We start from the raw sequence: 144179 nt of genomic DNA, 5'->3' as shown, positions 1-144179 counted from the left end.
TGGTCTCTAGTTGATTCCTGGAGGCAATAAGCTTGTCTGCGTTCCGGTGAAGCTGGGTGTGGGTTGTGATGGGGCCTTGGCTGGAGGTGGGGACTGTTCCTCTTTAAGAGTCCAGGCTGGTTGCAGTGGAAGCACCCATCTGCAGGGGTATTATTGCGGGCTGGGGCCAGGTTCTGCGTTGTGAGGGGACTTGAACATGTCTCGGGGGTGCCAGTGGCTGTGCTCGGGAACGAGGAAAAGTAGGTCCTGAATGCGGGGAGGTAGGTGTTGCTGACCCTGGTGGGGGGCCTCCTGATGTCCATAAACTTGTCGGCCATTTCTGCCGCTTCTTTCAGTGTCTTTGGGTTGTGGTCCCTGACCCAATCTTTGATGTCCCCAGCAATGTTGAGAAAAAATTGCTCCATTAGTACTTGCTGTAGTGCGGTTTCAAAGGTGTTGGCCTTACACCCTTATAACCAGCTGCAGGCGGCACGATTCATCCTGTGTGCCCATTCCGTGTGATCATCTCTTGGTCCCATCCTTGCCTCTCGGAAGCATCGCCAATACGTGTCGGCGGTAATGGAATACCGGGCTAGGAGGAGTTTTTTGACCTCCGCATAGTCTCTGCTTTGCTCATCTGGAATGGCCCGGTATGCTTCTGCTGCTTGGCCTGTTAGTTTGCCGGCCAGGATGGGGACCCACTCAGAGTTGGCAATGTTGTCTTTCGTCTCGCTGATTAAGATCTATGAGGGTGGCAATTAGCTCCGTTAGAAGTCCTGCTGCATCTTCTCCTCTCTGCGTTAGTAGATCTTGAAGTGCTGCTATGTTCATCATTTTGTAGCTTTCTGCCATCTCTCTGCGCTGAGGTTCCTTTGTTTAAGGAGAGTCACGCCGCTTGCCACAAATGTAATAGGTTCACTTGTCTGGGTACAGTGCTTGCATTGTGCCTTTAAAATTTCTCCTCCAACCTGGATGGCGCTCTGTATTTCTTCTTCCTTGGTTAGCTCTCTTAGGATGAGCCAGTCTGGATCCCAGCTGTAATGATTCAAATAAGTGCACACGACTTCCTTTGTTCTTTGAATCAGACAGAATGCTCTCCTTTTATTAAAAAACACATATCTTATAAACCCCTGGACACAGCAGGGCACAAACAGATAGAACATTGTAGCCACTACCAGGTGCCTCTGAGTCTGATAGATAGGGAAGTCAGAAATCTGAAGCTTCCCTATCTCTCAGATATGTGAGGCCTCTGGGGGGGTGGGGAATACACAGAAATACAACACATTTCCCTTTAGGTGGACAAGTAACATGGTGCTGGGACAGAGGGACACATAGGAACATACAGGGCAAGTCAATGGGGTAGGGCAAAGGGCAACCAACAAAGTCTTAAAGTCATGGCTCTCCGTGACAGGTACAGTACCCCTGGCTACAGCAGGATGGAATCGGCTAGTATTCGGACAGTGTTCCACTACGAGGAGGAGGATTACCGGACTGGAGGGATGCAGTCCGGAAAAGGCGTCTGGCACGAGGCCCTGGAAGACGTACAGCGTCGGCGGGCGAGAGTCTCCCCAGTGAGGAGCAGCGGTTGCGGATGCGAGTGGCTCTGCGAATGCCCCTTCTGGGAGAACAGCCCCTAGATGAGTGGGTGATAGAACTCGAGAGCCTGGTATGGAAGGCGCTTTGGCTAGACAACACCTACCAGGCACTCTGGTGGTACGTGATTCGGCACTCCCTCTGGATGACTGAGCACGACAGACCCGAGGGTGAGGATTATGATGGCCTGTTGTTTGAGGCCTTCGCAGAACCAGAGTTAGGAGATACTGGAGAGTCCTGGTTCTGGGATATCCATGAATACAGGGAGGCTATGCATGATTGGGCTACAGTGAGAGAGGTGAGACAAGACCTGGCATCTTTAGTCACAATGGAGTGGGAGCTGAAGCAGGATTACCAATACTCCCTGAGCTCAATTCGGCCCCAATTTACACTGCCAGAGAGCTGGGTGGCTGTCCCAGACCTACAACCCTACAGTTGGGAAGAGCCGACGGAAGTATCGCCAGCTTCAGTACCAGCTGCGGTAGTAGTGGACCTCATAGACTGGTCCTGGGGGGAACCCTATATGGCAGGTAGAGATGGGACCGAGGTCTCTCCACTGGCCCTACAGGGATGCTGGGCGGTCGGCCCAGATCCCCAACGGCAGCCGGAGTTTCAGGGAGTAGGGACAGTCGGTTCTGCTCCCTAGTGACAGTATGTTTTGCAGGGAGAGAGCATCATCTCCATTCCCCAGCGGCAGTATACCTTGAAGGGAGAGAAGACAACCGGTCTCTCTCCCCAACCACAGGGGGACAACACCCCTAACTCCGATGGTGCAGATGGGACTGCGGTCTCTGCACCAGGCATACCGGGATGCTGGATGGCCGGTACAAATCGCCCACCAACCCTGCAGAAATGCCAGGAGAAGGAGGTAAGCGATCCCTCCTCTCCACAGCCGATCTGCAACAAGGTCCTGGGGGTAGGATTCCCTGACCCCATCCCAGCGGAAGAGCTGGCATCTGGCAGAGTGCAGTCGGCCTCTGCCCTCCCCTATCCTCTTGTCCAGAGCCTGAGTCCCCACAGGCTACCTCAGAAGAAGAGCTGGCATCTGTGCAGAGTGCAGGCAGCCTCTGCCCTCCCCTATCCTCCTATCCAGAGGCTGACTCCCCAAAGGCTACCCCAGCGGAAGAGTTGGCATCTGGGCAGAGTCCACATGGCCTCTGCCCTCCCCTATCCTCTTGTCCAGAGGCTGACTCCCCACAGGCTACCCCAGCGGAATAGCTAGCATCTGGGCAGAGCGCAGTTGGCCTCTGCCCTCCCCTTTCCTTTTGTCCAGAACCTGACTCCCCACAGGCTACCCCAGAGCGCAGTTGGCCTCTGCCCACCAAGTACCCACAGCTCCAAGCTAGAGAACAACAATGCAGCAAGGAGTATCAGACGTCCACTCAACAGCTGGAAAAGGTTGCTGGTTTGTGTGTGGATGCACACAGTAGGGAATTTGTTTGGCGCACAAAAGATGACCTCAATCAGTGGACTTTTGGTGAAATAGCTGTTTTATTGTTCAGTAGACAACGCGTTTCGGAGTTTATAACTCCTTTATCAAGTCTAAAAAAAAAAAGGGTATAAAAAGTGCCAAAGCCAAAAAGTATTAGTTAGATGGGTGTGGACATGCATTATACAGTAAGATATTAAAGAGTTGTGCACGTACATTATGCATTAAAAGGTGTATAATTATATACATGAAAAATAATAATAATAAGAACTGTAGTTTGCAGAGAGGAATAAAATACAAATGTCAGTTTCAACAGCAGTTGGTTAAAAGCAAAGAAAGTCAATAGGTGTTCAATGGTCCACGTATAAGGCCACTTTTGGACCCAGTGGTGTCTAATAGATGACCTGTGTTTTGATGAGGGTGATCGTCTATAAAGTTAAAATGTGACCCCACATGGTGGTTGGATAGCGCTGGCGACCTGGCTGTTGAGGGCGCAGTGGGGGATGTTGACTTCAAAGCGCTGCTGGTGTGTGCCTCTTACCTGGAGCGTCTGGTTTGCTTGGAGCGCCGCTCTCCATGTGCCTGAGCGTGCGCTATTTGTAGATCGGGTGGCGGGGGTGGGGTTGTGACGTCAGGCGGGAACGGTAACCATCGCTGGTGGTGCCGATCAGCTGGTATGCTGGGGGCGGGGTTATGACGTCAGTGGATGCCGCTCGGTATGCGCTGGGCAGCAGGGGAATCTGTTGAAGTGATATATGGGCAGCGCAGGAGGGGAAGGGGAAATGAGAGGCTGGCACTGTGTACTGTTATGTGATGTTGGGGTAGGTGTGATGGTACGTTTTTATGGGACATGATGTGATATGGGGGCTGATGTGTTGTGGCTGGTTTAATTCGTGTAAATAGGGTGGGGAGTAAAACAATGGTGGCTGGTGGTGGCTAGTTTGAGGCATGTATGTAGGGTGGGGGATAAATCAGTGGTGGCTAGTTTAAGGCATGTATGTAGGGTGGGGGATAATTCAGTGGTGGGGGTGGTGGGGTGGGAGTAGGACATGATGTGGTGTGATGTTGTGATTAGTATGTGGGTAATGTGTGGTGTGGCTAGACTGGACCACACAGGGGGATAAGGTCAACCTGAAATGGCACGGTGGTTGGCAGGCGGGCAGAAGGGATGTAGTGGTGGAGGGGGGGGGGGGTAGGGGATGGAGCTGGATGGACTGTGGCAAATGTTGAGTGTGGTGGCGAGGTGGGTGGGAAAAAAAGAAGAGGGAACGTGAGGAGGGACAGTGGGTGCTGGGGGGCGGCGGGCAAGGCGGGAGGGGTTATGTGTGGACATGGTGAGATGTGATGTGGGAAGGTGGGGGACTGGGGAATGGATGGGGGTGGAGGGGGGGGGAGTGGAGGAGAGAGCAGTTGTGCGTGTGTGAAACGATAGGGAGGGGGGGTGCGAGGTGGAGTGAGTGGTGAGTTTTGAGGGGCAGCGATCTGGGTTTTAGAAGCAGTTGGTTTCTAGCGATTTGTTTAGGCCGTATGGTTCTATGGTTTGCAGTTTGAATATCCAGGACATTTCTTTTCTCCTCAATTTCTGGTAGCGGTTTCCATGGGTGGCTGGGATTTCTTCAATGGGTAATAGGGAGAGTTCTCCTGCATCTTTGTTGTGTGCGTGCAAGAAATGTCGGGACACTCCATGTTTGAGGAAGCCATTTGTGATGTTCCAACGGTGCTTGTTTATCTTCTCTCTCAGAGTGAGGATGGTCCGGCCAACGTATTGCAATCCACAGGTGCATTCCAATAAATACATTATGTATGTCGATGAACAGTTTAGAAAGTGCTTTATTTAAAAATTTTCTCCTGTCACATTGCTGGAGAACTTAGTGGTCCGATTTGAGATGTTCAGGCAACACTTGCATCTTTGGTGCCTGCATTTATAACTTCCCAGCATTTTGTGAAAAAGGCTCAAAATGGCTGGGGGATGTTCCTTAGCGATAGCGACTGTGGGCAATGAGATTTTTAATTGTTTGGGCTCTTCTAAAGGTTATGTGCGGTTCTGGTCGTATATGATTTGTTAGGAAGGGATCCGCTTGTAGTATCTGCCAGTGTTTCTTAAGTATATTTCTCAGGGTCGTGTGGTTGGTATTGAACGTGGTTATGAAGGATGTCTTGTACTTCTTGGTGGTGTCTAGATCACTTTGTTTGATGATTGGTAATCTAGTTTCTGATGGTAGGCAGTCCTCCTGGGTGTATTTCTGTGCCTGCCGTAGTTCTGCCTTGACGACGCCGCATGGGTATCCTTTGTTGTGAAATCTTTTTTCAATTACCTGGCTTTGTAGTTTGAAATCTTCATCCTTTGTGCAGTTTCGACGGATCCTCTTGAATTGACTGAATGGGATGTTATTTTTCCACTTTTTGAGGTGCGTGCTCCTATAGTCCAGATAACTGTTTCCATCTACTTTTTTGAAGAAGGTCTTGGTTTCGATGGTGTTTTCCTTAGTGGATAGGACTAGGTCCAGGTATTCTATAGATGTTTCGGAATAATTGGCTGTAAAGGTGAGGTTGAAGTTATTTTTGTTTAGATGGGTGGTGAAATTGTTGGCCTCCTCTAGGCTACCGTCCCAGATCAAAAGCAAGAGTTTGTAGAAGACCAGTTTGTCTTGCCAAGGGTGTTTGTTATAAATTAATTGGTCTTCGAAGATCCCCATGTACAGATTTGCGAAGCTGGGAGCGAATCGCGTCCCCATAGCGGTCCCCCTGGTCTCCTTATAAACTTTGTTCTCAAAATTGAAGATATTATGTTTGAGGATGAAACACTGTCGGATACTACAAGCGGATCCCTTCCTAACAAAACATATACGACCAGAACCACACATAACCTTTAGAAGAGCCCAAACAATTAAAAATCTCATTGCCCCCAGTCGCTTGCGCACTCAGAAGGAACATCCCCTAGCCATTTTGAGCCTTTTTCCCAAAATTCTGGGAAGTTATAAATGCGGGCACCAAAGATGCAAGTGTTGCCTGAACATCTCAAATCGGACCACCAAGACAATCTTTTACAGGGTCAGTTGACCTGCAGGCCCTCACCTACAATCTTTTACAGGGTCAGCTCACCTGCAGGCCCTCGCATACAATGTTTTACAGAGTCAGCTCACCTGCAGGCCCACACCTAAAATCTTTTACAAGGTCAGCTCACCTGCAGGCCCTCACCTACAGTCTATTACAGGGTCAGCTCACCTGCAGGCCCTCACATATATAAATCCACTGTGGGTGCCCATGAGAGTTGTAGAACAGATATAAGGTTACTCCATGGCACTCCAATTCGTGTGCAAATTTTTACATTTTATTGTGTTTACAGATTATCATTGTATGCATCCAGATTAAATGATTAGTATGTAGACACATAAATCATAGTTTCCGGACGTTTCGGTCTAATTATGACCTTCCTCAGTGGGATCTAAGAAACATATAATATAGCTGTGGTCAAAAAATATTTGTATACACAACAATCTGGTAAGAAAAGAAGAAATAGGGGAAAAATTGTCCAATCCGTAAATTACAAAAGATCACAGAATGGTAAGTAAAAAGTGGAACCTGATCATAAAATGATAACAAGTCAATTTCTGTAGTGATATAAGAAAGGGGATAGGTATATGGTAATTGTGCTAATGAGAGGAGCCTTAGAGTTGGAGGCAGTAAGGGTAATAGATAAAAGTAGACGAATTAGGGCTGTTGAGAAAGCGCCAGCAAGAAATTAGAAGGTAAGAGCTGTATATATAATTACCTTAGTGGCGGTGCAGTAGGTATGATGCTGGATGTCGCGTGCACGTGCAGCGTTGTGCAATAAATAATATCGGCAGCTGGTGGGGAGCCGTCAGAGCACAGGAAAACTACATCAATGTGTCCAGAGCTGTGCGTGCGATGCACGCATGCGCACTGAGTTAGTCAAAGTAATTTTTATTGGTATTTTCATCATTGATAAAGAAACATTTCTTGCATATATGTATACTAGAATAGTAAAAGCAAGTAAATTGCATTGTCGACAATACCTATGTAACACTTTTACATGTATCAGTTAATTCTGTATACAATGAGTCTCAGTTATGTTGATGTTAATCAAGTATTATAATTTGATTTAGGATAAATGGCAAACTAATACGTTAAAGAAGGTATATAAGAAAAGAAAAGAAATAAAAATAAAATTATAAGAAATAGAACATTTAGAAAGAGTTACGTATTAACGTTCCTCGAGTAAGAGTCCATATTTTACGTCAAATGGTGTTACGTCGTATGTTGTTTTGTTATATGTTGTTCTGTTATTTTTGGCCAGTCCTCAACATCCTATATATCTAGGATCTTCATTTTGGGAAGTAATTCAGCCATGTCTTCCATTTTCTTTCCATAATACCTTTTTTGCCTCTAATCGTTGCATATATGTGTTCGTTTATGTGGTTTTTTTTTTATACCAATTCTATAATGTCCCTAATGTTAGGAATTATGCTAGTTTTCCAATGTCTTGCTAACAGTGTACGATAGGTAATGAAAATATGCAAGTAGGTATTTGGACTGATGTATCTATCGCTTCCATACCTATGTTCAGTAAGGCTATTTCGGGAGTGAGTAAGATGTTTTTGCCTGCTATCATGTTAATTAGTTCATGTATGTCCTTTTTTAACTTTCCTAACTTTGGACACGTCCAAAAAATATGAAAGAGAGTGCCACATTGGTTACAATTCCTCCAACACATATTTGAACATGTGTTGTAGAATTTATGCAGCTTAACTGGTGTATAGTACCATCTAGATATTATCTTAAAATATTGTTCCCTGTGGTTGGTGCAGGTGGTAGCATTCTTGAACAGGAGCATTGCTTTACTCCATTGGTACATGCTCAACTATTTATTCAAATCTGTTTCCCATTTTTGATTATATGATCATTTATCTTGTGATGTGTCGTTATTTGCAAGATCATATATCATTTTGAAATATTTTGTTGTTTGTCGGCTAGGAGATATACCTAACAGGTTTGTTAGGTTGTGAGGTAAATACATATCTGTACTGGTATTTTTCCCATAGATTTTTTAGGGCAGTGTAGGTGTGTTTGTCTCTATTGGTTAAATTAAATATTTTTTGAAGTTCTACAAAGTCTAGCATCTTGTTGTCTTTGAGTATCTGTTTGAAGGATGTGATGCCCCTGGCCGTCCATGTATCAATATTTCTTACTGCTGTGAAATGTTTGAGGGATATTAGTTTTACATCATGTTTAACGATATTAGGCAGGTCTCTGTTATCTTTAAGGTGCAGGTTCCATGCTTCTAGTGTTGCTCTAGTTGTGGATATACACATCTTTGGTAAATCAGTGAATTTGTTGGCGTTTACTATAATTTGTTGCCAGTCAGAGGTCTGGAGATTATCTGCTTCTATTTGTGTCCACGCTTTTGGTTTATCTTTGCTATTAAACCAATCTATAGATTGTGCTATAAGAGTAGTGTTGTGATATGCTACTAGGTTTGGGAAAGCAATGCCTCCGTTTGGTATCTTTTTACTAAGGATGTGTGCTGTAATTCTTGGTCTTGAGTTCTTCCATATAAAGGTTGAGGCTTGGGTTTGTAGTTTCTTAAGAAGAGAACAAGGTAGCGATATTGGTATTGTCCTAAATTTATAGAGGATTTTTGGTAAGATTAGCATTTTATAGAGTTCCAGTCTACCAAACCAGCTCCACTCTCGCTTTGATAGTGTGTTTATTTCTTTCTGTAATTCGGCAAGTAATTTAGGGAAGTTTTCTCTTATCAAGGTTTGTTTTTCTGGAGCTAATTCTACTCCCAGAAAGGTTATAGATTTAGGATCCCAAATAAAATTATAATTTTGTTGTATTGAAGCCATTATGTTCTTATCCAGTCTTATCCCCAGTATGTGTGACTTATTTTGATTACCTTTGTGATATGATATTATTCCAAATTTACTTAGTTCTTTTTGAACTTCCCTTACAGATTGATTTGGGTTTGTCAGAGTTAAAATCATGTCGTCTGCAAACATACCCTCAATCTTTTCGTTATTCTTAATGTTTGAGGCCAAAGGTTCTATAGCCAATATGAATAATACTGGCGATAGGGGACACCCCTGCCGAGTTCCGTTACTTATGAAAAATGCATCAGAGAAGATTTAATTGCACTGAACCCTGGTTGATGGTCTGGAGTATAGTGAGAATATAGTTTTGATGACATTTTCTGGAAAGTCAAATTGTCTGAGGACTGATTTTAAAAATCCCCAGTGTAGTCTATCAAACGCCTTCTCTGCATCCAGGTAGAGGAGCAGAGAAGGCGTTTTCCTCATTTTAGCCCAACAAGCTAAATCTATGACTCTTCTAAATCCATCATATGGTTGTCTGTATTTGGTGAAACCTACTTGATCCATGTGTATTAATGATGGTATTATGTCTTGCATTCTATGAACTATTAATTTCGCATATAATTTAATGTCTGTGTTTAACAGTGAGATAGGCCTGAGATTTCCGGGGCATGTGGGCTCCTTTTCTGGTTTGGGAAGTGTGATAATGTTTGTATAGCTCAGCAAATAAGAAATAATCCAGCTCAGTTCAGGTGAAGTAATGTTGACTTTATTCCAGCGATTAAAATTTCCGTATAACAAGTGTACAGTTACGCGTTTCAGACCTCTCAAATATATGGGTCCTTCCTCATGACAAACATGAGGAAGGACCCATATATTTGAGAGGTCTGAAACGCGTAACTGTACACTTGTTATACGGAAATTTTAATCGCTGGAATAAAGTCAACATTACTTCACCTGAACTGAGCTGGATTATCTCTTTTTTGCTGGACTTTATCATTCCGAGGGTGATTAAACTACCACAGGTGAGAGCTGCCTTACATTTATCTAATGTTTGTATTGCTTATTATAATATTGTGAAATGTGATTAGCAATTTCTATCGGATTGGTCATCTTTTCATTCGTTGATTCATTGATTAAGTGGTTAATCCTAAATTAGGTTCTGGTTATCTTTGTATGATTGGCCATTAACTTAGAAGGTTTATTGTAGTTTCTATAATATTTGCTTCTGTATTTTTTGTTATTTTTATATGTTTTTTGACCAAAAGTTCATGCAACTTGAGTCTGGTGGATGTGAGGGCTTGCAAGGTGACATATGACTTATTGGATTTGTGCAGTTTTTCAAAAGAGTTGAGCCTTTGGAGAGTATCAGTAAAATCTTATTGGTGTGATTTGTTAAATATGGCTGTCTGCTGTATAATAATTCCTCTAGAGAAGGCTTTATGTGTTCTCCACAGTAGTATTGGGTCATCTGTTGATTTTTTTCTAAAAAATTCTGTTAGATTATGTCTAATTATTCCCTGCATTTCTGGGTTAGAGAGAATATAAATGTTGTTCCTCCATGATGGGGCATTTTTTTGATGAGGTGATTCTTTTATTTCTAGGGTGATAGGTGAGTGGTCTGACCACGTTATGTTGTTTATTTTACACAATGTTATTTCATTAAGGGTTCTGGATTTTACAGGGAACATATCGATCCTTGCGTAGGTATTGTGACTTATGAATAACGAATAATGGGTGTAGTCTCTCTCTGATGTATTGAAGTATCTCCACACATCGTATAAGTCGTTATCTGCTAGCCATTTAGTTATAGTAGTTCTATTTTTATTCCTTTTACCATTTGTGTCTAACTGGGGATCGTTGATAGAGTTTAGATCTCATCCCATCACCAGTGTGCCTTTCTGTATTCTGTTTACCTTTCTCATTAACTTATTTAAAAATCTAATTTGGTTATTGTTTGGGGCGTATGTGTTGACTAGTGTGTAAGTGATGTTGTTAATAATACATGTGAGAATGATGTATCTTCCTGCTGGGCTATGAGACTGTTCAATGAGTTGGAAGGTTACTGAGTCTTTGATTAGTATAGCTACTCCTGCTTTTTTTGCATTTGTGTTTGAGTAGTAAATTTTAGAGTATCCTAATATCCTGATTTGGGGGTGAATTCCGCTTTTAATATGTGTTTCCTGAAGGAAAACAATATCAGGCTTAAATTTTTGTATATCATGTTTTAAGAAGGAGCGTTTATGTGGACTGTTTAAGCCTCTTAAATTGTAGCTTAGGAATTCTAGTGTCATCTTGATCTCTCACCTTCCTTAATCAGGTAGTCAAGAGATACAGTTGTGTGATAAGTGTGTATCGTCTGGTCTTACCCTGTTGAAGTCGGAATACCACACATCTCTAGTATTGTTTACAGTTGCTTGTTCCTTTTTCAAGTCCTATATTGTCAATTCGTTGAGTGTTAATAGTTCTTTATTATTTGCACCTATGGAAGTCAGGTCAATAACTAGGTACATATGTGAAAACAAGAGAAAGAGAACATATAATGATTAAAAGACAGTGTCAAGGACTGGCCAAAATGTACTCGAGGATAAAGACTATAACAGTTATAACAACACAGTAAATTAGTACTGTAATTTTATCACTGGATCTTCACCGGTGTTTCAAATTGTTTCTATTAGTAAGAGTTAGTATAAAGACTTAGAGTAGCTATTTGCTACACAATTTGAGGTTAATTGTATAACAAAAAGAAGCAAAAAAAAAGAACTTTTCAACAAAGTAGGCTTGGTAAATAGATGCGCTTTGGCTATTCTGCCCTTATTGGCATTTAGAGTTCTATTAGCCAATGTATTATGAGAGTTCTTGTTCTTTGGGGTTTGTCGCTTCAGCGTGGATTTTCTCGACGCGGTCTTTCTCTCTTTTGCGGTCCTCTAGTGGAATTTCCTGTGTCTTCTACTGCTAAATCCCATCTTTGCAGTAAATCGAGGCCATGCTCTACTGTAGATACTACTTTCGTGGTTCCTCCATCTTGTATTAGCAATTTGAACGAAAAGCCCCATCTGTAGGGTATATTGTGGTAGCGAAGTGTATTGGTGATAGTTTGAAACTTTTTGCTGCTTTGTATGGTAAACTGGGAGAGGTCGGTGTATACTTGAATGTTTTTAAACTCTTCTGGCAAGATTTTGGTTTTCCTGAATTCTTGGCTAAACTGTTCTTTAATCCTAAAGAAGTGAATTCTGGCGATGGTGTCTCTTGGCATTGAGGGATCCATCCCTCTTGGTTTGGGTAGGCGGTGAGCCCTATCAATTTCCAAGTCATGTTTGGAACAATCTGTGAGTATTGTTGCAATCAGTCTCTGTAAATAAGTTGTGCTGGTTGAATACTTTCCGGAATCCCTCTAAACTTTAAGTTGTTCTTCCTATTGCGGTCTTCTAAGTCCGCTAATTTCATTTGTAGCCTTTCAATGTCATCAGCGTTATCATTGGTGACGTCAGCAATATCGTTATGCGACTTACAGATTTGCTCCATCTTGGACTCGATGTGGGAGACTCTTGATTCTACTTTTCCTAATTTAACATTTGTTGTTGAGATAGCGTTGTTGATTTCTTTAGTAAAGGATTTGTGGAGGAGGAGCATTGTTTCTTTTATAAAGGATTCGGAGACAGTTTTGTCCGTAGCTGTGATAGAGTTTAAGTCTGTATCAGACTTTGATTCTGATGTGATATCCTCCATAATGGTGGAGGGTTCTTTTTTATTTGTTGTGTCATTTTTTATATCTGTTCTTGCTTTTGTTTGAGTGGACTCGAGATGTCAGATAAGTTATCTGAGTGATTTCCTTCATCTATGTTATCTTCCAGGTTATCTATTGATGTTGATAGATTTGTTTGTCTTTGCTTTTGGTCCACTTGTTTTGTTTTTTGTGGTCTAGAAGCGTTACCTCTAGCCCTTCACACTGACCGCTTCCTTCTCACTAAACGACCACCAGCAGACTCTTAATGAGTGATCCGACTGTCAGATAAAGGTGAGTCTCTGGTATAGTGAAATTATCTGCCTGCCTCTTTCTCGCAGCCCTCTGTCTCTTCCCTTCTGTTCTAACGATTTGGACCCGGTTCCACTTACTTCCCTTTACTGTTACCTCCTTAGTTGTCTCTGGAGGCTACCGCGTCGCCGCTCCGTCCATCTGGCTTCTCTGTGGCACCGATGTTGTTGGTCTCTATACTTTTTGGTTTTGGCCGTCTCCGATTTAGATGTAGAATCTCTGCGGATTGCCGCGTATCAGTCTGCTGCGTGTCTCTCTCTGCAGCGGCTGTTTGCGCCTTTTTTCTCCTTCTCCCCGCTCGTATCTAGTCGGACCTTTGTTTTTCCGTTTATATGGTGGTAAACGTCTCTAGGCTTTCACAATAGGTCTCCAGTCTTCTTCTCTGTCCTCGATTACACTCCTGCGTCTGCTTTTTCTCTTTAAATAGCTTTAATTTGTTGTTTGGGCAGCTATATAGCCAGAGCTCCGGTTTTCAGATTCTGTGCTGCATGAAAGCCAAGCCACGCCCCCTCATGCGCACTGAGTTAGAAGGTAGAGTGTGGGCAAGGAGGTATGGGCAATTGCTGATCCTCAGAACAGAAAGGGGAAATAAATTTATATACAGCGCATGTGCTGGTTGCAGTGTGGTGTATGCGGACTTCAGTATTAAAGAGGAGGACATCAGCGTGCCAGGTCAAAGTGCCGAGTTGGCGCATGCGCATCAAAATTGGAAATCCAGTGTGGGCAAAGGGGTAATGGCAAGTTTAAGGAAAGAAGAAAAAATTGGAATATATGGGAGTTCTGAGGAATGTGAATGAGAGGTCTGTGCAAAATATTGAAATAATAAGGGTTACTCAATAAAACAACCATAATGTCAAGGAGCTGTTTTGTCCGTATAGTCATTTATAATGTTTTGTCCCGTTGTTATTTATGTCATTAAGGAGCTGTTTTACTTATAAGTTCTGCCTGTCTTTTCCCCTTTCTGTTCTGAGGATCGCCAATTAACATAGAAACATAGAATGTGTCGGCAGATAAGAACCATTTGGCCCATCTAGTCTGCCCAATATTTCAATATTTAATATTGCCCACACTCTACCTTCTAACTCAGTGCGCATGCGCGCACCGCACGCACAGCTCCAGACACACTGATGTCATTTTCCTGCTCTCTGATGGCTCCTCACCAGCCGTCGATACTATTTATTGCACAGAGCCGCACGTGCACGCCACATCCAGTGTCATACCTACTGCACCACCACTAAGGTAATTATATATACAGGTCTTACGTTCTAATCTCCTGCTGGCACTTTCTCAACAACCCTAATTCTTCTACTTTTATCTATTAACCCTAACTGCCTCTAACTCTAAGGCTCCTCTCATTAGCACAATTACCATATACCTATCCCCTTTCTTATATCACTACAGAAATTGACTTGTTATCATTTTATGATCAGGTTCCGCTTTTTACTTACCATTCTGTGATCCTCTTTTGTAATTTACGGATTGGACAATTTTTCCCCTATATCTTCTTTTCAAGAATTTTTTATAAACACAGCTATATTATATGTTTTTTTAGATCCCGCTAAGGAAGGTTACAATTAGACCGAAATCTCAGGGAACTATGATTTATGTGGCTACATACTAATCATTTAATCTGAGTGTATACAATGATAATCTGTAAACACAATAAAATGTAAAAATGTGCACATGAATTGGAGTGCCGTGGATTAACCTATTATACGGGTTCTCCCATTGACTTCTATTGTGCTCAGGTGCTCGGCAGGCCCTCGCATATGATGTTTTACATGGTCAGGTCACCTGCAGGCCCTCAGCTATAATCTTTTACAGGGTCAGCTCAACTACAGTTCCTCGCATATGTTTTACAGAGTCAACTCAGCTGCAGGCCGTCACCTACAATCTTTTACAGGGTCAGCTCACCTGCAGGCCCTCGCATATAATTTTTTACAGGGTCAGCTCACCTACAGGCCCTCGCATATAATTTTTTAGAGGGTCAGCTCACCAGCAGGCCCTCACCTACAATCTTTTACAGGGTCAGCTCACCTGCAGGCCCTCGCATATAATGTTTTACAGGGTCAGCTTACCTGCAGGCCCACACCTAAAATCTTTTACAGGGTCAGTTCACCTGCAGGCCCTCACCTAAAATCTTTTACATGGTCAGCTGACCTGCAGGCCCTCGCATATAATGTTTTACAGGGTCAGCTTACCTGCAGGCCCACACCTAAAATCTTTTACAGGGTCAGCTCACCTGCAGGCCCTCACCTAAAATCTTTTACAGGGTCAGCTCACCTGCAGGCCCTCGCATATAATGTTTTACAGGGTCAGCTCATCTGCAGGCCTTCACCTAAAATCTTTTATCGGGTCAGCTCACCTGCAGGCCCTCACCTACAATCTTTTACAGGGTCATCTCACCTGCAGCCCCTCACCTACAAACTTTTACAGGGTTAGCTCACCTGCAGACTTTCACCTACAATCGTTTACATGGTCAGCTCACCTGCAGGCCCTTGCATATACTTTTTTTTAGAGGGTCAGCTCACCTGCAGGCCCTTGCAGATACTTTTGTTGAGGATCAGCTTACCAGCAGGCCCTCACCTACAATCTTTTACAGGGTAAACTCACCTGCAGGCCCTCACCTATAATCTTTTACAGCGACCTGGGAGTCCAAGGTGCATCCAGACATCCTCCTCAGGCTGTTGCCAAACCATTTTAGTGGTATTTCCATCAATTTATTTTCCTATGAACCAGACACCCTCCCCTCTTCAGAGCAGGGGGTGCATGGTTTAATGCCTGAGTTCTCCCATTGACTTCAATTTTGCTTGGCAGGCCCTGACATATGATGTTTTACAAAGTCAGGTCACTTGCATGCCCTCACCTACAATCTTTTACAGGGTCATCTCACCTGCAGGTCTTTGCATATAATGTTTTACAGGGTCAGATCACCTGCATGCCCTCACCGACAATCTTTTACAGGATCAGTTCACCTGCAGGCCATCACCTACAATCTTTTACAGGGTCAGCTGACCTGCAGGCCCTCACTTACAATCTTTTACAGGGTCAGCTCACCTGCAGGCCCTCGCTTATAATGTTTTGCAGGGTCAGCTCACCAACAGACCATCAATCATAATTTTTTAAGTGTGCATGTAGTTTCCTTGTAATTTTTGGCAGCCCTTTCACTTAGTGCATAGGCTTTATGAGCATAGGAGTCCCACTACCTGAACAATTGTACCACAATTGCACTTTATATACAAGTAAATATACAGGAAAGAATGTTTCCTAACAATGTTTCCTCTAAAATCGATTTCATCCTCGGTTAATTGTCAGTCTGTAAAAGTGGCATACTACTCGTATAACATTGCGACCTGGGAGTCCAAGATGCATGCCAGACATCCTCCCCAGCCTGTTCCCAAACCATTTTAGTCGTGTTTACATAATTTTATTTTTCTATGAACCAGACACCCTCCCCTCTTCAGAGCAGGGGGTGCCTGGTTTAATGCCCGGGTTCTCCCATTGACTTCCATTGTGCTCGGGTGCTCGGCCAAGCACCCGAGCAGCCCGAGGAGTGCGGCCTGAGCACCTGAGCACTTTGGTGCTCGATCAACACTGCTTACCTACTTGTCCAGAGGTTGCACAGATAAATTTGATAAAGTTTGGGGACTTTGGTTACGCGCCTCCCCCACTGGCCTGGGACCTATGACTCCTTAATTAATTCTCTCATAGACAGTCACACCCCACCCCCCTACTTCTTTCCCAATTATTATTCTATTTTAGCTATTGTTTAGGTTTTATTTTTGCATGAATGTTGATTGCGCTCTGCCTGTCCATTGATGCAGATTATATGTAAGTAACTTTATATACCGGACACTGCTTTGATGCCTGCATACACATTGTTTATTTTTTTTCATGTTTGGGCTAAAGAAATAAGGTTGAGGAACTAGTAGTTATCTTTTTTGTAGCAGGACTGTCATGCTGTTTGTAACTGTCTAATTGACACTGTATATCTTTTGTACTGTATGTCTTTCATACTTTGTTTCTTTGAATAAACATTCCTTAACCCTTTCAGGACCAAGCCATTTTCACCTTCCTGCCCAGGCCATTTTTAGCAAATCTGACATATGTCACTTCATGTGGTGATAACTTTAAAACGCTTTTACTTATCCAGGCCATTTCTCGTCACATATTGTACTTCATGACAGTGGTAAAATTAAGTCATAATTTTTCATTTTTATTTATAAAATAAAATGCCAAATAAGTATATTGTAGGGTGGTGAGTATACCTATTCCCTAGCGTTGATAAAGCTGCTGGATGTACTTAATAACGTGATTTAGTGGAAAACAAAAGTTGTTGCGTGATTCTTATAAAAGTTGTTGCGTGATTCTTATAAAACTATGAACAAATATAAAAATATGAAAACATTAGTACAACATATTGTGTGAGGGCATATGCATATTGTGCTAAAAAAAAATATAGTCCCAAAAAACTGTGTAGGAAATATAAAAAAGTTAGCAGTGCCACTTAATATATTTGTAATAAAAAATGTGATGCAAGTAGGTTAATATGTCATATAACTGGAGTCTCCCTGATATTAGTGGGGCTGGCGTCTGGGGCGTCCCCCTGATGCACAATATACTTATATCCTCCAATATAGTGTTTACATGTTATATATAGCAATAATAATAACACATGTAATTAGCTAGGGGCTCATATATCAAATATTCAAATATCAAATATTTTATTATCTATTAAATACGACATTTTACCATTTAGACCAGATGGTGAGTGACTGTTTTTACTTTATATACTTTAATACCATTTTTTGGATGATAGGGTGAATCATCTAAAAACAGACCAGACCGGGTTCGGGTGAGCCACAATATACTTGTTATCTCGAAAGTTATTACTTTACATTCCCCATATGTCTACTTCATGGAACATTTTGTAAATGCCAATACATTTTTTGGGGAGAAGAAGTTTAGAAGCAAATCTTGAAATTTTGCAGAAAATTTTCAAAACCCACTTTTTAAGGGCCAGTCACTTTGTGAGGCTTACATAATAGAAACCACAAAAAAGACCCCATTTTAGAAACTACACCCCTGAAGGTATTCAAAACTGATTTTAAAACATCGTTAACCCTTTAGGTTTTCCACAAGAATTAATGGAAAATGAAGATGAAATTTCAGAATTTCACTTTTTGGGCAGATTTGAATCCATTTTTTTCTCTAACAAAGCAAGGGTTAACAGCCAAACAAAACTCAATATTTATTGCCCTGATTCTGTAGTTTACAGAAACACCCCATATGTGGTTGTAAACTGCTGTATGGACACACAGCAGGGCGCAGAAAGAAAAGGAACACCATATCATTTTTGGAAGGCAGATTTTGGGATAATTTTAATCTGCCATGTCATAGTAACATAGTAACATAGTACATAAGGCGGAAAAAAGACATTTGTCCATCCAGTTCGGCCTGTCATCCTGCAAGTTGATCCAGAGGAAGGCAAAAAACTCCTGTGAGGTAGAAGCCAATTTTCCCCACTTTAGGGGAATAAAAAATTCCTTCCCGATTCCAATCAGGCAATCAGAATAACTCCCTGGATCAACGACCCCTCTCTAGTAGCTATATCCTGTAATATTATTACGCTCCAGAAATACATCCAGGCCCCTCTTGAATCCTTTATTGTACTCACCATCACCACCTCCTCAGGCAGAGAGTTCCATAGTCTCACTGCTCTTACCGTAAAGAATCCTCTTCTATGTTTGTGTACAAACCTTCTTTCCTCCAGACGCAGAGGATGTCCCCTCGTCACAGTCACACTCCTGGGGATAAATAGCTGATGGGATAGATCTCTGTACTGACCCCTGATATATTTATACATAGTAATTAGATCTCCTCTCAGTCGTCTTTTTTCTAAAGTGAATAACCCTAATTTTAATAATCTTTCAGGGTATTGTAGTTGCCCCATTTCAGTTATTACTTTAGATGCCCTCCTCTGGACCCTCTCCAGCTCTGCTATGTCTGCTTTCTTTCACTGGAGCCCAGAACTGTACACAGTACTCCATGTGTGGTCTGACTAATGATTTGTAAAGTGGTAGGACTATGTTCTTATCACGGGCATCTATGCCCCTTCTGATGCAACCCATTATCTTATTGGCCTTGGCAGCAGCTGCCTGACACTGGTTTTTGCAGCTTAGTTTGCTGTTTATTAAAATTCCTAGATTCTTTTCCATGTCAGTGTTACCGAGTGTTTTACCATTTAGTATGTACGGGTGACTTGCATTTTTCCTTCTCATGTGCATAACTTTACATTTGTCAGTGTTAAACCTCATCTGCCACTTATCTGCCCAATCCTCCAATCTATCCAGATCCCTCTGTAGTAGTATACTGTCCTCATCAGAGTAAATTACTTTACACAGTTTAGTGTCATCTGTGAAAATTGATACTTTACTATGCAAGCCTTCTACAAGATCATTAATATTCTCTTCAATATGTTGAAGAGAATAGGGCCCAATACTGACCCCTGAGGTACCCCACTAGTGACAGTGACCTAATCTGAATGTGTACCGTTAATAACCACCCTCTGTTTTCTATCACTGAGCCAGTTACTTACCCAAATACAGACGTTTTCTCCCATGTCACATTTAAAGACCCCCTGATGCACCCCTTGGTACTATTTTAGGGTACATATTGTCACGTACCGGCAGGACAGGTAGTGGATCCTCTGGACCAGAGAGGCGATGGCGCGGGTTGTACTAAAGGACCGGTTCTAAGCAGTTACTGGTCTTCACCAGAGCCCGCCGCAAGGCGGGATGGATTTGCTGCGGCGGTAACTACCAGGTCGTGTCCCCTAGTAACAACTCGACCTCTCTGGCAGCTGATAAGGCGTGGTACACAGGGAGAAGGCAAGAGCGTAGTCGGACGTAGCAGAGGTCAGGGCAGGCGGCAAAGGTTCAAAGGCGAGTAGACGGTAGCAACGGGTTCGGCAACAGGCAAGGCAAACAAACACAGTGGAACGCTTTCTCTGAGGCACAAGGCACAAAGATCCGGCAGGAAGCTGTGGGAGGAGAAGGTATAAATGGGCAGTGCACAGGTGCAGCCTAATTAAGTCAGCACTGCCTCTCACAAACCTTAACCCTTAATAACCCTTTTGGACCAGGCACCAATCACTGGTGCACTGGCCCTTTGAATCTAAGAGTCCCGGCGCACGCGCGCCCTAGAGAGCGAGGACGCACACGCTGAGACACTGGAGTGCTGCCTGGGGGCATACGCTGTGAGCGCTCCGAGGCCAGCAGGGGACCCGGAGCGCTCAGCGTAACAGTACCCCCCCCCCCTTTGGTCTCCCTCTCTTTTTGGTACCGAAGAACTTGCGGATGAGACTGCGGTCCAGGATGTTCTCCTCCGGCTCCCATGACCTCTCCTCAGGACCGCAGCCCTCCCAGTCGACCAAAAAAAATCTTTTTCCCCGGGAGATCTTGGTCGCCAAGATCTCCTTGACAGAGAATATATCGGAGGTACCGGCGACAGGGGTGGGAAAAACAAGCTTGGGAGAAAAACGGTTAAAGACAGCAGGTTTAAGAAGGGAGACATGGAAGGAGTTATGGATTCGGAGGGAGGGAGGAAGATGGAGCTGATAAGAAACTTGATTGATACGACTCTTGATTTTATAGGGTCCCAAGAAACGAGGGCCCAACTTGTAACTTGGGACCCTAAATCGGATGTACCTAGAGGAGAGCCACACCTTGTCACCCGGGGGAAATTCCGGAGGAGATCTGCGTCTCTTGTCAGCTTGAACCTTCATACGGGCGGAAGCCTTGAGGAGAGCAGCGTGGGTTTCTCGCCAGATGGAGGAAAAATCCTGTACAAGACTGTCAACGGCAGGTACAGAAGAAGGAGTGGGAGACTGCGGCAGAGGTGGAAGAGGATGACGGCCAAAAACTACAAAGAAAGGAGACTTGTTAGAGGCAGAGGATTGTTTGTAGTTGTAGGAGAACTCCGCCCAGGGAAGTAGATCAGCCCAGTCGTCATGGCGTGAGGATACAAAGTGACGCAGATAGTCACCCAAAATTTGGTTCACCCGTTCTACTTGGCCGTTAGACTGAGGATGGTACGAAGAAGAAAAGTCCAATTTGATCCCGAGCTGAGCACATAGAGCCCTCCAGAATTTGGAGACAAATTGTACCCCACGATCCGAGACAATATGTTTGGGAAGGCCATGGAGACGGAAGATGTGTTGGAAAAATTGTTTGGCCAACATGGGTGCAGAGGGTAGACCGGGCAGGGGTACAAAGTGAGCCATCTTGGAGAAGCGATCCACCACGACCCAAATAACGGACTTGCCATGGGAGGAGGGAAGATCTGTAATAAAGTCCATGGCGATGTGAGACCAGGGAACTTCAGGAACGGGTAGAGGCAAGAGGAGACCCGCTGGTTTCTGGCGAGGCGATTTATCCCGGGCGCAAATCATACAGGCCTGGACGAAGTCCGAGACATCTTTCTCTAGAGAAGACCACCAGTACCTTTGGGAGATTAGTTGGAGAGACTTTTGCACCCCTGGATGACCGGCAAAAGGGGAGGCGTGGCCCCACTTGAGAATTCGCAGCCGCTGACGTGGAGGTACGTAGGATTTGCCAGGAGGAAGAAGGCGCAGGTCCACGGGAGCGACTGTTATAAGGCGATCTGGAGGGATAATATATCGAGGTGTTAACTCGTCGCCCACCACATCAGAGGAGCGAGACAGAGCATCTGCCCTAATGTTCTTACAAGCCGGACGGAAATGGATCTCAAAATTAAAGCGGGCGAAGAACAGAGACCAACGAGCCTGACGGGGATTTAATCTCTGAGCAGACTGGAGATAAGCCAGGTTCTTGTGGTCCGTGAAGATGTACACAGGATGTGTGGCGCCCTCGAGTAAATGTCTCCATTCCTCCAGTGCCAATTTAATAGCCAGCAGTTCCCTGTCCCCAATGGAGTAATTTCTCTCTGCGGAAGAGAATGTTTTAGAAAAGAAGCCACAAGTAGAAGTCTTGCCCCGGGAAGACTTCTGGGTGAGGACAGCTCCGGCTCCCACCGAGGAGGCATCCACTTCAAGAGAGAAAGGCTTGGTGGAATCTGGTCTAGAGAGAACGGGTGCAGAGGCAAAGGCGCATTTCAGGGACTGGAAGGCTTCCTCGGCTTGGGAAGGCCAGGATTTGGGGTTAGCTCCTTTTCTTGTGAGGGCCACGATAGGAGCTACCAGAGTGGAATAGTGAGGGATGAATTGCCTGTAGTAATTCGCAAAGCCCAGAAATCTTTGTATGGCTCGGAGACCAGAGGGGCGTGGCCAATCCAGAACCGCCGAGAGCTTGGCTGGGTCCATTTGAAGTCCTTGGGCTGAGATAATGTATCCCAGGAAAGGCAGGGAGGTCCGTTCAAAAAGACATTTTTCAAGTTTAGCGTACAGGCGATTTCTCCTAAGACGAGTAAGAACTTGTTGCACATGGACCCTGTGTTGATCCAAATTGGAGGAAAAGATGAGGATATCATCCAGGTATACGACCACGCAGGTGTAAAGTAAGTCCCTGAAAATATCATTAACGAATTCCTGAAAGACAGCAGGTGCGTTGCAGAGGCCGAAGGGCATCACCAAATACTCAAAATGGCCGTCCCTTGTGTTAAAGGCGGTCTTCCATTCGTCTCCCTCACGGATACGGATCAGATTATAGGCCCCTCGAAGGTCCAATTTAGTGAAGATCTTAGCCCCTCGGAGACGATCAAATAGCTCAGAGATTAGAGGCAGAGGGTAACGGTTCTTGATGGTAATTTTATTAAGACCTCTGTAGTCAATGCAGGGGCGGAGGGAGCCGTCTTTTTTTGTCACGAAGAAAAAAAACGGCCCCAGCAGGAGAAGAAGATTTTCTTATGAATCCTCTCTGTAGGTTCTCACCTATATAGTCGGACATGGCAAGAGTCTCAGGAGGTGAGAGAGGATAAATTCTGCCCCGAGGTGGAGTAGAACCGGGTATCAGGTCGATCGGGCAATCATAGGATCGGTGAGGAGGAAGGACCTCAGCTTGTTTCTTGCAGAAGACATCCGCGAAGGAATGGTATGGCTTGGGCAGCCCAGAAGGCGGAGAAACTTGCGGGTTCTGTTTGACCAGAGCAGGCTTGAGACAGCGGTCCGAACAGGAGGAACCCCAACGCAGGATCTCACCGGTGGACCAATTCAGGATAGGACTATGACGTTGAAGCCACGGCAGACCCAGGAGGAGTTCGGAGGAACAGAAGGGAAGGACAAAGAACTCTATAGTCTCGGTATGAAATATTCCGATGTCCATCTGCAGAGGCTGGGTACGGAACTGCACGGTGGCAGAGAGTCTCTCACCGTTAACAGTAGAGATGAAAAACGGCTTGGGTAGACGGATTACTGGAATACGGTACTTGTCAACCAAGGAGGCGTGAATGAAGTTGCCAGCTGAACCGGAATCCAAGAAGGCGGCTGCGGAGAAAGAGGACTTGGAAGAGATGATCAACTGCACGGGTATGATGAGACGTGGAGAGGAAGAATCCACACCTAGCAACGCCTCTCCCACGTTTACTAGGTGCGAGCGTTTCCCGAACGCGGTGGACGGAGAGGACAATCTCTAAGGAAGTGCTCGGTACTGGCACAGTACAGACACAGGTTCTCGTTTCTGCGGCGGCTTCGTTCTTGCGGAGTCAGGCGTGACCGATCCACCTGCATGGCTTCCACGGCGGAAAGCCCAGTAGCGGGTTGAGGTGGACGCAGAAAAACGGGAGCCAGACGAGGAAAGCGTCTAGGACGAGCTTTTTCCTTTTCAAGGAGGAGTTCCTCTTGTCTTTCGGCGAAACGTTTGTCTATCCTAGTGGCCAGCAAGATGAGGTCACTAAGAGTGGAAGGAAGCTCACGTGCAGCCAGAACGTCCTTTACTTCACTATTAAGTCCCTTCTTGAAGGTGGCGCAAAGGGCTTCATTGTTCCAGTTCAGCTCAGAGGCCAGGGTGCGGAACTGAATGGCATAGTCACCCACGGAAGAACCTCCTTGGGTCAAATTTAGTAAGGCAGTCTCTGCGGAGGTAACCCGGGCAGGCTCCTCAAAAACATTCCGGAACTCTAGGCAGAAGCTCTGGACGGAAGCGGTGGCAGGATCTGCGCGGTCCCATAGTGGTGTAGCCCAGGCCAGGGCCTTCCCGGACAGCAAACTGAGAATAAAGGCTACCTTGGCTCGCTCAGAAGGAAACTGGTCGGACAGAAGCTCGAGGTGGAGAGAGCACTGCGACAAGAACCCACGGCACTGCTTAGGATCTCCGTCATATTTGTCTGGTAGGGACAAACGGATTCTGGAACCAGTGGCAACTGCAGGCGGAAGTGACGCAGCAGGAGCAGATGGAGGAGCTGGCTGTTGCTGAGAAGGCAGGAGCTGCTGCAACATAGCGGTCAACTGGGCCAGCTGTTGACCCTGCTGGGCCACAATAGTGGTGAGGTCCGCTAGGCTTGGCAGGGCAACATCAGCGGGATCCATGGCCGGATCTTACTGTCACGTACCGGCAGGACAGGTAGTGGATCCTCTGGACCAGAGAGGCGATGGCGCGGGTTGTACTAAAGGACCGGTTCTAAGCAGTTACTGGTCTTCACCAGAGCCCGCCGCAAGGCGGGATGGATTTGCTGCGGCGGTAACTACCAGGTCGTGTCCCCTAGTAACAACTCGACCTCTCTGGCAGCTGATAAGGCGTGGTACACAGGGAGAAGGCAAGAGCGTAGTCGGACGTAGCAGAGGTCAGGGCAGGCGGCAAAGGTTCAAAGGCGAGTAGACGGTAGCAACGGGTTCGGCAACAGGCAAGGCAAACAAACACAGTGGAACGCTTTCTCTGAGGCACAAGGCACAAAGATCCGGCAGGAAGCTGTGGGAGGAGAAGGTATAAATGGGCAGTGCACAGGTGCAGCCTAATTAAGTCAGCACTGCCTCTCACAAACCTTAACCCTTAATAACCCTTTTGGACCAGGCACCAATCACTGGTGCACTTGCCCTTTACATTTAAGAGTCCCGGCGCACGCGCGCCCTAGAGAGCGAGGGCGCACACGCTGAGACACTGGAGTGCTGCCTGGGGGCATACGCTGTGAGCGCTCCGAGGCCAGCAGGGGACCCGGAGCGCTCAGCGTAACACATATGATTTTCGGTTGCTCTATATTACACTTTTTGTGAGGCAAGGTAACAAAAAATAGTTGTTTTGGCACCGTTTTAATTTTTTGTTAATTACAATGTTCATCTGACAGGTTAGATCATGTGGTATTTTTATAGAGCAGGTTGTTATGGACGCGACAATACCAAATATGTATACTTTTTGGGGTTTTTATATATAAAGAGTGGCACAACTGACCCACAAATAATGGTTGGTGCTCTATGCCGGCACATACAGCAGGGGTCTGGCTATCAGTGACTGCCAGACCTCTGCCGCAGGTTGGGACGGGCGCAGCTCCCGCCTGATCAGTGTGCCATGCATGTACGGCGCTGGCATTAAGCCACGTCCGGTTTCGACGTACATGTACGGCGCTGGGCGTTAAGGGGTTAAAAAAAATGAAAACAGGGCTCCATGTAAGTGTTCTTATTTATTCCCCAGTAAATGTGAATTTACTTTCTTAAACTGGAGGGTCACTTTATCACTATTAGCTGCCAATTTCTATGTCATTTTAAGATAAATGCCTGCTCACTTATCCATAGGGTTTCCCAGGTAACTTTAAAAAAAAAAAAAAAAACTGCCATCAAGAAATGCAATGCAATCTGCAGGCACCATGTTATAGAGCAGGAGGAGCTGAACAGATTGACTTATATTTTTGTAAGTCTCTTTCTGAAGGCAGGCATCCTGCTTTCCATGGTGCTGAACAGATCTATGCTAAAGACATAGATCTGTTCCGACAATGTGTAAGTAAAATACAGTACAGTACCCTATATAGGGTACTGTGCTGTATTATACAGACATCAGACCCACTGGATCTTCAAGAACCAAGTGGGTCTGGGTAGAAAAAAATGTAAAAAAAGTGAAAAAAGTTAAGATAAAAAAAACACATTTATCACTGAATAAAAAAATAAAATAAAAAATACACTACACATATTAGGTATCGCCGCGTCCGTAACAACCTGATCTATAAAACGGTCATGTTACTTTCCCCGCACGGTGAACGCCATAAAAATAAAAAATATAAAAGCTATGAGAAAATTTAAATTTTGCCCACCTTACTTCCCAAAAAAGGCAATAAAAGTGATAAAAAAAGTCGCATGTACGCCAAAATAGTACCAATCGAACCGTCATTTCATCCCGCAAAAATCATACCCTACCCAAGATAATTGCCCAAAAACTGAAAAAACTATGGCTCTTAGACTATGGAAACACAAAAACATGATTTTTTTTTTGTTTCAAAAATGAAATCATTGTGTAAAACTTAAATTAAAAAAAAGTATACATATTAGGTATCGACGCGTCCATATTGACCGGCTCTATAAAAATATCACATGACCTAACCCCTCAGGTGACCACCGTAAAAAAATAAAATAAAAACGGTGTAAAAAAAGCCATTTTTTGTCATCTAACGTCACAAAAAGTGTAATAGCAAGCGATCAAAAAGTCATATGCACCCCAAAATAGTGACAATCAAACCGTCATCTCATCCCGCAAAAAATGAGACCCTACTTAAGATAATCACCCAAAAACTGAAAAAACAATGTGCCAAAACAGCTATTTCTTGTTACTTTGCCGCACAAAAAGTGTAATATAGAGCAACCAAAAATCATATGTACCCTAAACTAGTACCAAAAAAACTGCCACCCTATCCCTTAGTTTCTCAAATGGGGTCACTTTTTGGAGTTTCTACTCTAGAGGTGCATCAGGGGGGCTTCAAATGGGACATGGTGTCAAAAAAAACAGTCCAGCAAAATCTGCCTTCAAAAAAACGTATGGCAGTCCTTTCCTTCTGCGCCCTGCCGTGTGCCCGTACAGCAGTTTACGACCACATATGGGGTGTTTCTGTAAACTACAGAATCAGGGCCATAAATAATGAGTTTTGTTTGGCTGTTAACCCTTGCTTTGTAACTGGAAAAAAAATATTAAAATGGAAAATCTGGGGGCGTGTCTGGACACCACAGGAGATGGCCGCTTGAGAGACCGGCTCCTGCCCGCACCGCAAATAATTGGCCTGCAGCGCCCCAACACTGGCCCATATGGGGAAACAAACCGGACCCAGGAGAAGCCCTCTACCTCCTCGGTCCCCCTCACCTGCCAGGACCATCCGTCAGTGCTGGGAGCGGGCGCCCGAATCGGCACTCCCGCCGCGCCACGCCAGGACACAGAGGGCATCCCGCCATTCCTCCCTCCCTCCCTCCTCCTGTCTCCCGCGCCTCAGACAGTGAGGGCAGAGCGGTACAGCAGTGGCCCTCTGCTAGTTTTCCACTGGGATCTGAAGCCTTACCTGGGGCCTCTTCGTCTGGATCATCGGCTTTGCAGCTCCCCCCTGCTTCTCTGGAGTCTCTGCAGCCCGCCGATATCGGCGAGGACACTGTCATGGCGGCACCTGGATCCGATCCATGTACGGGGACAGAGCACACAGGTACCGGGTCTCCCCTCAGGGTTTGGGATCCTACCCCTGTGGCCCACACACCTAGCCATATTAGGGCTCCTCTGCAAAAAACCCGGCCTGACAAGCCTCCTCCGCCCCCCCCTGTGCTGTCCTTTACGGTGCGGGCTCTCCGTAGGGCCCTTTATTGTTCTTTGTTTATTATACCAGTTTTCTGAGATTTGCTCTCTGACCGGCCTTGACCTGCTGTGTTGTCTTGTCCTGTCTCCCTCCCCCTCCTTCTTGTCTCTCCCATTTTTCTCCTATTATAGGTGCCTGAACTCCCTTGCCTTTGGGGATCGTACACCTCAATTTAACCCTGACCTGTTTCTTCACTAGTGTGACACCACTGACGCACGCAGAATAGTCTGGTGAGCTGTATCTTGCATATAATATCTACCATCACATATCCTCATGGTGAAGTGCGTAACTCTCAATGTCAAGGGGCTCAATTCCAATGCCAAGAGGAAGCTCTTGCTTTTGGAACTGAAATCCCTTAAAGCGGATGTTGTGTTCCTACAGGAGACACACTTTGATGGTGGCTCCTCCTTCCGTTTTGCCTCTCACTTGTACCCTATTGCTTACTCGGCTACTCATTGCCGTAGGAAGGCGGGGGTCGCCATCTTGATATCCGCGCAGTGTCCCCTTAGAGTTGAATCTTCAACGCTTGACCCCCAGGGGCGTTATATTATTCTCCGCGGTCACTTAGCAGATAAACCCAACACTTTGTGTAACATTTATGCTCCAAATATTTCGCAGATCCGCTTTCTTGGCGGAATTCTCCGCAAGGTTTTTGTTGAAGGGGCGGACTCTCCGGAGTCTTTGGTACTTCTGGGCGGGGACTTTAATGCCGTTTTCTCTGACTCAACGGATCGCCTAGCTTTACCGGGTAGGTCGGTGCCCGCTATACAACAGCGTTTGGCTAGGGACTTTCGTAAATTAGTGCAGAAGTATTCCCTGTATGACCTCTGGCGTGTCTCCAACCCAACTGACAGATCCTTCTCCTTCTACTCTGCCCCACATGGATCCCACACCCGTATTGACTATTTTTTTGGTACAATCTCGACCCTCCGGTTACTGGAAGGGGCGGATATGGGCCAAATCACCTGGTCCGATCACGCCCAAGTAATGATTGACATTAGTAGTGGATCGGGTCATGTCCGCCAATGCCACTGGAGGCTTAATGACTCCCTTTTGAAGCAGCCCATTACTAGGGAGGCACTTCGCGAGCATTTGAAGTCCTACTTTGCTTTGAATGAGGGGTCAGTGAGTGATGTTCGTCCTCTGTGGGAGGCCCATAAGGCGGTCATGAGGGGTCACTGTATTGGGATAAGCTCTAGACTAAAGAGGGATTCGGTTGCATTGGTCAGGACTCTTACCTGCCACCTGCGAATTCTAGAGGGCAAGATGGCTGCTTCTCCCTCGCGCTCCACGCTCAGACGAATTGTAGACACTAGAGCCCAACTGAAGAGTCAAGCTCTAGGTCGTGTCAACAAGCTATTGCTTTACACACTACAGCGCTACTATGCCTGGGGGAACAAACCACACACGCTGCTGGCCAGACAACTCAGGAACCGCACTCCTCAAGTGAGCCCGAGTGCTATTAAGGGGGCAGATGGAACAATTCACTATGACCCTAGGGTGATAGCGGAGAGGTTCTCGTCCTACTACACCGCCCTGTACAATTTACCCTCCGACCTCCCCTCAGATGAGGGAATCAGAGACAGTACACTCCAGTCGTATCTAGCCTCCTGTCACCTTCCTACCCTGACAGCCTCCGATCTCTCCACCCTTAATGGTCCGGTCACTCCTGAAGAGATAGGGGATGTAGTAGACCAATTGCCTGAAGGTAAATCCCCAGGACCTGACGGCTTTTCATATAAATATTATAAGACTTTCAAGACCGAACTAACCCCTCACTTAGTGACCTTTTTTAACCATTTCCTAGCCGGCAATGCGGTTCCTGCGCAGATGTCCCACTCTTATCTCACGATGATCCCGAAACCTGGGAAAGATCCCCACGAATGCCAAAATTACAGGCCTATTGCCCTGCTTAACTCAGACCTTAAGATCTATACCAAAGTCTTGGCTTCCCGACTAAATGTTTTCCTCCCCGCCCTGATCCATAAAGACCAGGTAGGGTTTGTCCCAGGCCGCCAGGGAGCTGATAACACCCGCAGAAGCATTGACCTGATAGATGTTGTATCTCGCTCGGGGGAGGAGGCGCTCCTTTTTAGTTTAGATGCTGAAAAAGCGTTTGACCTGGCCATTCCTCTTTGCTACGCTGCAAGCATACGGTCTCTCTGGCCCCTTCATTCACGCCATACGTAGCTTATACTCCGCCCCCATAGCGGCAATCAAACTTTCTCATGCCCACTCTCGCCCTATACGCATTGCCAACGGGACGAGACAAGGGTGCCCCTTGTCCCCTCTATTATTTGCTATGTGTATTGAGCCCCTGGCGGCCAAAATCATATCCTGCCCGGATGTTAGAGGGGTTCAGGTTAGGGACAAGGAATTCAAATTGTCCCTTTACGCAGATGACATCCTCCTTACACTCACCAAACTTCATGTTTCCTTACCAAATCTCCACTCCATTCTACAGGAATTCGGTCAGCTCTCGGGGTATAAGGTCAACACCCATAAAACTGAGGCTCTCCCCCTCAATGTTCCTCAGGCGGTCCTGAATTCTCTTAAGGTGAACTTCCCATTCCAATGGAAGAGGGATTCCTTGTGATACCTGGGTGTTGATCTTACACCCCGATATGGGGATCTTTATAAAGCCAACTTCCCACGCATGTACGCAGAAATTAGGGGTCTATTGGATAAGTGGCACTCTCTCCCGCTATCTCTCTTGGGATGCATTGCCACGACAAAAATGATGATTTTGCCCAAGCTACTATACCTCTTTGAAACTCTTCCGATTGCAGTTCCCCTTAAGGACCTGAGATCCACCCAATCTCAGCTCCTTAGATTCATATGGGCGGGGAAGCGTCATAGAATCCCAAGGTCAGTCCTCCTATCAAGTAAGCAACAGGGTGGGTTAGGGGTGCCTGATCTGTCCAAATATTATTGGGCAGTCCAGCTACGATATGTCACGGCCTGGGCTTCTCTGTACCCGTACTCTGTCTGGGCCCAGATAGAAAGACTCTGGCTAGCCCCGATTCATCCCAACTCTATGCTATGGTCGGGATCTCATGGCGCCCTGCCAAATAGGGATCTTTTAGGACCCATGGCCTGCACTAGATCCATATGGCACCTGTGTAGTGGTCGGTTCCCTCTAGTGTCTACCCACTCCGCCATGACCTCCTTTCTATATCACCCTAACCTCCCCGCTAGTCTTACCGCATCCACGACGAGACCATGGTTCCAACGAGGGGTGTTTAGGTTTGCAGATATTGTGGATGCCTTCACTAGGGAGCTTTTGTCGTTTTCGACCCTCCAGACTAAATATGGTCTCCCCCCCTCCTCCAATTACTTTCATATCCAAATCAGTCATTTTGCCCGGTCCATTTTCTCGGGGGTTACCGTCTCCCTCCCGACTGCCTTTGAATGCCTTTGTAGGGTAGGGGTAAACACGAAGGGTTTGATTTCTGAAATCTATTCCATGTTACCGTACCCCTTTCCTGATCGCGTCCAACGGCACTCCTACATGGTTCGGTGGGAGGAATATCTAGGGATGACTCTACCGGACACACTGTGGCACCTTATATGGAGGAGGGCAGCGAAATCCTCAATGGCGGTACTACATCAGGAGAACCAGTATAAAATTTTGATGCATTGGTACGACACTCCTGACCTCCTTCATAGAATGAATCCGGTAGTTCCGAGTGAGTGCTGGAGGTGTGGGTTACATAGGGGTACACTGCCTCATATCTATTGGGACTGTCCCAAGATACGCCCCTACTTGACTGGAGTGGGCACCCTTCTAAGTGATATTTTTGCGGTGGAGATCCAGCCTGACCCTATGTCCTTCCTGCTCAATGTGGTACCTCGTCAAGTTAAAAAAACACCCACTTAAGTTGCTACTAATGATACTTACAGCAGCCCGTTGTCTAATACCTCGATGTTGGAAAAGCCCCGAACCACCCAGGGTTTCTGATTTGTACGCTAGGGTGACGGAAGTCCGAACCCTGGAATACTCTACTGCTATGTTTCAGGACAAAATTGCTCTCTTCAATGCCATATAGGATCCCTGGGACGTTTACTGGGCTACGAGACATCCTTAGAGAGCTGCTGAGATTAGGGTATCTCCCCCCCCCCCCTCCCTTTTGTGTCTTTGTTCTTGTCGTTACCCTTGTCTTGTTGTTATTCAGTGGTCCTATAATGGACTAATTAAAGACAGACGCAGTATTTTTTTTCTTCTGTGCACTTTATTGTCATATTAATGATTGACATTCCTCTTTATGTTGTGGAATATTACTGAATGTTATTACTGCCTAGGTTACTGTGAATTTGGTGCTTTGTATGTTATGCCTCATGCCTTGTACTAATGTGCATAGATCTGTTGTGGATATGCTTTGTCATTTCTTCACTCTTTAATAAATATACAATTATAAAAAATAAAAAAATGGAAAATCTGCCAAAAAAGTGAAATTTTGAAATTGTATCTCTATTTTCCATTAAATCTTGTGCAACACCTAAAGGGTTAACAAAGTTTGTAAAATCAGTTTTGAATACCTTGAAGGGTTTACTTTCTTAGATGGGGTCACTTTTATGGAGTTTCTACTCTAGGGGTGCATCAGGGGGGCTTCAAATGGGACATGGTGTCAAAAAAACAGTCCAGCAAAATCTGGCTTCCAAAAACCATACGGCGCACCTTTCCCTCTACGCCCCGCTGTGTGGCCGTACAGTAGTTTACGGCCACATATGGGGTGTTTCTGTAAACGGCAGAGTGAGGGCAATAAAGATACAGTCTTGTTTGGCTGTTAACCCTTGCTTTGTTAGTGGAAAAAATGTGTTAAAATGGAAAATTAGGCAAAAAAATGAAATTCTCAAATTTCATCCCCATTTGCCAATAACTCTTGTGCAACACCTAAAGGGTTAACTAAGTTTGTAAAATCAGTTTTGAATACCTTGAGGGGTGTAGTTTCTAGAATGCGGTAATTTTTGGGCGGTTTCTATCATGTAAGCCTTACAAAGTGACTTCAGACCTGTAGTGGTCCCTAAAAATTGGGTTTTTGTAAATTTCGGAAAAATTTCAAGATTTGCTTCTAAACTTCTAAGCCTTGTAACATCCCCAAAAAATAAAATATCATTCCCAATATAATTCAAAACCTGAAGTAGACATATGGGGAATGTAAAGTCATCGCAATTTTTGGGGGTAGTACTATGTATTACAGAAGTAAAGAAACTGAAACTTTGAAATTTGCTAATTTTTCCAAATTTTTGGAAAATTAGGTATTTTTTTTAATGCAAAAAAATATATTTTTTTTACTTCATTTTACCAGTGTCATGAAGTACAATATGTGACGAAAAAACAATCTCAGAATGGCCTGGATAAGTCAAAGTGTTTTAAAGTTATCAGCACTTAAAGGGACACTGGTCAGAATTGCAAAAAATGGCCAAGTCCTTAAGGTGAAATAGGGCTTAAGGGGTTAAGGACCATTACTATAATACATAGTAATACCTCCAAAAATTGTTATTACTTTACATTCCCCATATGTCTACTTCATGTTTGTATCATTTTGGGAATGATATTTTATTTTTTGGGGATGTTACAAGGCTTAGAAGCAAATCTAAAAACATTTTCAGAAATTTTTAAAAACCCAATTTTTAGGGACCAGTTCAGGTCTGAAGTCACTTTGTGAGGTTTACATAATAGAAACCACCCAAAAAATGACCCCATTCTAGAAACTACACCTCTCAAGGTATTCAAAACTGATTTTACAAACTTTGTTAACCCTTTAGGTGTTCCACAAGAATTAATGGAAAATAGAGATACAATTTAAAAATTTCACTTTTTTGGCAGATTTTCCATTTTAATAATTTTTTTCCAGTTACAAAGCAACTGTTAACAGCCAAACAAAACTCAACATTTATGGCCCTGATTCTGTAGTTTACAGAAACACCCCATACGTGGTCGTAAACTGCTGTACGGGCACACGGCTGGGTGCAGAAGGAAAGGAACACCATAGGGTTTCGGGAAGGCAGATTTTGCTGGACTGGTTTATTTACACCATGTCCCATTTGAAGCCCCCCTGATGCACCCCTAGAGTAGAAACTACAAAAAAGTGACCTCATTTTAGAAACTACAGGATAGGGTGGCAGTACTGTTGGTACTAGTTTAGGGTACATATGATTTTCGGTTGCTCTATATTACACTTTTTGTGAGGCAAGGTAACAAGAAATAGCTGTTTTGGCACCATTTTTATTTTTTGTTATTTACAACATTCATCTGACAGGTTAGATCATGTGGTATTTTTATAGACCATGTTGTCACGGATGCGGTGATACCTAATATATTTATGTAAGTTTTACACAATGATTTCATTTTTGAAGCAAAAATAAATCAATTATGTTTTAGTGTTTCCAAACTAAGAGCCATAATTTTTTCAGTTTTTGGGCCTTACCTTGGGTAGGGTATGATTTTTGCGGGATGAGAGCACGGTTTTATTGGCACTATTTTGGGGTGCGTGTGACTTTTTGATCGCTTGCTATTACACTTTTTGGGATGCAAGGTGACAAAAAAATTGTTTATTTAGCACAGTTTTTATTTAATTTTTTTTACGGTGTTCATCTGAGGGGTTAGGTCATGTGATATTTTTATAGAGCCGGTCGATACGGACGCGGCGATACCTAATATGTATAGTTTTTATTTATTTATTAAGTTTTACACAATATCATTTTTGAAACAAAAAAAAAAAAAAAAAATCATGTTTTAGTGTCTCCATATTCTGAAAGCCATAGTTTTTTCAGTTTTTGGCCGATAATCTAAGGTAGGGTCTCATTTTTTGCGGGATGAGATGACGGTTTGATTGGCACTATGTTGGGGTGCATATGACTTTTTGATTGCTTGCTATTACACTTTTTGTGATGTAAGGTGACAAAAAGATGATTTATTTAGCACAGTTTTTATTTTTTACAGTGTTCATCTGAGGGGTTAGGTCATGAGATATTTTTACAGAGCCGTTCGATATGGACGCGGCGATACCTAATGTGTATACTTTTTTTTATTTATGTAAGTTTTACACAATAACAGCTTTTTTTAAACAAAAAAAAAATGATGTTTTAGTGTCTCCATATTCTGAGCCATAGTTTTTTTTTATTTTTGGGCGATTGTCTCAGGTAGGGGCTCATTTTTTGCGGGATGAGGTGATTGTTTGATTTGTACTATTTTGGTGGGCAAACGCCTTTTTGATCGCTTGCTGTTGTACTTTTTGTGATGTAAGGTGACTAAAAAATTGTTTATTTAGCAGTTTTTTGTTTTTTTTTACTTTATTTGGGGAAAATGACGTTTTTGCTTATTTTTACTTGAAACTTAATTTTGGGGGGGGGGGGGAACTTTATTTTTTTTAAACTTTTTTTCCACTTTATTTTTTGTCTTACTTTGGGACTTGAAATTTTGGGGGTCTAATCCTTTACAATGCATTCCAATACTTCTGTATTGGAATGCATTGGCTGTATGAGCAATGCAGTGAGTATTACTCATACAGCTTCCGGCCTGTGAGATCCAGGCATCGCGCTGCCTTCCATTCCATCGGGTCCCCCCTACAGCCCCATGGGGACCCGATTGCACCACCGCCGCCGCAAACCGCAGGTCTGAATTGACCTGCGGTTTGCGTCGATCGCCGACATTTAGCCGAAGTGCCTGTTCAATGATTTGAGCAGGCACCGGGTTCCGATCACCGCCTGCCGGGCGGCGGTGATCGGAAATACACATGACGTATCGGTACGTCATGTGTCCTTAAGTACTAGGACAACATGCCGTATCGGTACGTCATGTGTCCTGAAGAGGTTAAAGGGATTCTGTCACCTCTTTTTACCGTATAGAGATGTGGACATGCATGGCTAGATCGCCGCTAGAATATCCGTAACATTCCTGTTCCATATCTCTGAGTGGTTTTATTGAGTGTAAAAAAAGATTTTATATATATGTAAAGCAGCCTGGTAAGGGCCCAAGGGGATGCACTAACCGTTCTGGAGCTCAGCCATGCTCCCCTGTGAAGGAGCCCAGCACAGCCTGTATCCACGAATCTTCTCCTTTCTCATGAAGTCAGATCGCCATGAGCTTGCGCATGCGCAGTGACGGCATAGTGTTTCTTCCCTGTGCTGGCGAGATTACGGCGATCTGACTTTATGAGCAAGGAGGAGATTTGTGGATACAGGGGGCTTGGCTGGGCTCCAGAATGGTTAATACAACCCCTTGGGCTCCTTACTAGGCTGATTTGCGTACATATAAAATCATTTTTTACACTCAATAAAACCACACAGAGATATGGGACAGGTATATTGCGGACAGGCTAGCGGCAATCTAGCCGTGCATGTCCGCATCTCTATAGGGTAAAAAAAAAAAAAAAAAAAGTGGTGACAGAATGCCTTTAAATAAATCTCGGCCCTGCTATCCATTGGGTCTTTAAGAGAACCCATATCATCATAGGTAAGCCCAGCTTTTTCTTCTTTTTTTTTTAGATGTTTTAGCTACCGTGGCATCCAGCTTTGAGGCCCAGTCCCAAGAGGTAGACACTTCCTTGTCAAAAGAGATATTTACGCTTAACAGAGGAAGGAATGAAAAAGATGATAATTACTCTTACCGGTAATTGGATTTTCCGTATAGCCTCCACAACGGCACTTCAGCAGGAGGGAACCCCGCCCCCAGGGACAGGAAACGACGTAGAAAGCAGAAGAATAAATGCCTCCTCCCCATTACCTTCTCCAGTAAATACCAAAGGAACCAGGATGATGCTGAAGAAGTAACCTTTTATTTGTAGGGAGATATAAATCAAGTTATAATAGACAAAATATGCAAGAAATTTATGGGTGGGAAAAAACCCAGTGCCGTTGTGGAGGCTATACGGAAAATCCAATTACCGGTAAGAGTAATTATCATCTTTTCCGTACGCCTCCCACAACGGCACTTCAGCAGGAGGAATAACAAAGGAATCCATTAGGGGGGGGACTGCCGCAGACAGGACTTTACGTTCAAACGACAAATCCGAGTTGGACTGAACGTCCAACCTATAATGGTTAAAAAAGGTGGAAGGACTAGCCCACGTAGCGGCCTGGCAGATCTGTGACAAGGAGGCGGAGGCAGATTCTGCCCAGGAGGTGGAGATTGCTCTGGTTGAATGGGCCTTAAGGCCCCCTGGAGGAGTAAGACCCTTAACTGTATAGGCCATTGCAATGGTCATTCTTATCCAACGGGCTATAGTAATTTTTGAAGCCGCCTGCCCCCTATTTTGGCCTGCATACTGGACCAGAATACATCTACGTACATCTAGATGGTGAAAGCGTCTTTCCCCTGAAGACCTAGCCCCTGCGCAGAAGGAAGGTAAGGAGATCTCTTGTTGGCAGTGGAATTTAGAAAAAACTTTCGGTAAGAAGGAGGGCTCATGTCTCAGTACAATCCTATCATCAAGGATGGTTAGATATGGAGGCCTGCATGATAGAGCGTGGATCTCCCCCACCCTTCTGGCTGAAGTGATAGCTATGAGAAAAGCGGACTTAAAGGATAGCAACCTGAGGGGGATTGACTCAAGAGGTTCAAAGGGATGGTCCATAAGGACAGAAAGGACCAAATTAAGGTCCCAAGGTGGAACCGTGGATCTAACAACTGGGTGAAGTCTGCTGGCTCCCTTTATGAACCTCTTGACCACATCCAAATCCGCTAGTCTCATATCCAGGAAGGCACTAAGGGCTGAAATTTGGACTTTAATAGTACTGACACGAAGACCTTTTCCCAGCCCTTTCTGAAGGAAGTCCAGGATTACCCTCATATCTGGGGGAAGAGTGGGATTCCAGGATTCCTTGGCAAAAGAAAGGAAGGCTTTCCAAGTTCTCCAGTAGATGTTGGAAGTTACTTGTTTTCTGCTAGAGAGCAATGTGGAAATCACTGCATCCGAGAAGCCCTTGGACTTTAAACTGCCGGATGCCAGGCTGGGCCCTGATGGAGAAGGTCTGGAGACAGAGGAAGGGTCCAGAAGTCCCCCTTGGAGAGGTTCAGAAGGAGGGAGAACCAGGGCCTTTTGGGCCAGTATGGAGCCACTAGGATGACATGGGCTCGTTCCTCTATTATCTTTGCCAGAACCTTTGGTATCAGCTGGAAAGGAGGGAACGCATATAGCAGCCCCAAAGGCCATGGACCCGCTAAGGCATCCACTCTCACCGGATGGTCCCTCGCCGAAAGGGAATAGAAAAGGTCCACCTGTTTGTTCTTCTGGGAAGCGAAGAGGTCTATTCTTGGGACTCCCCATCTGCTGCAGATGTTCTGGAACACTGCTCTTTTGAGGCTCCATTCCCCTGGCCAAATTCTCTCCCTGCTCAGGAAGTCCGCTAGCGTGTTCTCGTCCCCCTTTAGATGGACCGCGGTTATGGACTGAATGTTTGCCTCTGCCCAAGAAAAGATCCGAGATGCTATCCGACAAAGGGAACTGCTTCTTGTGCCCCCCTGCTTGTTGAGATATACCACTGTGGTGGAGTTGTCGGAGAGGACTTTTACATTTTGTCCGCGGATGATTGGAGCCAGGGATTTTAGGGCCAGAAATACAGTCAGAAGTTCTTTGGCGTTTGAAGAAAGGGGAAGGGTCTCTGCGTCCCAGGATCCCTGCAACAACTGACCCTGACAATGGGCTCCCCAGCCTCCCCCGCTTGCGTCTGTTGTTACTACAATTTGATTGAAGAGTCTCCAAGGGACCCCCTTGACTAGGTTTCTCTTGTTCAGCCACCACTGCAAGGAGAGTCTGACCCCTGGAGGTAGGGTAACTCTTTCTTCTAGGGAGAAGACGCTTTTGTTCCACTTTTTTAGTAGGAATTCCTGAAGAGGTCTCCCGTGAGCCTGGGCCCATCTCACCGCAGGAATCGTTGATGTCATGAGTCCCAGAATCTTCATAATCCTCCGGAACGTGACTTTCGTCTGGCTTGAAAAGACAGAAATTCTTAACCTGATGTCCCGGACTTTTTGTTCTGGAAGAAAAGAGGTCATTTGGGTGGAATCCAGAAGAATACCCAAAAAGATCATCTTTTGGCTGGGTGATAGATTTGATTTCTCTAGATTTAGTTTCCAACCCAGCGACGTTAAGGTCTCTAGGACGAACTTCACCTGTAGCTGCAGTTGAGTCGGGGAGGCTGCTGTAATGAGAAAATCGTCCAAATAGGGTATGAAGCTTATCCCCTTCTGGTGAAAAAAGGCTGAAATTTCTGCAATGATCTTTGTGAACACTCTTGGTGCATAGGCCAGGCCAAAGGGTAACACCTGAAACTGGAGATGGAGAAGACGCTCCCCCTGAAAAATGGTGAAAAGTAGATATTTTTGATGTTTCTGATGAATTGGAACATGGTAATATGCATCCGCCAGGTCGAGCGTTACCATGGAGCAGCCCTGGGTTAAAAGGTTCACTGTAGATTTTACTGTCTCCATTTGAACCTTTTGTATCTTATGTATTTGTTGAGGCCTTTTAGATTGATAATTGCTCTGAAAGAGCCATTGGGTTTTTTTTATGAGAAAAATTGGGGGAATAGAATCCCCTTCTTTCCTGGTCTGCTGGAACTGGAACTACTGCTCTTTTTTCTAACAAAAGGGCAATCTGAGACTCTAAAAGATTGTGATCTGATTTTAACCTTTTGTTCAAAATAAATCTGTCTGGAGGGAGAGTGCAAAATTCCAGCTGGTATCCCTGATGGATTACATCTAGGACCCAGGCTGAATTTGAGATTTTTTCCCAAGCCGGGACAAACTCCTTCAATCTCCCCCCCACCGGACTGCTGGCGTCATTGGGAGGACTGTTTTGTGGATTTATCCTGATTAAAGAGGAAATTTCTACCTCTCCCTTTTGAGGACTGCCAAGAGCTAGAGGGATCCTTCTTCCTACGGTCCTGTCTACCCTTTCTTTGGGGGCGAAAGGAACGACGCTGTTGGAAGAACCTGAACCTGGTGGAAACCCCTTTTTTCTATCAGAGGCCTTTTCCAAAATGTCATCTAAGACAGAACCGAAAAGACGATCTCCCTCACAAGGGATACTGCAGAGTTTATTTTTAGAAGCAGTATCACCTGACCAAGAGCGTAACCAAATTGATCTCCTTGCCGTATTAGAAAGAGCCGCTGACCTAGCTGATAACTTTACCAGGTCGGCAGAAGCATCTGCCAGAAAATTAGAGGCCTGTTTCAAAATCGGCAAGGAGGCCAGGAGATCCTCTCTGGGGGTGTCAGAGACCAGGTGTTCCTCCAGCTGGGAGAGCCAGAGAGACAGGGATCTAGCAGTATAGGTAGCAGCTATGCTAGGTCTCAACATGGCGGTATTGGATTCCCAAGCCTTTTTAAGTACGGATTCACATTTTTTATCCATAGTGTCCTTCAATAAGCCGACGTCTTCAAAGGGTAAGGCTGCCTTTTTAGAAATTCGGGCAACAGGGGCGTCAACCCTTGGAGTTTTATCCCAAAGAGCCGAATCTTCCTCGCTAAAGGGATATTTTCTTTTAAAGATTTTTGAAGTACCAGCCCTTTTTTCTGGGTCCTTCCATTCATCCCGTATAAGCTTACGGATCCTGTCATGGATCGGGAATACTCTCCTCTTCCTATCACCCAGCCATTTGAAGATCTGATCCTGGACTGACTGTGACTGTCTAGTTTCTTCGATATTAAGAGTTAACCTTATCGCTTTCAAGAGGGCGTCAGAGTCCTCTACTGAGCATAACGGACCACTGATTTCTTCATCAGAGGAGGATCCTGAGTCAGACGAATCGTTAACATCGTCGTCCTCCATATCCCATTGTATCTGGGGCTCCGAAACCACCTTAGAGGTGGAGGGTTTTTGGGAAAGGGATGCCATTTTTGATTCCACTGCTGAGCTCACTTCCTCTCTTATAATGGATCGTAAATTCTCCACAAGAGAAGGGGAATCCTCGATCATTATTTTGTCCGTACATTTCTGGCAGATAGTAAAAAACCTATGTGCTGCCAGATGCTTTTTGCAAATAGCACATTTTTTCTTCTATGCAGATTCCCCACTCATTCCAGATTCTCTATTCTGAAAAAAAAAAAAAAAAACACAAAAAGGGGCAAGGGCTCCCTTTTATTATAGGGGAAGGAGTGGGGCAACCGTCACCAAGATAAACCCTCAGGTGAAGAGAATATATAAAATCACTCCAGAGGAGGTGGCTTACCGGACTGGGGGCCTTAGGGGCATCAGAAGGCTTCTCCTGCTGCAGAGACATGCTGAGGGATCCCACTGCTGCTCTGCTGGAGACACTGAGCGGCGTTTTCTTCATTTCCCGCCGCTATTTGAATAATTTCCGGGTCACATGACCTGCCGGAGCGTCACATGTCCAGCCGGAGTCACGTGACCGGGTCTCGCGAGATCCTGGCCCAGAGATCTCGCGCGCCTTCCGGCCCTGCAAGTGGCTACCTCCTGAGCCGGTGCACCGTCCGGGGCTGCCTGAAGTAAGGACTTACGCCGAAAGCAAGCGGAGGGAGCCGTATCTCGCCCCCAGCGCCCGCTGCTCTGCCTCAGCCCTCCTGCCGAGCAGGGAATACTTACCGCAGGCTGGGCGCATGAAACTTCGGCAGGAGAGAACCTGCCCGCTTTCCACTCATCCCAAGGGACAGGAAACGACTGGAGAAGGTAATGGGGAGGAGGCATTTATTCTTCTGCTTTCTACGTCGTTTCCTGTCCCTGGGGGCGGGGTTCCCTCCTGCTGAAGTGCCGTTGTGGGAGGCGTACGGAAAACTTCCTATCCGTTTTTTTCCTTTCATTTGCAATAACTGCCTGAATATTTTTATGCACATCAGACTTTTCTTCTTTTAGGCCCCAGACCGTCAAACAGAGTCCTAAACAGATTGCAGAGGCTTTTGGTCATCTAATCTAATAGTAGCTCCTACTTCTTTGACTAGGGAATTCATGTTCTCTGAATGAAAAAGTGGCTTCTTCTTCAGAGGACTCATTAGATGAAAGCCATTCTCCTTCTTCCTCCAATCCCGAAAGTATATCACTGTCACTAGAGGGGGGATTCGAGGTACTAGGACGGCTCTTTAGAAGACCACTGACTCCCTAACCACCTCCCGGATCATCTGCTTGATGTTGCCCATCAGAGACAAAGCTTCCTCCTCCATTACTTGCTCACACATGCCTGGCAAAAGGGGCTTTGCCCAAGCAGAGGGTAACTTTTTACATATAGCACAACCCTTGTCTTTAGATCTGGAGACCTTTTTAGAAACAAAAGATGACCCCCATGAGCAATCAGCGTCAGGCATATTGGGGTATCACCCCTCTTACCCCACCATGGTACCGGCGTGTCATTGGTGGTTTCTGCGCGCTTAGACTACTCCATGTCCAAATCACTGTTAGCCAAATGGAGGAACTGCCTGCTTCTTCACCCAGCACGGCAGTATGCTGGCTGAGCTTTTCTCTTCCAGGCATGCACACCGGACATGCGATTACGGCCGCAGAGGTCCCGGAAGGCAGAAGCAGTCCTGGACTGAAAAGGAGCAGAGTGGGGAGGAGAGAGAAAGAGGCCCAGACTCTTCAGCGGCTCATAAGGGAGGCTTACGCCACCAGGTAAGCCCTCTTAATACTATTAGAACAGTCGGCAGCCTGCAGCTCCTTTCCTATCTTCTTAGCCGTTTCGAACTCTCTCATGTCCTTTAGGACAGGAAACAGGACTGGAGGAAGAGGGTGTGTTCCCTGTTTTTAAACCGGTTTCTGGTTCCCGTTTCCTGTCCTGAGGTGGCAATCTCTCCAAGGGTGCTGTCATAGGCAAGGGGGAAAGTTATGTTCAGCTAGTGATGATCTACCCTGAAGCCAGAGGACTCACATATTGGTCCCTTCAAAAATGATTGATAAACCAACTAACATTCTAGTGACAGACCCTAAACCTAGGTCAATTACCCATATCTTTTGGATAAAGCACCATTGAGAACGCATTTAAAACACTTTTATTAAACAGAAAAAATTGAATAACTGGTCACAAGACAGCCACAATATGAGAAAACATTCTTTATCTTAAAAGAATCTGAAAGGAACATTGGAAATAGTTTAAAAAAAAGTATTTGTCATCCAGAGCATCCTCTACAACCGCAGTGTGTGCATTCAATAATTCGTCCCTGCAACAGAGAATACAAAATGTTAATTCATATTTCTGATGTTCACAAAGAAAATTACATTTTACATAGAAGGGGCTGCCCAGCTGCCTTCCAGGAACATGACTCAAGCCCATTCGGGAGCCTCAATACTGTAAGCAGGATTGCCCAAGGCGGCGTAAAAAAGTTGCAATCGTGGATCTACAACTTTTTTTAAACTGAAAACAGGCATATAGGGAATAATGAATTATTTTAAAGTAATTATCCAAAGTTAAAAACTCCACCTTGAGTCACGATATAATCTTAACAGCTTACATGTTTCAGATTAAAGCAATCCTTAAAGAGAACTTGTCATAAGAATTGACCTACAGAGCTATTTACATGTTCCTACTGTTCATGCTTCCATCATTCATTAAATGGCTGTTTTCACATTCAGATGTAGCGCGTTTCAAAAATCAACTTTGAATATATACGTCATCACCAGGTAGCTCATGGAGTATTTCAGCTTTGTGCTGGATGAGGCGAGTCACAAGTCATCCTCCTGCCATCCAACGCATTTCTCCCTTACAGACCCCCTTCCTTTCCTGTAGTCAGTGCCTGGCCATGCCAAATCTCGTGCAGGCACAGAAGACCTACTTGTATTATTATGATCTTGACATGCACAGGATGGCTACAATCGTTCATTGCGCAGATGCTGGGACCCACGACAGCTGTTATCTGTAATGCAGGAGCAGCTGGAGCTACAGACCCCTGGACAGCTCATCTCTGTGGCTCCAGATGCCCCTTTAATTCACTTTTTTGACAAAATACATACAATTCAATTAACAGCTGCTCGTATAGGGGTCACCTCCTGTAGAGCTCTGACGCCCTATTTTAGAAATGAACAAAAAGTTGCACTTTCAATACAGAAATCTTTTTTTGTAGATGATCTATTCTTTGGACAGAAAATCAATATACTGGACCAGAACAAAGGGTAGCAGTCCTTGCTGTGCTGTTGCAGAGCGTTCATTGCAGTGCCCCACAAAGTGTTGCCCATAAGCACGTGGATGGTGCTCAGCAGGGAACATGTCATCTACTTAGTGCTACCCTCTCTAGAGAGCTGCATGCAATAGAGACAGCCAGGCCAATCTGAACAGAGAATCGGTTATATACGAATATTCTGTAGTTTGTCTAAACTGACATTTTATTAATTGCAGCAAACCTGCACTCCCTTAGCCGCTTACCAACAGCTTTCACTATATGCACAGTAAAAGGGAGTAATCTGTCAATCAACTAATAAAATGTAAGTTTGGCTAAATGACACCATGTGCATACAAGAGTCACTGTTCAGCGCAGCACACCTATCACTACTGACAGTGCTCTCAGAAATTTGATATACAGATCATGGACACCCATTAAAAACCCATTGATTGGCCTTTCCTCAAGATAAACCATCAATGTAAAATCCCAGAAAACCTCTGAAATCCTGACTCCACTCACTATATGGAGCTCCTTGATCTAAGAAACAGAATTTGTGCTTCTTACTTTTCTACCGGTCTTTGTCACCTGCCCTTTGTACTGATAGTCATCATTCTACCTGTGTGTGTCAGTGACGATTATCACTTATACAGGAAGCTAGCAGTGGCTGGCATCAGAACATACAGAAGGGTATGTGCACAGTGGTCTGCCGCCAGGAATTCCATTACTATTGAATTGAGAGGACACGTGGTCTGACATTACAGGAAGCAAATGTCTTCACAAGAGAAATCTTACCACTTCCAGTTTGCCTTTGGGGACACGACAAATACAATTCGTTCCAAAGTTTGTGTCCCTGGTCTGTATACAGCGCAAGCAGCACAGGTTCTCATAGCCTTGCTTCTTCCACTTTGCAATGAGGTTCTTGTCGGCATACCCTTCCTTGATGCAATAGTCATACAGTTCTAGAAAAAACACATAAAACGATGACCATTCTCATTAGCACACCTGTCCGAGATTGAGACAATCCCATAATAGATTTGGAATAACTGTAAGATCTATGTGGTGAACCAATTGTGGTTATTGGTTTACAGTTTGACACTGTGTACGCTCACAGAGTGATGCTTCTTAATCTTCCTAAGCCAAGTACCTCCTACTCAAAAAAATAACACCAGTGCCTACAAGGCTGAGATCACCTGTTCTAAAAGCACCCCCTAAAGACAATTTATGTAAATGATCTTCTAAGAGCAATGGGGGCGTTGTCATTACACCTATAGGCTCTGTTTTCTGCAACTGCTGCGTCCTCTCCACTTTCTTGACAGTGTCAGGCATGATTACATCTACACTGCCTGGCCCTGTCAATCAAAGTGCAGAGAGAGCAGAGCCTCTACGTGTAACGGTGACGCCCCCATTGCTCCAAGAGGCTCATTAGCATATATTAAAACATACGTTTTCTCAGCAATGCGGGCAAATATCAACATGCGACCAACACAGATACACAGATGCCTTCAGCTGTCAAGCACACATACAACAGGTCAGCCAGGTACAAAGCTGCGGACAGATGCCTTTAAAGCAGTTGGCCAACATATAAAAATTTTATACAAAGTGCTGCAAACAGCACAACTGACCTATCCATATAATGGCCAGAACATGGACATAGTGGGGTATCTGACCTGACCCGTCCATCAGCAGCCTCCTTCATCGTGCAAATGAGATTTTTAAGCAACCTCAAAAAATCATTGTTTGCCGGGGGCAGATTGTGGCATGTAACCAGCAATGAGTCACTATGAGACTGACTGATGGCACTGGCGATCGCTCCTCCCAATACTGTAATAACAGTGGTCACCTGCCCCAATGGGGAGAAATTAAGCACAGCACAGAAAGAATAACGTAAAGATGAAGCACAGGTACAGTGTTAGGAGATGCGCGACTTACACACGGCACATAATAGGAACATCAGACACTTAATGGCCGACGTACATTTACATCAATATTTTATAACAAAAATGCGCCACTTTCATGCAGCACACGCCATGTTCTCCACTTTATTGGTGTACCTTGTGAAAGAATTCTGGTGCATTTTGCTTAATAAATCTCCCCCGTGTCTTACAGAACAGCAGAAGGTACACAAGAACCCTATTCTTCCAAAAACGTATTCAGTACTCAGTGAAGCCATGAAAAACGAAGACGTTACCTCTGCTTATAGCTTTCCTCTTATAGAACAGGTCAAATATATAGCGAGTTTTCTGATGATGAATGCGAAAGATTGGCCACAGAGATTCCACCTTCCTCTTTCCTTCGTGAGGGTCAGTTTCAGCTGAGAAATAAGCAGCACAAGAGGTTACCATGACGACAATATACAGCCTACGAAATATTAAACTCCATACATGACCCTCTCAGACACAATTTACAATGAACGTAATATCCGCTCACCTTCTCTCATTTTCTGATCCAGTTCATCCAGCGTAGGTTCTATAAGCTCCCAACCATCTGGAGGAGGCTTCCTGCTCCGCTTTACTTTCGGCATTGTATTGACAACCTAAATGAAAGGAAAACAGAGACTTCACTTTTGGACGTAGCTCATCTTATAGACTTCTGCATGATGAAACGTTTAGGGTGCCTTCACATGCGGCAGATTCTGTGGCAGAAAATGCCAAGACTGAAAATCAGTTCCATTCATTTGAATGGCGCTGAAAGCACATGGGTTTCTGTATGTCCCATTCAGGTGAATGGAACTGATTGTCAGTTGTGGAATTTAGGGGAATAAATCAATTTTCTAATATACTTTAGGTGTCATTTATTTAGTCCGGCATTTTAGACGCCGGTCTTAATGAGCTCCTGTGCTGGCGCCGGCCTCTACATAGCTTCAGCATATCCAGTGCCGGTCTATATGGAAGTCAGCTTCCGTGCTGCCTTACATGTAGGCCATTTTCTACGCCTAAACCAGGCATAGAAAATGATGAATGAGACAGGCCTGCCGGCCCTTCCCGCCATACCAAAGCTAGTATGAGCAGAGAAAATGTGCAGATTTCACCGCAACTTATGTATGTACCGCAATCTGTGCCACAAATACGCCTAATAGAGGAGTATGTCTGGACAATAGGTGTCCCTTAGCAGCGCTCACTATATATGTCTTCACAGGACAGTGTAGCGCAGGGAGATGACCGCAGCGTCCTGACAGTCAGCAGTGCACTGTGTAGCAATATTTCACATAGAAATGTAAACACTCAATAAATAAAGTGTATTAGAAAAACATTTCTGATCACTGTCCTACACATGGACAAAAAATAAAATAAAATGGCAGTTAGATTTTAGGGGCCCGAAAACTTGTACAGATCTAAAAACTACACGAAAAATAGCTGTACCTACTATTCGTTCTTTAAAGGGGGTTTCCAGCCTCCCTAATATCTGATTGGTGGGGGTCCGACACCCCTGCTAATCAGATGTTCCCTCCATGGCCAGCACATCTCCATTTAAAGTGGAGTGGCCCTGATAAGTTACCATTCACTTGAATGGCAGCTGAGATGCAGTAACCCAGCACGGCCACTACACTATGAACAGTGCTGTGCTTCCAGCTCCATGGAGGAAGCAGGGAACAGACTGGAGGGGGTACAGAGTGGCAGACCCCAACAAAAGGATACAGATTATCAATATCAGCCTCCTAGAAAACCCCTGTAATGCTTAATTAACACTTTATGGGACAACAAGATTTTCACTATGTGTTTGGGAAATATGAAAATCATGTTTGTGTCTAAGGGAATTTGTACTGTTTGGCTACTTTAAATAAAATTTTGGAAATTGGGGTATTCCAATCAAAAGCATGTATCGCCTATCAAATGGATGGGTGACAAAAGCTTCACATGGTGACACTGCAATCAGTGCTGACAGCGTCTGACTACACAGAGACAAGACAGGTGACGTGGGGTAAGATCCTCCAGAACTGGTACGAGTACTCACTAAAACAGACATGTCAGGTGAGGTGACAGGTCCTCTTTAAAAGGGACAATGCCATCTAAAAGGGCTGCTTTTTGCAAACTTAATATTCATAGAAAACTTTTTTTTTTTTAAAGAAATATTAGAAAATGTATTGTCCTTCTTTAGTAGTCAGCATAAATAAGACCTATACAGAAAGGTAATCCATAATCTATTTGCTGCTGTATGGGGGAAGATGTTACCTGAAGGTTAATCCTCATGATGACAGTATGGCAGAACTACATAAGTCTTCTCCTATAGGTGCCTTTATTAGAGTAATGCGTAAAGGGGTATTCCGGATGTGTGAAATTATATCGGTGGGACCCCCACCAATCACAAGAACAGGGATCCCTAAGAACGGAGTAAGCAGTCAGGCCGCTCATTTCTATGGGAGTTCCGGAGATAGACTTAATAAGGTGGCCTAAGATTATCTCCACCATCGATGACGAAAACATCACACTGCCAGTAGAAGCAAAGCAAACGTAGACATCAATTTTACGGTAGAAGCTAGAATGCAGCGGGTAACAGGAGGAGTGATGTCACCGTTCACATGTCGCCCATGGTCAGGCTCTGGGCCAGAGAGGTAAAGGGCGTATCACTGGGGTGCACCTCCTTATACCCACTCTGTTCTAGTGCTATTATCTCCTTATACCCACTCTGTTCTAGTGCTATTATCTCCTTATACCCACTCTGTTCTAGTGCTATTACCTCCTTATACCCACTCTGTTCTAGTACTATTACTCATTCCTCCTTATAACCGATCCATTCTAGTGCTATTATTCATTCCTCCTTATACCCGCTCCATTCTAGTACTATCGCTGATTCCTCCTTATACCAGCTCTGTTCTAGTACTATTACTCCTTACACCTGATCCATTCTAGTACTATTACTCATTCCTCCTTATACCCGATCCATTCTAGTACTATTACTCATTCCTCCTTATACCCGAACCATTCTAGTACTATTACTCATTCCTCCTTATACCCGAACCATTCTAGTACTATTACTCATTCCTCCTTATACCCGAACCATTCTAGTACTATTACTCATTCCTCCTTATACCCACTCCATTCTAGTACTATTACTCATTCCTCCTTATACCCGCTCCATTCTAGTACTATGACTGATTCTTCCTTATACCAGCTCTGTTCTAGTACTATTACTCCTTACACCCGATCCATTCTAGTACTATTACTCATTCCTCCTTATACCCGAACCATTCTAGTACTATTACTCATTCCTCCTTATACCCGAACCATTCTAGTACTATTACTCATTCCTCCTTATACCCGAACCATTCTAGTACTATTACTCATTCCTCCTTATACCCGAACCATTCTAGTACTAGTACTCATTCATCCTTAAACCCGCTCCAGAGACTACATTACTGACTCCAGAGGGAGGACTTCTTCTAATCCACTCCATTCCGATGTCCACCTCCCGTCTAACATTATTGTACTGCATAGAATGAACAGCGACAGATGCCAGTTTTCTACCAAAACCAACCTACCTGCTATAGCAGCACAGAAACCACCTCAGACGAACACAGAGCCTTCTTCCCAATTAATCTGTTTTACCGGATGTTACCCCGTCCCTTACATCCACTTCCGGGTAAGCGCTTAATTAGAACGTCACTTTCTACCGGGGGCCTTGCGGGACTTCCGGTCACTAATAATTACGTCATCATTAACCCCGGTCACATTTATCTTCTTATGTTTTATCCTTCTCGCCTAAGAGGTCATTGCCCTATACTTTCTAGTATGAAAACGAAAGCGCCGCCAGACAGACCCGAAGGAAGCCTAGGATTGCGTCAGAAAGGGTGTCCGTGTACTGCCTGACCAAAAAATCTCACATCAATATGGGTCCCACGACTGTTTATGAAAAACAACGATTGTGTTATTTTATTATAAGTAATTATATGCATAAAATATCTATGTTTCTATTTTTCTACTGAATATTTACTGCTTGTTTAGCGATAGGTCTATAGCAGGCAGTATCAGGACTGCCCTCCGGTTTAGGGCCCTTAGAAGCGTGCCCATCAAGTTGTGGGGAGAGGAAGAGGCAGCGAGAAGAACAGAGATAACATGCCGAAAGGAGGTAAGCGGGACTTGGCTGGATGTGGTCTGTGAGCCGCCCGCATGCGGCGATGGAGAGGGGGGTCTGTGTGTGGAGGAAGCCGGCTGCGAGCAGACAAAAGATGGGGGGATAATTGTGCTGACATCATGGCAACGGAGGGTGGAAGGCGCCAGATCCCTAGCCGCGGTGAGCGGCAGTATCCGGCGCAGTCCACACAGTGCGGGCGACTACCGCAGCAGAGGAGACGACTCCCATCATGTAGAGGTGGCATCCTGCCGATCCGCGCTCTCATTGATGGCTGTGTGCTGTGGATTAATGGAAGAGGGAATGATTGCTGCAGTGTGTGGAGGTGTAACACATATATGTATATCTACAGTATTACACCCGCTGCACATATCTGTACCACAGAGGAGGGCCTGATAGTAAGGTTATTGGCTGATATGGGGATTGTGTGCGATGTGTCAGCACTGGCTGATGTGGGGGATTGTGTGCGATGTGTCAGCACTGGCTGATGTGGGGGATTGTGTGCGGTGTATCAGCACTGGCTGATGTGGGGGATTGTGGATTGTGTGCGGTGTATCAGCACTGGCTGATGTGGGGGATTGTGGATTGTGTGCGGTGTATCAGCACTGGCTGATGTGGGGGATCGTGGATTGTGTGCGGTGTATCAGCACTGGCTGATGTGGGGCATCGTGGATTGTGTGCGGTGTATCAGCACTGGCTGATGTGGGGGATTGTGTGCGATGTATCAGCACTGGCTGATGTGGGGGATTGTGTGCGGTGTATCAGCACTGGCTGATGTGGGATTGTGTGCGGTGTATCAGCACTGGCTGATGTGGGGGATTGTGTGCGATGTATCAGCACTGGCTGATGTGGAGGATTGTGTGCGGTGTATCAGCACTGGCTGATGTGGGGGATTGTGTGCGGTGTATCAGCACTGGCTGATGTGGGGGATTGTGTGCGGTGTATCAGCACTGGCTGATGTGGGGGATTGTGTGCGGTGTATCAGCACTGGCTGATGTGGGGGATTGTGTGCGGTGTATCAGCACTGGCTGATGTGGGGGATTGTGTGCGGTGTATCAGCACTGGCTGATGTGGGGGATTGTGTGCGGTGTATCAGCACTGGCTGATGTGGGGGATTGTGTGCGGTGTATCAGCACTGGCTGATGTGGGGGATTGTGTGCGGTGTATCAGCACTGGCTGATGTGGGGGATTGTGTGCGGTGTATCAGCACTGGCTGATGTGGGGGATTGTGTGCGGTGTATCAGCACTGGCTGATGTGGGGGATTGTGTGCGGTGTATCAGCACTGGCTGATGTGGGGGATTGTGTGCGGTGTATCAGCACTGGCTGATGTGGGGGATTGTGTGCGGTGTATCAGCACTGGCTGATGTGGGGGATTGTGTGCGGTGTATCAGCACTGGCTGATGTGGGGGATTGTGTGCGGTGTATCAGCACTGGCTGATGTGGGGGATTGTGTGCGGTGTATCAGCACTGGCTGATGTGGGGGATCGTGTGCGGTGTATCAGCACTGGCTGATGTGGGGGATCGTGTGCGGTGTATCAGCACTGGCTGATGTGGGGGATCGTGTGCGGTGTATCAGCACTGGCTGATGTGGGGGATTGTGTGCGATGTATCAGCACTGGCTGATGTGGGGGATCGTGTGCGGTGTATCAGCACTGGCTGATGTGGGGGATTGTGTGCGGTGTATCAGCACTGGCTGATGTGGGGGATTGTGTGCGGTGTATCAGCACTGGCTGATGTGGGGCATCGTGGATTGTGTGCGGTGTATCGGCACTGGCTGATGTGGGGCATCGGGGATTGTGTGCGGTGTCCAGACCTGGCTCATTTGAGGATCATGGATCGTGTGCGGTGTATCAGCACTGGCTGATGTGGAGGATCGCGTGGGGTGTCCAGCACTGGCTGATATGGGGATCATAGATCTGTACGTTCACTATTTATATTGTAACCAAAGATTCTCTGCCCCATTGTCATATGTGAGGGTCCAGATCTAGATGTGACAAGTTCTGTGGTTGGCAGGAGAGGTTTGGCTTCCTACCATTCATTCTACCATTACAGAATTTGTTTTGAATTTCCACAAAAAGAAATCTAACAACCCTACATTTCTTGCAAGTCATTTCAGGGGTACTATATAGACTCGCACATAATACTCCACTGAAAAGGAGATGTGCAGGTCAGTTTTTCTCCCAAAATAACAATAAAATTGTATTGTAGTCCAGAAAACACTGCTGTGCGTTTCTGGGAAACGTATATGCAAATTAGCATATCTTTTACTAGCATCAGAATGGTTTTTCTTTTTTGAAGGTATGCAAATTAGCTTTCCTTTATAAAAAATAAAATAAAACTAAGCCTTTCTGATGTACGCAGAAATAATTTTTACCAGGGAAACAGTGCGTCATTGGCTGGACTTCAGTAGTCCTCATGCATACTAGATGGTTACCCTAATGAAAGAGCAACCCCAAGGTTTTCTTTTCTTTTTGGACTTGCACTTCCCTTTTAGGGAAATGTAAAACATAAAAAGACAAACTCCTAAGGCCCCTTTCACACGGGCGAGTTTTCCGTGCGGGTGCGATGCGTGCGGTGAACGCATTGCACCCGCACTGAATCCTGACCCATTCATTTCTATGGGGCTGTGCACACGAGCGGTGATTTTCACGCATCACTTATGCGTTGCGTGAAAATCGCAGCATGCTCCTCTTTGTGCGTTTTTCACGTAAAGCAGGCCCTATAGAAATGAATGGGGTTGCGTGAAAATCGCAAGCATCCGCAAGCAAGTGCGGATGCGGTGCGATTTTCACGCATGGGTTCTAGGTGACAGTCTATTCACTGTATTATTTTCCCTTATAACATGGTTATAAGGGAAAATAATAGCATTCTGAATACAGAATGCATAGTATAATAGGGCTGGAAGGGTTAAAAATAATAAAAAAGTTAACTCACCTTCTCCTCCTGTTCGCGTAGAGGCCGGTCTGTTCTTTAGCTGTGGCTGAAGGACCTGTGGTGATGTCAGATCACATGCTCCATCACCATGGTGATGGACCATGTGATTGGAGCATGTGATCTGACATCACCTCAGGTCATTCAGCCCACAGCTAAAGAACAGACCGGGATCTACGCTAACAAGAGGAGAAGGTGAGTTAACTTTTTTTATTATTTTTAACCCTTCCAGCCCTATTATACTAAGCATTCTGTATTCAGAATGCTATTATTTTCCCTTATAACCATGTTATAAGGGAAAATAATACAATCTTCAGAACATCAATCCCAAGCCCGAACTTCTGTGAAGAAGTTCGGGTTTGGGTACCAAACATGCGCGATTTTTCTCACGCGAGTGCAAAACGCATGACAATGTTTTGCACTCGCGCGGAAAAATCGCGCATTTTCCCGCAACGCACCCGCCTCTTATCCGGGCAAAAAACATGACGCCCGTGTGAAAGAGGCCTAAGGCTCCTTTCACACCTGCGTTCAGGTGTCCGCTCGTGAGCTCCATTTGAAGGGGCTCACAAGTGGCCCTGAACGCAGCCGTCTGGCCCTAATGCATTCTCAGTGGAGGCGGATCTACTGAGAATGCATCCGTCTGCCAGCGCTCCGCTCAGTGAGCGGACACCTGAACGCTGCAAGCAGCGTTCGGGTGTCCGCCTGGCCGTGCGGAGGCGAGCGGATCCGTCCAGACTTATAATGAAAGTCAATGGGGATGGATCCGCTTGAAGATGACACCATGTGGCTCAATCTTCAAGCGGATCCGTCCCCCATTGACTTTCAATGTAAAGTCTGAACGGATCCGCTCAGGCTACTTTCACACTTAGAAAATTTTCTAAGTTATAATGCAGACGGATCCGTTCTGAACGGATGCAAACGTCTGCATTATAGGAGCAGATCCGTCTGATGAAGCATCAGACGGACCCGCTCCGAACGCTAGTGTGAAAGTAGCTTAAAAGATGTCTGAAATTATTGAAGACCTTGAAAAAAAAAAAAAGTCCTAAAATTGCTTAAAATAAGGAAAACGTATCGCACTTGCCCCTTTCTCCAGTGCCATTAATTTCTGCTGCCTCTAGAACTAGATCAGCAATTTTAGGGCTTGTCTGAGATTCTTAATTATTTTGGACAACCCCTTTAAGAAATGAGTAAATAAAATGGAGGACGCACATAACACACAGTTTTATCCCTGGGATTTTTTATACCCCAAAAACTCAATATCTTGATCAGTGCCTAACTTTTTTTTTTTTTATAAATTTCAAAAAAAAAGTTATGTGCCGCCCCATAATGTCGCTTCCTCTGTACAGCTGTATTGGAAACAAGCATTGTGAAAAAAGATGCCATGCAAATAAAGACCACCACCATAAAAAACACCAACAAACTGCACTTTTCTTTTTAAAGCGGTAATAAAAAAAATACAATGGAAGTCCTGTGGAGAGGGGAAAAACCAGACCTGGAGCATGCTGCGATTTAAAAAAAAAAAAAATGCACCTCAAGAGTGAAAAATACCTACAGTATCTGGAGCTAGCATTTATATATATTTATTATTTTTTTTGCCTAAAAAAACAGCTAAATGGTAGCAAAAAGCACTGTAAGGGTCTATTCACACGTCCATAATTTGGGTCTGCATCTGTTCCGTAATTTGCGGAACGGGTGCGGGCCCATTCACGTTCAATGGGGCTGGAACAGATGTGGATCCGCAATTCAGTTTCTGAAAAAAATAGAACATGTCCTATTCTTGTCCACAATTGTGGACCAGAAAAGGCATTTTCTGATATAATGGCAATGTGCGGTCCGCAAATTGCGAATCGCACATTGTCAGTGTTTTGCGGATCCACAAAACACTTATGGACGTGTGAATGGACCTTTAAAATGTCACAAAAATGCCAAAAAACCTAGGTGTGACTCCAGCCTAACTGTCTTTAGCTATCTCGTGATCACTAGGTGGCAGCTCCTGATGGTTCACATCATAACGTCCAGCAGGGAAAAAGGGGTTGCATTAGTCTTCCTACTATGTTATAATGGGTTAGCAGTCTGGACTGTCAGGTGGGCTGTCTTTCATGTAGTAATTGACCAGGATTGGGACGTCACACTGTGTTCGTATGACAGTGAAACATTCTGCTCTATGTGCCACTTATCTAGACATTGGATGATAGTCGGCCCATTCTGCCTAGGTGTATTATTTCAGTATTTATGTTGCCCCCACTATATAAGGACCCTGAATCATCATCATCCCGCTGGGATCATGTTTCCCTTTCAGGGAACATTTCAGAATCTACCAGTCTAATGTCTGGGGCTGCCCTATGGACACCATGTAACAGGCCCTTGCTTAAGGTTCATTTGAGTTTTTCAGTCTTCATCAGTATGTCGTCATGTTAACTCCCCAGATACAGCAGGCTCCTGATCAGCCCCCGGTGTGTAAGTGTATCACGTCCCCGGGTGTCTGGTCTACAGGGTGATGCAATGTCTCTTACGGTCATGGAAAGGATAAGTTATCATACTTTTCTATTTTCGTCCTTTGCTTTGCCTTCTGAGTAGCAGAACAGGCTACTTGTATTCAGTATGATAAAAATAAGGTGGGAAACACAGGGCTGTACGGATAAAGGACTCCCTTTGGAATGTATTCCCCTCATAGTTTGTATATGCAGCATCCAGGTAGTAATCGCAGAAGAACAATGAAACCATGACTTCTGAAAAGGGGTGAAATTCCCTAGCAGAAACGGATATATTATCAGCCCAAAAATCTGCACCGCAGAGTGTGGAGGACACTATTCACTTCTCATCCATTGAGCTGCTGCTGTATTCTGCTACAGATGGAAAATCCACAGCGCTTCCATCCATTGTATATATACCCTTAGGCTACTGCCTACCCTGGTGGCATTATATGGGGTAAGTGGAGGTTAGGAACTGTCCTGACATCTGAATTTAGATGTCGGCACTGTCTACATTAATGTAGAGGGTGGTGTAGGTAGGCGCAAGGGTCTGTCATTGACGGAAGGTACGTGTCACAGAGGTTCCTGGCCTCGGTGAGATAGGAACCAGTAGTTTTGTGTGTCAGCGGCAGCTAGTGCTCACTGTGACTGTAAAGCCGATCCCGGGTCGGTTCTTATTGGGAGCAGCCAAAGAGCAGGGTGGGTGGCTGTTCCCCACATTCCAGGCCAGGTTTTGGGCTGGGATTTAAAAACCCAGCCAGCAGCTCAGCTGGGGGTGGAATAATCCTCCAGGTGGTAGTGAAGCTGTGAAAGCTCTGTGTTTGGGAGCTGAGGAGTTCCCCCATGCTGAGAGCCTAAGCCTAACACAAGGACCCTGCAAAGTATTGTTTTTCTTTTCTGCCTTTTTGTGTGAATAAACACTGGACTTTTGCTTTTTAACCGTGGTCTTGCCTCTGTATTGCGTCCGCTTAACCTGCCTACCAGAGCAAAACCCTACAGTGGGCAAAGCTGGGGACATAAGTCATCGGGGTCTGCGGACCCACTTGGTTCTGAATGGTTGCCCAGAGTAGGAGCAGACTGACTCTGACTCCTCTGTTCCTCTCTCCGACCCCTTCGTAAATGGCTGGTGTAATAATTAGTAAAAAAAACAGCTTTAGGCCTAATGCACACAAGCGTGTGTGCCCCGTGCATGCATTATTGGTCTGCAATATATGGGCACCAGACTGGATGCGGATCCATTGACTTAAATGGGTCCGTAATCCTCAAGATGCGGAGCGGAGGCATAGATTGGAAACCAACTACAAAGCGTTTCCGTGGAATTTCAGTCCATGCGTCCACACCAGAAATAGAACATGTCCCTTTTTTTTTTTTTGTGTGGGGCGGACCCATTCAAGTCAATGGGTCCCCAAACTGCGTGCACACAGTGTCCGTACGTTGCTGTCCACAATACTGCATGGGGCACACACGCTCTTGTGCATGAGCCCTTAGTACAATCCTGATTACGTTTACAGTTTATCACAATCCTGTAATATTTTTGTCTTGGAGTTGGCACATTTCCACTGCCTCTGACTCCACAGCCACCTTTTTATGTTTTTTTTATAATGGTTTTCAAAAATTAGGTAAAACCTCTACATTTTCTCATGTTATAGCATCACTATTGCCATGGGCTGTCTGACATGGCAGCTCATCCTGATTAAATATAACGTGGTGGCTGCCACACCAATCACGACCCGTGGACGAGAAAATGTTGTTTCTGGGAACATCTACACGGGGGTTGTCTGTGAAAGCTTTGTTTTGTTTTTTTGTTTTTTGCAACACCCCGTGGACACCAATTGTTACAAACAAGGTAGAAAGGGTGGGAAACCGTGGTGCTGTTGTGACCATGAGGAAGCAGAATTACCGGTGAGTAATTACCGGCTTTCCCCCATGTCACGACAGCACCACCAGTGGGAATACCAGAGAAGAAAATTAGGGTGGGACCACTGCCTGAAGCACCTTACGCCCAAAAGCTAAGGAAGAAAAAGAGCCCACATCAAGTCTATAGTGACAAAAAAAAAAAGTGTGTGGAGACTACAAAGTAGCCGCCCTACAAATTTGATCAATGGAGGCACCTTTCCTTTCTGCCCAGGAAGATGTCACCGCCCGTGTTGAATTGGCTTTCAGATTATCTGGGGGAGATAAACTTGCAGAAATACCCTGCCTGATCCATCTAGAGATGGTATCTCCCCTCACTTTATCCCCCTTTATTTGGCCCCGACACCTGAATAAAGAGTCTCAGATTTCCTGAAGTCTTTAGTCCTGCCTATCTACTCCAGAACACATCTGCGTACATCCAACTTATGAAATTTCCTTACTACGTCAGAAGAGCGATTAGCACAGAAAGAAGGCAGCACAACCTATTGGGACATAAGGAAGGTGTCGACCACTTTGGGTAGAAATGCTGGATCCGGCTTAAGGATAAATCTGTCCTTTTAACGGATAAGGCTGCCAACTGCCCTACCCTACGTGCTGATGTTATTGCCACTAACAGGGCAGTTTTCTGAGCCAACACTTAGGGTTATATCGGATAAGGGCTCAAAGGGAACTATACTTAAGGACTGGAGAACAACTGAAAGGTCCCAAGATGGAGCATGCATTTGTACGGATAACTGCAGTCTCTTGGCAGACTTAAGGAATCTGATGATCCAGGGATGATCAGCGATCTTCTCGCTAAACAATACCCCTAAGGCTGACACATGAACTTTGAGTGTAGCCCCTTTCAACCTCCTCTCCAGATCTTTCTCAGATAGTCCAAGATGTCCTCCATGTTAGGTCTGTCTAGGTCAAAGGAAGCAAGATTTATCATAGAATCCCCCCCCCCCCACCCCCCATTTCTAAAGTACATTTTAGATTTTAGACTTAACATCTTTCTTACTGGCTTGTAAGGTTATAGTCAACATCTCAAAAGCCAAGCAGTCAAATAGAGATTTTGTACCTCTGGATGACACATTGGGCCCTGAATGAGCTGATTGGGAAGCTCTGGAATGACCCGGGGATCCCCCAGAGACATAACCCTCAGAACAGGAGAACCAAGCCCTCCGCGGCCAGTAGGGAGCCACCAGGATGACTCTTGCTCTCTCTATCTTTATCTTCTTGATTACCCTAGGAATAAGTGGCAGCAGGGGGAAGGCGTACACTAGGTCCCAATCCCAACTTTGAAATAGGGTGTCCACTGCTAGAGGCCTGAGTAGAAATTGCTGACCTGTCTGTTTATCCTTGTTGCGAAAAGATCCACTTTAGGCCTGCTTCATAAGGCCGAGTTCTGCTGGAACACTTCTGGATGTAACTGCCACTTAAGTGGGTCGCTGATATTGAGTTTAGCTGGGATGCTGCCAGAGAGAAGAACCTTTCCTTGGATTCTGCCACCAGCAAAAAATCGCTCAAGTATGAGATAAAGATGCAGTCTCCTTCCCTGATGTGAGCCGCCATCTCAGCTATGATCTTTGTGAAGACTCTTGGGGCGACCGCAATCCCGAATGGCAAGGCACAATATTGTAGGTGCATCAGATGGGAATTTATATGAACGGCTAACCTCAGGAACTTTTGGAAGTCTTTGTGGATGGGTACATGGAAATAAGTGTCTCTTAAGTCTAGAGACACCATATAACAGTCCTTTGTCAATAGATTTATTGCTGACCTTAGGGACTCTATTTTGAACCGATGGTAAACAAGAAACTGATTCAGAGATTTCAGGTTTATAATCTAACGGGTAGGTGGCAGACTGATGAACTCGAGATGGAGACCCTCTTTTATGGTCTTTAGAACCCACAAACTTCCTGCTATCAACTGCCACTCTGCAAAGAAGTTGGAACTGGGTTTCTTGCCTCCTCCATCTGTTGCTTGCTTGGCCTCTGCCTCTAGCCTGACCCCCCCCCCCCCTCCCTTTCACTCCCTTAACACGAAAGGGCCGATACTGTCTAGAGGACTGCGGGACAGGGAATCCTTTCTTTTTATCTCCTGCTTTCTCCAATAAATCAGTGAGTACAGAACCAAAAAGGAACTCGCCCTTGCATGGGATAGAGCTTAATTTATTCTTGGAGCTGAGATGCCCTGACCAACTCTTCGCCCAAAGAGCTTGCCTAGCAGAGTTTAAGGCCGATGAGGAATCTGCCAGAAAAGCGTCTGCCTTCTTAATTGCAGGGAGGGAGGCCAGCAGCTGATCCCAGGCACATTATTTTGGATGTCTGTTGAGAGTTGATCAATCCACATTATGGACCTAGCCACTGAGGTACTTGCTATGCTTGGTTTAGAAGCTGCCCCAGCGGTCTTCCAAGCTCTCCTAAGGAACCCTTCTGCCTTCTTATCCATGGGCTCTTTAAGAGTCCCTAAGTCTTCAAAAGTCAAGGAACCCTTTCTAGAAATTTTGGCTATTGCCACATCAATTTTAGGCGGACGATCCCAAGTTTTGGTCTCCATCTCATCAAAGGGATCTTTCCTTTTGATGGCCCTGGGGATAAACTACTTCCTTTCTGGGTTCTCCCATTCTGATTTAAAAATGTTTCTTTATCTCGAGTCCTTCAAACATGATGTCCTGAATAGACTTCAGTTCCCTAGCCTCTTCTAGCCCCATAGCTGATCTTACTGCCTTGACCAACTGATCCGTATCTTCACACTGAACTAAGGGTCTTCCTGATAAATCATCCTCAGACCCGTCAGACTCCTCTTCTGAGTCTGAATGAACCATAAACAGTCTTCAAAGTCAAATGGTACTGCGACAGAGGGAGCAACCGCCGGCTGACGTGTAAATGTTACAGGCGCTGACTGTAAACCTCTTAAGGAGGCCTCCACCTGATTTTGACCATCTCCTGCAACTGCAGCAGCAGTGAAGGAGTTTCTTGTGTTTCTTGACCTTTTTTTTACATTTTCTGGAAACCTCGTCTGAAGATGGGACCTTGAAAGAAGATTCCGAGCGAACCTTCTTGGAGCTTGTATCCTCACTGGAAGCACTCATTTTAGACACAGCACCCCCTCCTGGAAGCAGATCACACCTAATGGCTGTTCACTTCACACACGGAGGCCGACTGCAGCAAAAGGTACTTGCTTTTATATCTGGTGCTGAGAGCCCTGTGAGACACTGTGTCTGACGTTATAATTTTTGCGCCGGTGTAATTCCCCCCCCCCTCTCCTCCCAGCCATCGTCATGTGACTCTGACCCCGCCTCCAGATGGCCGCCATCATGCCGGAGCTCAGACCCTCTCTTAACTCCACCAACCTCCAGTTTCTCACAGGAGCCCCATCTGCAACAGGTGAGCTTACCTTAACTGCCGCGGCCTCCCTCGGAACGATGAGTGGGCCACGGTGGTGGAAAGGAGGGGGCGGGTGGCAAGTACCAGGACCTACTTGCTGGGGGTGAAGGAACCGACTCTACATCTGGACTCCACCTGGGATTTCCTGCCTCCCAGGTCCCCCCGCCATATACTCAACACAGCTACCTGGCTATGGCTCACTCCAGGCTTCCTAGGGACAGGAAACCACTGATGTATAGGAGGGAAGTACTTGGTACTCTAGGTTTCCTGTCCCTAGTGGAGGAGTCCATCTCTCTTTAGTGGTGCTGTCGGGACATGGGGGGGAAAGGGGTTTTCTCAGATATTTCTAATGATGACCTATCCTCAGGATTGGTCATCAATATCTAATTGGCACCCCGACGATCAGCTGGTTGAAGAGAAGGCCATGTGCTGTCAGTGCAGCCTGTCCTTCGTTGTTTACCTGCTTGCCGTCATCATCACAGTGGTGAGCAGGTGTAATTACAAGAAGTCGTTTCATTCACTACAAGTGTATAGGAACAAGCCGCCCTTTTAAAGTGAATGGGACAGCTTCTTGTAATTACACCTGCTCACCGCTGCTATGTTGACCACGAGCAGGTAAATGATGAAGAGAAGGCTGCGCTCGCACTGTGCCCAGCATTATCTTCAACCAGCTGAGCTGCATGGGCGTCGGCCCCTCGCTGATCTGATATTGATGACCAATCTCTGAAAAACACTTTAAAGTGTAACTGTACTTATTTTTTTATTTGTGTAATGTTTAGGGGCAGTGATGCTGACCATTTTTGTAATATGCTTTAATTGCTGAAATTGCACATTTCTATTTGAAAAATAGCTCTAAAGTGGCTCATTTTGAGCCTTAGCAACGCTCCTCTGTCTTCGCTTTACATAACAGGTCCAGTGTTGAGCAAGTCTCCACTGTTATGTAAATAGAAGACAGGAGCGTTGCGAAGGCTTAAAATGGGCCACTTTTTAGAGATATTTTTTCCAGCTCATCCCTCATGACAGCACCACAAGAGGTTGTTCCCCTTTGACCTTCTTGGGACAGGAAACGGAGAGGTTAAAAGGTCCCTTCCACCTCCACCCACCAGTGTTCTTCCTGTCCCTACAGGGGATAGACACAGAGAGGTTCCCTGCTCTAGGGTTGAAGAGATTCTAAAAGATCCTTTAGGACCTAAAGCTGGGGCTAGGATCGGGGGGTGTCCGGCCTCTCCTTCCAGACCTCGAATAGCCTTGATAACACTTCTCAGGTCCCTTAGCAGGTACCCACCTGAACAGTCTGAGCCTGTAAGTGGGTTCTCTGATGGCCTGGGTTCAATCGGTGGGTTCATCCTCATCCTTCCTACCCTATAAAGTGGCTGTGCCAGTAAACCCCTTATATGTGGCTCATTCTGGCTTGCGCCTAACCCTGATGAATGGGTAATGTAGCTGGTGGTCACATCACTATGGAGCTATGGGTTTATGGAGCTTAGATCTGCTGTTCCTTAACCACTACCCGACCGCCTAACGCAGGATTGCATCCTGCAGGTGGCCAGGTTATTCCTCGTGGACGCATCGGCGCGCCATCTCACGAGAGGCGAGATTTCCTGTGAACGCGTGCACACAGGAGCGCGCGTTCACAGGATCGGAAGGTAAACTAGTTGATCTACAGCCTGCCAGTGGCAATCATTCACTGGCAGGCTGTAAATGCGATTTATTTTTTTTTTTATTTTTTTTTTATTTTTTTTTATTTTTTTTCTTCTTCTTCCCCCTTGAAAGGTATATCGGACGCTGTTTTGTTAACAGCGTCTGATATACCTGCTACCTGCTCCTCTGGTGGTCCCTTTTGCTTGGATCAACCACCAGAGGACACGGGCAGCTCTGTAGTAGCACCACACTAAACCCCCCCCCCGTCACTTATTAACCCCTGATCACCCACCTGTCATTGATCACCCCCCTGTAAGGCTCCATTCAGACGTCCGTATGTGTTTTGCGGACGTCTTTTCAGTGTTCGCCTGATCTTGTGCGCACACTTGCGTTCAGTCCTCTCCACCTCAGTGACAGAGAAATTTTTTCTGATCACTGCAAAAACACTGATATGAAGTTAACGGTCCAGTTTGGTTTCCTCATCTTTGATGTCCATGCTGCCGTGTGCTAGTGCTGTCCGCTTGGCTCGGTTTTCTTACACATACAGTACAGACCAAAAGTTTAGACATACCTTCTCATTCAAAGAGTTTTCTTTATTTTCATGACTATGAAAATTGTAGATTCACACTGAAGGCATCAAAACTATGAATTAACACATGTGGAATTGTATACATAACAACAAAGTGTGAAACAACTGAAAATATTTCATATTCTAGGTTCTTCAAAGTAGCCACCTTTTTGCTTTGATTACTGCTTTGCACACTCTTTGCATTCTCTTGATGAGCTTCAAGAGGTAGTCACCTGAAATGGTCTTCCAACAGTCTTGAAGGAGTTCCCGGAGATGCTTAGCACTTGTTGGCCCTTTTTCCTTCACTCTGCGGTCCAGCTCGCCCCAAACCATCTCGACTGGGTTCAGGTCCGGTGACTGGAGGCCAGGTCATCTGGCGCAGTACCCCATCACTCTCCTTCATGGTCAAATAGCCCTTACACAGCCTGGAGGTGTGTTTGGGGTCATTGTCCTGTTGAAAAATAAATGATGGTCTAACTAAACGCAAACCGGATGGAATAGCATGCCGCTGCAAGATGCTGTGGTAGCCATGCTGGTTCAGTATGCCTTCAATTTTGAATAAATCCCCAACAGTGTCACCAGCTAAACACCCCCACACCATCACACCTCCTCCTCCATGCTTCACGGTGGGAACCAGGCATGTAGAGTCCATCCGTTCTTATTAAGCCTGACAGGGCACACCTGTGAAGTGAAAACCATTTCAGGTGACTACCTCTTGAAGCTCATCAAGAGAATGCCAAGAGTGTGCAAAGCAGTAATCAAAGCAAAAGGTGGCTACTTTAAAGAACCTAGAATATGACATATTTTCAGTTGTTTCACACTTTTTTATGTATATAATTCCACGTGTGTTAATTCATAGTTTTGATGCCTTCAGTGTGAATATACAATTTTCATAGTCATGAAAATAAAGAAAACTCTTTGAATGAGAAAGTGTGTCCAAACTTTGGTCTGTACTGTACCTTGTAGACTTTCCGGAGTTGGCTGTTTATAATTTATTAACGATTAAGCTCTTGGGAATGAACTGCAAGGGGGGGGTCTAGAGTAAACTTTTACTTGGTGCAATGGTTATATATGATGTTACAATATTTTATCTGGTTTTAGAGTGAGTCGCTTTTACACAGCTACTTACCATACTTACAGGTAAAGGGCACCTTTTTTATCTCATGTGGACATAACCTCGATGCAACAGGGCCTCCTATTTTATTTATAGTGGTTTTCGCACAAATTACTATTATCCATCCATGGAATGGAGTAGCTGGGGGTTCACTAGAATGGGAATCCCAAGTACCCCCCGTCCTGCTTCTCCTTCCTTTCTATCCGTGGGCCGGCTAGCACCCCTCAAGGTGGGATCCACTGGCCTTGCCAGTACCCATGAAGCCGCTGGGTCTGGTTGCAATATCTGCTTCCTCCTACGTCGTGAGGCTCTCGGCTTTACGCAGCACTTCTTCCTCCGGTGGCTGCATGTGCATGGCCATGTTGGAGGCGGACCCCAGCATGCATCTCAGCGTGGGGTGTGCTAGTGAAGTCCTCTCGCCAGATTCGGAGAGGACGGATGGGCTGTGGATCAGCAAGCAATGGATGCCATATAAGGGCGGCATTCATTCCGGGATTTGCTGGGGGCACGCTAGGAAAGCACGGATTAACGCTGGACTATAAAATCGGGTAAGGCAGGGCTTGACAAATTTCCTTGGAATCTAGGAGCCGGCTAAAAAAAGTTGGGAGCTGCGTCATAAAGTTCTCAGTAGATGCCCCCATAGTGCTCCCCCACTTCTCCATAGAGCCCCCCCAATAATGCATGCCAGTACATAGGGCCTCCGGTAGATGCCCCCATAGTGCTCCTTCCCCTCTTCTCCATAGTGCCCCCCATAATGTGCCAGTATATAGGGCTCCCATAGTGCTTCCCCTCTTCTCCATAGTGCCCACCCCCCCATATTGTGCCAGTATAATATAGGGCCCCATAGTGCTTCCTCTCTTCTTCATCGATTGTGCCAGTATATAGGGTCCCCCCCTCCTTCTTCCCACAGTATACTATAAATATTAAAAACAATAGTCATATACTTAACTTATGGTGCTGTCAGTGATGCGATGCAGGCCTCTCCCGGCCTGTGTCTCGCACTGTATGGATCAGGTGGCGCAATGACGTCATCGCGCCGCATGCACATGCCTCTGATAGGCTACAGGCCTAGTGCCATCAGAGGAACTGGCAAGGGAGACACCTCTCCCCTGCTCCTCCGCACCATTTATCTGTATCGCTGTCCTGAGGACGGCGATACAGATTAATATGGAGATGAGCGCTTCCATAATGGAGGCGCTCAGCTGCACTCCTGCTGCCTCCAGGCAGAACGGGCCCCCCTCCGGCGCTCCGCACCTGTCGCCCGTGCACCTTTTGAAAACGGTCTGACAAATACCCAATCGCCAGTACAAAATTCCTGATTGCCATGGCGACCTGGCGCCTGGAATTTGTCGATCCCTGGGGTAAGAGATCAGAGTTGTGGTATCTCTTTCCATGGAAGGTCCTTGCTGAGTTTAGACCCCTCTGCTCAGGGGCATGTAAGTTTATCTATATATGACCCTGTCTGATGAAATTCTTCTGTCCATATAGAAAGCTCTTGTATTTATAAACTCATTAAGGAGGAACAACTATCTTTTATTATCTGAAATTACAAAAATCATTAAAGAAGAAGTTAATTCCTCTGTGGCAAAATTAATACCAAAATCTGTTCCATAAAATCTAAGGCTAAACTGTTTTTAAATTCGTGATATATATATATATATATATATATATATATATATATATATATATATATATATAGGCGGAAATAATTATTTGACCCCTCACTGATTTTGTAAGTTTGTCCAATGACAAAGAAATGAAAAGTCTCAGAACAGTATCATTTCAATGGTAGGTTTATTGTAACAGTGGCAGATAGCACATCAAAAGGAAAATCGAATAAATAACTTTAAATAAAAGATAGCAACTGATTTGCATTTCATTGAGTGAAATAAGTATTTGAACCCCTACCAACCATTAAGAGTTCTGGCTCCCACAGAGTGGTTAGACACTTCTACTCAATTAGTCACCCTCATTAAGGACACCTGTCTTAACTAGTCACCTGTATAAAAGACACCTGTCCACAGAATCAATCAATCAAGCAGACTCCAAACTCTCCAACATGGGAAAGACCAAAGAGCTGTCCAAGGATGTCAGAGACAAAATTGTAGACCTGCACAAGGCTGGAATGGGCTACAAAACCATTAGCAAGAAGCTGGGAGAGAAGGTGACAACTGTTGGTGCGATTGTTCGAAAATGGAAGGAGCACAAAATGACCATCAATCGACCTCGCTCTGGGGCTCCACGCAAGATCTCACCTCGTGGGGTGTCAATGGTTCTGAGAAAGGTGAAAAAGCATCCTAGAACTACACGGGAGGAGTTAGTTAATGACCTCAAATTAGCAGGGACCACAGTCACCAAGAAAACCATTGGAAACACATTACACCGCAATGGATTAAAATCCTGCAGGGCTCGCAAGGTCCCCCTGCTCAGGAAGGCACATGTGCAGGCCCGTCTGAAGTTTGCCAATGAACACCTGAATGATTCAGAGAGTGACTGGGAGAAGGTGCTGTGGTCTGATGAGACCAAAATAGAGCTCTTTGGCATTAACTCAACTCGCTGTGTTTGGAGGAAGAAAAATGCTGCCTATGACCCCCAAAACACCGTCCCCACCGTCAAGCATGGGGGTGGAAACATTTTGCTTTGGGGGTGTTTTTCTGCTAAGGGCACAGGACAACTTATTCGCATAAACGGGAAAATGGACGGAGCCATGTATCGTGAAATCCTGAGCGACAACCTCCTTCCCTCTGCCAGGAAACTGAAAATGGGTCGTGGATGGGTGTTCCAGCACGACAATGACCCAAAACATACAGCAAAGGCAACAAAGGAGTGGCTCAAGAAGAAGCACATTAAGGTCATGGAGTGGCCTAGTCAGTCTCCGGACCTTAATCCAATCGAAAACCTATGGAGGGAGCTCAAGCTCAGAGTTGCACAGAGACAGCCTCGAAACCTTAGGGATTTAGAGATGATCTGCAAAGAGGAGTGGACCAACATTCCTCCTAAAATGTGCGCAAACTTGGTCATCAATTACAAGAAACGTTTGACCTCTGTGCTTGCAAACAAGGGTTTTTCCACCAAGTATTAAGTCTTTTTTTGTTAGAGGGTTCAAATACTTATTTCACTCAATGAAATGCAAATCAGTTGCTATCTTTTATTTAAAGTTATTTATTCGATTTTCCTTTTGATGTGCTATCTGCCACTGTTACAATAAACCTACCATTGAAATGATACTGTTCTGAGACTTTTCATTTCTTTGTCATTGGACAAACTTACAAAATCAGTGAGGGGTCAAATAATTATTTCCTCCACTGTGTATATATATATATATATATATATATATATATATATATATATATATATATATATACCGTATTTTTCGCCGTATAAGAGGCACTTTTTCTTCCCCCAAAATGGGGGGAAAATGCCCCTGCGTCTTATACGGCGAATGCAGTCAGTTTTACATCGCTGGCAGCGATGTAAAGCGAGCAGGGACTCTGGGAGGGACTGGGAGGAGGAGCTGGGGCCGGCAATAGCGGCGGGGCGGTGCAGTCACTGTACTAAAGGCCCGCCCCGCCGCTCCGGTGTACTAATAAAATATGTCATATTCCATTAATGGTTATTAAATATGCCCCTTTATGCCTAATAGTACCTTAAATCCTAAGCGCATCCGTACAATGCAGGCCGGGCGGGCGGCAGCGTAACTCCCTGATGTCACGTGCCTGCGCCGCCTACTTTATGAATGAAGCAGGCGGCGCAGGCAAGTGACGTCAGTGAGTGACGCGCCGGCTGCCCGGCCTGCCGGCATTGTACTGAAGCGCTTAGGATTTAAGGTACCATTAGGAATAAAGATGCATATTTAATAACCATTAATTAAATCAGACATATTATATTAGTATACTGGAGCGGCGGGGGATCTGTGGATGGCACAGTTATGGGCTGGGAGGGTCTGTGGATGACACATGTATAACAGTGCCATCCACAGATCCCCCCCCTGTAACAGTGCCAGCCACAGATCCCCCCCCATAAGTGTCTGTCATCCACAGATCCCCCCCCATAACAGTGTCTGTCATCCACAGTTCCCCCATAACAGTGTCTGTCATCCACAGTTCCCCCATAACAGTGTCTGTCATCCACAGTTCCCCCATAACAGTGTCTGTCATCCACAGTTCCCCCATAACAGTGTCCGTCATCCACAGTTGCCCCCATAACAGTGTCCGTCATCCACAGTTGCCCCCATAACAGTGTCCGTCATCCACAGTTGCCCCCATAACAGTGTCCGTCATCCACAGTTGCCCCCATAACAGTGTCCGTCATCCACAGTTGCCCCCATAACAGTGTCCGTCATCCACAGATCCCCCCCATAACAGTGTCCGTCATCCACAGATCCCCCCCATAACAGTGTCCGTCATCCACAGATCCCCAGTAATAGTGCCATCCACAGACCACCTAGTTCCAAACCCACAGCACACCTTTTGGTTAAAAATATTTTTTTTCTTATTTTCCTCCCCAAAAACCTAGGTGCGTCTTATACGCCGGTGCGTCTTTTACGGCGAAAAATACGGTGTGTATGTGTGTATATATATATATATATATATATATATATATATATATATATATATATATATATATATATATATATATATCTCTTTTTTTCCACTTCCTCCCATTCCTCCAAAATGAGAGATTTAAAATTTTCATTAACAGGAAAAAGAGATTTCCTTCTTGCTTTAAGTCCTCCAAACATTTTGGCCTGTATAGAACGAGGCTGAGCCACCTCTTCAATATTCATTGTTTGACGGACTGCGGAAATAAGAGTCTAAATATTCGGAGGAGAAAATTTTCTCCCCTCTTCCGCTGGGCCAGAAGCAATATCATCATCCTCATCATCAATCTCTCCTTTAGATCTATTATAAATAGATTCCTCCTCTGAATCTGAGTCTATGTCCACTCTAGGTCTTTTAGCCTTTAATGCTGAAGATACAAAACTGTGTAGAGACCCCAAAAATAAACATGTCAATTACAAAAGTAATAAAATAAAAAAAACACGTTACCCTTTTGAAGATTCCTCGCAATTAAAAGATGCTATGGATAGAAAAATTGATGGTCTTCTTAAAAAATCTTGAAGCATCTTCTGCATTAATCAACATGAATATTGCCGTTACCTCAGTGTCTCGGTCACTTTTTTTATGGCTCTCCCAGCTTGAGAACCATTTAATAATGAAAACCCCACTGTTGAAGATGGCTACGGCGTTTCTCTCCGATGCCTCAGCATAATCCATAAGATTTGTGGCCAGTGGCAGCTCTCTATCTAACACCTCCAGATGAGCATTGTGGCTTAAGACCTGGTCAGGAGATATTCTGCCTAAAAACAAGTTGTGCACCATTCCCTTTTCCGGTACCTATGTTTTCGGTCCTATTTTAGATTCCATTCTAGAAAAGGCTACGGATAAAAAGAAAGGCTTTCCTAAAGACAAAAGTAAAAAATCCCAGTCCTTTCGGAAGCCTGGTCCCTGTTATACGCCCCAGTTTTACAAGGGCAAAGGCAAGTTGGGAAGATGGAGTTACCCTAAGAGAGGCAATGGTAGGAGGTTTCTCCTTAATCCCAACCCTACCCAGCAGAAACAATGACATTCTTCCTCTAGGAGGGAGATTAAAATCCTTCCTTCCGCAATGGGAAGAGATTACTTAAAAACACATGGATTTTGAAAATCATACAATTCGGATACAAGATCAAGTTCTTATGCCCTTCTCCAAAAACATTTGTGGTAACTCATTTCACTCAACCAGAACAGATCTCGGCAATAATTTCAGATCTGGAGATACTTCTAAAACTTCAAGCCATCAGGCCGGTTCCTCCAGAAGACATAGGTCTGGGTCACTACTCGGATGGAACATATCGGACCGTTCTGATCCTCGAGACCCTGAATTGGTGGGTAAAATATTGGAGGTTCAAAATGGAATCGATTAAAAACACTACTCGTTTGATCGATCCAGGTGCATCAATGTGCACGGTAGATTTGAAAGATGCCTATTATGTGCCAATTGTCCCAGACAATCAGAAATTCCCAAATTTGCAGTTCCAAAAAACTCATCCATTCTACATTTCCAGTTCCAGTGCCTTCTCTTCGCCCTATCCTCCGCTCCAAGGATATTTTCAAAAATAGTGACAGAAGTGAAGTCTTAGTTGAGAAGGAAAGAAAGTATAAGAATAATACCATATCTGGGCGATTTCCTATTGACGGCTCCATCGGCCACAATACTAAGAGAACAGCTGGATTACACCCTGTCCAGCCTCTCTCGCTTAGAGTGGATCATCATTATTGGGGACCAGAGTGCACACATAAGTACGACGTTTCGGCTACGCAGTAGCCTTTCCAAGTAATGGATTGGCTGTTCCTCCACGGCTGGTGCATTCCAGACAGGCTAGAAGGTCCATTTTGTGCTGCTCTACAACTTTTTCTTATCACCGCTTTAAAGGGAACCTGTCATCAACTTTATGCTGACCTCACTGAGGGCAGAATAAAAGTGACAAATGCTGATTTCAGCGGCGTGTCGCTCATGAGCTAAAATTAAGTGGTTGCTGAGAACCAGCATCATAATCATTGTAGTACAGGCCTTGAGAAGAGTCATGGTTATTCATGAGCTCCTGCTCTCCCCGCCCACTTACTTTTAAATGAAAGACCGTTGCAATCTACCCGCCTGTCTACTTTATTCTGCTGTTAGTATGGGTAGCATAAAGTTGATGACGGGTTCCCTTTAAATAAATGAGTCTTATGACTAGTTACGTAAAGCCCACTTGCCACCTCCACTGATGGAGGCAGAGCTGCTGACAGGCCTGCCCTCCTCTACTGATTGAGGTATTGCTGCTGACTGACAGGCCCGACATCCTCAGATGCCACCTCTACTGATTGATGCATTGCTGCTGACTAACAGGCCTGGCCTCTGATGCTGCCTCCACTGATTGAGGCATTGCTGCTGACTGACAGGCTTGGCCTCCTCAGATGCCACTGTGCATATTCTGCGCCCGTTCTCCTAACTGGTCATCAGCATCTTAGATGGCGGCATATATAGCACTGCTGTGCTACTAAATTATGATCTCCTGGGCGTTTTCTGCCTGGATTGTCTCCATTAAGCTGAAGTGTTGTCTGAGACTCGGGTAAGGAGGAGGTAATACCCGAAATGTTCTAGTCCTTATTCTTCTGCAGTTTCCTTTCTTTGTATGTATTTTAGTACAGGTATGAAGTGATGTGATTGTAATCTTGTTTTATGCAGGAAGAAAAGGGGGTCACAAAGGTCGGGTGAGGCAGTACACAAGTCCGGAGGAGATCGATGCTCAGATTAAAGCTGAACATGAGAAGGCTTTGGTACGACCAATCTGTTGTAAACTACACCTGACATTCTTGCTATGTTTTTTCTGCACATTACTTATACAATCAAGTAATGCAGATGCCATACCCATCCACATGTCCATTACTGTAAAGTTAGTGGAAAAATGGATGCACGTGTTCATATTGTGGACTGGTAATAGAGCGGCCATGGTCTGCTCTAGGCTCATACTGTTGGTTTTATTGGTGGTTGTTTGAGTCTTCATCTGACAATCTTATCCCAGGCCATCATTCAGGTGTTTGCTCTTGTGTCATGTAGTTGAACCAGTCACTTGTGTGACGTAAGTGCCAAATAATTTTATTTTGGAGATTTTATCGAGAACTAAAAGGAAATCTGATACAAGCCAGCTGTTTGTGCACTCACTTTCTCCCTCAGGAAGTGCCAATCTGATACAAGTCGCACCATATTAGCTTTCATATGGCTGTGCTTTCTGTCACTCTTGGGGTATGTCCGTCCAGGATATATACACCGCATATTACAGTACCTGCAAAGTAAGTGAGGAATTCTTGTCCCCATGATCCACAAAAAGTCTGCAGCGTAAATTGACCCGCAGTTCGTATTTTAAATCTGCAGCATGTCAGTTTATGCCGTGGATCTCCACTGCGGATTTCACCATTTGCAATACATAGGGTGGAATTCTCAGTGTGAAAATGCATCTAAATCCACAGTGGAAATTCTGTTACAGGTGACCATAACTTCGGAGCACTGACCTCCCTCTCACGGGTCTTCCTGGCAGTCAATCAATCTTGCCCCTTCCTATCCTCCTCCTTCTGCAGCTGCCTGGGACATAACTGCATGAAAACATGCAAAATAGGATTTTTAACAAACCCATTTAGCAGTTCTATTGTAGCACCTTTAATTAAAGGGTTTCTCCAGGCTACAGATAATGTCCTCGGTCATCAATGTCAGTTTGTTGGGGTCCACCACCCAGCTCCCCCACCGACTAGCTGTTTTTGGCTCCGGTGGTGCCGAAGGCTCCTAACACTTTGTAGTGGCCGTGCTGGGGTACTACAGCTCAGCTCTCGTTTATGTCAATGGCAGCTGAGCTTCAGAATGCTGGCAACAGAAACTACACAGTGTACCAAGCCTTCTGCTTCCAATCCCTATATTGCCAGTTTTTGGCACTGCGACAGGCCCATCGTGGGGTTGTCAGACTTTCACTGATCTGATAATGATGACCAATCCTGAGGATAGGTCGTCAGTATTTGTAGCCTGGAGGAACCCTTTAAAGGAGTTTTCCAGGATCCTGATATTGATGACCCAGTCGGGGTTCTGGCTCCTGGCATCCCCACCCTCCAGCTGTTTGAAGAGACCACAGCACTCCTTCTTAAAAAAAATGAAATAAAATTATATATACACAAAATAGTGGACAAACTGTTTGCAAAAAAATAAATAAAAAAAAGGCTCCAAAAACACAGATGGCCAAAAAGAAACGGATGCACTTTATCTGGCGTTTTTCTTCAGTGGTAAAAACAATAAAAAGAGTTTTGTGTGTGGGAGAACCCCTTTATGTCTCACAGGCTGGACTACATGGGGCCTTCAATGAGCGTTACTCTTCATTATCTAAAGTATATGTTGCCTAAGAAAAGTCTGGCTAGATAAGAATATGAACCTACTGACATTGTGCACATATGACTCATGTTTCTTAAGTATAAAGCATGTTCGGATGTGACCAACATATCCTGCCTCATAGGAAGCAGAATTGGAAGAAGGAGGTGTGGGAGCTGCAGAAGACCCCACAAAGGAACGGAAAGATAATAGCTCAGATGAGAGCGATGATGACGAGGACTATCAGGTATATCTGCGAGAAATTAATTTGTGCTTTAATGCCTTGAACAAGATAGGTCATGACTTTAAAAATGTGGTGGCCCGATCTTTGTTCTTTCTTGTCCCATCGGAAGATGAGGAAAAAAGATTTAGTGGATCCACATATTTTCTCCATTTTAATTGTGCCTTTTACACATATGTCATTCCATACCAGATATCCAACCTGTTCCCAGTCCATCTTACTTAGTGTGAGTAGCTGGGATCACGGGAACAGGATAGCAATAGAGATCTTCTCTTCTGTCTCTTCAGAGTCCCTGTACTACCTCTGCCTTCAGACGCAGTGCCCACCCTGACGCTGGCACCCCAACTCTTAGTGGCTAAACCAGGCATCCTCAAACTGCGGCCCTCCAGCTGTTGTAAAACTACAGCTCCCACAATGCCCTGCTGTAGGCTGATACCTGTAGGCTGTTCAGGCACCTGGGAGTTGTAGTTTTGCAACAGCTGGAGGGCCGCAGTTTGAGGATGCCTGGGCTAAAGACTATAGCTCTCCTATAGTGAGCCTACAAGTCTCTCTGAGTTTCCCAAGAAATAAATGGTTCATCAGGGAACCAAAGGAAGATGAATAGATAAACCATTGATGGGATGCTGGCTTCTCCGATGTAGGGTGTGCGTGTTAACCACACAGCACTCTCCTAAATATACCATCTAGCCCCACAGTCACTCGCATAAAAGTTAAGCTTTACAACTACTGTGACTCTGTGTCTTGTACATAGTTTATTTTGTAGAGGTTAGTGTCATGTTTTCACTGTCCACCATCCTGGATTTGTATGCTTTCTTACCACTGAGCCCAACATCTTCCTGTGTTCCTTGCTGAGTTGTAGTCTGTAACATAGAAACATAGAATGTGTCGGCAGATAAGAACCATTTGGCCCATCTAGTCTGCCCAATATATCTGAATCCTATGAATAGTCCCTGGCCCTATCTTATATGAAGGATAGCCTTATGCCTATCCCATGCATGCTTAAATGTATTGATTACCCTATTGATTATGAAGTAGCCTTTACACTAGACAAGCTGTTGACTGGTTCCAGTAATGACCACCAGTACAGTGAACGCAGCTGTGGGTTGAAATAAGCGACAAACCAGTTGTCAGTGGAAATGCTTCACCCCACGTTTCTCTTCTATTCACACTGCCATGATGCCAGCTTTTTAATGCTTGTAGATGTATTCAGTGATCGTCTTCTTTATTGTAGGTTTGTAATCTACATTTTAACAATTGTATCTTTTAGCAAAAGCGGAAAGGAGTAGAAGGCTTAATTGACATAGAGAATCCAAATCGTGCAGCACAGTCTGCTAAAAAGGTCACTCAACTTGATCTTGATGGACCTAAGGAACTGTCTCGAAGAGAGCGGTAAGTTATGAATCCTATGTTTGTTTATTATGGCCATTTTAATGACACGATTACTTAAAAGGCCCCTAAAACTCTGCACTTTTTGTCTTTTATTGTCTGTGCTCATCTTTCCAAGCACTTGGGGTACAGGTTCCATATACTTTCTGTGGATATGTATTCCACACGCTTAGACAGCTGAAAATAAATATTTTTGCTTTCATACATTTCTTATATCAGACAGTTGACATCTATATGCAGTAGAATGGGATAGCCCATTTATCAATCCTATGTAGTGCATCTATGGCCTCAATGAAAAATGGCCTCACTATCTTCACTTCATACAATCCCTGACATTACAAGAACTACCTCACTGCGTGTATTCTCATTGCTGTCTCTAGGTGATTTGTAAAATGGCCGACTGTCTTTATGTGATGTCATCTTCATAAAGTTGAGTGTAGAAAAAAAGGAAACTTAACACAAAGATGTTGTTGTTTTTTTTATAAAATCTTTATTTTTATCGTTTGAAAGACAACAAAACATGTCACATTACTGCAAAATATATCAGAGTATAAGATATATAAAGAAAGAAATAAGGGAAGTGCGTCCTCCAGCTCCCCGGCCCTAAGCCCAGCGTTAGTACGTTGTATGCAGGCTACAGTTCCACAAAAAGATAGCAAGGGATAAAGAGAAATCTGGGATCAAAGTACCCTACAAAACACGTAGAGTGTAATCAGTATTCTTGCTTGAAGTCTTCTATTGGGTTCACAGGGAATGAGAAAAGAACGCAACCGGCACTGCTACATGCACCCATGCAGTCACTGGAGCACATAAACCACTTGGATCCCGAACCTTCACGGTGGTGCTCTGTCGGTGGTATAGTAGTTATGATGATAGCAGAAGAAGAAAGCACCGCGGCACTCACCACTGGTCACAAAGTTGCTGTTTGCAGTTTTATTTTTCAGATACACATCGTGGACGCAGACAGGACACAGGTGAATGGACAGGCTACAGCTGTTTCGCGCTGTGTTGCGCTTTGTCAAGCCTCCTGTGACGTGAAGGAGGAGGGGGCTAGAAATACCCCCATCTCATACACGTCACTGGTTACAATCAAGTGGTATAAAAAACATGTGTGTGCTAAAACCAATCAAATGAAAACGGCTAAGTCATTCTTGTCATTTAACCCTAGAGGGCCCATGGCTTGTGTTTTGATTATCCATGCAGCTTCTCTCTGCAGGAGAATGCGTTTTCTGTCCCCCCCTCTCCTGGGGGTGTGAACCACTTCTATACCTGCACATTTCAAAATTTCACTGTTCCCCGCATGTTCATTATGTATATGCTCAATTAGTCTAGTTGCTCCATTTCTGGTGATAATAGATTTTTTGTGTTCCCTGAAACGTACATATAGGCACCTGTGTGTCTTTTCAATGTAAAATCTCCCGCATGGGCACAAAATGGCATACACAACATATTGGGTCTTGCAGTGTATAAATTGTTTGACTACATGTCCTACATGTCCCAGCTGCAGATACTTCTGCTTGTATACATGTGCGCACATAGAGCAGTGTCCACATGCGAAGTTTCCTCTGGGAGCACTCCTGCCCAGCCAGTTATCAGCTGGACGGGGGAGGCTGCTCCTGACAACAGCGTCCCCTATAGTTTTACTTCTGCGGAAACTGACAATGGGAGGATTGTCTACCATGGCTGCCAGGGAGGGATCCCTCTGCAGCATCTGCCAATTATTTAAGATCACTGTTTTGATAGTGGAAGCCATTGGTGAAAAGTCGAATGTGAACACCGCCCTATGCTCGCCATCATTATTTTGTTGTCTCCTCTTTTTAGTGTGGACGTCCCTACCCAGAACCTCTCTCTTGTGCAAGCACTTTAAATATGCGTTATCTATTATCTTCTCCGGGTAACCCCTCTGTGAAAATCGTCTCTTCACGTCTCTTCATGCTCTTTAAACTCAGTGTCATCTTTCACAATTCTAGCAAGACGTATGAATTGGCCGTAAGGAATGGCGGTTTTTATGTGGGGTGGGTGGTAACTTTTATAATGTAATAGTGCATTCGTGGATGTACTTTTTCTGTAAATAGTGGGGTTTAGCTGACCATCTTTAACCCTCTCCTTGACATCAAGAAAATCCAGTTCCTCCGCACTGATTGTGCTGGTGAACCGCATGTTCATATTGTTAGCTTGATTCAAATATTCCACGAATGCACTAAACGCATGCAGATCACCCGTCCAGACGATGAATATATCATCGATATATCGAAGGAAAACCTTGATATATCGAATGAATGGATTCTGGACAGTGTAGATATACCTCTCTTCAAAAATAGCTAAAAATAAATTAACAAGGGTGCATGAGACAGGTGTCCCCATTGCGGTGCCTGACAATTGTTTGAACCATTCCTGATTAAAAATAAAAGCATTATGTGTCAATATGAATGAGAGGGATTCTGTGATGAGATCAACATATTCGTCACTTTTGCTAATTCTGCGCAGAATGTCCCTAATCGTCTCTATCCCCAGTTCCTGTGGAATCCTGGTGTATAAACTCTCCACATCTACCGCGGCTAAATAAAAGCCTGTCCTGCCATTGTACATCCTTCAGAGCCTCCAAAAAATCAGTGGTATCTTCCAAATAGGAAGGGACCCCCTTTAACACTGGGCGCAACATCCAATCCAGTGGAGAATAGTGGGGACCCTGAGGCGCAGACACATATGCAAAAATCGGAGCCCTTTAGACAAGGAATTAAGTCCACGTTCAGTCCCCCCTTGTCATGTTACATGCAAGAAGCTTATAAACAACTTAAAGATATCAATACCTATGCCCCACTTCCAAATATCAACAGCAACTTAAAGCATTATTGTGGAAGTATGTTGACAGAGGTTTTCTAACTAAGCGCATGGCCGAAAAGCTCTATCCCCAGTTCCCTATCAAACCTGTGTGGTATATAGTCCCCAAGATCCATAAATCGCTGGTAAACCCACCTGGGCGCCCCATAGTGTCAGGGAGCGGTTCTCTGACCGAACCCCTGTCCCAATATCTGGATTGGATGTTGCGCCCAGTGTTAAAGGGGGTCCCTTCCTATTTGGAAGATACCACAGATTTTTTGGAGGCTCTGAAGGATGTACAATGGCAGGACGGCTTTTATTTAGCCGCGGTAGATGTGGAGAGTCTATATACACCAGGATTCCACAGGAACTGGGGATGGAGACGATTAGGGACATTCTGCGCAGAATTAGCAAAAGTGACGAATATGTTGATTTCGTCACAGAATCCCTCTCATTCATATTGACACATAATGCTTTTATTTTTAATCAGGAATGGTTCAAAACAGTGATCTTAAATAACTGGCAGATGCTGCAGAGGGATCCCTCCCTGGCAGCCATGGTGGACAATCCTCCCATTGTCAGTTTTCGCAGAAGTAAAACTATAGGGGACGCTGTTGTCAGGAGCAGCCTCCCCCGTCCAGTTGATAACTGGCTGGGCAGGAGTGCTCCCAGAGGAAACTTCGCATGTGGACACTGCTCTATGTGCGCACATGTATACAAGCAGAAGTATCTGCAGCTGGGACATGTAGGACATGTAGTCAAACAATTTATACACTGCAAGACCCAATATGTTGTGTATGCCATTTTGTGCCCATGCGGGAGATTTTACATTGGAAAGACACACAGATGCCTATATGTACGTTTCAGGGAACACATAAAATCTATTATCACCAGAAATGGAGCAACTAGACTAATTGAGCATATACATAATGAACATGCAGGGAACAGTGACATTTAGAAATGTGCAGGTATAGAAGTGGTTCACACCCCCAGGAGAGGGGGGGACAGAAAACGCATTCTCCTGCAGAGAGAAGCTGCATGGATAATCAAAACACAGGCCATGGGCCCTCTAGGGTTAAATGACAAGAATGACTTAGCTGTTTTCATTTGATTGGTTTTAGCCAGGGCTGTGGAGTCGGAGTCGAGGAGTCGGAGTCTGAGTCAATTTTGGGTACCTGGAGTCGGAGTCGGCAAAAAATGAACAGACTCCGACTCCTACTAAATTTAAATTGGAATAAAAAAAAAAAAGCAAGTTTAAATGTCCGAATTCATAAACAGTTATAATTAATGACTTCTCTACTGTAAGAATAAAGGCCAATGCATGCAGTGCCTCACGTAACCGCAAAACAAACGCGTTCAGTGATGTGAAGAAGCATGCTTTTCATATGCTTCACTATATGGCACGCAATGCACAATTAAGAGTGGCAATACATATACTTTCCATTGTGTTGTGTTCTGATGTTACAGGGAACACAATGCCCATGGTTTACCTAGCCTCTCACTACAATACAATACTGTTCAATACAGTAGACTGTTGGCTTCCCAGCCAGTAGTCATTTGGTAATGACATGTATGTTGCCTTTCTTTCCTTCAAGGAATGTATAAAATACATTCGCATAATAAATACAGAGGAAGTTGGGGAGTCGGAAGTACAAAAAACTGAGGAGTCTGAGTCGGAGCATTTATCTACCGACTCCACAGCACTGGTTTTAGCACACACATGTTTTTTATACCACTTAATTGTAACCAGTGACGTGTATGAGATGGGGGTATTTCTTGCCCCCTCCTCCTTCACGTCACAGGAGGCTTCACAAAGCGCAACACAGCGCGAAACAGCTGTAGCCTGTCCATTCACCTGTGTCCTGTCCGCGTCCACGATGTGTATTTGAAAAATAAAACTGCAAACAGCAACTTTGTGACCAGTGGTGAGTGCCGCGGTGCTTTCTTCTTCTGCTATATCATAACTTCTATTGGGTTCGCTCACTGGAACCACCACCAAAATTACAAATAAGGCTACTTTCATACTAGCAGCACCGACCTCTGGCAGGCTGTTCCGTTAGGTGAACAGCCTGTCGGATCCGTCCTGCCGCTAGTGACCGTGTGCCTCCGGACTGCTGTTACGGCGAGAGGCTGCCGGAATAAAACTACGAGATGTCTGACATTTATTCTGGCAGCCTCTCGCCGGAACTTCGCCCCCCGTCCCCATTATAGTCAAAGGGGACGGAGCGGCAGTCCGGAGGCACGCGGTCACTAGCGGCAGGTAGGATCTGACAGGCTGTTCATCCGATGGAACACCCTGCCGGAGGTCTGTCCTCTCTAATGTGAAAGTAGCCTAAACCATGAAACAATAGAACAGAACAGGTGTCCTCCTGGGTCTCCTCTGTCTAAACCTAAGTTTTATTGCTTCGGTTAAGCTTACACTCTGAGACTAAGTGGTAGAATCCAAGATTCACATCCGCCTTACTCCATTATATACATCCTCTGTATGCTACACTTCCTCTGACCTGTTTGCTAGAGTATATTGTTCTTTCATGTGCGAGAGCCAGGACTGCCATACTTTAAAGAAGTCACCTATTATTATTCTCCCAACTAACTAATTCCTCCATACAACATGGATAATTCATTTTCTCATACCACATGGTAATGGTGTGTGTGTGTGTGTGTGTGTGTGTGTGGGGGGGGGGGGGGGGTGTCCTACCTCTCCACCGAATAGGGATAAGGAGTTTAGCTGCTGTGATCATATGCGTAGGAAGAGTAGATTTATCCGGTTTAACCCCTTCCCGACACGACGTACTATTACGTCATGAAAGTCAGTGCATTCCCGCATCTTGACGTTACAGTACTGCACTAATCGGCAGGCAGCCATCTGCAGCTGAAGGCGATCGCTGCAATTGGCTGGTTAGTGAAGACCAGCCCATCGCAGTGCAGGACAATGGATTACATCAGCCGATCTCGCCTCCTTGGTCAGGGAGGGGACGCCAGACACAGGTGTCTCCTCCCAGTGCTGCGATTTGGCTGGAGCAACGCTCCATCCAATGGCAGCGCTATTCTACAATTATCCAATCTGTGGTGCTGCTGGTGGCTGGGACGAAGGGGATTATGGCTGAAGGGGAAGGGACATCAGACACTGGTGTCCCCCCAGCTCTGCGATTCGCTGAAACAACGCTCCAGCCAATGAAAGAACAGTTGGTGCCTCTCTGCAGGCAGCCATTCTAGCTTGGTGACTGCTTGCAGAGAGGACCTGTACCCCTCTGTGCTGCTCGTTGTCGTCTGGAACTTGTGGTACTACCACATAAATCACTGCTCTCTGAAGAAGAACAGCATCTGGAACAGCTGCAGTGATTTATTTATTTATTTTTGCTCATCTGCAGCTGTTTCAGATCCCCCATTCCCTGTCTGTGTCCCTATCCCTTTTTTTTTTTTTTTTTTGTTAGACAAATAAAAAAATAAATCAGTGCTAGGTTTCATTTCTTTTTTTTCTTTTTTTTTCTAAATTTTTGTTATTCTTTCACTTAGCTTTTTCTCCTTTCTTTCTCTTTTTTTTTTTTTTTCTTCTTAATCATAAATTTAATATTAAATTAATTACAAGCCCCCTCGCGTGTTAAATCACTACATACAGCCCCCTGACACTTTTCACTTTACACACACCAATGTCCCATTCATCCCAAAGAATGTACTCCGCTGAAGAGGCATATGCCATCCTTGCCTCCTCTACTCCATCATCATCGTCGTCATCCGGTGAGGAGGGACCCTCAAGGCGACGCCCCAGGAGAGATGAAGTAGCCCTCCCAGTGAGCCCCTATGGACCACACCGCCTGAGGATTATGAGCGCCAAATTTAGATTGACTGCATGGGCTTTACAGAAATTTATTTTTTCAAAATCTTTTTCTCTGACCGTTGTGTGCATCCGTGGCCGTTGTGCCGTTTTCTTTTTTTTTTTCACGGACCCATTGACTTTCAATGGGTCCGTGGAAAAATCTGAAAATGCACCGTTTGGCAGCCGCATCCGTGATCCGTGTTTCCTGGCCGTGAAAAAAATATGACCTGTCCTATTTTTTTCACAGCCAACGGTTCACGGACCCATTCAAGTCAATGGGTCCGTGAAAAATCACGGATGCACACAAGATTGTGATCCGTGTCCGTTTTTTCCTATCATTTCAATGGCAAACTTGACTTAGATTTTTATTTAATTTTTCATGTCCGTGGATCCTCCAAAAAACAAGGAAGACCCACGGACGAAAAAGCGGTCACGGATCACGGACCCCGTTTTTGCGGACCTTAAAAAAAATACGGTCGTGTGCATGAGGCCTAATACAGTAATACACTGGTATGATCTATACCAGTGTATTACTGTACTGCGGCGGCAGCAGGGAGCGCACGGCGTCATAGCAACCAATGACGCCGTGCGCTCCTGCTCTCAGCAGGAATCCAGCCCGTTTTTCACGGCCGTGTGCATTCGGCCTAATTCATAAATTTGATGGTGACCCAAACTAATTTATACGCCCAGCAGTTTATTGCTCAAAACCCGACATCCTCATATGCTAGACCCCTAGGTTGGACCCCAGTAAATGCAGCCGACATTGACATTTTGGGGGCTGTTGCTGCATATGGGGCTAGTAAAAAAAATAAAATAATTGAAATCAGACAATATTGGAGTTCAGATGTCTTGTACAACACTCCAATTTACAATATGGCCATGTCCCGCTCAAGGTTTGAATCCATTTTGAAATTCCTACATTATTATGATAATGCAAACTCTCTCCCCCCCCATTTCTTGGGGTTTTGTAATTTCTAGGGACCTCAGGATTTTTTTTTAAATGCGACATGGCACCTAAAACTCATATTTATTTATTCAGGCCTGCAAAATCCATATTTTGCTCCTTACTTCTAGAGCCCTGCTGTGCACCTTTACAGCAAGCTACAAGCACATATGGGGTGTTTGCAAAAACGGGGGAGAAAATGGGGAACATATACTGGGGTGCATTTTCTACTTTAACCCCTTGTGAAAGTGAAAAATTGGGGTCTGCTAGTAATTTTTCATTTTTACAAATGTTTTCTTTGAAATCCTTTTTCTAGTATTTCTGCTTTCTGTGAAACACCTGTTTGCTTAAAAGTACCCTTTCCACCACTTAAAATGTTCGTATGGGGTGCTCTTTCCAAAATGGGGTCACTTCTTGGGGTTTTTTATTTCTGGGGACCTCAGGAAATGTATTTAATGCGACATGGCACCTAAAATCATGTCTGTTTATCGAGACCTTCCAAAACCACTTTTTGCACTTTGCCTCTAGAGGACTGCTGTGCGCGAATACAGCAGGCTACAAGCACATATGGGGTGTTCGCAAAATGGGGAACATGTACTGGGGTGCTTTTTTTTTTTTTTTTTTTTTTTTTTTTTTTTTTTTTCCTCCTTTTAACCCCTTGTGAAAGTGAAAAATTGGGGTCTGCTAGTAATTTTTCATTTTTACAAATGTGTGATTTTAAATGCTTTCTCAGTGTTTCTATCTTTAGTGAGACACCGGTTTGCCAAAAAGTACCCTTCTATCGCTGTAAATGTTCATACGAGGGTGTTTTTTCCGAAATGGCCACCTCACCGTAGGGCCACCTCAGGGTGTCTTCACATGCGACATAGCCCCAATTACCATTACAACTAAATCCGCTCTCCAAAAGCCATATGGTGCTATTTCCACTTTGAAGCCTGCTGTGTTCCCATACTTCGTTTTTTTTTTTTTTAATTTTTTTTTTAATTTTTTTTTAGCACACTTGGGGTGTTTCTGTAAACTCCAGATTCAGGGTAATAGATTTTGAGTTTTGTTTGGCTGTTAACCCTTAATGTGTTGAAGAAAAATAGATAAAAATTTAAAATCTGCTAAAAGAAAAGTAAAATTTAGAACTTTCATTCCCAATTTCCTTTAATCTCGTGGGGCACCTAAAGAGTTAACAAAGTTTGTCAAATCAGTTTTGAATACCTTGAGGGGTGTAGTTTCTAAAATGGGGGTGATTTACTATCTATTATAAAAGTAGAGAAATTGACATTTGGAAAAAACATTTTTTTTTAATATAATAAATGATATTCTTATTTTTACGACTGTTATGACGTACAATATGTGACGAGAAAACAAAACAATCCCAGAATGGCCTGTATAAGTAAAAGCGTTTTAACCCCTTATGGACCGGGCTAATTTTTACCTTAAGGACGGCCATTATTTGCTAATCTGACCAGTGTCACTATGTGGGGATAACTTTAAAACGCTTTGACTTATCTAAGCCTTTCTAAGATTGTTTTTTTTTCATCACATATTGTACTTCACGACACTGGTAAAATAGAGTAAAAAAATATCATTTTTAGTTATAAAAAAAATACCAAATTTACCAAAAACGTAGAAAAAATTTCAAATTTCCAAGTTTAAATTTCTCTACTTCTATAATACCGGTACATAGTAATACCTCCAAAAATAGTTATTACTTTACATTCCCCATATGTCTACTTCATTTTTGGATCATTTTGGGAGTGACATTTTATTTTTTGGAGACGTTACAAGGCTTAGAAGTTTAGATGCAAATCTTGAAATTTTTCAGAAATTTTTAAAAACCCACTTTTTAATGACCAGTTCAGGTCTGAACTCACTTTTGTGAGGCTTACATAATAGAAACCACCCAAAAATGACCCGACTTTAGAAACTACACCCCTCAAGGTATTCAAAACTGATTTTACAAACATCTTTAACCCTTTAGGTGTTCCACAAGAGTTAATGGCAAATGGAGACAAAATTTCAGAATTTTTATTTATTTATTTTGTCAAATTTTCCATTTTAATCCATTTTTTTTCCAATTACAAAGCAAGGGTTAACAGCCAAACAAAACTCAATATTTATTGTCCTGATTCTGTAGTTTGCCGAAACGCCCCATATGTGGTCGTAAACTACTGTACGGGCACACGGCAGGGCGTAGAGGGAAGGGAGCGCTGTGTGGTTTCTGCAAGGCGGATTTTGCTGGACTAGTTTATTTACATCATGTCCCATTTGAAGCCCCCCTGATGCACCCCTAGAGTAGAAACTCCATAAAAGTGACCCCATTTTGGAAACTACGGGATAAGGTGGCAGTTTTGTTAGGACTATTTTTAGGGTGCATATGATTTTTGGTTGCTCTATATTCAGGGGCGTAACTAGAAGTGACTGGGCCCAATAGCAAATATTTGTAAGTGCCCCTACAGCGCGCTTTGCACCTCCCTCCTCCTGTGAAAACCCCACTCCTTTGGCACATTGTAGCGGTATACTGTATATTGTGTGGCACAGTGTATGCTATATGTGTATAACAAGCATATATTTCACATGAAAACTTTAGTTACTTGGCTTGACCCTTGGGGATCTCTGACGCCACTTCCACACTCGGCCGGGGGCTCGGCGGAGCTGATGTTGTGTTTCATCCTAATGAGAACGATTTCATAATAAGGATTTGGAGAAGGGGCAGAGGGATTGCAGAGCAGGGAGAGGCTGGTGCTGCTACTAGGGGGGTCATACCATGGGGGAGTAATAAAGCCCACCGTAATGCCCCCCCCAGTAGAAATAATTATCCTTAGGCCTCATGCACTCGACCGTTGTGTGCATCCGTGGCCGTTGTGCCGTTTTCCGGTTTTTTTTTCGCGGACCCATTGACTCAATGGGTCCGTGGAAAAATCGGAAAATGCACCATTTGGCAGCCGCAACCGTGATCCGTGTTTCCTGGCTGTGAAAAAAATATTACCTGTCCTATTTTTTTTCGCGGCCAACGGTTCACGGACCCATTCAAGTCAGTGGGTCCGTGAAAAATCACGGATGCACACAAGATTGTCATCCGCGTCCGTGATCCGTGTCCGTTTTTTCCTATCATTTCAATAGCAAACTTGACTTAATTTTTTTTTCCATTTTTCATGTCCGTGGATCCTCCAAAATACAAGGAAGACCTACGGACGAAAAAACGGTCACCGATCACGGACCTACGGATCCCGTTTTTGCGGACCTTAAAAAAAAAAAAAAAAACGGTCGTGTGCATGAGGCCTTATAATGTGACAATGCAAAAAATACCCCCTTGTAATATCCCCAGTTGAGCTAATGTCCCCATAGTGCCCCCATAATGTGCCAGTTTAAAATACCCCTATATAGTGCCCCCAGCTGTCATGTGTATAGATGTAGCAGAGCTGAGTGTGCTGGGACAGCTGTCATATAGAGATATAGCAGTGCTGGGTGTGTTGGGGGCAGCTGTCATGTGTATAGATGTACACTTAGCCAGCTATAACAGTAGAAGTCTCATATTTTTTAACCAGTTGCAATGCAGCCTTTATGGCTGTGAGGGTAAATGCTTTGCCTCTGATACACTAGGTTCGAATCCCAGACACATCAGGAGACGGTAAGATTAGATCACATTAGCGAGGGGGCCTGGTCAGCAGCCGCTGAGGCCCTGAACATTAAGAATCGATCATATTTAACTAACTTGAAAATAAACTGTTACACACGCTGCCGGGGCGCTGGTAGTTACGCCACTGGGCTTGGGACTGGCTGCCTTTGTGGTGTGTGTGTGTGTGTGTGTGTGTGTGTGTGTAAAAAAAAATAATAATCAACAGAAGGCGGCCGGACGGGCCCCCAGTGGCGTAGGGCACCATAGCCACTGCTATGGTTGCTATGGTGATCCCTACGCCACTGTCTATATTACATTTTTGTGAGGCAAGGGTACCAAAAATAGAAATTCAGAAATGTCATCTTCATTTGCCATAAACTGTTGAGGAACACCTAAAGGGTTAATAAAGTTTGTAAAATCGGTTTTGAATACCTTGAGGGGTGTAGTTTCTTAGATGTGGTCACTTTTATGGAGTTTCTACTTTAGGGGTGCATCAGGGGTTCTTCAAATGGGACATGGCCACCAAAATCTGCCTTCCAGAAACCATACAACGTTCCTTTCCTTCTGCGCCCTGCCGTTTGGTCATACAGCAGTTTACGAGCACATATGGGGTGTTTCTGTAAACTGCAGAATCAGGGTAATAAATATTAAGTTTTGTTTGTCTGTTAACCCTTGCTTTGTTACTGGAAAAAACGGATTAAAATAGAAAATTTGCCCAAAAATAGCTGTTTCTCGTGCTTTTTTCCATTGGGGGACACAGACCATGGGTATAGCTTAGAGGTATTAGTAGGAGGGACACTATGCAAATGAAAGAGCTCCTCCTCCTCGGGCTATACCCCCAGACTCCACCAGGAGGAACTCAGTCTTTGCTTAGTGTCTGGTGAAGGAGGTTGACACTCTCTGATTCTACTCCTTTTTGTTATTTTTATTCTAGATGGGGACACAGGTCGGCATGGCGCCTTCCTGGTCCCCCGTGGAGTGCCCGCCGCCGTCTTTGGGACGTTGCCTGGCTGCCTCCATTTCCCCCCAAGAAGATAAGTGGATCCGGGCTCGACCTGTTAGCTCCGGCATCCCACCAGCTGCTGGGACGCCTGCTGCCTACCCTCCTCCAGAGCACTGTTCTCCTGGATTGGAGTCAGAAGTCTGAAGAGGCGCATCCCTGCTGGTCTGGACATCGAGGGAGCATGCTGAGCAGATAAGTGTTGCCCAATCCCTCCCCCTCCCTCTGTGTCTATTTGTCTGTGGCTACCTGGGTGAACTTGAAGAAGGATCCTGATGGGGCACTTTCTTCATTTTGGCACTGGAGTACTGGCATCTCTTCCCCCTTAAACTGTGGGCTTCAGCGCTTCTCTCGTCGGGCCTTGGCTGCTGCGCTCCCTCAGCGCCCGCCGGCAGGCCGCTCCTCCACGTGGTGTTTGTTTAAATCACGCGCGCGCTTATTTCCGCGCGCGTGCGCTTATTTCCGCGCATCTTTTCGCGCGTGCGCTTATTTTCGCGCGTGCGCTTTTTTTTCGCGCATATTTTCGCGCGTGCGCTTATTTTCGCGCATATTTTCGCGCGCGCGCATATTTTCGCGCGCGCTTATTTTTCGCGCGCTTTTTTCGCGCCATAATGACGCGTTCGGGGAGGCGGAGCCTCGGCATGCCGCTCTGACTCTCCTTACACCGGAGACTCTGTTTGCTCATGGCCGTGCAGCTCCTCATCACTCTACTCCGTTTTGTGCCAGGCAAGCTGGTAGCTCAGTGGTACTGCTGCTGCTGCCCCATGTCCAGGCTTTCTGAGTTCAAAGCCCCTTTCAGCCTTCAAAAATTGTTTATATTATTCTAGATGGGGACACAGGTCGGCATGGCGCCTTCCTGGTCCCCCGTGGAATGCCCGCTGCCGTCCTTGGACGCTGCCTGGCTGCCTCCATTGCCCCCCAAAGAAGACAAGTGGATCCGGGCTCGACCTGCAGCTCCGGTATCCCACCAGCTACTGGGTCTCCTGCTGCCACCCTCCACCAGAACACTGCACTCCTGGACAAGGAGTCAGAAGCCTGATGAGGTGCATCCCTGCTGGTCCTGGAGTCGAGGGAGAAGTTCTGCAGGAGAAGTTCTGCAGGAGCAGATAAGTATTACCTGCATCCCTGCCTTACCCCCCTCCTCCACCCCTCCTCCACGTCCCTGGGGGCCTGCGGTCCCCGCTTGGGCATCTGCCATGTCCAGCGCGGCCGCTAAATTGGTCTTAGTCGCCAAGGCAACCATGTCCTTTAATCCTGTGGCGCTAACGACTCCATCTCTCTCAGTGGTCCCCACAGTGGGTGACTGACTACGAAGAGGCAGCGTGAGCGGCAGCATCCCACCTCGGATGTCTCCGTCTCTCCACCCCCCTCACCTCGCCGGTGGCGCTTGCGGACTGCTCTTCCCCCTCCCTAGGGAGAGTAATCCGAAGGAGAATTATCCGGCTCGGACGAGCCAGGTCCTTTTTGGACTATAGGGCATTTTCAAATCCTGTGACGCCAACCACCTCTCTAAGTGGTTTTCCACAGAAGACGCCCGACTACTAACAGGGAGCGTGAGCAGCAGCATCCCTCCTCGGATGGCTCTGGCTCTCTCCCCCCCTCGTCTAGAGGCGCGTTCGGGCGACTCTCCCCTCCCTTAGGGAGCGCAAGTCTGAAGGAGAATTTCCGGCTCTGATTAGGTCATGGAGCGGGACCCCTCGCCTAAGCTCTCCACCAGGGTGGCTGACTTAGTGGTGACTGTCCGAGACACCTTTATTCTCCAAGGGGATTCTCCTCCTTCCACTGGTCAGGAGTTCCCCCTTTTTCCGTCCAGGCAGTCGGAGACTACCATGTTCCCGGTCCATGAGGGATTTTTCCGCGGTCATGTCCAGGGCCTGGGGTGGTCTTAATAAGGTTCTCGACCACCCAGCGCATGAATATACTTTCCTTTCCCTGCTGACGGCGAGGAGAGGTGTCTCCTCCCCCTAAGGTGGATCCTCCGGTGGCCGGATTAGCCAATTATGTGGCCCTTCCTGTCTTAGTCAGTTCCTCTTTCCAGGATGCTGTAGACAGACGCATAGACTCTCTTCCAGGTCCCTTTTTTCGCTGGCAGCGCGTCCCTGTGACCTACCTTTCACTCAGCAGGGGTAGCCAGTGCTCTCTCGGTGTGGTTACAACACCACCACCAGGAACTGGCGGTACGAGATGCGGCTACTAACACACTGGAGTTGGTTCTCCAGATGTCTCAGGCTTCTAAGATTCTTTGCGAAGCTTCTAGGGACATTGTTTCCCTCTTTGCCCGCAGGTTGGCCATCTCTGTCACTCAGCGCGAAGAGATTTGATTGAAGGTGTGGGATGCTGACGCCTCCACCAAGCGTTCCCTTGCTAATCTCCCCTTTGGGGTTTCCAGACCTTATGGGGATCAGCTGGACGAGTTCATCTCTGCATGCCTTTTGCCGTTTCTTATCTGGTAGGCCGTCGCCTGCTTCCTCCGCCGGGGGTCTCAGGTCGCCCGCAAAGAGCCCTTCCTTTGCACCAGCCTTCCCGGCACTAGAGGGCCCAGTCAGCCCGCCCTGCTGCTCCTAGGCCTATCACATGTCCCGATTGCGGAATCCCACCATCGATTCCTGCGCTTCGCCATTATGGGTCGACACTGTCAGTTTGTCGCCCTTCCTTCGGGTTGGCGACCACCCCGCGGGTCCTTGCCACGGTCCTGGACCGCTCATGGCGCTTCTTCGTACCAGGGGCATTCCTTTGCTGCCCTATCGGGACGATATCCGGATAGAGGCCCCCCTCTCTACCGCAGACCACGGACAGCGTCCGGATCACTGTTCAGACCCTGGAACGGTTCGGCTGGCTGGTAACTTTCCCAAACTCCTGCCTCTTCCCGTCCCAGAGGCTCTCCTTCCGGAGGGTGATTTTGGACACCTCGGCTGCCTAAGTATTCTACCAGCCTTCAAGTCCTCCCAGGTCCAGGGGGCAGTGTCGCATCTGCTGCGCTCCCCGTGCCTCTCCATTCGGGAATACTTGCAGGTCCTGGGTCTTATGGTAGCCTCTTTCGAGGCCTTCCATATGCCCAGTTTCACACTCGCCTGGCGCAACAGGAGATCCTTTACCTTTCAGCGGGTTCGGGCAGCTCTCCCTTGGTGGCTGTTCCCAAAGAACCTGAGGTCGGGGAGTTCCTTTCTCGCATTCTCCTGGACGATCGCCGCCACCGATGCCAGCATCCTGGGTTGGGGGGGCGTTTTCCAGTCTCGCACGGTTCAAGGAATTTGGTCGGCGGCAGAGTCTCGCCTTCCAATCAACTTTCTGGAACTGAGGGCGATTTTTTTCCGCTCTCTCTCTCCTATTGGACCTCTCTCCTTGCGGGCCTCCCAGTGCGGGTTCAAACGGGCAATGCCGCGGCCGTGGCCTATATCGACCATCAGGGCGGGACCCGCAGCCGGATGGTGATGCAGGAGGTGAAGAGAATTCTGACGTGGGCGGAGACGCACGTTCCGGTGTTGTCAGCAGTTTGCATTCCAGGAGTGGACAACTGGACAGCGGACTTTCTAAGCCACAACACGGTGGATCCAAGCGGGTGGTCTCTGCATCCAGAAGGGTTCGAGGAAATCTGCCACAGATGGGACCGTCCGGATGTGGACTTAATGGCGTCCGGGTTCAACAACAAGATCCCAGTGGTCCTGGCTCGCGCCCGGGATCCGGAGGCGTACGGATGGATGCGCAGGTGTCTCCGTGGCAGGACTTCAGCCTCCTCTGTTTTCCTCTCCTACCAAAGGGTCTACGCCAGTTCGAGGCGGAAGGGACTCCGACCGTTCTCATCACCCCAGAGTGGCCTCGCCGCGCGTGGTTTTTTCGGACGTGGCTCGGTTGCTGGCGGACGCCCCATGGCCTCTTCCCGACGGACAGGACCTACTGTCTCAGGGCCCGTTCTTCCACCGGAATTTGCGGTCTCTTCGTTTACCGGCGTGACTGTTGAAACCGCCATCCTGATAAAGATGGGGTTCTCGGATTCAGTGGTTAGGACCATGATCAGTCCGGGGAAGTCTTCTTCCTCCCGGATTTACTATCGTACCTGGATGGCCTTCCTATCCTTTTTTGAGGGTTCGGGGTTCCCTCCCCTTCGGTTTTCCATCTTGATGGTACTGTCTTTTCTTCAGTCTGGGCTTGTGCAGGGACTGTCGCTTAGTTCCCTGTAAGGTCAGGTTTCGGCGCGGGCCGTCAGAGGTCCCTTGCTCTTAAGGGTCCGGTGGTGACCTTTCTTCGGGGGTGGCGCATTCGGTTACCCGTATGTTCCCCCTTTGTCTCCTTGGGATCTCAATTTGGTTCTGCGCGCTCGGCAGTCGGCCCCCTTCGAGCCTTTGAGGAGGGTCTCTCTGACTGTTCTCATCTGGACTTCCTTGTGACCATAGCTTCTGATACAGCTACATAGCGTAGTGATTAAAGTTCTGGGCTATTATGCAGTGGCTGTGAGTTCACGTCCCATCACGAGCTTTTAAGTCAGACTGGTGTCGGAGCTGGCCGCTCTTTCCTGTCAGGAGCCTTTCTGGTTTTCCACCAGGATTAAGTTGTGCTCCGTCCAGTCCCCTTCTTTTTGCCCAGGGTGGTCTCTCCCTTCCGCCTTGATGAGGATCTTGTCCTGCCTTCCTTTTGTCCTTCTCCGGCTAACCCCAAGGAATGCACTCTGCATTCCCTGAATGTTGTACGGGTCCTGGAGGTGTGTCTCGCGGCTACTGCTTCCGTCCGCCGTTCTTGGCGCTCTGGATCTGCTTGGCTATTTCCGCGGCTTGTCACGCTTGTGGTGGAGTTCCCCCGGCTAGAATTGCCGTTCTCTCCATTGGGGCGGAGGGGGCTTCCTGGGCAAGACGCAGTCGTGCCTCTGCGTCTCAGCTGTGTACGGCGGCCACCTGGTCGTCCTTGCATACCTTTGCAAATTTTTGTCAGTTGCATTCACTGGCTTCGGCTGATGCGGCTTTGGCCGCAGGGTTTTGCAGGCTGTGGTTCCTGTTTGACCGTTGGGGCGTTCCTCCTGGCGGTGCTGGTATTTTTTCCCACCCCATGGACTGCTTTTGGACGTCCCATGGTCTGTGTCCCCCAATGGAAAAAAGCACGAGAAAAGGAGATTTTTGTGAAACTCACCTGTAAAATCTTTTTCTCGTCTTTTCCATTGGGGGACACAGCTCCCACCCATTATTCCTGTTGCAGGAGGGGTCTTTAGTTCAGTTTTTCTGTTTCTGGTTGGACCTTATGGCTTGGTCCGATGGTTTCCATGATTTTTTCTTGCTCCTTCTCCTACTGCTTGTGCAACGCCTGAGTTCCTCCTGGTGGAGTCTGGGGGTATAGCCCGAGGAGAAGGAGCTCTTTCATTTGCATAGTGTCCCTCCTACTAATACCTCTAAGCTATACCCATGGTCTGTGTCCCCCAATGGAAAAGACGAGAAAAAGATTTTACAGGTGAGTTTCACAAAAATCTCCTTTTTGGCACAGATTTTTTTATTTTATTTTTTTGACCGTGTTCATCTGACTGGTTAGGTCATGGGTTATTTTTATAGAGCAGATTCTTACGGACGCGGCGATACCTAATATATAAATTATTATTATTTAAGTTGTACAAAATAAGATTTTTTGAAAAATAATTTTTTTTGTTTTAGTGTCTCAAGTCTGAGAACCATTGTGTGTTTGTTTTTTGTTTTTTTGTTTTTTTTCGATTTGTCAGTGGCTAAATGGAATTAAATTTGGGGAAGGGAATTATAAATTTAGTACTCCATGGAAGTGTGGTACTCCTTGAAGCAACCAATAATGCAGATGCCTGGATGATCGGGGCACGTGTAACACTGAGTAGTGGTGTCTTTCCGTATCCCCCTCCTGTGACACACTCTCTGCAATTTTTTTTTTTGATGCCTCCAGTTCCCGAGATACTCCGGCCTGCCCTTTCCCAGTCAGAAAAGATCAGGTCCTTGAGGATTGCCTCATAGAACTGGAGGAATTTCTCTGTGTTGCCAGCACTCCGGGACAGCACAAAAGAATTGTACAAGGCAACCTGTACCAAGTAGATCACAACTTTTTTGCGCATGGCGTTATATGGCTTGAGGACTTGATCAGAGAGATCAACTCCTCCCATATAGCGATTGTAGTTGACGATACAATCGGGCTTGAGGACCGTTGCCGCGGTACCTCGCACAGGGACAGGGGTGATGCCGTTACCGGGAATTGTGGACAGTGCAAGGACATCCCTCTTGTCCTTGTATCTGACCAGCAACAGGTTTCCACTGGTAAGGGCACAGGTCTTACCCCTGGGGATAGTTACCTGGAGGGGGTGGGTAGGGAGGCCGCATTGATTTTTCCACACGGTCCCACAAGCGGATGTGGATCTGGCAGCGAGGGACTGGAACAAGGGGATACTGGTATAAAGGTTATCCACATACAGGTGGTAACCCTTATCTAGCAGTGGGTACATAAGGTCCCTCACAAGTTTCCCCCCTAACACCCAGAGTGGGGGGATATTCTGGGGGTTGAATATGGGAATCTCGCCCCTCGTACAAAGGAAACTTGTAAGTGTACCCTGAGGTACTCTCACAAAGTTTGTACAGCTTCACGCCATACCTCGCCCGCTTAGAGGGAACATACGGGCGGAAAATGAGTCTCCCCTTAAAAGCAATGAGAGACTCCTCAACCGCGACCTCCCTTCCAGGTGGTTCATAGGCCTCCAAAAATTTGCAGGCATTTCCAGACGGCCTCAAACCGGGTACGTGTCATGGCCATACTGTAAAGTGGGGTCTGGTAGAGGACGTCCCCACTTCAGTAATGTTTTTTTTTTTGACTAGGCCCATGTGCAGCACAAGGCCCCAAAACGTCCTCGTCTCGGCTGCACTGACCGGCGTCTAGCCACTGGCCCTAGCCATAAAGGAGCCCGGATGTTGAGCAATGAACTGTTGGGCGTACAGGTAAGTTTGTTTTCTCCACCATCAGATTCACAAAATAGTCACTGAAAAAATGACTAAAATAGTAATATTCAGTGAAGCCCACTGTGGGAATCTGGATTCCTGCTTGGCCAACAAAATCAGGAATCACAGGCTCAAAATGCTCTGGGGTACACCAGACAAGTTCATCGGTAGGGGCTCAGGTGTACTCCCTGTGTCCGTAACAGGTTAAAGTTATTACCACATAGTGACGCATGTTAGATTTGCAAAAAATGGCCTGGGCATGAAGGTGAAAACTGTCCGGGTTAGAAGGGGTTAAAATCATTCCCAGGCAACTACAACACCACCAGCGGGGTTGAGAGTCTCAGTTGTAAGGAACTTCACTCTAAAATTGTTTCAATTCTGGGCAAGACCACCAAATATGAGAGATGTTTCCCACCCATTAGAGCAACGCCAGCATTCATCGGAGGGGATCAAGTTGATCTTGTATAGAAATTCTGGGGTACGGTACCACCTGGTGAGTATCTTCAGAGAGTTTTCTTGAACTCTAATGCACCTAGAAAACCTATGTGAATGGGATAATATAAACTCCTTGCTAGGCTCATCTAAGTTAATGTTAAGTTCTTTCTCACACGCCCTCAGATACGCGGGGGTCTGTTGGTCTCGGCCGGTCAGCAATTGCTTATATTGAGGATATACACCTTGGAGGAATAGAGGGTAACAATATATAGTTTTCTAAGCACGTGGGGTCGGGTAAAGGTAGGTGTTTTGACTTTTTAAGCTTGGCACACATGCTCTCGAAGTCCCATTTCTGTAAGTCCTCATGCACACGACAGTTGTTGTGTTGTGATCCGTTTCAGTTTTTGCTTCCGTGTGTCTTTCTTTATTTTTGGAGGACCACCAAACATAAAGGAAGGTAAAAAAAAAGTCTAAAGACAGGTTTACCATGGAAATAATAGGAATAAAACGGCTGCAGATGACAATCTTGTGTGCCTCCGTGTTTTTTAGCGGTCCCATTGACTTGAATGGGTCTGCGAACCGTTTTCCGTGGACAAGAATAGGACAGGTTATATTTTTTTTGACGGACTGGAACCACGGACGCGGATGGCAAACGGTGCACTATCCGCATTTTCAACTGCTCCATAGAAATTAATGGGTCCACATCTGAAACGCTAAAATCGTCTGAATGGACGTGGAGACAAACAACGGTCGTGTGCATGAGGCTTAAGATGTATTTTTCATTTATTTAAGTACCAGTGAGATTGGCATAATAATCTGAATTCGCTGTCAGCTGAGAGAGATCACCTAATCTACATTCAGAGAATACTTCCGACCTAATAACGGGGTGGTCCGAGAACACGTGTGACAGCACGGGTAGAGGTGTTAGAGGAGAAAGGCGCTGACTACTGATGTTTAGTGCTGGCGATTTTATAGCAGTGTATAATAGTGCTTCTTGTGAGGTCACTCTTGCTTGTTGGGTATGGTATTGTGGCTCCAGAGTAGATGCTCTCAGTTTTTTCCCTAGCAGAGCTAGGATAGGTACTGGGTGGGGTCTAGACAGTGACAACCACATTTCCAAGTGTATGGCCTGGATATATACTGAAATATCCAGTAGAGATATACCTCCTTGTTTCTTTTTTCTTGTAAGAAGGGAAAAATATAATCTAGCTTTCTTGTTAGCCCATAGGAACTTCCCCATAATCCTCTTTAGTCTGTTGACAAATGTGTTCGGAGTTGGTATAGGGAAAGCGTAGAGTGTATATTATTTGTGGGAGGACATATGTGGCTAAAATATTCTTCTGATAGCAGAAGAAGAAAGCACCGCGGCACTCACCACTGGTCACAAAGTTGCTGTTTGCAGTTTTATTTTTCAAATACACGTCGTGGACATGGACAGGCTACAGCTGTTTCGCGCTGTGTTGCGCTTTGTCAAGCCTCCTGTGACGTGAAGGAGGAGGGGGCTAGAAATACCCCCATCTCATGCACGTCACTGGTTACAATCAAGTGGTATAAAAAACATATGTGTGCTAAGACCAATCAAATGAAAACGGCTAAGTCATTCTTGTCGTTTAACCCTAGAGGGCCCATGGCTTGTGTTATAATTAAAACACAAGCCATGGGCTCTCTAGGGTTAACTGACAAGAATGACTTAGGCTGCTTTCACACTAGCGTTCGCTGGTCCGCTCGTGAGCTCCGTTTGAAGGAGCTCACGAGCGGACCCGAACGCTTCCGTCCAGCCCTGATGCAGTCTGAATGGAGGCGGATCCGCTCAGACTGCATCAGTCTGGCGGCGTTCAGCCTCCGCTCGCCTCCGCACGGACAGGCGGACAGCTGAACGCTGCTTGCAGCGTTCGGGTGTCCGCCTGGCCGTGCGGAGGCGTGCGGATCCGTGCGGATCCGTCCAGACTTTCAATGTAAGTCAATGGGGACGGATCCGTTTGAAGATGCCACAATGTGGCTCAATCTTCAAGCGGATCCGTCCCCCATTGACTTTACATTGAAAGTCTGGACGGAATCCGTACTAGGCTATTTTCACACTTAGCTGTTCTATGCTAAAAATAATGCAGACGGATCCGTTCTGAACGGAGCCTCCGTCTGCATTATTATGAGCGGATCCGTTCAGAACGGATCCGCCCGAACGCTAGTGTGAAAGTAGCCTTAGCCGTTTTCATTCGATTGGTTTTAGCACACACGTTTTTTATACCACTTGATTGTAACCAGTGACGTGTATAAGATGGGGGTATTTCTAGCCCCCTCCTCCTTCACGTCACAGGAGGCTTGACAAAGCGCAACACAGCGCGAAACAGCTGTAGCCTGTCCATTCACCTGTGTCCTGTCTGCGTCCACGATGTGTATTTGAAAAATAAAACTGCAAACAGCAACTTTGTGACCAGTGGTTAGTGCCGCGGTGCTTTCTTCTTCTGCTATCATCATAACTACTATACCACCGACAGAGCACCACCGTGAAGGTTCGGGATCCAAGTGTTTTATGTGCTCCAGTGGGTGCATGTAGCAGTGCCGGTTGCGTTCTTTTCTCTCACTCCCTGTAAAATATTCTTCTTTCCTAGCCAGGGCAATCTAGGCATTGTGATTCTAGATAAGGATTGTATCTTCCCTAGCAAGGGTGTGAAATTAAATTGGAAGAGGATTATGATTGGCTGGGACCATAATGCCCAAGTATTTAATGGCATAAGGGGGCCATTTAAATGTGGCTTAGTCTATATAATGTGTCTCTTCTGAGCAGAGTTAAGTGACACTCCTAGGGCTTCAGATTTCTCCATATTTATCTTAAAGTTTGGAGATCTCTCCAAATGATTTAAAAATCTCCAATACATGGGGCATAGCCTCTCCCGGATTGGTAATCATTAACAGTAGGTCGTCTGCCAACGCTGCCATTTTGTGCATGACACCTTCTGTCTGCACACCTCTGTTAGGGGGTTGTCTGAATTTTAAGAGAAGGGTTTCTAAGGTGAGTATAAAAAGGGTGGGGAAAAGGGGGCAACCCTGCCTCTAACCATTTTTTATTTGAAAGGCGTCTGATAGTGCCGTTCACCAATACTCGAGCTAAAGGGGCCAAGTAGAGAGAGAAGACCGCCTCAATAAATTGGGACAGAAAGCCAAAAGCCTATAGAATGCTACGCATATAATGCCAGCTAACTCTATCGAACGCCTTTTGAGTGTCTGTTCCTAACGGAACTAGTGGTGTCTTCATCCCTTTGGCTAAGTACACTGCATGCAGTACCCTGCTGATGTTATGCCTGCCTTCTCTACCGGGTACAAAACCCACTTGCTCCTCCCCTGACAAACCAGGCAGCGATTTAGAAATACGGTTGCTCAACAGCTTTGCCCACCATTTCAGATCCGTGTTGAGAAGCGAAATGGGTCATTGACTATCACATGCCTCAGGGTCCTTCCCTTCCTTTGTGGATGATGGTGATGGGCTCTCTGGGTTGTGGGGTGAAGGCAGAACCCAACATCAGTGAGTTGCACATTCTAGTTAAGTGTGGAATCAATACATTTCTGAATTTATTATAATAAGTTATAGGGTAACCGTCTAGCCCCGTACTCTTTCCTGATGGTATTGTATTTAGTATTTTATCTACCTCAGACTCTGAAGGGTTGTACGAGGTTAGTTTTCTCTTCTTCAGATATGGTTGGGATCTTGATGGAATGGAGAAAGGAATCAATATGGGCCTGTATTTGGCAGTGACTATTTTCTACAGAATTCCTCTGCTATGGCAGGGGTCGTAGTAGTCTGTTGCCTTCCTTGGATTTCACAGCGCTAATAAAGGTTTTATTTCTCTGAGCTCTCCGGAGGGAGGACATTAATTTAGAGTCCTTATCTCTGTGTGTGTGTGTGTGTGTGTAGTATTTAAAGCGTAAGGACTGCAATATTCTTGCTGATTTGGCAATTTAAGAGGTCCTTCAGTTGGGAGCTTAGGAGTTTAAGCATATTCTGCGCTTCCTCTGTCAGAGTTGTCTTATGTAGTTATTCTAATGTGGATATTTATTAGGAGTAAGGAATCGATCTTTTTTTGTCCTTTTATCTTTTCACCTTGGTGACGGCTTTGTGAGCTTCCCAGTGAATCTGCCTAGAGGTGTGGGGAGTGTCATTGACTAGTACGCCAATAATTTCTCCTTTTTAGGTGTTCCTTAGTGATCTCCTATTCAATTAATGTGGTGTTTAATCTCCAAATCCCAAGTTTTAGGGGTATATTTGTATTGTCATCTGTATGCTTACTGGGGCCTGATCAGAAACTGTTATAGAGCCAATGGCCGTGTTTATGACTGATGAGAGAACGTTGTTTGAGAGAAACAAGTAGTCGAAACATTGGTAAGAACTGTGGACCCAAGAATGGTAAGTATAATCTTTGCCCTCCTGGATTAAAGGCTCTCCAAACATCAGAAATACCCAGGTCGGCCAAAGCTATCTGAAGTTTGCGAATTAGTTTTTAAGGTGTGGACGTGGATATAGAGGTGGAGTCTTTTAGAGTGGTCAAGGGCCAGATTCAAATCCCCTCCCAGTATGTGTGCCTTCAGCAAATGACCTCAGGGTATGCAGTGTCTGGAAAAGCCACAGGACCTTTTTAGTGTTGGGGGTGTACAGGTTGGCCAAAGTGACTACAGTATTTAGAATATTGCCTTTAATAAACAAGTATGTACCGTTTGGGTCTACCAGTTTTGCTGAAACGACTAAATGGAGATTTTTACCTACACCAATTGACACACCTCACACTGCTGAGGAGTATGTAGTATGGTGCCAATCAGGAACATGTCTACTCATTATATTGGGTACATGACGGTGTCTGAAATGTGTCTCCTGCAGGAAGACCAAATCAGTCACCTGTTTTCTAAGCATGTGATATATCTGACTACGCTTCTGCGGTATATTCATCCCATTCACATTGAGCGTAAGTACAGTAACCTTAGCCATTATGTTGTGAGAATTGTATGGTATCAGGAGCGAACAAGACCTCAGAGACCCAGGTCAACCTAAGTAATGAAAACAAACAATTTACATACATTAACAAAGGATGGAGGCACATAGGCCCCATGGACGCATCTCTGCGTAATAATGCAGTGAAGGATATGTGGCAATATGCAGGGGGGGAACATAAATAAGTGAGTCTAGATCGCATCAGGAGCTCCACTCCCCCGGCTTGGGAGGGATGCAATGACAACTGTATTTAAGTAATATTTTTCCTATTTTAAGTGATGCTGGCACATCATAACAGGTCCTTGCCCGGCAAAGTAGTAACCGCTATGTGCACAAACCAACCAATCACTCATAGAATATATAAAAAGGCAGTGTCCTAAACCATCTGTGGGTAAAGTATCGCTATTCCCCTAATAATGTTAGTTGCTAGAAGTATTATGGCGAGGAAGGGCTTGGCACGCCCACCGGATTTACTATAACCTTTTCTATTTCCTCCTTGTTTAATGTAACTCATTATTTGGCCTCCCCTTCACCAGACTCTTCCCTCTCCATTCTATCCTGAATGCAGCAGCCAGGTTCATTTGTCGGTCTGATTTCTGCTCCAATCCCTCTGCCCTGTGACAGCCTTCGGACTGGTTACCCATACAGTAGACTTCTCCCAATCTGCACCAGTTCTCTGGAATAATCTAATTGCTTGGGGAAGAGTAAGTCACAATCACATGCAGTTACAGGCAGAAAGAACACCCGTGATACAATTAACACAATGGGATAAAGTAATCACTCACAGGCAGAAACTACCCATTATTCCCTTTGTAGAATAATGAGCCGGGGGTCTGCATAGTTCTGGGTCCATAGGAAGAAGGCTAGCTGTCAGGCCTCTCCAGCAGCCCCAGTGACGGTTGAGTCCGTCACAATGAGCTTTATTGCTAGTCCTCTATAAATGTCTATGGGAGAATTCCTTTAAGACACATGGTTATAGTGGCTGTCTTACAATGCACAGTCCTTATTATGGATGATATAGGGAAACCATGCAGTGATCTGATTGAGTAGAAGGCTCATTTCATATGGCTATGTTAGTTCAGAAAGTGGTACTGCTGCTTCTAATACGGATAGTTAATCTGATTTAGTGGCCATGCTCATACGTGCCTAAATCTGTTCAGTGTTGCATCTGTTCTTGCAGAATTTTGAAAGTAAACTACCTGTGCTATATACAGTGTATATGAAAGGTCTACACACCCCTGTTAAAATGTCAGGTTTCTGTGATGTGAAAAATAAATAAACATTTGACACAGAAATCATTTCACAACTTTTTCCACCTTTTTAATGTGACCTATAAACTGTACCACTCATCTGAAAAACAAACTGAAATCTTTTAGGTGGAGGGAAGAAAAACACTCAAATAATGTGTATGCATAAGTGTGCACACCCTCTTATAACCGGGGATGCAGCTGTGTTCAGAATGAAGCAATCACATTCAAAATCATGTTAAATTGGAGTCGGCATACACCTGTCATCATTTAAAGTGCCTGATTAACCCCCAAAAATGTTCAGCTGCTCTAGTTGGTCTTTCCTGAACTTTTCTTAGTCGCATCCCACAGCAAAAGCCATGGTCCACAGAGAGCTTCCAAAGCATCAGAGGGATCTCATTGTTAAAAGGTCTCAGTCAGGAGAAGGGTACAAAAGAATTTCCAAGGCATTAGATATACCATGGAACACAATATGGCACAACAGTAACATTACCAAGAACTGGACGTCCCTCCAAAATTGATGAAAAGACTAGAAGAAAACTGGTCTGGGAGGCTTCCAAGAGGCCTACAGCAACATTAACCCCTTCAACCCTGTTCTCACCTTCCTGGCCAGGCCATTTTTTGCAAATCTGACATGTCACTTTATGTGGTAATAACTGTAAAACGCTTTTACTTATACAGTCCATTCTGAGATTGTTTTCTCGTCACATATTGTACTTCATGAAAGTGGTAAAAATGAGTTAAAAAAATAATAATTTGTATTCGTAAAAAAAATACCAAATTTACCAAAAATTTGCACATTTCCAAATTTCAATTTCTCTAACTTTTTATAATAGATTGTAATACCTCCAAAAATAGTAATTACTTTACGTTCCCCATATGTCTACTTCATGTTTGGATCATTTTGAAAATGCCATTTTATTTTTTGGGGACATTAGAAGGCTTAGAAGTTTTTGAAGCAAATCTTGAAATTTTTCGGAAGCCAAGGTCTGAAGTCACTTTGTGAATTAGAAACTACACCCCTCAAGGTATACAAAACTGATTTTACAAACTTTGTTAACCCTTTGGGTGTTCCACAAGAATTAATGGAAAATGGAGATGGAATTTCACTTTTTTAGCAGATTTTACATTTTAATCCATTATTCTTTTCCAGTAGCAAAGCGAGCGTTAACAGCCAAATAAAACTCTATCAATATTTATTACCCTGATTCTGCGGTTTACAGAAACACCCCACATGTGATCGTAAACTGCTGTAGAGCCACATGGCAGGGCGCAGTAGGAAAAGAACGCCATGTGGTTTTTGGAAGGCAGATTTAGCGGAACTGGTTTTTAGATGCCATTTGAAGTTCCCCTGATGCACCCCTATAGTAGAAACTCAAAAAAGTAACCAAATTTTAGAAACCACGGGATAAGGTGCCAGTTTAGTTGGTACTATTTTAGGGTGCATATGATTTATTTTATTGCTTTATATTATGTTTTTTGTGAGGCAAGGTAACCCAAAAAATGGATGTTTTGGCACAGTTTTTTTTTTTTTTTTTTTTTTGACAGTTTACCTAAAGGATTAGGTTGGGACTTTTTTTTATTTAGCAGATCGTTTACGGACGTGGCAATACCTAATATGTCTACTTTTTCTTATTTATTTAAGTTTTACACAATAATAGCATTTTTGAAACCGAAATAATGACATTTTAGTGTATTCATAGTCCGAGAGCCATAGCTTTTTGAACTTTTTTTAACCAATTCTCAAGGTCTCATTTTTTTTTTGTGGGATAAGGTGACTGTCTGGTACTATTTTGGGGGGGCATACACCTTTTTGATCACTTGCTGTTGCAATTTTTGTGATGTAATGCGACAGATCATTATTTTTTTTTACGGTGTTCACCTGGGGGATTAGGTCATCTGATATTTTTATAGAGCTGTTTTGTTACGGACGTGGCGATACCTAATATGTATACTTCTTTTTAATATTTTTTTTACTTTAGCACAATAATGGCAGTTTTAAAGCAAAAAACAAAATGTTTTAGTGTCCATGTTCTGAGAGCTATAGTTTATTTTTTTTATTTTTTTTTCTTCTTGGGTAGGGGCTCATTTTTTGTGGGATGAGGTAACTGTTTTATTGATGCCATTTTGTGGGACATACACCTTTTTGATCGCTTGGTGTTGCCCTTTTTGTGATTATAAGGTGACAAATGGCTTTTTTTTTACACAGATTTGATTTTTTATGGTGTTTATCGGATAGGGTGGATCATGTGATATATTTATAGAGCCATCATTATGGATGCGGCGATACTTAATATGTGTGGGTTTTGGTTTTTTTTTTCAGTTTTTTTATTATAAAATAAGGGAAAAGGGGCGTTTTTTTTACTTTATTAATTTTATTATTTTTACTTTATTTCTGATCACTTTTGGGGGTCTGATCCCCTCTGCAATGCATTACAATACATCTGTATGGTAATGCATTGCCTGTTAATGTATGACACAGTCATACACTAACAGGTTGCCTGGAAGACCCAGCCTGAGGCTGGATCTCCTCGGCACCCGTAGAATGCTGTGCAAGACATTAGGCAGCCTCTGCACGGCATCGTGCTGCCTTGTGACGCATCGGGTCCCCACCACAGCAGCGCGGGGACTCGATGCGATCACTTACCCGACACAAACCCCTTCTATGTCGCGGTCAGCGCGGACCGCGACATAGAAGGGGTTAATCCACCGGCATCGGCTTTTATAGCGATGCCGGCGGATACAGCAGGGCCCTGGCTACCACGGACTGCCGGGCCCCTGCAGTGATTGCACGCACACCTCTCCGTTGCCCACGAAATCACCATGACGTACTATTACGTCAGATTGCGGGAACACAGTGGTTTCCATGACGTAAGGGGTTAAAGGAGCTGCAGGAATATCTGGCAAGTACTGGCTGTGTGGTACATGTGACGACAGTCTCCCGTATTCTTCATATGTCTGGGCTATGGGGTAGAGTGGCAAGACAAAAGCCCTTTCTTACGAAGAAAAACATCCAAGGCAGGCTACATTTTGCAAAAACACATCTGAAGTCTCCCAAAAGCATGTGGGAAAAGGTGTTATGATCTGATGAAACCAAGGTTGAACTTTCTGGCCATAATTCCAAAAGATATGTTTGGCGCCAAAAAAAACACTGCACATCACCTAAGAACACCATCCCCACAGTGAAGCATGGCGGTGGCAGCATCATGCCAAGGGGCTGTTTTTCTTCAGCTGGAACTGGGGCCTTAGTTAAGCTAGTGGGAATTATGAACAGTTCCAAATGCCAGTCAATATTGGCACAAAACCTTCAGGCTTCTGCTAGAAAGCTGAACGTGAAGAGGAACTTCATCTTTCATCATGACAACGACCAAAAGCATACATCCAAATCCACAAAGGAATGGCTTCACCAGAAGAAGATTACAGTTTTGGAATGGCCCAGACCTGAATTTGTTTGAAAATCTGTGGGCTGATCTGAAGAGGGCTGTGAACAGGAGATGCCCTCGCAATCTGACAGATTTGAAGTGTTTTAGCAAAGAAGAGTGGGCAGCTTTTGCAAAGTCGAAATGTGCCATGCTGATAGACTTATACCCAAAAAGACTGAGGGCTGTAATAAAATCAAAAGGTGCTTCAGCAAAGTATTAGTTTAAGGGTGTGCACACTTATGCAACCATGTTTTATTTTTATATATTTTTTTTTTCCCTATAGCTAAAAGATTTGTTTGTTTTCAAATTGAGTTGTACAGTTTATAGGTCACATTAAAGGTGGAAAAAGTTCTGAAATAATTTATCTTTGTCTCATTTCTTTACATCACAGAAATCTGACATTTTAATAGGGGTGTGTATACTTTTTATATCCACTGTAGGCCCTCTCCTAAGCAACATGAATGCTATGTACTAAACTGTTGGCTTTAGCTCCACTCTTTTTTTTTTTTTTTTTTTTTTTTCTCTCCATGTCTTTGGATTGTGGGCAGAAACCCAAGAACCCGATGGAGCCAAGCAAACAAAGGGCATATGAACACCATGCGTATGGCTGTACCCAGTGGTGTGATTGTATATTAGAAATGCTGCTTTTCAGCACTTGGGTTTCTAAGTACTGAGCCCACCTGCTGACTGATATATAATATAATTAGGCAGACGTAGTGCAGAATGTTTTCTCATCGGTGGAACCGCTCAACAGGTGCACAGAAAGGAAAGAGCTCTGTGGGGACCACTGAGAGTCTTATGCAATCCAGGTTCCAGGGCTCTAGTACTCTTGTATAGATAATACAAGTAGATAGGTATTGGGATGTAGTAACTTTTTGTGTGTTTTTATTGTGTAAAAAAAACGATTTGATAAATGTGCAATTTTAACCCGAGATGAGTCCACTGTGAAAGGAGCTCAGCACCGCCCCGCATCCTCAGAATCTCCTCCTTGCTCCCAGACGTCAGAAAGCTAGAGCGCCGTAATCTCGCAATGCGCGAGCTATCGCATGCACAGTTCCTTCCCTGAAGCTTATGCCAGGAACACCGAGGACACTGCGCTTGCGCATCGCATGATTGCGGTGCTCTAGCTTTCTGACGTCGGGGAGCAAGGAGGAGATTCTGAGGATGCAGGGCGGTGCTAGACTCATCTCAGGTTAAAATTGCATATGTATCAAAAAAATTCCTAAACACCTAAGCAAAAGGCATCACTAACCAAACACTGCCACGAAGACCAAGGAACTCTCCAAACAAGTAAGGGACAATGTTGTTGAGAAGTACAAGTCAGGGTTGGGTTATAAAAAAAAATATCCAAATCTTTGATGATCCCTAGGAGCATCATCAAATCTATCATAACCAAATGGAAAGAACATGGCACAACAGCAAACCTGCCAAGAGACGGCTGCCCACCAAAACTCACTGACCGGGCATGGAGGGCATTTATGATAGAGGCAGCACGGAGACCTAAGGTAACCCTGGAGGAGCTGCAGAGTGCCACAGCAGAGACTGGAGTATCTGTACATGGATGACAATAAGCCGTACGCTCCATAGAGTTGGGCTTTATGGCAGAGTGGCCAGAAGAAAGCCATTACTTTCAGCTGAAAACAAAGAGACACGTTGGGAGTCTGTGAAAAGGCATGTGGGAGACTCCCAAAATGTATGGAGGCAGGTGCTCTGGTCTGATGGGACTAAAATTTAACTTTTCGACCATCAAAGAAAACGCTATGTCTGGCGCAAACCCAACACATCACATCACTCAAAGAACACCATCCCCATAGTGAAACATGGTAGTGGCATCATCATGCTGTGGGGACTGATGGATGGTGCTAAATACAGGGATATTCTTGAGCAAAACCTGTCCCACTCTGTGCGAGATTTGAGGCTAGGACGGAGGTTCACCTTCCAGCAGGACAATGACCCCAAACACACTGCTAAAGCAACACTTGAGTGGTTTAAGGGGAAACATGTAAATGTGTTGGAATGGCCTAGTCACAGCCCAGATCTCAATCCAATAGAAAATCTGTGGTCAGACTTAAAGATTGCTGTTCACAAGCGCACACCATCCAACTTGAAGGAGCTGGAGCAGTTTTGCAAGGAGTAATGGGCAAAAATCAGTGATAAGATGTGGCAAACTCATAGAGACTTATCCAAAGCGACTTGGAGCTGTGATTGCCACAAAAGGTGGCTCTACAAAGTATTGACTTTAGGGGGTGAATAGTGACTCAATGCACGTTTGACTTTTTTTGTTGTTTTGTCCTATTTGTTGTTTGCTTCAAATTAAAACAAAAATACATCTTCAAAGCTGTGGGCATGTTCTGTAAATAAATTATGCCAATCCTCAAACAATCCATGTTAATTCCAATTTGTGAGGCATGAAAACACGGAAAAAGTCAAGGGGGGTGAATACTTTTGCAAGTCACTGTATGTATACCACGTTATAGATTGTCAGGCTCTTCAGTGTCATTATATGACTGTAAGACTGCCCCCCACCCCCAATTACTGTGTAGACAGCAGTCTCCTCTTTTCCTTTACAGCTATTTGCCAATAGCAGAGGCATTAAATAATTTTCATACTCTAAAAAATCCTTGTGGGTATTGGATTAGAAACATTGAGAAATACTGTAGTGAGAGTTCTTTTACAGGGATTCTGTTCTGGCGACTAAAGAGAGTAGTCTGATTAGAGTGCTTCTCTCCTCCATCCATATATACAGCTCATACGGAAAGGAATTCTGTGTATGTAATACTTGTATATATTTTTAAAAAAATGCCAGTGTTTGTATATATTTATATAAATGAGTGCATGTTGTTGGGCTCAGAGTGTGAACAGGAGTGGGCGATGACAGGTTTCGCATGATTCGGTAGTTTAAAGTCCAAAAATAAGTTATATGTTCACTTTTTTTTTACTCCATGGCAAAACAAACCTAAAAAGTCCTTGCCTTTCTGGGTGCAAACTAAACAGAATCGTCACCTCACCTAGGTACTTGGTAAACCCACGATCAGGCTCTCCTCAGCCGGCAGGTCATGCAGCTTCCACTCACTGACAGCATTTCAGCCTTGTATTTATCTCCACAGGAATGAGTCCAGCAGCAACACCTGGGTTTGCCTCAGGCTAAGGGTCCATTCACACGTCCGTTGTTTGTTTCCTGATCTGTTCCGTTTTTTTGCTGAACAGATCTGGACCAGATCTGGACCCATTCATTTTCAATGGGTCCTGAAAAAAAATCTGACATTGTGCTGTCCGTTTTTTTTCAGGATCCATTGAAAATGAATGGGTCCAGATCTGGTCCAGATCTGTTCAGCAAAAAACGGTACAGATCAGGAAACAAACAACGGACGTGTGAATGGACCCTAAGGAGAAGTGGTGTACTGGAGTGAGGGAGGGAATGGCATGCCCTTCACCCATCTGAGCATTGTGGGTGAAATAAAACCCTCCTCCAGTACTTTACCAGTCACCCTGTTACAATGTATATAAATGTGTATGTACATGTTTTGGTAAATATATATAAATATAAAAATGTGTGTGATATATTCGGCAAAAGACAATACATGTAGTGGAAGCGTGGACTGGCAGATCCCACTGCCAAATCTATCCACCACTCCACATGGAATCCAGCCCTGAACAACATCTAGACAGAATGCTTTCCACCATTCCAATGGATGTTGGATCCTGAATAATACAGTTTCTGCTTTTTATTTGGAACAGGGAAGAAATAGAAAAGCAGAAGGCAAAAGAACGCTACATGAAGATGCATTTAGCAGGAAAAACAGACCAAGCAAAGGCTGACTTGGCCCGTTTAGCAATAATTCGAAAACAGAGGGAAGATGCGGCAAAGAAAAAGGAGGAAGAAAAAAAAGGTAAGTGTCCTGTGGGTCATTCTCTCTAATTCTGTCATCCGTTTACCGCATTATAGATACAAGAGCAGCACTAGGTTTATACTTCAGTGCCTACACTGTTTGCAGGCACTGAATCTGAGACTTCTGAGAACCCTATACTCTCCTGGCACCGTGTATGTGTGCTCAGAGAATCAGTGGTAACGGCCAGTAGCAGGACGTTATTAGTGGGGCCTACTGGACCCAGCTCAGTCCTAAAAGCAACACTGGTTAATATAACGGCTAAATTCTTAAAAATGAAAACTACAACATGTAATTAAAAACATAATTTGTGGAGAGATTGGTTAATATGGCCAATCATATGCCACCTACCGAAAATGAAAGCATTGAACTGATTAGTTGCCACGGGCAATTACGCCACATGTTCCTTTACAAGGTTTGACACCTTTTTACCACTATACAATTAAATGTGAGAGCCATGTCCTTTCAGAGTCTATTGACATGAGCTGTTCCTATGTATTATCTCTCCTTGCTATCCGCATGTGCGACTGCCTGACCGCTGGATTAACTGACCTGAACCTTAACGGGATTCTGTCACCAGGTTTGACCCCTGTCAGATAAAAATATGCTGATGTTCAGAGTGTCTTCACGATTCCTAATGTGGGCTTATAAATGTCATCTGTAGGCTCATTTAGCTAAAAAACAGCTATTACTAACCTGTCAGTCAAACAAGGGGAAGTAAATGGATGCAAGGTGCCGGCTGCACCCGCCGCCGTTTGTGCCCAGCACCGCCTTTCCAGACCTCTGCGCCGCCTCCTAATCCTCTGTGCCGCCTCTCGCTCTCCCTCCCTCCCCCCTCCTTCTGCTCTAACATCTCGCGCATACAGGGGTTGAGCAAAGTGCCGGCGCATGCGCACTTCGCTGTATGAATCCAAATGGAGAAGTCCGCACGGGCGCATCAGGCAGAGCCCTGTGCGCAAGCGCGAGATGTTACAGCAGAAGGAGGGGGGAGGGAGGGAGAGCGAGAGGCGGCACAGAGGATTAGGAGGCGGCGCAGAGGTCTGGAAAGGTGGCGCTGGGCACGAACGGACCTTGCATCCATTTACATCCCCTTGGGCACCTTATTTGTTTGACTGACAGGTTAGTAATAGCTGTTTTTTAGCTAAATGAGCCTACAGATGACATTTATAAGCCCACATTAGGAATCGTGAAGACACCCTGAACATCAGCATATTTTTATCTGACAGGGGTCAAACCTGGTGACAGAATCCCTTTAAACATCATAGATGCCTATGATGCTTTGAGTTTGGTTCAGTTAAACCTGTGGTCGGCCCTATGACCTACGTGAGTAACGTGGATGGATAATACAACTGGAATGCTGGTTGTATAGCTTCTTGTGGGGCTGTCACATTGACTAATGTGAATTGACCTACTGTACATTTTTGGGTAAGTTGCAGCAAAACGTGACAGTTTGACGCATCAATGTTTAGAGAAGTTATCTGCAGCTAGCCTGACGAGGGGTATGACCTAATATGCAATATTTTGCACTACAATTCTGGGTCAAATTCTGTCTCAAAGTAAGACAACCAGTAGTTGGTATAGAGCTAGACAAGTGTCCAGACCTGCTCCACGTTTATCATCCAACCTAAGACCTTTGATTATCATAGATTAAATCACTTTTTTTTTTTTTTTAGATAAAATGCTTTTTGAGGGAAATATATTACCCTCCAAAGGTTATTCCATCATGAAATAAAGATTAGTTTTTTAACATGGATTGCAGGATAAAACTTACCAGGAAAGATTAAAAAACCTTAACATGTATAGCTTGGAAGAAAGACGAGACAGAGGGGATATGATAGAAACTTTTAAATACATAAAGGGAATCAACAAGGTAAAAGAGGAGAGAATATTTAAAAATATAAAAACTGCTACAAGAGGACATAGTTTTAAATTAGTGGGGCAAAGGTTTAAGAGTAATATCAGGAAGTATTACTTTACTGAGAGAGTAGTGGATGCATGGAATAGCCTTCCTGCAGAAGTGGTAGCTGCAAATACAGTGAAGGAGTTTAAGCATGCATGGGATAGGCATAAGGCCATCCTTTATATAAGATAAGGCCAGGGGCTATCCATAGTATTCAGTATATTGGGCAGACTAGATGGGCCAAATGGTTCTTATCTGCCGTCACATTCTATGTTTCTATATGTGTAATTTTTTGGGTAAATTAATTCCAATAATCTATTCACAATGTCATGCTCTTCCAGAGGTTTTTGTAAGATTATTGGGCAGTTTCTCTGCCTACAAGATATTATCACAAATGCTTGGTTTACTTTTGCAGTTCTCAAAACTGAATTTGACTCAGCAGAGATCACATGCCTCTTCTTCACAGCAAAAATGTTATAACATGAACAGAGTTGAGAAAAATACCTTAATTATAACTTCTACAAACCTATGAATGCAGAATCAAACTAATATGAAAAGTTGTTGTTCTAAAAATCTTCATCTACTTGCATATTATAAGTTATACCATCAAGAATTAGTCTTTATGTAGAAAACTATGATTTAAATCCAGCCTTACTGACTAGGGATTTAAATCAAATCCACCCTGATTAATCTGGTGCAGGTCTAGTCTGTCTGATTTCATTTTTTTCCCCTATTTTAAATAGAGGGATTTGGGTAATGATCTTAACGTTATAGAGTTTCTGATAATGCTGTTTAGTTTAGTTAAAGGGGTTGTTCGGTTTAAGGGAGAATCCAGACAATTCTCCAGATCAAGCCGCACTGAAGAACAGGTAAGTACTTACCTGCCACATCCCATGCCATCACCCTAGTTTCTCCGGCTCTGCTGGTTTTTCCCGACTGCAGTGGTGAAGTTGGTTTTACAAAACATGACCACAGAAGCCATTCGCTGGTGTCTGCAGGTGCACCACTGAGGCCAGTGACTGGCTACAGCAGTTATGTGTTGATGACCTATTAAACGGGCTTGGTAAATGAGCCCAGCCAGCATAACCGGAATGATGGCATAGGATGTGGCAGGTAAATACTTATCTGTTTTTCATTGCAGCTTGATCAAGGGGTTTGTCTGGCTTCAAAGTGATGGAGAAGTAGGTGAAGAGGAGTACGTACTATACACTGGTTACAGACTACTCACAGGATGCCTCACTCATGCTGAGAACAAATATCTATATCCATAGGGTTGATCGCAGCTACCGTCCAGTGGCATTACCAGATGACTGTAACTATTGCTGTAAATATGACCAATACGGTTTCTTCATATTTATATTTTATTTTGCAGTAAAAGATGTGACGGGAGGGGCAGCCAAAGGAATGCAATCAATGTCTCTTAATAAATAACTCTACCGCACAGAGACCACATTCAGCGGATCCTAGGACCAGTGCAGCTGTATGGTCTGTAGACTAAGTGTCTAGACAGTACTCTGGTCCCTTGTGTGTCCACAATATGCTTTCCCTGATCAAGTCGTGACAGCGTTTACATGCTGAGGATATTGCAAAGAAAGACTGGACATGCACTGAGCACATATTTATTTAATGCTGAGTGTTTGTGGAGCTTGGGGTCCTGAAGACAGGAATAAAGTTTGGAATTCAAACTAAAATTTGTTGTTGTTTTTTGTATTTTTTTTAAATATTTTTTTTGTTCTCTCTGTGCTTAAAGGGAACCTGTCACCTCCACTATGCCACCCTCACTGAGCGTTTCTAAATGTTTATTGTGTTACCCTTAACATTTAAATAACACTTTTAATTTAATTTGCAGACAAATTCAATAAGTATTATACATTTTTGTACGTCCCGCCTTTTATGCAAACTAACATAAGAGAGTCATATCTTGTGTGACCAGAGAAGAGTAATATTTTCAAGCTCTGACTCATCTTAGGTAAATTTGCATATGTATCAAATTGTTGTTTTTTTTACACAATAAAAGCACACAGAGCTATGGGGACTGGGTATTGCGGATGTGCTAGAGGCCATCTAGCAACCCATGTCCTCAGCTCTATACCCAAAATCCAGGTGACAGGTTCCCTTTAAGACTTGTTTCTATAATCTATATAAAAATCTATATTATTGTTTAAGTTCTTAAAGGGGATATCCAGTAGAATGAAAGAGCAACCAACAAATATACAGCTTGTTCTGTGCACTAATTCTCTGCTAGCCTATTCTGATTGTTTGCTACCATCATGGTCTCTACACAAGCTAAAGTAACTGAGAAATAACCACACGATTTATATTTTATTTTTTCCTTAATTTTTTAAGTCACCTGTGTTTTTAGTGACTCTGGCCAACATTTACTCAATTTGGTGCATCTAGGGTTTCTACACCTTTCTGACATGCTCCAATGGGGGCGGGGCTCAAGAATTCTGGAATAGAAATCTGTCGCTAGGATATGCCCCCATTGTCTGATAGGTGCAGGTCCCAGCTCTGGGACTCAAACCTATCTCGTAAATAGCCAACAAAGTGAAGGAGGGCGCACCGTGCATGCGGGTCCACCCTCCGTTTTATTTCTGTGGGGGCGCCAAAAATAGCCAAACCAGGGCTCTGCTGCTATTCTTGGCACCCCCGTAGAAATGAATGGAGGGTGGCCGCGCATGTACTGTGCACCCTCCTTCACTTTGCCAGCTCAATTTATGAGATAGGTGCAAGTTGCAGTGGTGGGACCTGCACCTATCAGACAACGAGGGCATATCCTAGCGAGATGGGAATAGCCTTTTTAAGATATCTATAAGATTAGTAAATCTGGGCCAGTGTGTTTGCCCAGCATTTTCTTCATGGCATTTTTGCCCGGTAGAAAAAGTTATGTAATAACTCCAGAAAAGAATGCCAAGAGCTACAGCATGCTGTAACTTGAAAGGAAGCCAGAAAGACGAAACAAACACAACCTACAAACACCAGTAGGGGAAAAAAAAAAAAACACTTGTCCTGCTTTCATATTTCCCATAAACTTTCAGCTAACATGAAGCTGACATTTTTACCGGAAAAAAAAAATGCATGTGCAAAAAGTGCCACTAAAAACACAACTGTTTAAAAAAAATGCAGCAAAAACTTGTGTATGACCCGCCCTCAGTTTAAGCCATTTTCAGCATCTCCCTCCTTTCCTGAACTACATGCAGAATGCTTTTGTCTGCATTAAAGGGTAACTGTCATGTTTTCAGCAAAAAAAAATTAGCATATGTTACTGCTGCAGCAGCATTATGCATAAAGCAATCTTTAGTTTCTTCACATACCACTGTTTCCCTTGAGTTTTTCCCTTAGTTACGGCTGTTTAAATATTTACAATATGAGGACCTTCTCAAGATGGCTCCTCAGCCAGTTCTCTGAGGCCAAAACTGCTTTCCCTCACTTCCCATACACACTTGCTGTAGTCAGCAGCTCCCTGCCAGCCAATCAGATTGGATTACTGAGACACGCCTCCTCACTCTGAAGCCTAATGCAGGCATGCAGTGTCAAGGACCGCCCCTCCATCTGTCTTAGCTGGAGACAGACAAGCCATAGCAACTGTCTTTTAACCTCTTCAGAACACATGACGTACCGGTACACCACGTGTATTTCTGATCACCGGCAGGCGGTGATCAGAACAAGATGCCTACCTTGGCTAAATGCGTGGGGGGGGGGGGGCTCCCGTGACTCCCGTGACTCCCCACTTCCCCGTGTCGGCGATCCCCGCAAACCGCATGTCAACGTGCGGCTGAAAGGGGGACCCAATGGCATGGAAGGCCTTTCGGTGACGAGCCTGTGATATCCACCCCTCTGTGTGCACGACCGTTGTGTGCATCCGTGGCCGTTGTTCCATTTTCCGTGATTTTCTGCGGACCCATTGGCTTTCAATGGGTCCATTGAAAACTCGGAAAATGCACCGTTGTTCATCCGCGGCTGTGATCCGTGTTTCCTGTCCATCAAAAAAATATGACCGGTCCCATTTTCCCCCCCTCGCCTATGACGGCACCCATGGATAGCATCCGCCCCTTTCCTCAGGACAGGAAACAGGAAGCACAGCCTCTTTAAAAGGGAAGTACAACCCCCATCATGCCAGTTCTGTTTCCTGTCCTAAGAGACAGGGTGGACCTCACCAAAGAATCAGAAGGAAAGGGAATTCCATTGCCTCGATGTTAGAAGGTGCCTAATTCGATACCTTTTTGCCACTCAGGACTGGAGGTCGTCCTCTAAGCTTGTGGTTTCCTTTCAGGGACAGAAGAAGGGCTCCCCTGCTCCCTCACAATCTATTGCCAGATATATTAAACAGGCCATTTACCTTGCATATTCCTCTAAAGGGGTTCCTCCTCCTGCCGAGTTTGGAGCACACTCAACTAGAGCGGTGTCTACATCCTGGGCAGAGAGAGCTTCTGCTTCTATTGACCAGATTTGCAGAGCTGCTACGTGGAGTTCTTCACGTACCTTTTTTAAGCACTATAGACTGCAGCTTCCTTCACAGGAAGGTTTAGGGTTTGGGCGTAAAGTCCTCCAAGCAGTTGTCCCACCCTAGATAATCTCGCCTAGATATCCATGGGTGCTGTCATAGGCGAGGGGGGAAATACGGGATTACACTTACCGGTAATCGTTTTTCCTTGAGCCTATGACAGCACCCGCCTAGGACCCTCCCAAAATATAAAAAAAAGTTTTTTGTTTTTTTTTTAATAAAGACATAGTATAAATACTCCTTTATTTATGTTCAGAAATATATATATAAAAATAATATATATATATATGTGTGTGTGTGTGTGTGTGTGTGTGTATATATATATGTCCTGTGGTGTAGTCTTTTTTGTCTTCTTAGTTCTTGGAATAGGACTGGCATGATGGGGGTTGTACTTCCCTTTTAAAGAGGCTGTGCTTCCTGTTTCCTGTCCTGAGGAAAGGGGCGGATGCTATCCATGGGTGCTGTCATAGGCTCAAGGAAAAACGATTACCGGTAAGTGTAATCCCATATTTTTGACGGACATGGGTTCACGGACCCATTCAAGTCAATGGGTCCGTGAAAAAACACGGATGCACACAAGATTGGCATCCGCGTCAGTGATCCGTGGCTGTTGGCAACTTTCACACAGACGGATCGCAGATCCATCTGCATAAATGCTTTTTCAAATATGAGTTTTCACTTTGTGAAAACTCATATCCGACAGTATATTCTAACACAGAGGCGTTCCCATAGTGATGGGGACGCTTCAAGTTAGAATATACTGAGAACTGTGTACATGGCTGCCCCCTGCTGTCTGGCAGCACCCGATCTTTTACACAATTAACCCCTTAGGTGTATGAGTTAGGCCCCCCCTCTAGTTAAAATCACGTTCCGAATCCCCCATCATTGGTGGCCAGTGCTGCCTCACCTCTCTCTCTCCCCCCCCCCCCCCCCTTAGTTAAAATCACGTTCCCCCCACTGGTGGCAGTGGAGAGTTCTGATCGGAGTCCCAGTTCAACCGATCGGTAACCATGGCATCCAGGGCGCTACTGCAGTCCTGGTTGCCATGGTTACTTAGCAATTTTTAGAAGCATTATACTTACCTGCGAGCTGCGATGTCTGCGATGAGCTGCTCCTCCTACTGGTAAGTGACAGGTCTGTGCTATAAGCAATGCGCCGCCCAGACCAAATTATTAAAATGGAAAATTTTTAAATTGTATCTCTATTTTCCATTAGTTCTTGTGGAACACCTAAAGGGTTAACAAAGTTTGTAAAATCAGTTTTGAATACCTTGAGGGGTGTAGTTTCTAGAATGGGGTCATTTTTGGGTGGTTTCTATTATGTAAGCCTCGCAAAGTGACTTCAGACCTGAACTGGTCCCTAAAAATTGGGTTTTTGAACATTTTCAGAAAAATTTCAAGATTTGCTTCTAAACTTCTAAGCCTTGTAACATCCCCTAAAAAATAAAATACCATTCCCAAAATGTACCAAAATATGAAGTAGACATATGGGGAATGTAATGTAATAACTATTTTTGGAGGTATTACTATGTATTATAGAAGTAGAGAACCTTGGAAATTTGGATTTTTTTTTGCAAATTTTTGGTAAATTTGGTATTTTTTTTTTTATAAATAAAAATCAATTTTTTTTTTACTTCATTTTACCAGTGTCATGAAGTACAATATGTGACGAAAAAACTGTCTCAGAATGGCCTGAATAAGTCAAAGGGTTTTAAAGTTATCACGACTTAAAGTGTCACTGGTCAGATTTGCAAAAAATGGCCTGGTCCTTAACCACCTCCCGACCGCTGTACGCAGATATGCGTCCGGGAGGTGGTTGCTTTACTCCTCCTGGACGCATATACGCGTCTTCTCGCGAGACGCGAGATTTCCTGTGAACGCGCGCGCACAGGCGCGCGCGCTCACAGGAACGGAAGGTAAGCGAGTGGATCTCCAGCCTGCCAGCGGCGATCGTTCGCTGGCAGGCTGGAGATCGGAATTTTTTAACCCCTAACAGGTATATTAGACGCTGTTTTCATAACAGCGTCTAATATACCTCCTACCTGGTCCTCTGGTGGTCCCTTTTGTTAGGATCGACCACCAGAGGACTCAGGTAGGTCAGTACAGTCCCACCAAACACCACACTACACTACACCCCCCCCCCCCCCCGTCACTTATTAACCCCTTATAAACCCCTGATCACCCATGATCACCCCATATAAACTCCCTGATCACCCCCCTGTCATTGATCACCGCCCTGTCATTGATCACCCCCCTGTCAGGCTCCGTTCAGACGTCCGTATGATTTTTACGGATCCACGGATACATGGATCGGATCCGCAAAAAGCATACGGACGTCTGAATGGAGCCTTACAGGGGGTGATCAATGACAGGCGGGTGATCACCCATATACACTCCCTGATCACCCCCTGTCATTGATCACCCCCCTGTCATTGATCACCCCCCTGTCATTGATCACCCCCCTGTAAGGCTCCATTTAGACGTCCGCATGATTTTTACGGATCCGATCCATGTATCCATGGATCCGTAAAAATCATGCGGACGTCTGAATGGAGCCTTACAGGGGGGGTGATCAGTGACAGGGGGGTGATCACCCTGATCACCCCCTGTCATTGATAACCCCCCTGTAAGGCTCCATTCAGACGTCCGCATGCGTTCTTTGGATCCGATCCATGTATCCATGGATCCGTAAAAATCATGCGGACGTCTGAATGGAGCCTTACAGGGGGGGGTGATCAGTGACAGGGGGGTGATCACCCTGATTACCCTGATCACCCCCTGTCATTGATAACCCCTCTGTAAGGCTCCATTCAGACGTCCGCATGCGTTCTGTGGATCCGATCCATGTATCCATGGATCCGTAAAAATCATGCGGACGTCTGAATGGAGCCTTACAGGGGGGGTGATCAGTGACAGGGGGGTGATTACCCTGATCACCCCCTGTCATTGATAACCCCCCTGTAAGGCTCCATTCAGACGTCCGCATGCGTTCTGTGGATCCGATCCATGTATCCATGGATCCGTAAAAATCATGTGGACGTCTGAATGGAGCCTTACAGGGGGGGTGATCAGTGACAGGGGGGTGATCACCCTGATTACCCTGATCACCCCCTGTCATTGATAGCCCCCCTGTAAGGCTCCATTCTGACGTCCGCATGCGTTCTGTGGATCCGATCCATGTATCCATGGATCCGTAAAAAATCATGCGGATGTCTGAATGGAGCCTTACAGGGGGGGTGATCAGTGACAGGGGGGTGATCACCCTGATTACCCTGATCACCCCCTGTCATTGATAACCCCCCTGTAAGGCTCCATTCAGACGTCCGCATGCGTTCTTTGGATCCTATCCATGGATCCGTAAAAATCATGCGGACGTCTGAATGGAGCCTTACAGGGGGGGGTGATCAGTGACAGGGGGGTGATCACCCTGATTACCCTGATCACCCCCTGTCATTGATAACCCCTCTGTAAGGCTCCATTCAGACGTCCGCATGCGTTTTGTGGATCCGATCCATGTATCCATGGATCCGTAAAAAATCATGCTGATGTCTGAATGGAGCCTTACAGGGGGGGTGATCAGTGACAGGGGGGTGATCACCCTGATTACCCTGATCACCCCCTGTCATTGATAACCCCCCTGTAAGGCTCCATTCAGACGTCCGCATGCGTTCTGTGGATCCGATCCATGTATCCATGGATCCGTAAAAAATCATGCGGATGTCTGAATGGAGCCTTACAGGGGGGGTGATCAATGACAGGGGGGTGATCAGGGAGTCTATATGGGTGATCACCCCCCTGTCATTGATCACCCCCCTGTCATTGATCACCCCCCCTGGTAAGGCTCCATTCAGACATTTTTTTTGGCACAGGTTAGCGGAAATTTTTTGTTTGTTTTTGTTTTTTCTTACAAAGTCTCATATTCCACTAACTTGTGTCAAAAAATAAAATCTCACATGGACGCACCATACCCCTCACGGAATCCAAATGCGTAAACATTTTTAGACATTTATATTCCAGACTTCTTCTCACGCTTTAGGGCCCCTAAAAAGCCAGGGCAGTATAAATACCCCACATGTGACCCCATTTCGGAAAGAAGACACCCCAAGGTATTCCGTGAGGGGCATATTGAGTCCATGAAAGATTGAAATTTTTGTCCTAAGTTAGCGGAAAGTGAGACTTTGTGAGAAAAAAACAAAAAAAAAATCAATATCCGCTAACTTATGCAAAAAAAAAAATTTCTAGGAACTCGCCAGGCCCCTCATTGAATACCTTGGGGTGTCTTCTTTCCAAAGTGGGGTCACATGTGGGGTATTTATACTGCCCTGGCTTTTTAGGGGCCCGAAAGTGTGAGAAGAAGTCTGGGATCCAAATGTCTAAAAATGCCCTCCTAAAAGGAATTTGGGCCCCTTTGCGCATCTAGGCTTCAAAAAAGTGTCACACATCTGGTATCGCCGTACTCAGGAGAAGTTGGGCAATGTGTTTTGGGGTGTCAGTTTACATATACCCATGCTGGGTGAGAGAAATATCTTGGTCAAATGCCAACTTTGTATAAAAAAATGGGAAAAGTTGTCTTTTGCCAAGATATTTCTCTCACCCAGCATGGGTATATGTAAAATGACCCCCCAAAACACATTCCCCAACTTCTCCTGAGTACGGCGATACCAGATGTGTGACACTTTTTTGCAGCCAAGGTGGGCAAAGGGGCACCTTTCGGATTTCGCAGGCCATTTTTTACACATTTTGATTGCAAGGTACTTCTTACACATTTGGGCCCCTAAATTGCCAGGGCAGTATAACTACGCCACAAGTGACCCCATTTTGGAAAGAAGACACCCCAAGGTATTCCGTGGGGGGCACGGCGAGTTCCTAGAATTTTTTATTTTTTGTCACAATTTAGCGGAAAATGATGATTTTTCTTTTTTTTTCTTTTTTTCTTACAAAGTCTCATATTCCACTAACTTGCGACAAAAAATAAAAAATTCTAGGAACTCGCCATGCCCCTCACGGAATACCTTGGGGTGTCTTCTTTCCGAAATGGGGTCACTTGTGGGGTAGTTATACTGCCCTGGCAATTTAGGGGCCCAAATGTGTGAGAAGAACTTTGCAATCAAAATGTGTAAAAAATGCCCTGCAAAATCCGAAAGGTGCACTTTGGAATATGTGCCCCTTTGTCCACCTTGGCAGCAAAAAAGTGTGACACATCTGGTATCGCCGTACTCAGGAGAAGTTGGGCAATGTGTTTTGGGGTGTCATTTTACATATACCCAGGGCTTTTTTTCTCAGAGAAAAGGTGGTGGAACTCACCCCCCCCCTCCCCTGGCCACGCCCCTACCCACCCCTAGGACCGCCCCCTAAAACCGCCCCTTTAGAGAACAGGGATGCAAGTAAAATTTGAGTGGGGTTTTAAAAGTCCAGCCCAGCAAAGAACCCCCCAGATGGGGATGGCACTGTTAATGGGGGATCTGTGGATGGCACTGTTATGGGGGATCTGTGGATGGTATCCACAGATCCCCCATCCTATAACAGTGCCATCCACAGACCCCCCCCCATCCTATAACAGTGCCATCCACAGACCCCCCACCCCATAACAGTGCCATCCACAGACCCCCCCACCCCATAACAGTGCCATCCACAGACCCCCCCCACCCCATAACAGTGCCATCCACAGACCCCCCCCCACCCCATAACAGTGCCATCCACACACCCCCCCACCCCATAACAGTGCCATCCACAGACCCCCCCCCACCCCATAACAGTGCCATCCACAGACCCCCCCACCCCATAACAGTGCCATCCACAGACCCCCCCACACCATAACAGTGCCATCCACAGACCCCCCCACCCCATAACAGTGCCATCCACAGACCCCCCCACCCCATAACAGTGCCATCCACAGACCCCCCCCACCCCATAACAGTGCCATCCACAGACCCCCCCCCCCCCCACCCCTTAACAGTGCCATCCACAGATCCCCCCCACCCCTTAACAGTGCCATCCAGACCCCCCCCCCCTTAACAGTGCCATCCACAGACCCCCCATTGCCGCTCCAGTAGAGTTATAGAATGTGGAAAATGAATAATGATTCTTCAATTCATGCTGCCCCCTCTGTGTACTTTATAACATTCAATATATCCATCCGATCCTACTCACAGGGGCAGGGCTACTGTTCTCTTAATGCAGGCCGGCCGGGCAGACGAGCGGCATCGTCACTGACTGACGTCACGTGCCTGCGCCGCCTACTTTATGAAGTAGGCGGCGCAGGCACGTGACGTCAGTCAGTGACGCTGCCGCTCATCTGCCCGGCCGCCCTGCATTAAGAGAACAGTAGCCCTGCCCCTGTGAGTAGGATCGGATGGATATTTTGAATGTTATAAAGTACACAGAGGGGGCAGCATGAATAGAAGAATCATTATTCATTTTCCACATTCTATAACTCTACTGGAGCTGGGGGCCGGAGCACAGTGAACGCACCGGCCCCCAGCTCCTCCTCCCAGTCCCTCCACGCTGATACATCGCAGCCTGCGACGCTGGAGCACGGCAGGCTGCGATGTCAAAAGGTGGCGGAACGCCGTTCCGGTGCGTTCCGCCAGAAAAAAAGCCCTGCATATACCCATGCTGGGTGAGAAAAATATCTTGGTCAAATGCCAACTTTGTATAAAAAAATGGGAAAAGTTGTCTTTTGCCAAGATATTTCTCTCACCCAGCATGGGTATATGTAAAATGACACCCCAAATCACATTCCCCAACTTCTCCTGAGTACGGCGATACCAGATGTGTGACACTTTTTTGATGCCAAGGTGGGCAAAGGGGCACATATTCCAAAGTGCACTTTTCGGATTTCACCGGTCATTTTTTACAGATTTTGATTGCAAAGTACTTCTCACACATTTGGGCCCCTAAATTGCCAGGGCAGTATAACTACGCCACAAGTGACCCCATTTTGGAAAGAAGACACCCCAGGGTATTCCGTGAGGGGCATGGCGAGTTCCTAGAATTTTTTATTTTTTGTCGCAAGTTAGTGGAATATGAGACTTTGTAAGGAAAAAAGAGGAAAAAAAAAATCATCATTTTCCGCTAACTTGTGACAAAAAAATAAAAAATTCTAGGAACTCGCCATGCCCCTCACGGAATACCTTGGGGTGTCTTCTTTCCAAAATGGGGTCACTTGTGGCGTAGTTATACTGCCCTGGCAATTTAGGGCCCCAAATGTGTGAGAAGTACCTTGCAATCAAAATGTGTAAAAAATGGCCTGCAAAATCCGAAAGGTGCACTTTGGAATGTGTGCCCCTTTGCCCACCTTGGCTGCAAAAAAGTGTGACACATCTGGTATCGCCGTACTCAGGAGAAGTTGGGGAATGTGTTTTGGGGTGTCATTTTACATATACCCATGCTGGATGAGAGAAATATCTTGGCAAAAGACAACTTTTCCCATTTTTTTATACAAAGTTGGCATTTGACCAAGATATTTTTCTCACCCAGCATGGGTATATGTAAAATGACACCCCAAAACACATTCCCCAACTTCTCCTGAGTACGGCGATACCAGATGTGTCACACTTTTTTGCTGCCAAGGTGGGCAAAGGGGCGCATATTCCAAAGTGCACCTTTTGGATTTCACCGGTCATTTTTTACACATTTTGATTGCAAAGTTCTTCTCACACATTTGGGCCCCTAAATTGCCAGGGCAGTATAACTACGCCACAAGTGACCCCATTTTGGAAAGAAGACACCCCAAGGTATTCTGTGAGGGGCATGGTGAGTTCCTAGAATTTTTTATTTTTTGTCGCAAGTTAGTGGAATATGAGACTTTGTAAGAAAAAATAAAAAAAATAAAATCATCATCATTTTCCGCTAACTTGTGACAAAAAATAAAAAGTTCTATGAACTCACTATGCCCATCAGCGAATACCTTAGGGTGTCTACTTTCCGAAATGGGGTCATTTGTGGGGTTTTTCTACTGTTTGGGCATTGTAGAACCTCAGGAATCATGACAGGTGCTCAGAAAGTCAGAGCTGTTTCAAAAAGCGGAAATTCACATTTTTGTACCATAGTTTGTAAATGCTATAACTTTTACCCAAACCATTTTTTTTTTTGCCCAAACATTTTTTTTTATCAAAGACATGTAGAACAATAAATTTGGCGAAAAATTTATATATGGATGTCGTTTTTTTTGCAAAATTTTACAGCTGAAAGTGAAAAATGTCATTTTTTTGCAAAAAAATCGTTACATTTTGATTAATAACAAAAAAAGTAAAAATGTCAGCAGCAATGAAATACCACCAAATGAAAGCTCCATTAGTGAGAAGAAAAGGAGGTAAAATTCATTTGGGTGGTAAGTTGCATGACCGAGCGATAAACGGTGAAAGTAGTGTAGTGCCGAAGTGTAAAAAGTGCTCTGGTCATGAAGGGGGTTTCACCTAGCGGGGCTGAAGTGGTTAAAGGGCTTCTGTCACCCCACTAAAGTGATTTTTTTTTTTTTTGGGCTAGTGAAATTAGTTATATTGCGATATATCACAATATAATTGTGTTACTTACTTTGATCCAGCAGTTTCTGCAAAAAACTAAGTTTTATAATATGTAAATTCGGTCTCTAACAGCAAGTAGGGCGGCTACTTGCTGCTAGCTGCTGCAGAAATCCGCCCCCTCGTCGTGTTGATTGACAGGGCCAGCCGGGATCTCCTCCTCCGGCCAGCCCTGTCGGTATTTCAAAAATCGCGCGCCTCTGTTGATTCGGCGCAGGCGCTCTGAGATGAGGAGGCTCGTCTCCTCAGCACTCCCTCAGTGCGCCTGCGCCGATGACATCACCGAAATAGAAGACGTCATCGGCGCAGGCGCACTGAGGGAGTGCTGAGGAGACGAGCCTCCTCATCTCAGAGCGCCTGCGCCGAATCAACAGAGGCGCGCGATTTTTGAAATGCCGACAGGGCTGGCCGGAGGAGGAGATCCCGGCTGGCCCTGTCAATCAACACGATGAGGGGGCGGATTTCTGCAGCAAGTAGCCGCCCTACTTGCTGTTAGAGACCGAATTTACATATTATAAAACTTCGTTTTTTGCAGAAACTGCTGGATCAAAGTAAGTAACACAATTATATTGTGATATATCGCAATATAACTAATTTCACTAGCCCAAAAAAAAAAATCACTTTAGTGGGGTGACAGAAGCCCTTTAAGGTGAAATAATGCTGTGTCCCAAAGGGGTTAAGGGAGCAGTCGAAAGGGACAGGGGATATGAATGAAAGCTGTTATTATAAGGTAATTGCAGATCTTTTGACAATCATTGACAGACTAACTCAGGGTATACATGCCTAGCTCTAATAAACTAGCAAATAAAAAGACAGTTACCCTATTCAATTGTTATGTGTTAATTTATTTTCTATAAGGAATAACAGAGGAATGGTTGTTCCATTCTTGCTTTCTTCCAGAATTGTTATCTTAAAGGGATTGTCTCACTAAAAATGTTCTACAGTTTTCAAACCAGCACCTGGATCTTTCTGTTTTTCCATGCAGTGTCCAGAGCTTCTATGGTTTCCTGATTTAGCTTTATAAGCTAGGACTAATCCTTGTATTAACCTCAATCGGGCAGTGAGCTCACTGGCAATCTTTTTCCACACCTCTCCTGTCTTTATAGGATGTTGCCTTTGGCATCCTTAGATGGTGACTGGATTCTGAAGCCAGCCTTACGGTTTCTGCTTTGGGCTTTTTCCCCGGCGCCTTCCCAACGGCACTGAACGGAGGGTATCCCCGTCCCCTGGGTGGGGAACACTGGAGCTCCAAATGAAAAAGGCCTCCTCTCCTTACTTAAGCCTGTGTTGTTTCCTGTCCACGGACAGTGAGGATGCTCCTGCCAGTACTATGAAGATTCTGCACGGCCTTGCTGTTTTCTCTGCATTGGGAGGGCAGCTGCAGAGGTCGGAAGCTCCGGGGATATGGTGGCTTCCTTCTCTGATCTTTGTCATAAGCCATTCTGTGGAAGGCAGCCCCGGGGTTCTTTCCCCTTAGGGGTTGTGTATCCGATGCGATGGATGTCGATGCAGGTGGGGCTTTCTCTAGGGCGGAGGAGGTTCTGGGAGAGGAGATGACGTTGCGGTGTGGCATGCGTCATGACGTCACGTGCATGCACATGGACGTCCCTGCATTCAGGGCGCGCTGGTGGCGGGGATTTTAAATATTCATGGCTACTGCCTTGGTGGTGTGTTTCCCTGCTCCAGCATGTCGACTCCTCAGGAGGATGCTGCCCTCAGCCCGATAAGCCTCCTCTACTGTAAGATTGTGCAGATATTATCTTTGATTTGGGGCTCTCCTCTTTTTACAAAATGCACAAATGGTGGTGGAGATTAATATATAGAAAATTACTAGCCCTTTAAAAAATAAATAAATAAATATGATTGTTTTAGGGAAGAGAAACCTTCACTACTAGGACACAAGGAGGAGACCAGGGACGCAAAAAGTGTGCTATATGCAGGAAGTCCTTTGTCCCAAAATCAAAGAAGTCAATATGTGTAAAATGCACAGAAAAAGTATCAGAAGAGTCTCCCTCTTTTCTGCTGTCCGCATCCGTGGCTCCGTTCCGCGGCCCCGCAAAAAAAATATAACATGTCCTATTATAAATAGCCATTTATATTGCCGGCGCCTGCGGTTTGCGGACCGCAAAAAATGGCACAGTCATGTGCATGAGGCCTTAGGAAGTAAATGCGGTGGTGGAATCAAGGCTACCTCCCTTATCTCCACATGCTTCCACCCACCTTTCAGAAATCCTATAGTTCCCAATTATACGAATTTGAGGTTAGGTGAATGGGGGATCCTTGATGACATAGGGTCCTATTGATATAGAAACCCTAAATAGAGCCAGTCTGTACAGGATCAAATGTTTCAGGGTCTGGGAGAGAGCAGAAAACGCAGTGATCTAATCTCTAAGGAATGGAGAGATCTGGAAAAAAGAGCCCCGGTTACAAGCTCTTTTAAAAGGAAGTATTCTTTCGTGGATTCTGATGTGGCTCTTTGGAATAAAACTTATAAGATTGACGCACCGGTAGCCCGTATATCAAAGAAATCCTCCCTTCCGTTTGAAGATATGGGCTTACTACGTGACCCCATGGACAAAAAATGTGAAAGCCTGCTTAAAAAAATCATGGGAGTATTTCTTCCACCTGCACGGATAGGTGCTTGACTGTATGGCTAGGTAAATTAGAAGATCACCTGGCAGCTGGAACTCCTAGAGAAGAGATCTTAGCATCTATACCGAAGTTGAAACGAGCAACAAGCTATCCTTTGCTTCAGCTGATTTGGGGAGACTGTCGGCTAGATCAGCTGCCATCTACAATGCAACATGAAGTGCCATCTGGCTCCGTTCCTGGTCAGGGCATATGGCATCAAAAAATTGCCTATGTTCTATCCCCTGTGAAGGAGACCGACTTTTTGGGTCAGTCCTTGATGATATCCTTGAAAAGGCCTCTGATAGGAAGAAAGGATTCCCTGAGTTTTTTCAGCAGAGGCAGTCCTTTCGGAACTAGAGGAAGATGGATCAGATGAGAAAGGATTACTCAGGGAATTGGCAGTCCTCAAGAGAGAGAGGATTCCTCTTTAATCCAGACAAGCCGGCAAAATCCACTCAATGATGCCAGATACCCGATTGAAGCAAGGTTAAAAACTTTTGCTCCAGAGTGGGAAAAAAAATAGGAACCTCCCCTTGGAATCTAAATTCCATCCAAAGAGGGTTCAGCCTAGGGTTCGATGCCTGTCTAGAAGATTACTATGTAATTTACAAGCCACTGCCTCGGAGGGAGAAACAACTATCCCTGGAGGCAGAAATATCTGTTCTTCTCCAGAAGCAAGTATTGATTGGGTTCCAGACCACCGAAAAAAAGGGGCTTCTACTCTTCAGTATTTCTGATTAAAATATAAAACTAAAGGCTTCATTCAGACTTATTAAAAATCTAAGGAATTTGAACAAATATTTAACTTGCAAAAAATTCAAAATGGAAACCATCAAGTCGACAATAAACCTCCTTCCTCAGAGTTGCTATATGGTAACTATTGATTTACAACATGCCTATTATCACGTGCCAATCCTCAGAAATACCTGAGAATTGCTGTTCACATAGGAACCCGACTGTGTCATTTTAAATTCCAGGCCCTTCCCTTTGGGCTATCCTCTGCTCCGAGGATCTTCTCAAAGATAATATCCGAGGTGACAAGTTTCTTCCATCTAGAGGGTATTCTGATAATACCCTATCTAGACGACTTCCTAATTGCAGCCAAAACAGAACACGAGCTGCTACTTCATCTAGACCAAGTAAAGGAAGTCTTCCTTTCTTTAGGATGGACTATAAATCAGAAAAAAATCTGATTTCATCCTGTCAACAAAAAATCTTCTTAGGAGTTCTACTGGATTCATGCCTTCAGATGTCCTTCCTCCCAGAAGAAAAGCAGTTGACCATATATCAAAAAATCTCAAAATTTTTCAAGTTAAAAGCTTCCACCATCAGAAACAGCATGATGGTTTTAGGTTGCCTAACATCCTCAATACCCGCAGTCAGATGGGAGCAGAGCCATACAAATGGAGATTAAATTTCTGAATTTCAATTTTTTTGCCACATTTTCCATTTTAATCAATTTTTTCCAGTAACAAAGCAAGGCTTAACAGCCAAACAAAACTCTATTTATTGCCCTGATTCTATAGTTTATAGAAACACCACATATGTGGTCATAAACTACTGTACTGGCACACGGCAGGGCGCAGAAGGAAAGGAACACCATATGGTTTCGGGAAGGCAGATTTTGCTGGACTGGTTTATTTACACCATGTCCCATTTGAAGCCCCCCTGATGCACCCCTAGAGTAGAAACTCAAAAAAAAGACCCCATTTTGGAAACTATGGGATAAGGTGGCAGTTTTGTTGGGACTATTTTTAGGGTACATATGATTTTTGGTTGCTCTATATTACATTTTTGTGAAGCAAGGTTACAAAAATTTTAATTCAGAAATGTTATCTCCATTTGCCAATAACTCTTGTGGAACACCTAAAGGGTTAACAAAGTTTGTAGTATCAGTTTTCAGTACCTTGAGGTGTGTAGTTTCTTAGATAGGGTCACTTTTATGGAGTTTCTACTCTAGGGGTGCATTAGGGGGGCTTCAAATGGGACAAAAACCAGTCCAGCAAAATCTGCCTTCCAAAAAACATATGGCGCTCCTTTCCTTGTGCGCCCTGCCGTTTTGCCATACAGAATTTTACGACCACATATGGGGTGTTTCTGAAAACTACAGAATCAGGGCAATAAATATAGAGTTTTGTTTGACTGTTAACCCTTGCTCTGTTAACTGAAAAAAATGGAAAAGTTGGCAAAAAATTGCTGTATATATATTGTACAGACCAAAAGTTTGGACACACCTTCTCATTCAAAGAGGTTTTTTTTAATTTTCATGACTATGAAAATTGTAGATTCACACTGAAGGCATCAAAACTATGAATTAACACGTGGAATTATATACATAAAAAAAAGTGTGAAACAACTGAAAATATGTCATATTCTAGGTTCTTCAAAGTAGCCACCTTTTGCTTTGATTACTGCTTTGCACACTCTTGGCATTCTCTTGATGAGCTTCAAGAGGTAGTCACCTGAAATGGTCTTCCAACAGTCTTGAAGGAGTTCCCAGAGATGCTTAGCACTTGTTGGCCCTTTTGCCTTCACTCTGCGGTCCAGCTCACCCCAAACCATCTCGATTGGGTTCAAGTCCGGTGACTGTGGAGGCCAGGTCATATGGCGCAGCACCCCATCACTTTCCTTCATGGTCAAATAGCCCTTACACAGCCTGGAGGTGTGTTTGGGGTCATTGTCCTGTTGAATAAAATAAATGATGGTCCAACTAAACGCAAACCGGATGGAATAGCATGCCGCTGCAAGATGCTGTGGTAGCCATGCTGGTTCAGTATGCCTTCAATTTTGAATAAATCGCCAACAGTGTCACCAGCAAAGCACCCCCACACCATCGCACCTCCTCCTCTATGCTTCACGGTGGGAACCAGGCATGTAGAGTCCATCCGTTCACCGCACAAAGACACGGTGGTTGGAATCAAAGATCTCAAATTTGGACTCATCAGACCAAAGCACAGATTTCCACTGGTCTAATGTCCATTCCTTGTGTTCTTTAGCCCAAACAAGTCTTTTCTGCTTGTTGCCTGTCCTTAGCAGTGGTTTCCTAGCAGATATTCTACCATGAAGGCCTGATTCACACAGTCTCTTAACAGTTGTTCTAGAGATGTGTCTGCTGCTAGAACTCTGTGTGGCATTGACCTGGTCTCTAATCTGAGCTGCTGTTAACCTGCGATTTCTGATGCTGGTGACTCGGATGAACGTATCCTCTGCAGCAGAGGTGACTCTTGGTCTTCCTTTCCTGGGGCGGTCCGCATGTGAGCCAGTTTCTTTGTAGCGCTTGATGGTTTTTGTGACTGCACTTAGGGACACTTTCAAAGTTTTCCCAATTTTTCGGACTGACTGACCTTCATTTCTTAAAGTAATGATGGCCACTTGTTTTTCTTTACTTAGCTGCTTTTTTCTTGCCATAATGCAAATTCTAACAGTCTATTCAGTAGGACTATCAGCTGTGTATCCACCTGACTTCTCCACAACACAACTGATGGTCCTAACCCCATTTATAAGGCAAGAAATCCCACTTATTAAACCTGACAGGGCATACCTGTGAAGTGAAAACCATATCAGGTGACTACCTCTTGAAGCTCATCAAGAGAATGCCAATAGTGTGCAAAGCAGTAATCAAAGCAAAAGGTGGCTACTTTGAAGAACCTAGAATATGACATATTTTCAGTTGTTTCACACTTTCTTGTTCACTTTCATAATTCCACATGTGTTAATTCATAGTTTTGATGCCTTCAGTGTGAATCTACAATTTTCATAGTCATGAAAATAAAGAAAACTCTTTGAATGAGAAGGTGTGTCCAAACGTTTGGTCTGTTCTGTGTGTGTATATATGTATATATATATTTATATAATTTTTTACGGTGTTCATTTGAGGGGTTAGGTTATGTGTTATTTTTTATAGAGCAGATTCTTACGGACGTGGCAATAACTAATGTCTACTTTTTAAAATGTATTTAGGTTTTACACTATAATATCCTTTTTTAAACCAAAAATAAAACATTTTAGTATCTCCATAGTCTTGAGAGTCAGTTTGTCATTTTTAGCCGATTCAAACTAGCTGATTAGCGGTCCAAAGCTTATTAGCGGTGGGGTGGGCGATGCGCTAACAGTGGCTGGACACGAAGAGTGCAGGCCACAGTCAGTGCACGCGCACACAAAAATAAAATAAGAGCTTGCGCACAAAAAATGTGTGGGGGGGGGGGCAGTGGGCCAAGCTGCAGCACCCCTTGGGAGTCTAGGGTTGCACAGCTGAGTGTGCTTTGGACCATAGACACCCGATCAGGGTGAAGCCCAAAAATAACACATTTTTTCCCCCCCTAAAGTCTCCCTGCCTAATCTAACCTTTCCCTAAACCTGTCCTTGTGAACTTTAGTGGCTCATGTGGGGTGATGGGGTGCTTGGCTCACTGATGGACGGACGTGCTCCCCTCTCCACGGAAGCAGTGTGGAGGAGGAAAGCAGAGCTGGGGAGAAGTCAACCCCCGCCCATCCAGCCAATAGGATGCGATACTGAGAGGTGTTGTCACCGCCACCTCTCGGGATCTAAGGATGGTGATTGGTGGTGTATTATCACACCACCAATCACCATCCTATTCCGGATTATTGGGTCACCGGAGACCCGAATGACCCGGAAACGCAGCAAACCGCAGGTCTGAATTGACCTGCAGTTTGCTACAATCGCCGATACAGGGGGAGGGGGTCACAGGACCCTTCTCTGCATTGTCACAGGGGGCCTGCTGAATGATTTCAGCAGGCACTCTGTTCCTATCACCGCTCGCCGCGCGGCAGTCATCCAAAATGCACAGGGCGTACGTGTACTCGGACATAAGGGAGTACAGGTATGCCCTGTGTCCATAAGAGGTTAAGCAGGCAGACAATAAAGGAAAGAGATTGGGCCCTGAGTCCAGACGTATTCCAACTGATCACAGCAAAATGGGGCGTTCCAATCCTGAACTTATTTGCAGATCGGGGCAACAGGAAGGTACAGAGATTTCGTTCTCTGTCCCCACAGGACCAGCCACAGATTCTAGATGCCCTATCTTGACCATGGCCAAAGGGGCTACTATATGCGTTCCCCCATACAGCTTAATTCCGAGAGCCCTAATGAAAGTGGCGGAAGAACAGGTGCAGGTAATTTTGACCACTCCTTATTGGCCAAGAAGATCCTGGTTTTCCCTGCTTCTCAATCTGTCAGGAGGGGAATACTGGACTCTCCCAGCACTTCCAGACCTTTTATTTCAGGGTCCGAGTCACCACCCCAGAGTCTCTCAACTCAAATTGACCGCTTGGAGATTGAACGCCTAGCTTTAAAAGGAAAGGGCCTCTTGGATCCAGTAATCTCCACTATACTAAAAGGTAGGAAAAGCCGTGACATCAAAAAATTATCTTAGAACCTGGGAGGCCTTTCTTGCCTTTACGAAGAGCACAAACTGTCGAAATTCCCTTCTGAATGTTCCCATTATTTGGGGTTTCCTACAGTCAGGGTTGAACAAGGGTCTCACACCCTCTACTATCAAAGTGCAGATATCGGCCTTAAGTATTTTTCTGGATGCAAAATTGGCAGAACAATCTTGAGTCAAGCAATTTTATAAAGGTGCAGTCAGAATCTCACCAACGGTACGCTCTACCATTCCAACATGGGAATTAAATTTAGTTCTCACAGTCTTAATAGAGTCGACATTCTAACCCATTGATAGCTTCTCCTTGAAGCTTTTATCACTTAAGATCGCCTTTCGTCTAGCCATAACTGCTAGAAGGGTATGTCAGGCATTCTCTTGTCGTGCACCGTATCTTAAAATTTTAGATAAAATCCTTAAGCTTAGTCCAGCGTTCTTTCCAAAAGTAGTTTCAAAATTCTATTTTAATCTGGAAGTTGTTCTCCCGTCCTTCTGTGATTCTCCTAATACGGACCAAGAAAGGAAGTTCTACAATCTGGATGGAAGACGTTGCCTACTAGGTTTTCTGTAGAGAACAAAGCAGATCAGACAGTTGGACCAAGTCTTTATCCAGTTCCTGGGTCGTAATAAGGGTCTAGCAGACAGGAAGTCTACGATCGCTCAGTGGATAAGAGACGCTGTCTCTATACCAAGAATCTTGTTTCCCTAGCAGGACTCAAGGCCCACTCGACTCGGGCTATGTCAGCCTCCTGGGCAGAAAACGCTGCTATATCAATTGAACAGATCTGCAAAGCAGCTGCCTGGGATAATCCTGTGACCTTTTGTAAGCATTACAGGCTGGATGTGACCCATAATCAGGACTTGTCCTTTGGGCTTAGAATTCTTTCTACAGTAGTCCCTCCCTGAAATATGTTCATTCTCTGTTAATCCTCCTGTTAGTGCGGTTGGTAAGGCGCCGGGGAAAAGGGTTAATTACTCTTGCCGGTAATTAGATTTTCCATTAGCCTCCCCAACGGCACTGGGAGTTTTCCCATCCTTGTTTGTTGTTTTTGGTAAATGTATAATTACCTTGGTGGATTGTATTATGTTAAATTAATAATAATAATTTTTAGACTTCGATTGTGCTCACCTGCATTACTTACCCTACTCCTTATGCATAAAATATGGTGGAAAGTAAGAGAATTATTGGGGATAACTGGATGTACGAAATACACCCCTATTTGGAGGAATGCACAGTTATGGGAGATCTTCAAGCTGGAAGAATTTGATAGTTGGGAAAGAGCTGGGGTTGCAAAGATAGCATAACTTTATTCAGAAGGGACTCTCAAATCCTTTCAGCAGTTACAGACAGAATATCAGTTGCCAAGTCGAGTGTTTTACCAGTTCTACAGCTAATGCATGCCATACGGAGTGGGCAACGAGGAAGTCGGTGACAGTGAATTCCATGCCAGTGGTGGATTTTGTGGTGCAGGCCAGGCTCTCTCGCACAATAATCTCCATGGCTTATGCCAAGTTATTAGACAAGGCCCTTCATGATCCAATTGCTGGTCTCAAGTGTAAATGGGAGAAAGATGAGCAATGGAGGGATATTTTAGGGGTAGTACCCACAATATCTTTGAGCGTGGCACATAGACGCTCACAATTGTTTCTTTTACATCGTGTATATAAGACACCATGGCTCCTGTTTAAGATGGGTCTGAAGATTAACTCTAATTGTCCAAGGTGTACTGCCCCAGAAGCAAACCTGATTCACATGTTCTGGTCCTGTATGGAGTTGGAGCATTTCTGGAATGCAGTGTATAAGTCAATAGAAGAAAGTTATAAGGTTACGATACCAAAGGTTCCAATTTTACAAGTGAGTGACATTTTTTTTTTCTTAGTGAACAAAAATTGCAGCAACAAATTGCAAAACAATTTTCAAAACTGCAACATGGATAGAAAAAAAATGCTATTAATATGTCACATAAATGCAACCTTGGTCAAAAGAGATAAAACTGTAACATGCTATTTTAGACTGCTTTTTCATATGATACATACAAATATAAATTTAATTACATGGTTTTTGAGAGACTGTGATGCATGGCTGGCTGAAAAAAACTGCTACTAGAAAATTACACTTTAGAACATGCAAAATGATATAATGGTTGTTTTGTTTAGTCCAAGATAAAAATATAAATTAATTAAAGATAAAAAAAAGTCTCAGGTTGGGGCTATATGGCAATCTTGCCTGCAACATTTCGCACATCCAACGATCACTGTAGCAGTGCAGCTGCTGGGGTCACAGCACAACTCACAAGTTAAAGGGGTTGGCCACCTTTTGGTTATTGTTGACAGGTGTTTGTGAGATGATTAAATGGCATTTATTAATATAGTCTTTGTTGAAATTCTGCACCATTTTCTATATTTTATAAGTTATGCACCGTGGTTTACAATGTCTTTTGTGCCGTCTACACAGATGTCCTGTCTATAAGATGGCCGCTGATGGAGGGTCATGTGACAATGCAAATCACTGCCATGTGATGTCTACTTGATTCAGATACACTGCACCTGCTATCTGTACTTGTTCTGTTAGGAGTTTAGTGCAGAAGTAGTGTGTTTGAACAGAGAAGACATCACATTGATAGAATTTGCCTGGTCACATGACCCTCCATCAGCAGCCATTTTATGGACAGGACCTCTGCATGAACATCACAAAAATCTGTGTAAACAAGGGGGCATACCTTTATAAAATATAGAAAATCCCACAGAATTTCAACAAAGACTATATTTATAAGAGTCATATAATCATCTTACCAACACATTGGTCAACAATAACCAGAAAGTGGCCAACCCCTTTAACACAACCCAGATTCACAAAAATTGAGCAGTATTGGATTTTTTGTGATTCGAGGGTCGAAGTCTCAGCAACTTGTGATTTGCACTGCGATCCATTCAATTAAGTGTCCGCACTTCTACACAGTTATAGTTGGTCGCACAAGTGTCCCGGCCAAGATTGCTTTGTAGCTCCAGCCTACTCAGGTATAAAGTCTTACCCTGGGTTCACACCTGAGCGTTCTGAAACAAGCGCTCTGTATGCGCGATTGTACCGGCGTTTACAATCGCGCATACAGAAACAAGCGAACGCCCATTGTCGCGCGTTCCCGAATATCTATGTACGGGAACGCGCGACAAAACGCCCCAAAGAAGCTCCAAAACTTTTTTGAGCGTCGGGCGTTTTACAGCGCGATTGTACGCGCATTAAAACGCCCAGGTGAGAACCATTCCCATAGGGAATCATTGGTTTCTCCTTGTTGAGCGTTTTACAGCGCGTAGGAACGCGCTGTAAAACGCTCAGGTGTGAACCCAGCCTAAGGGTTCCTGCACACGACTGTATCCTTTTGTGGTCTGCAAATCGCAGAGCCACAAACACAGATACCGCCCAAGAGCCTGCCGCTATGGATTAGCGAATCGACCTCAGATGAAACATCCGAAGTCTATTTGCATAAAACTTTGTTCTAATACTGTACGAAGCACGAGCTCCGTACAGTATTAGAATGTATTGGCTCCGATGAGCCGAAGTTATTGCTTTGAGAAGTCTCGCAAGACTTTGCGTAATAACTTCATAAATTAATTTGTACTGTACAAAAACTATTTCGCGAACTCTGGTTCAGTTCCAAGGTACCATTTGGAACCAAACCCAAGTTGGGGAAATTACCTACCCTACTCCTTATACACAAAATATGGTGGAAAGTGAGAGAATTACTGGGGATAACTGGATGTACTAAATACACCCCTATCTGAAGGAATGCACAGATCTTCAAGCTGGAAGGACTTGATAGTTGGGAAAGAGCTGGGGTTACAAAGATAGCACAACTTTATTCAGAAGGGACTCTCCAATCCTTTTAGCAGTTACAGATAGAGTTAAGCGGACACCTGGATGTTCGGGTTCGGCCGAACTTGAAAAAAAAGTTTGGGTTCGGGACCCGAACTTGACCCCGAACCCAGACCCCATTGAAGTCAATAGGGACTCAAACTTTTGGGCACTAAAATGGCGCTAAAATAGTCCTGGAAAGGGCTAGAGGGCTGCAAAAGGCATCAAAATGTGCTTAAGAGCATGACAACTGTTCTGCAAACAAATGTGGATAGGGAAATCACTTAAAATAACATAAAATACTGAAAAATAAAAAATAACAATCTGGATCTAGGAGGAGGAGGCGGTGGATGGGTGCATGTGGCTGTGTAGGTTGACGTGGCGGTGTAGGTGGAAGCGGCGGTGAAGGAGGAATAGGTAGCCAACACTGATTTGTGTTATTTTTTATTTTTAAATTGGGGTATCCCCCAAAATATTGGGACATATAACAAAATAAAACAAAGAATAAGTGCCCTTTTGTACAAGAATGGATGGTTGAGGCTGGTATAAATGTCTATTCTGCACAAGGTAGGGACAAGTCCTGTGGGATCCATGTCTGGTTAATTTTAATAAACGTAAGCTTGTCCACATTGTCTGAGGCCTGTGATAATGCTCTCTGCTATGCTAAACACACGTTCACACTATACACTGGCTGCAGGGCAGGTCAGCACCTCCAAGGCTGACAAAGCCTTTCCACATTTTGGCCATGCCAACCCTACCTTCTCAGGTGCTGGCGGTGCCCCAGCTGCGTTGGCGACCTCTTCACCCAGGCACAGCAGGGGTTCATTCACGGCAAAAGGGGGTTCATGTCACCCAGAAATACAACAGAGGATTTTAAGAGATTTAGGCCCCTGTCACCCAGGCACAGCAGGGGTTTGTAAACACCAAAAATGGTAAAATGTCACCCGACAATTGGAAATAAGAATTTTTTAAATTTAGGGCACTAAAATTGGCACTTTTTAAAATTAAAATGGCTCTAAAATAGTCCTTGAAATGGCTAGAGGGATGTAAAAGGCAATAAAATGTGCTTAAGAGCGAAATAACTTAAAATGAAATAAAATAACTAAACATTACAAATTATTAACCTGCAACTCAGAGAAGGAGGTGGACATGGAGTCGGAGGTTGAGGAGGCGGTGAATGTGGTGTTGTAGGTGGAGGAGGAGGTAGCCAACAATGTTGTTTTTTTTTATTGGGGTAGGTAGCCCCTAAAATATTGGGACAAATAAAAAGAAAACAAAGACACATTGCACTTGACTTGAGTACAAGAATGTATGTTTGGTGGTATAAATGTCTATTCTGCACAAGGTACAGACAAGTCTTGTGGGATCCAAGCCTGGTTCATTTTAATGAACGTGAGCTTGTCCACGTTGGCTGTGGACAGGAAGCTGCGTCTGTCTGTAATGTCGCCTCCCGCCGTGCTAAATACACGTTCAGAGAGTACACTGGCTGCAGGGCAGGCCAGCACCTCCAAGGCATACAGGGCAAGCTCTGGCCATGTGGACAATTTGGAGACCCAGAAGTTGAATGGGGCAGAACCATCAGTCACTACGTGTAGGCGTGTGCACAGGTACTGTTCCACCATGTTGTTCAAATGCTGCCTCCTGCTAACACGCTCCATATCAGCAATTGGGGCCGGTTGTTGCGGCGAGGTGACAAAGCTTTTCCACATGTCGGCCATGCTAACCCTGCCTTCTGAGGTGCTGGCGCTGACACAGCTGCGTTGGCGACCTCTTCCTCCTCCCCTGCCTTGTCCTTGTGCTTCCACTTGTCCCCCGGCGTCAGTTGGGAATGCTCTCAGGAGCACGTCTATCAGCGTGCGCCTGTAGTCGCGCATCTTCCGATCACGCTCCAATGAGGGAATTAACCACTTCAACCCCGCTAGCTGAAACCCCCTTAATGACCAGGCCACGTTTTACACTTCTGCACTACACTACTTTCACCGTTTATTGCTCGGTCATGCAACTTACCAACCAAATGAATTTTACCTCCTTTTCTTCTCACTAATAGAGCTTTCATTTGGTGGTATTTCATTGCTGCTGACATTTTTACTTTTTTTGTTATTAATCGAAATGTAATGATTTTTTTGCAAAAAAATGACTTTTCAATTTCAGCTGTAAAATTTTGCAAAAAAAACGACATCCATATATAAATTTTTCACTAAATTTATTGTTCTACATGTCTTTGATTAAAAAAAAATGTTTGGGCAAAAAAAAAAATAATGGTTTGGGTAAAAGTTATAGCGTTTACAAATTATGGTGCAAAAATGTGAATTTCCGCTTTTTGAAGCAGCTCTGACTTTCTGAGCACCTGTCATGTTTCCTGAGGTTCTACAATGCCCAGACAGTAGAAAAACCCCACAAATGACCCCATTTCGGAAAGTAGACACCCTAAGGTATTCACTGATGGGCATAGTGAGTTCATAGAACTTTTTATTTTTTGTCACAAGTTAGCGGAAAATGATGATTTTTATTTTTTCCTTTTTTTTTTCTTACAAAGTCTCATATTCCACTAACTTGTGACAAAAAATTAAAACTTCCATACCCATGCTGGGTGGGAGAAATATCTTGCCAAAAGACAATTTTTTTATACAAAGTTGGCAAGATATTTATCTCGCCCAGCATGGGTATATGTAAAATGACACCCCAAAACACATTTCCCAACTTCTCCTGAGTACGGCGATACCAGATGTGTGACTTTTTTTGCAGCCTAGATGCGCAAAGCGGCCCAAATTCCTTTTAGGAGGGCATTTTTAGACATTTGGATCCCAGACTTCTCACACTTTTGGGCCCCTAAAAAGCCAGGGCAGTTTAAATACCCCACATGTGACCCCATTTTGGAAAGAAGACACCCCAAGGTATTCAATGAGGGGCATGGCGAGTTCCTAGAATTATTATTTTTTTGGCACAAGTTAGCGGAAATAGTTTTTTTTTTTTTTGTATTTTCTCACAAAGTCTCCTTTTCCGCTAACTTGGGACAAAAATTTCAATCTTTCATGGACTCAATATTTCCAAAATGGGGTCACATGTGGGGTATTTATACTGCCCTGGCATTTTAGGGGCCCTAAAGCGTGAGAAGAAGTCTGGAATATAAATGTCTAAAAAAAATTACGCATTTGGATTCCATGAGGGGTATGGTAAGTTCATGTGAGATTTTATTTTTTGACACAAGTTAGTGGAATATGAGACTTAGTAAGAAAAAACAAAAAAAAAACAATTTCCGCTAACTTGGGCCAAAAAAAAATGTCTGAATGGAGCCTTACAGGGGGTTATCAATGACAGGGGGGTGATCAGGGAGTCTATATGGGGTGATCACCCCCCTGTCATTGATCACCCCCCTGTAAGGCTCCATTCAGACGTCTGTATGATTTTTACGGATACATGGATCGGATCCGCAAAACGCATACGGACGTCTGAATGGAGCCTTACAGGGGGGTGATCAATGACAGGGGGTGATCAGGGAGTGTATATGAGGTGATCACCCCCCTGTCATTGATCACCCCCCCTGTAAGGCTCCATTCAGACGTCTGTATGATTTTTACGGATCCACGGATACATGGATCGGATCCACAAAACACATACAGACGTCTGAATGGAGCCTTACAGGGGGGTGATCAATGACAGGGGGTGATCAGGGAATCTATATGGGTGATCACCCGCCTGTCATTGATCACCCCCCTGTAAGGCTCCATTCAGACGTCCGTATGTGTTTTGCGGATCCGATCCGTGGATCCGTAAAAATCATACGGCTGTCTGAACGGAGCCTGACAGGGGGGTGATCAATGACAGGGGGGTGATCAGGGAGTCTATATGTGTAGTGTAGTGTTTTGTGGTACTTTACACAGCTACCTGTGTCCTCTGGTGGTCGATCCAAACAAAAGGGACCACCAGAGGACCAGGTAGCAGGTATATTAGACGCTGTTATCAAAACAGCGTCTAATATACCTGTTAGGGGTTAAAAAAATCACATCTCCAGCCTGCCAGCGAGCGATCCTTCAGTTCCTGTGAACGCGCACGCCTGTGTCCGCGCGTTCACAGGAAATCTCGGCTCTCGCAAGATGACGCGTATATGCGTCACTCTGCGCAGAGCTGCCGCCTCAGGACCGCACATCTGCGTTAGGCAGTCCGGAGGCGGTTAAGGACGGCAAATTGTCTTTGTAACGGGGATCCAGTAGGGTGGCCACCCAGTAGTCAGCACACGTTAAAATGTGGGCAACTCTGCAGTCGTTGCGCAGGCACTGCAGCATGTAGTCGCTCATGTGTGCCAGGCTGCCCAAAGGTAAGGACAAGCTCTCCTCTGTGTGAGGTGTATCGTCTGCGTGGTCCGTATCCCCCCAGCCACGCACCAGTGATTGGCTTGAGCTGCATTGGATGCCATCCCGCTGTGAACATGCTTCATCCCCATCCTCCTCCTCCTCGTCCCCCAGTAGGGGGCCCTGGCTGGCCAAATTTGTACCTGGCCTCTGCTGTTGCAAAAATCCACTTTCTGAGCCACTTCTAAAAGACTGGCCTGAAAGTGTTAGAGATGATCCCTCTTCTGCCTCCTCGTCCTGGGCCACATCCTCTTCCATCATCACCCTAAGGCCCCTTTCACACGGGCGAGTATTCCGCGCGGGGGTGCAATGCGTGAGGTGAACGCATTGCACCCGCACTGAATCCGAACCCATTCATTTCTATGGGGCTATTCACATGAGCGGTGATTTTCACGCAGCATGCTCTATTTTGTGCGTTTTTCACGTAACGCAGGCTCAATAGAAATGAATGGGGTTGCGTGAAAATCGCAAGCATCTGCAAGCAAGTGCGGATGCGGTGTGATTTTCACGCACGGTTGCTAGGAGACGATCGGGAGGGAGACCTGATCATTATTATTTTCCCTTATAACATGGTTATAAGGGAAAATAATAGCATTCTGAATACAGAATGCATAGTAAAATAGCTCTGGAGGAGTAAAAAAAATAATAATAATAAATAATAATTTAACTCACCTTAATCCACTTGATCGTGTAGCCGGCATCTCTTCTGTCTGTCTTCTGTGCTGTGTGCAGCAACAGGACCTGTGGTGACGTCACTCCGGTCATCACATGATCCATCACCTGATCTTTTACCATGGTGATGGATCATGTGATGACCGGAGTGACGTCACCCCAGGTCCTGTTGCTGCACACAGCACAGAAGACAGACAGAAGAGATGCCGGCTACGCTATCAAGTGGATTAAGGTGAGTTTAATATTTTTTTTTAATTTTTTTAACTCGTCCAGCGCTAATTTACTATGCATTCTGTATTCAGAATGCTATTATTTTCCCTTATAACCATGTTATAAGGGAAAATAATACAATCTACAGAACACTGATCCCAAGCCCGAACTTCTATGAAGAAGTTCGGGTTTGGGTACCAAACATGCACGATTTTTCTCACGTGCGTGCAAAAATCGCGTGTGTTCCTGCAATGCACCCTCCTCTTATCCGGGCCAAAAATATGACGCCCGTGTGAAAGAGGCCTAAGTATTTTCTCAAGGAGACATAGAAGTGGTATTGTAACGCTGATAATGGCGTCATCGCCACTGGCCATGTTGGTGGAGTACTCGAAACAGCGCAACAGGGCACACAGGTCTCGCATGGAGGACCAGTCATTGGTGGTGAAGTGGTGCTGTTCTGCAATGCGACTCACCCGTGCGTGCTGCAGCTGAAACTCCACTATGGCCTGCTGCTGCTCACACAGTCTCTCCAGCATGTGCAAGGTGGAGTTCCACCTGGTGGGCATGTCGCATATGAGGCGGTGAGCGGGAAGGCCGAAGTTACGCTGTAGCGCACACAGGCGAGCAGCGGCAGGATGTGAACGCCGGAAGCGCGAACAGACGGCCCGCACTTTATGCAGCAGCTCTGACATGTCGGGGTAGTTGTGAATGAACTTCTGCCCCACCAAATTCAGCACATGCGCCAGGCAAGGGATGTGCGTCAAACCGGCTAGTCCCAGAGCTGCAACGAGATTTCGCCCATTATCGCACACCACCAGGCCGGGCTTGAGGCTCACTGGCAGCAACCACTCGTCGGTCTGTTGTTCTATACCCCGCCACAACTCCTGCGCGGTGTGGGTCCTGTCCCCCAAACACATTAGTTTCAGAATGGCCTGCTGATGTTTACCCCTGGCTGTGCTGAAGTTGGTAGTGAAGGTTTGTCACTGACCGGATGAGGAGGTGGTAGAAGAGGAGGAGGAAGCCGAGTAGGAGGTAACAGGAGGCAAAGAATGATGCCCTGCGATCCTTGGCGGCGGATGGACGTGCGCCAAACAGCTCTCTGCCTGGGGCCCAGCCGTCACTACATTTACTTGTTATTTTGTTCAGTTAGGCAGATATAGCGTCCCTGGCCGTGCTTACTGGTCCACGTATCTGTGGTTAGGTGGACCTTGCCAGAGATGGCGTTGGGCAGTGCACACTTGATTTTATCCGATACTTGGTTGTGCAGGGAGGGCACGGCTCTCCTGGAGAAGTAGTGGCGGCTGGGAATGACGTACTGTGGGACAGCAAGCGACATGAGCTGTTTGAAGCTGTCCGTCTCCACCAGCCTGAATGATTTCAAAGGCCAGCAGTTTAGAAATGTTGGCATTCAGGGCCAGGGATCAAGGGTGGCTAGGTGGGAATTTACACTTTCTCTCAAAGGTTTGTGAGATGGAGAGCTGAACGCTTCCGTGTGACATGGTGGTGTTGTTGGTGGCACATCCTCTGTTTGCTGGGCGGAAGGTGCCAACTTTCTTCCAGAGGTGGAGGAAGAGGCTGAGGCAGCAGCAGAAGATGGAGGCCTGAGCCCTTTCTTGATTTTGAAGGTGCTTTCTCCACTGCAGCCCGTGTCTCGCATGTAGATGTCTGGTCATGCAGGTTGTGCTAAGGTTCAGAACGTTGAGTGAAGAAGTGCCATGCCAGGGAACTCCTTGAAGCTGACTTTGGTGTGCTCGGTCCCTGGTGACGGTGGCCAGTAGCAGGCAAACTGTTTTGGCGACGGCTGCTCTGCTTTTGCACCCTGCTCCCACTTTTGCTACGCTGTTGGCTCGGTCTCACCACTGCCTCTTCCTCCAAACTCTGAATGTCAGTGGCATGACCTTCATTGCATGTGGGGTCTAGGACCTTATCGTCCCCTGCATCGTCTTCCACCCAGTCTTCCTCCCTGACCTCCTTTTCGGTCTGCACACTGCAGAAAGACGCAGCAGTTGGCACCTGTGTTTCGTCATCATCAGAGACGTGCTGAGGTGGTATTCCCATGCCCTCATCAGGAGACATAAGTGGTTGTGCGTCAGTGCATTCTATGTCTCCCACCCCTGAGGAAGGGCTAGGTGGATGCCTTTTCGAAACCCTGCCAGCAGAGTCTTCAAACAGCATAAGAGACTGCTGCATGACTTGAGGCTCAGACAGGTTCCCCAATATGAACGGGGGTGATGTGACAGACTGATGGGCATGGTTTTCAGGCGCCACCTATGCGCTTTCTGCAGAAGACTGGGTGGGAGATCAGAGGCTTTTTTCACCCCAGTATGCCAAAGCTGTATTTCTAGACTTGCAGACATGCAGATAGCCTGTGCTGGTGCACTATCGTTGCATAAAATGGCTGCCGATCATGTATTGATATTGACTAACTGAAGAAAAAAAAGTTCATTTTCAGCAGTAGTTGGCTCAGGGCAGGCTTAGAAAATGATGCACTACACCCACAAAACACTTTTGCTGTAGATCGCTGAGTACAAAAAATGTTCTTGATAAGATTTCTCCCTGATCTCTCCCTCACAGCAGCTGCAGCCTCTCCCTACACTAATCCGAACAGAGTGACGGGCGGCGCTAAGTGACTGCAGCTTAAATAGAGGCTGGGTCACATGCTGCAGTTGGCCAATCACAGCCATGCCAATAGTAGGCATGGCTGTGATGGCCTTTTGGGGCAAGTAGTATGACGCTTGTTGATTGGCTGCTGTGCAGCCTTTCAAAAAGCGCCATAAAAATCGCCGAACACCGAACCCAAACTTTTACGTAAATGTTCGGGTTCGGGTGACGAAAACCCTAAGGTTTGGTACAAACCCGAACTTTACAGTTCGGGTTTGCTCAACTCTAGTTACAGACAGAATATCAGTTGCCAAGTCGAGTGTTTTACCAGTATCTACAGCTAAGGCATGCCATACGGAGGCCCGTTGACAGTGAATTCCATGTCGGTGGTGGATTTCGCGGTACAGGCCAGGCTCTCTCGCACAATAATCTCCATGGCATATGCCAAGTTATTAGACAAGGACCTCCATGATCCACTTGCTGGTCTCAAGGGTAAATGGGAGAAAGATGTGGAGGAATTGACTGATGAGCAATGGAGGGATATTTTGGGGGCGGTACCCGCAATATCTATGAGTGTGGCACATAGACGCTCGCAATTGCTTCTTTTACATTGTGTATATAAGACCCCATGGCTCATGTTTAAGATGGGTCTGTAGACAAACTCTAATTGTCCAAGGTGTACTGCCCCTGAAAGCAAACCTGAGTCACATGTTCTGGTCCTGTATGGAGTTGGAGCATTTCTGGAATGCAGTGTATAAGCAAATAGAAGAAAGTTATAAGGTTACGATACCAAAGGTTCCACTGGTAGGTTATCTTGGGTATGTAGTTGATTTGCCGGTTTCCACTGAACTTAAAATGGCAATTGCCAAATTAATATATGTTGCACTCAAATCTATAGCTAAACACTGGATACAGCCATCTCCTCCAACTGAATCAGAGTGGATTCGTGTCGCTAATCACATGATATCTATCTAAAGTGGCATACATATTAAAAGGGGCACGGTAAAGAAATTGGGAAGGTGTGGTTAGGTGGTCCTGGTGGGCAGTCTCAGAGACTGATGCATATATGGAGTGGTATGACCCTCCATCAGCGGCTATTTTATGGACAGGACCTCTGCATGGACATCATAAACGTCTGTGTAAACAAGAGGGCATACCTTAAAAAATATAGAAAATACCACAGAATTTCAACAAAGACTATATTCGTAAGGCTGAGTTCAAATCAGCAGTTCAGCCTTTCCGTTCTCCTGCTCAGTTTAGGAGCAGGAGAATGGAATGGATGGATTTGGCATATAACTGAGCCAAACGGAGCCTACGGACCCCATTTCCGCTCAGAAAATGATTTTGGAGCGAAGACAAATGTTGTGCGCGCAGGACTTTTGTCTCTGATTCAAAAATCTTCCTCTGAGCGGAAACTTAAATGGAACCTATTATAGTCTATGGGGTCCGTAGGCTCCGTTCAGCTCAGTTATGTGCCAAATCCAGCCTTTCAGTCGGAGCAGGAGAACGGACAGGCTAAACTCTGATGTGAACTCACCCTAAGTGTCATATAATCATCTTACAAACACATTGGTCAATAATAACCAGAAAGTGACCAACCCCTTTAACACAACCCAGATTCACAAAAATTGAGCAGTGTTGGATTTTTTGTGATTCCAGGGTCAAAGTCTCAACAACTTGCAATTTGCACTGCGACCCATTCATTTAAGTGTCTGCACTACTACACAGTTATAGTTGGTCGCACAACAAGTGTCCCGGCCAAGATTGCTTTGTAGCTCCAGCCTACTCAGGTATAAAGTCCTTAGGGTTCCTGCACACGACTGTATCCTTTTGTGGTTTGCAAATCACAGATCCACTAACACAGATACCGCCCGAGAGCCTGCTGCTAGGGATGAGCGAATCGACTTCAGATGAAACATCTGAAGTCGATTCACATAAAACTTTGTTCTAATACTGTATGGAGCAGTCTCTAACAGGTACCCCCGTTTGCCCTATGTCTGACTTCACAACCACGGCACACACGCTTATGTTTCATGGTATCTCTGCCTCGTGACACACAGTCCCAAACTGTGGTATCAGGTTTCACAAACGGTGCAGAAACTTAATCCTTATGGTATCCTTATGTTTTTGACAAATATTGCTTCTAGGCTGGCTGGTCTCTGCATGCTTGTGTTGTAGAA

The 144179-nt window shown here is 45.1% G+C and overlaps 2 protein-coding genes across 2 annotated transcripts; one reads left to right on the top strand and one right to left on the bottom strand.

The window, feature by feature from the left end:
• Positions 1–42526: 42526 nt before the first annotated feature.
• Positions 42527–49266, bottom strand: BUD31 (BUD31 homolog). The gene is made up of 5 exons (XM_044304776.1): positions 49123–49266; positions 46074–46179; positions 45835–45957; positions 44439–44605; positions 42527–42710 (listed from the first exon to the last, which is right to left on the bottom strand). The coding sequence occupies exons 2-5, from the start codon at positions 46165–46167 to the stop codon at positions 42660–42662; spliced, it is 435 nt and encodes a 144-aa protein (XP_044160711.1). The 5' UTR covers positions 46168–46179; positions 49123–49266; the 3' UTR covers positions 42527–42659.
• Positions 49267–49577: 311 nt separating this feature from the next.
• Positions 49578–110954, top strand: PDAP1 (PDGFA associated protein 1). Its single transcript, XM_044304775.1, has 6 exons — positions 49578–49709; positions 70993–71084; positions 72800–72901; positions 74163–74284; positions 107215–107366; positions 110636–110954. Exons 1-6 carry the CDS (start codon positions 49697–49699, stop codon positions 110692–110694), a joined length of 540 nt encoding a protein of 179 aa, XP_044160710.1. The 5' UTR covers positions 49578–49696; the 3' UTR covers positions 110695–110954.
• The last annotated feature ends 33225 nt before the right edge of the window (positions 110955–144179 follow it).

Source organism: Bufo gargarizans, chromosome 8 (genome assembly GCF_014858855.1).
Source record: "Bufo gargarizans isolate SCDJY-AF-19 chromosome 8, ASM1485885v1, whole genome shotgun sequence".
Lineage (NCBI taxonomy): Eukaryota > Metazoa > Chordata > Amphibia > Anura > Bufonidae > Bufo > Bufo gargarizans.
Note: the sequence above shows the minus strand (reverse complement) of the source record. Positions and strands in the feature narration are given on the sequence as shown.

Bases quoted from the DNA above. Each gene is read 5' to 3' on its own strand.
- BUD31 (XM_044304776.1), bottom strand. From the start codon at position 46,167: ATGCCGAAAGTAAAGCGGAGCAGGAAGCCTCCTCCAGATGGTTGGGAG. The intron at 45,958-46,073 runs GTGAGCGGATAT...CTTATTTCTCAG, and splicing joins GGATCAGAAAATGAGAGAAG to CTGAAACTGACCCTCACGAA. The intron at 44,606-45,834 runs GTAACGTCTTCG...TGTTTTTTCTAG, and splicing joins GAGGAAAGCTATAAGCAGAG to AACTGTATGACTATTGCATC.
- PDAP1 (XM_044304775.1), top strand. The intron at 72,902-74,162 runs GTATATCTGCGA...TGTATCTTTTAG, and splicing joins ATGATGACGAGGACTATCAG to CAAAAGCGGAAAGGAGTAGA. The intron at 107,367-110,635 runs GTAAGTGTCCTG...TTTATTTTGCAG, and splicing joins AAAGGAGGAAGAAAAAAAAG to TAAAAGATGTGACGGGAGGG.